The 144,179-nt window shown below is 45.7% G+C and overlaps 1 long non-coding RNA gene across 2 annotated transcripts; it reads left to right on the top strand.

Moving 5' to 3' along the window:
- The first annotated feature begins 47,218 nt into the window (after window positions 1-47,218).
- Window positions 47,219-99,329, top strand: LOC126518616 (uncharacterized). Of its 2 annotated transcripts, XR_008609944.2 has the most exons (5): window positions 47,219-47,738; window positions 47,926-48,058; window positions 49,165-49,281; window positions 71,307-71,588; window positions 98,850-99,329. It is a non-coding gene; the product is annotated as an uncharacterized lncRNA (long non-coding RNA). The 2 variants fall into 2 exon arrangements; XR_007596433.3 differs by having other exon boundaries at window positions 47,221-48,058.
- Window positions 99,330-144,179: the final 44,850 nt, after the last annotated feature.

The following is a 144,179-nucleotide window of genomic DNA, read 5'->3' as shown; positions in this document are numbered from 1 at the left end:
TTGAAAACTGGAACTCCGAAGCCGGACGCTACCGACTGCTGCGACCATGCCTGACGAAACCACCCAGGAAGATGCACCACAGCCTCCAACGGTCATCGTTTCCGGTGCATTGCGCCACTGTGATCCTGCCATCTTTAGCGGCACCGATGATCATGACGTGGAGGACTGGTTGTCATCTTATGAACGGGTGAGCCAGCATAGCAAGTGGGACGACGTCACCAAGTTGCACAACGTGCTGTTTTACTTAACCGGCGTCGCGGAGCTGTGGTTCCGAAACCACGAACACGATTTCACAGCGTGGAGCAGATTCAAGACAAGTTTCACAGAAGTGTTCGGGCGCCCCGCTGTGCGCAAGCTTCGCGCAGAACAACGCTTACGGGGGCGCCGGCAACATCACGGTGAAACGTTCACAAGTTACATCGAAGATGTCATTGACCTGTGTAAGCGCGTGAATCCGTCAATGGCGGAACAGGACAAAATAAAACACATTATGAAAGGCAATGATGAGGACGCATTTCAAATGTTGTTAGCGAAGGATCCGTGTACCGTGGCCGAAGTTATCAATTTGTGCCAAAGTTTTGACGAGCTACGGAAACAACGCATCTTAGCTCGGCGCCTACCGCCTACGGAAGATTCGTTAGCAGCATTGGTTATTGGCGACAATCACACAACTTTGCTGACGCAAATAAAAGAATTTGTGCGAGAGGAGGTCGTGCGACAGCTCTCGATTTTGCCGACCACGGAGAAGCCTTCCCAATATTTGGCTCCAGCGATCCGACAGGTAATTCAAGAGCAAGTGACCGAAGCCCTTCCACCTCCGTGTCAGCCGGCTTCCGTGGCCGCGCCTCTGACGTATGCTGAAGCCGCTGCACGGGCGCCTCGCCGGGATTCTCTCCTCCGCCTTCAGCGCCTCTACAGCCGGTGTTCTCTCATCCGCCTTCGCCTCGCCAGCCGGTGGCTCCCGGAGCCCGCCAGCAGACCATACTTGGCCATGTCGTGTCCAAAGACGGCGTCCTTCCCGACCCTGACAAACTTCGTGCTGTCGCAGAATTTCCGCGGCCGACTACAGTGAAAGAGCTCCGAAGTTTTGTCGGTCTTTGCTCTTATTTTCGACGCTTCGTGCGCAATTTTGCCTGCATCATCGCTCCCCTGATGAAGCTCTTGGCTGGCCCTGGTGACCTTCGCGACTGGACTCCGGCGTGTGACCAAGCCTTCACCACTTTACGTCGTCGGCTTACCTCACCGCCTGTTCTACGCCACTACGACCCGAGTGCATCGACTGAAGGTCCTACCGACGCCAGCGGCGTTGGTCTTGGAGCCGTCCTTGCGCAACGGAAGCCTGGCTTTCCAGAATATGTGGTTGCATATGCGAGTCGTGCTCTCACGAAGGCAGAATCCAATTATTCTGTCACGGAAAAAGAATGTTTGGCTATAGCTTGGGCCTTAAACAAATTTCCCCTTACTTGTATGGCCGTCCGTTCGACGTTGTGACAGACCACCACGCGCTCTGCTGGCTTGCGTCACTGAAAGACCCGTCGGGGCGTCTTGGACGTTGGGCTCTTCGGCTCCAAGAATTTGACATTCGCGTCATTTATCGATCCGGGCGCCAACATTCTGATGCCGATGCGCTCTCCCGTTCACCCATGCGATCCGACGAAACGCCCCCTTCATCCATAGATGCCCGGTTGCTACGCTTGCTGTTAGTGACATGCCGTCTGAACAGAGAAAAGATCCGTGGATTGTATCTCTCATTGACATTCTTAGCAGTTCTTCAACGTCTACATGCCCTCGAGCCCTTCGTCGCCAAGCCACCCACTTCGTGCTACGGGACGCCATCGTGTACCGCCGAAACTGTCAGCCAGACGGTCGCAAATGGCTGCTAGTCATCCCTCGCCATTTGCGTTCCGACGTATGCACGTATTTCCTTGCAGACCCACAACAAGCTCATGCTGGCGTCCTGAAAACCTACGAGCGGCTCCGCCAGCGGTACTACTGGCGCGGCATGTATTCTTATGTCCGCAAATACATTCGGTCATGTGCAGCCTGTCAGCGACGCAAGACATCTTCTCATACGACAGGCCCTCTGCAACCTTTATCGTGTCCTGCACGTCCTTTTGATCGGGTTGGCATTGACCTTTATGGGCATCTTCCATGCAGTGCTAATGGAAATCCTTGGATAATTGTCGCAGTAGACCACCTCACAAGATATGCTGAAACTGCTGCACTTGCTTCGGCTGCTGCTCGCGAAGTCGCCGCATTCATCTTACGGCATTTCGTCTTACGGCACGGCCCACCGCGAGAACTGCTCAGTGACTGAGGCCGTGTCTTCTTGTCCGAAGTTATTAATGAGCTACTCGCCGCGTGCCGCACTATTCACCGCACCACTACGGCGTATCACCCACAGACTAACGGTCTAACGGAACGATTCGACCGCACTCATGGGGACATGCTCACCATGTATGTTGCGTCTGATCATTCCAATTGGAAAGATGTCCTCCCTTTTGTGACGTACGCATACAATACCGCCGTTCAGGCTACCACAGGCTTCTCACCATTTTTCCTTCTTTATGGACGTGAACCATCCACTACCCTCGACACCTTACTACCATATCACCCGGATGCCTCTGAATTCACCCCTCTTTCCGAAGTTGCTCGCCATGCTGAAGAGTGCCGCCAACTGGCTCGCTCGTTCACGTCGGATACCCAAGGAATCCACAAAGATCGCCACGACAACGATCAGCCCACACAGTCCTTCGCCGTGGACTCTCACGTCTGGCTTCGGCGGCCCTTCCAAGCTCCAGGCCTTAGCCCAAAGCTTGCTCCGAAATATCAAGGTCCGTACCGGATCGTCGCGTGTACTTCGCCTGTGAATTATGTGGTCGAACTGGTGACGCCATCTTCTGACAAACGCCGCCATGGCCGCGAGACCGTTCACGTCAGCCGCCTCAAGCCGTACCACGACCCCCTTATCGTATCATCACCTTAGGTCGCCAGGATGGCTCCTCTTCGCCGCGGGGGAAGTTGTAGTGGGTAATATGCATGTGGCACAGTGCGGACTGCCACCGCTGCGGCGCGAAACCCGAGCTCGGGCTGTTGATGCGAAGCGCTAGGAATCGTGATCTAGAGCTACGTGCGATCCCTCGAACGAGCTGCAATAAACCCCATTTCACTATATATATTTATATATATATATATACTGATTACGACTACAGCTACCCTCTCATTAATGCTGTAGAATTCGTCAATGTTGCCCGCGATATCCTTATGGATTAGGAATCCTACCCCCTATTGCTGCTTATCTGGCAGACCTCTATAGCAGAGGATATGGCTGTTATTCCGCAATGTGTAAGCCTGACCAGTTCTTCTAATCTCACTAAGGCCGACGATATCCCAAACAATGTCTGATAGTTCCTCAAGGAGTCCTGCTAAGCTAGCCTCACTCGACAGGGTTCGGCTGTTAAAGGTTGACAAGGTCAATTTCCATTGGCACCCAGAGATTCTTAGCAGCCTCTGCTGTGTTACAGTGCTGACCGCCGCCTTGGTCAGGTGCTCCGCAGCTGCTGGGGACTGAGGGCCATGGGTTTATCGAAGGAATCATTTGGGTGGTAGTGGCCGAATACTGCACCAGGGAGGCCAATTCCTGTTCTGGTGAGGGAGTGTCTTTGTTGAAGCTTAGTGAGCCTTCATAATTTGGTTGCACCTTGATTAGTATAGCTCCACTCGCTCTCGGCATCATTTGCCGGTGTCAGGCATCACTCCAAGCCTGCAGATGTAGTGTACTGGACGAGCTCAAATTCAGTCACACCATCGTCAGATTAAAAAAAAAGAAAGAAAAACTTACAGAAGAATTCCAACTTCCAACTATGGCAACTCAGCATTCCACATAGCTCAATCAGATAATCCCGTAGGCGGCGAGGCTACCTTATCGTCGATAAGTACAGCCCAGAGGGCCCTACATGCCTACAAACTTATTTTATTTATCCGTTAATCTCAATATTGAACGGTTCTGGCCTTGTAGTTCCGGAATCGCACGTGGCAGACGGCCGTGAACTCGGCTAGACAAACCCTATAGGCGTACGACCACCTTTCACAGTATGCGAATACTTGCTCGTGACCTACAGGAGTACAAACAGAAACCCGCGAAAACGAATTTAAGTGCAACTGTAGAAGAAATAACAGGACGCCAACTGCGACTTTTTTTTTTTACTTGATGAAAATCTGTACGTGAACTTTGCTACTGTTTTCGTTACGTTATTCTTTTTTCATATTGTTTGCGTGCCACTGCAAATATTCTCATTCTCTTCCTTTCTCTCTTCCTTTAGCGCTAGAATTCTTTTTTTTTCTGGGGGGGGAGGGGAGGGCTCTCCCTAGAAAGTCAGCGCGAGGAATGTCGGTAGAGTCACTTTAAGTCCGCTTAGTATATCTGAAATGCCTGAAACATGCTTGAATTATCCGCAGTACACAGGTTTTGATGATCGCGGCAGGTGGCACGGCATAGTATTTCGCAATGGTTCTGACATCGTGGTTTCGGAGTCTCCCGTACGCAAGTGTGCATGAACGCGGCTAGATACCCGGTATATTAAGGCGTAAACCTTTAGTGGCTCATGAGTGTCCGGGCGCAGTCCGTGGTGGACGCAGGAAAGCGGTGATCACCGGCGAGGGGAGCAAGGAGAGGAGGCGCCATGCCAGTAGCGCTGTGCGAGTGGGCGCGTGGGAGAGTGGGGACATGCGCGTGAGGGTGCGCACACATCGGCGACAAACCTTGCAGCCATATGGCTGTGATTGCATCCCATGCTCGCGTCCACAGTGGCGTCCATTCGCAGAAAAGTTCAGACAACAGCAACAGGGGCAGTCATAGATAGGCTTTCGCCTATCGCAGTTTGGCTCAGCAAAGTGTCCATAGATTTTTTTGGCGGAATTGAACAGCACTTAAAAGTAGTGTGAAAAAAAAAGGAAAATGAAAACACTTTCAGCGCTTACCGCGAATTCACTAGCCGCGTATAGATGGAGGTACACTAAACAGTTCACGGTCTCGGCTGCCTGTCTCATGCATCGGAGAAGTCTTTCCGAACGAGACGGCACGAGTCGTAATCAAACTTAATAAGAGGTATAGATTAAAGGTAGTACAAGCCTACGCTCCAACATCCAGTCACGACGATGAGGAAATATATCAGTTTTATGAAAATGTTGAATTGGCGATGAGAAAAGTGCAAACTAAGTAAACTGTAGTAATGGGCGACTTCAATGCAAAAGTGAGGGAAAGGTAGGCTGGTGAACAAGCAATTGGAAAGTACGGCGTCGATTCTTGGAACGCTAGAGGAGAGGTACTGGTAGAATTTGCAGAAAGGAATAAGCTTCGAATAATGAACACCTTTTTCAAGAAGCGTAGCAACAGAAAGTGGATCTGTAAAAGCCGTAATGGTGAAACAAGAAATGAAATTGACCTCATACTTTCTGCTCATCCCACCATAGTGCAGGATGTAGAGATAAAGTGCAGTGATGATAGGATAGTGAAGGCTAGGATTCACCTCAATTTGAAGAGAGAAAGAGTACAATTGGTCAAGAAGAAACAGGTCAACCTAGAGGCAGTAAGGGTAAAAGCAGACAAATTTAGGCTTGTACTTGCGAACAAATATGCAGCCTTAGAACAGCGAGATGATGATGACATAAAGCTAATGAATGAAACCGTAACTAGGCTGGCTTCAGAGGAAGCAACTGAAGTGGGAGGCAAGGCACCAAGGCCACCAGTAGGCAAGCTCTCCCAAGTAACAAAGGATCTGATAAAGAAACGACAAAGAATGAAAGTGTCCAGCTCAAGAGATAAGATAAAGTTCTCGGAACCGTAAAAACTGATGAACAAGGCGAAAATAAGTTATATTCGAAATTACAACGTGAAAAAGACAGAAGAAACTGTAAATGATAGACGCACCCTGAAATCAGTGAGAAGGAAGCTTGGCGTAGGACAAAACAAGATGTATGCACTGAAAGATAAGCTGGGTAATACCATCAGCAATCTCGAAGCAGGCACGTACGCAGGATATTTTTTCGGGGGGGGGGGGGGGGGGGCAAATAAGGTAACTCTTCCTATGCAAATGAGGGGGGGGGGGGACGGTAGCTTTACTAGCACTAATCTGAATAATGCCCCACCATTAACCATAAAGACGCGTAAATCCGCAAAAGAGAATTGAAATAAGGTGTAGCACACAGGTACGCCTGTGAGATACACCACTCCTTTACTTGGCAAACAATGAAGCACATCAAATGGACTCGCGCATGACAAAAGCGCAGGAAGAACGCTGTTAAGAACAAGTAAACAAGCGAAAGTAAAAAATAAAGATTTCTAGTAGTGTTTTCTGAATTAGCCCTGGGAGAATTACAGAGAAATAAACATGTTTCCGGAACAATCACAGTTATTTTGGATCCCTCGTTTATTGCTCTACCAAATAAATTGCCAAACCCGACCCGTGTTGCTATTTGAGAAGTTGCTTAACGATGCGTCGTCACCAGCCCCGTACAACCGCGTAGAGCGCAGGACACTGAGGTTCTAGACACACTGCGCCCACCGCGGAAGGTTATAAAAACACTCACATTAGCACAGCAGAGAACTGACTACGTCAGGTGGCTCCACTGATAACTGTGGAAGCTTGATTCAAAACACACGGAATTATTCTCCGCTTCCGGCGGCCTTTTCTATACTTCCTTTTTAAGTAAAGAGATGTTGATCCATAAATATTTTCACAAACAAGAGTTAAATTTGTTAATTTTCGCTTTTCTTTCTTGTTTGGCTGTTTCCTTGGCTCTATCCCTTAACAGGACGCTTAATTTCTCAACTCTTTGCGACACTTCTTTCCAGTTGCCTATTTTTCACGAAAACTGCTGTACAATTAGGGAAAGGCCAGACGAGGTAACGGGTGACAATCATATTTTTTATGGTTTTACCGGTTATTGCAAGGTCTGATGATGGACGCTGTTTGGCATTATCTTATTTTCCACCTTATATATCTAACCCATATCGCGGGTATATGCTTCCGAGGATCTGCCAGCGCCGCGGCGAGCCGTCGCTCGAAGAAATAATGAAGCAAAAGGAAAAGTTTACCGCACCTGGCGTTTTCTCCGGCCGCAACGCGTTCCTCGAGCATACAGACCAGCTTACTAGGAACCGAATCACTTTCCTAGTCCCTGGATCAGTCTAAACAAAAAAGGTTGAGCTAACAAAGCAACAGCGATGCGCGTGATCATTGAATAGATGGTGACAACTGAACTCATCTCGAGTTAATCGCGCAGGCACCGAATCGTTGAGAAAACTGGCCTTCATGCCCCAGGAGATGCCGATAACTACCGCCATCTAAAAGGAGTGAGAGCATTGACAAGCATTGCACTCTGTGAAGATGGAATGGCAGCGAGAGCTGACGACAGTCAAAGCTCTCAAACGAAAAGCAAAGTGCTTCACCCACGTATGCGGAGCGCTCAACGCCTGGTTCACGTCCGCCGCGGGTGGGCCCGGCATTGCACTACCGTCGGGCCGACCCGCGGCGTAGGTGAAGCAGGCATTGTGGGCCGATCGTGGCTACGTGGGCGATATGTGGGCCGATCCCTAAGATAGTGCAATACTGGGCCCACCCGCTGTGGAGGTGAAGCAGGCGTTGAGCGCTCCGCATACGAGGGTCCATTCAAAGGTAGTGCAATGCCGGGCCGACACGCGGTGGAGGTGAAGCAGGCGTTAAGCACTCCCCATACGTGGCCCGATCCCTAAGACAGTGCGATACTGGGCCACCCGCGGTGGAGGTGAAGCAGGCGTTGAGCGCTCCGCATACGTGGGCCGGTCCCTAAGATAGTGCAATACTAGGCCCACCCACGGCGAAGGTGAAGCAGGCGTTGAGCACTCCGCCTACGTGGGTCCATTGAAAGGTAGTGCAATACCGGGCCGACACGCGGTGGAGGTGAAGAAGCGTTAAGCACGCCCCATACGTGGCCCGATCCCTAAGACAGTGCGATACTGGGCCACCCGCGGTGGAGGTGAAGCAGGCCTTAAGCACTCCCCATACGTGGGCCGGTCCCTAAGATAGTGCAATACTAGGCCCACCCACGGCGAAGGTGAAGCAGGCGTTGAGCACTCCGCCTACGTGGGTCCATTGAAAGGTAGTGCAATGCCGGGCCGACACGCGGTGGAGGTGAAGCAGGCGTTAAGCACTCCCCATACGTGGCCCGATCCCTAAGACAGTGCGATACTGGGCCACCCGCGGTGGAGGTGAAGCAGGCCTTAAGCACTCCCCATACGTGGGCCGGTCCCTCAGATAGTGCAATACTAGGCCCACCCACGGCGAAGGTGAAGCAGGCGTTGAGCACTCCGCCTACGTGGGTCCATTGAAAGGTAGTGCAATACCGGGCCGACACGCGGTGGAGGTGAAGAAGCGTTAAGCACGCCCCATACGTGGGCCTACCCCGAAGATTTCGAAGGGTACGTTACAGGTTCCCGAGCCCACAGGGGTATGTGCGATTCAGCTTGGACCCTTTTTGCACTATCACCAGGATTGGCCCACATGATGATTTTTTTCGTTGATGTATGACGAAAAAACCATGTTAGTCATATACAGCTCTCGCTGTAAAAGGCATCAAAATGTTGACTGCCGAATAGATTGATTTGTCAGCGCTTTAGGAATGTGTGTGAAGAGTGGTGGTGTGGGCGGGGAGGGGGGGGGGTATGCCGCTTAATTTCGGGGGAGGGGGGGCCGCCCCCCCCCCCCCCCCTGGGTACATGCCTGTCTCGAAGGTATGGTAAAAGCAGCGGAAGAATTCTATACTGAGCTGTACAGTACGCAGAGGACTCAGGAGAACTCCATTCGAAACAATAATGAAAAGGATACAAAAACTCCTCCTATAACTAGCGATGACGTCAGAAAGGCCTTGCAAGACATGAAACGAGGAAGACTGACAGAAGATGGAATAACAGTCGATTTAATCAAAGATGGAGGAGACATAATGCTTGGAAAACTGGCGGCTCTCTATACGAAGTGTCTATTGACTGCAAGGGTCGCAGAAAACTGGAAGAATGCAAGCATTATAATAAGCCACAAAGAGGGAGACGTTAAAGAATTGAAAAATTACAGACCCATTAGCTAACTCCCAGTATTATATAAAAAATGTATGGGCACTTTGCTGCGCTAAACTGCAGTAGGCGAAAGCCTTTCTATGACTACCTCTGTTGCTGTTGTCTGAACTGCTCTGTTTGACTCGAATGCACTATGATGTTGATTACATCATTTGTTGGCTGATTCGACTGGTACTTTTTCTTTTGGGTGATTCGACTGGTACTTGTTCTGTGAATGCCGTTTCTGCTTTAATGTTGTCGCCGTGAAAGATGTCTTTTTGACGGTCGTGACCGGTGTTGATTTGATGCTTTTCATTATCAATGTCCATGATGGCTGTCTTATGATCGGTGAAGTGACACTAAATGTACTCTAAATCTCTTGTAGTGGCGTATGTTTCGAAGACTAAGTCCAGAGAGCCACCGTGTTGGCTTGTAGCCTTGTCTCTTGGCGTCACTAATTTTAGCGCTAGGGAGCCTCGCATTGCTTGAATGAAGTCGTGCTTAGTCCTGGCTTTTCGGTTGAAATCAATTAGTACAATTATTGGACGGTGTTTGACACTGACTGGGAGTATCCGATTCATGAAGTCGAGAGCTGTTTGCTGGGAAATGTTTGGAGCCAGATAGACCCATATTATATAGAGTCCAGTTGGGAGTTTGACGCCACAAACTTCAATGACGTCGAAATCGATATCATTAAAGCCGACCGGCGTTACTTCAACGTCTCAGTGAGCGTAGATGGATGGCTACTCCGGCTGCTTGATTCCTACTTGTTTGAGCTCCACTGATGTAATGGTATTCCCTTGCTGCTGTTGGTAGGGTTTGTTCCGAAGGCGTTGTTGTCGCTTGCCTTCTACCTCTTTAGCCTTCGTCCCAGGAGACCGGTTGAGTCGCTTCAGTCGCGTCCGTTCATTGGCTTTCAACCGTCTTGTGTTGGGAGATTTTGGAAGACGCTGTTCCTTTCCACTCGAATGTTGTCGCTGACCCTGCCGCGACTTGCGCTTTCGTTCGGCAGCGCGAGCGCGCTTGATTGCTGGAGAAACGAGAGCGCGCTTCGGAGACATTCGACTTACTCGGCTAGCAAGGAGCGCCTACTGGACGCATGCGCAGTACTCGTGCCACTCTGATGACGTCACGAGCGCCCCCGAGCGGAGTGTGACATGTTCTGCGAACGGACGCCGCCGTGGCCGCGAGCATGAGCCATTAAAGCCTTTCGCTTTAATATTTACCAAATAATCTCGAATAGAGTAAGGGCAACACTGGACTTTAGTCAAGCCAGGGAATAGGCTGGCTTCAGGAAGGGATACTCTGCAATGGATCACATCCATGTCATTAATCAGGTTATCGAGAAATCCGCAGAGCACAATAAGCCTCTCTATATGGCTTTCATAGATTACGAAAAGGCATTAGATTCAGTAGAGCTACCTTAATTCTACACAAGAAAAGCAGGGAAGATACCTATAAAGAAAATGGTCAGACAGGGAGACACAATCTCTCCGAGGCTATTCACTGCGTGCTTGGAAGAAGTATTCAAGCTATTAAACTGGGAAGGCTTAGGAGTAAGGATCGATGGCGAACATCTCAGCAACCTTGGGTTTGCCGACGACATTGCTCTATTGAGCAACAATGCAGACGAGTTACAACAAATGATTGAGGACCTTGACATAGAGAGTGTAAGAGTAGGGCTGAAGATTGATGTGCAGAAGACAAAGGTAATGATGAGTAGCCGGGCAAGGGAACAAGAGTTCAAGATCGCCAGGCAGCCACTAGAGTTTGTGAAGGAGTACGTTCACCTAGGTCATTTAATCACGACGCTGCAAGTTTGCTTCAGAGACTATCCTTTCCTACCCACTTCTCCGCCCTTAAACTGGCTCTCTCAACTACTACACGCAGAGACAAAGCAACAGCGCGCGCATTAGATCCCATAGATGAGATGAATATTTACAATTACTATTAGGATTATAATTATATTCGAGTGCTGATTGCCCTGCTATCGTTTGCTAACGAAGCTTTCCCTCAAGTCTAAATATTTTAAGGCAGTTTGTCGTGTGCGTATCATGGCTACGCACGCTTATATCGCATTCCGTTTCTCTACCACGGGTGCGCTTTAAAACCACGGCGCTGCAGTTTTGTCTTTTCTTTTCTTTCTTCTTCTCCGCCCTTAAACTGGCTCTCTTAACTATACTACACGCAGAGACAAAGCAACAGCGCACGCATGCGATTCCATAGATGAGATGAATATATATATATATATATATATATATATATATATATATATATATATATATATATATATAGAAAACTATCAGTCATAGCTCTCGTAGTATAGCCCTCTGGGCCGTTTCCTTTTTTTTTCGAAAGTAGTCCTATTAGGGTTATTATAATTACACGAAGGTATTTCGCCCTCATCAGCAGCAGTCCTTGGTATAGTTATTCTGGCGGCTAGCTTCCCACGCTATGCGTGCCGCCATCGCACCTGGTTAAGCTTTTCCTAGACGCTAGAGTTATGCTTTGTCCGCGCAACCTTGAGCGATCGGAAAGCGCGTTTCCCCCTCTTGGCCGGCGGAGAGGGGCGGCTTCGTTCCGGCCGCGAAGCTCTCCACATCTCTGTAAGGTGCCTTGCGGATGTCTCGTGCTGACGATGCCCTCTCGGTGAGCGCATATTTCCCCCCCTCATCTTTTAAGAGGTTCAATACATACAAGCATCTGTCTCGCAAACCAGATTTTTTTTTTCAAGGGAATTTTCCACGTCTCAGTAATTTCTCTCGTCGTATTCGAGTGCCGATTGCCGTGTTATAGTTTGTTAACGAAGCTTTCCCTCAAGTCTAAATATTTTAAGGCAGTTTGTCGTGTGCGTATCATGGCCACGCACGCTTATATCGCCTTCCGTTTCTCTACCACGGTTGCGCTTTAAAACCACGACGCTGCAAGTTTGCTTCAGAGACTATCCTTTCCTTCCCACTTCTCCGCCCTTAAACTGGCTCTCTCAACTACTACACGCAGAGACAAAGCAACAGCGCGCGCATTAGATCCCATAGATGAGATGAATATTTACAATTATTATTAGGATTATAATTATATTCGAGTGCTGATTGCCCTGCTATCGTTTGCTAACGAAGCTTTCCCTCAAGTCTAAATATTTTAAGGCAGTTTGTCCTGTGCGTATCATGGCTACGCACGCTTATATCGCATTCCATTTCTCTACCACGGGTGCGCTTTAAAACCACGGCGCTGCAGTTTTGTCTTTTCTTTTCTTTCTTCTTCTCCGCCCTTAAACTGGCTCTCTTAACTATACTACACGCAGAGACAAAGCAACAGCGCGCGCATGCGATTCCATAGATGAGATGAATATATATATATATATATATATATAGAAAACTATCAGTCATAGCTCTCGTAGTATAGCCCTCTGGGCCGTTTCCTTTTTTTTTTCGAAAGTAGTCCTATTAGGGTTATTATAATTACACGAAGGTGTTTCGCCCTCATCAGCAGCAGTCCTTGGTATAGTTATTCTGGCGGCTAGCTTCCCACGCTATGCGTGCCGCCATCGCACCTGGTTAAGCTTTTCCTAGACGCTAGAGTTATGCTTTGTCCGCGCAACCTTGAGCGATCGGAAAGCGCGTTTCCCCCTCTTGGCCGGCGGAGAGGGGAGGCTTCGTTCCGGCCGCGAAGCTCTCCACATCTCTGTAGGGTGCCTTGCGGATGTCTCGTGCTGACGATGCCCTCTCGGTGAGCGCATATTTCCCCCCTCATCTTTTAAGAGGTTCAATACATACAAGCATCTGTCTCGCAAACCAGATTTTTTTTTCAAGGGAATTTTCCACGTCTCAGTAATTTCTCTCGTCGTATTCGAGTGCCGATTGCCGTGTTATAGTTTGTTAACGAAGCTTTCCCTCAAGTCTAAATATTTTAAGGCAGTTTGTCGTGTGCGTATCATGGCCACGCACGCTTATATCGCCTTCCGTTTCTCTACCACGGTTGCGCTTTAAAACCACGACGCTGCAAGTTTGCTTCAGAGACTATCCTTTCCTTCCCACTTCTCCGCCCTTAAACTGGCTCTCTCAACTACTACACGCAGAGACAAAGCAACAGCGCGCGCATTAGATCCCATAGATGAGATGAATATTTACAATTATTATTAGGATTATAATTATATTCGAGTGCTGATTGCCCTGCTATCGTTTGCTAACGAAGCTTTCCCTCAAGTCTAAATATTTTAAGGCAGTTTGTCGTGTGCGTATCATGGCTACGCACGCTTATATCGCATTCCGTTTCTCTACCACGGGTGCGCTTTAAAACCACGGCGCTGCAGTTTTGTCTTTTCTTTTCTTTCTTCTTCTCCGCCCTTAAACTGGCTCTCTTAACTATACTACACGCAGAGACAAAGCAACAGCGCACGCATGCGATTCCATAGATGAGATGAATATATATATATATATATATATATATATATATATATATATATATATATAGAAAACTATCAGTCATAGCTCTCGTAGTATAGCCCTCTGGGCCGTTTCCTTTTTTTTTCGAAAGTAGTCCTATTAGGGTTATTATAATTACACGAAGGTATTTCGCCCTCATCAGCAGCAGTCCTTGGTATAGTTATTCTGGCGGCTAGCTTCCCACGCTATGCGTGCCGCCATCGCACCTGGTTAAGCTTTTCCTAGACGCTAGAGTTATGCTTTGTCCGCGCAACCTTGAGCGATCGGAAAGCGCGTTTCCCCCTCTTGGCCGGCGGAGAGGGGAGGCTTCGTTCCGGCCGCGAAGCTCTCCACATCTCTGTAAGGTGCCTTGCGGATGTCTCGTGCTGACGATGCCCTCTCGGTGAGCGCATATTTCCCCCCCTCATCTTTTAAGAGGTTCAATACATACAAGCATCTGTCTCGCAAACCAGATTTTTTTTTTCAAGGGAATTTTCCACGTCTCAGTAATTTCTCTCGTCGTATTCGAGTGCCGATTGCCGTGTTATAGTTTGTTAACGAAGCTTTCCCTCAAGTCTAAATATTTTAAGGCAGTTTTCCTAGCCTCTAAAGCCGCTCGAGTTCGCTCTTCTCCTCGAGCGGCCATTTTTCCTATAAATTATGCCTTCCAACTACTTCCAACCGACTATCGCGGACAACGTGAGTCTCTTTCCACGCAAGTGTGAGGCTCGGAGCAGGAGCTGTGGCGCTTGAAAGTAGCCTGGGGCCTGACGAGCCAACCGACTGAGCTATCTTTCCGGGCAACATCGAAGGGTCACCAGCTCAAATCACCTGTTATGTTCCTTTTTTTTTCGCCCCTTTTTCTTTCTTTTTTTTCTTTCTTTTAATGTATTTTCCTTTATTTTATCACTGTACGGGAACCCTCCTAAAAAAAAACAAAAAAAAGAAAAAAAAAGAAAGACATATATCTTCAAGTATGTATGGCCTCACACTCACATGTGCAGGTCATAAATACCAGGTTCTCTAGCCGAGCGCCATCCATGCGGTATAACCGAGCTCAGATTGGTCCACCTTGACTGACCAAATAGGGCACCACTGTAGGTTAAATGAGGCGTACAACTCCTGCGGGACCCGCCGTGGTTGCTCAGTGGTTATGGTGTTAGACTGCTGAGCACGAGGTCGCGGGATCGGACCCCGACCACGGCGGCCGCATTTCGATGGGGGCGAAATGCGAAAACACCCGTGTACTTAGAATTAGGTGCACGTTAAAGAACCCCAGGTGGTCGAAATTTTCGGAGTCCTCCACTACGGCGTGCATAATCAGAAAGTGGTTTTGTCACGTACAACCCCATAAATTAATTTCTAATTTAACTCCTACGGGGACGGTAGAGTATCCGTCTCCAGTGCAAGAGGACCGTGATTCAAATCCCGGTGCCGCGCTATTCTCCACCGGAAAATACAAAAAAAAAACCGTGTGTTGAGAAAATTGCACAAACAGGCCTGGAGTTCGGCCTGATCCCGGTGACCAGAACCGGTAACGCACTCTCTCACCAGAGCAGGATTGGCCACCCTGGTGCAGTACTTGGCCACAACCTCCTATATGAATACAACAATCGAACCCCGGCCCTCAGTCCCCAGCAGCCGCGAAGCAACTGACCACGGCGGCGGTCAGATCTGTGACGCTGCAGAGGGTGCTAAGAATACCTGGCTCCGGACAGGCCGCCGTTGGAATCTGAACCTGGCAACGTTTAACGTTAGAACGCTATCTAGTGAGGCGAGTCTAGCAGTGTTATTGGAGGAATTAGAGGGTAGTAAATGGGATATAATAGGGCTCAGTGAGGTTAGGAGGACAAAAGAAGCATATACAGTGCTAAAAAGCGGGCATGTACTGTATTACCGGGGCTTAGCGGAGAGACGAGAACTAGGAGTCGGATTCCTGATTAATAAGGAAATAGCTGGTAACATACAGGAATTCTATAGCATTAAGGAGAGGGATGCATGTCTTGTTGTGAAACTTAATAAGAGGTACAAAATGAAGGTTGTACAGGTCTACGCTCCTACATCTAGTCATGATGACCAGGAAGTCGAAAGCTTTTATGAAGACGTAGAATCGGCGATGAGTAAAGTCAAAACAAAATACACTATACTGATGGGCGACTTCAATGCCAGGGTAGGCAAGAAGCAGGCTGGAGACAAGTCAGTGGGGGAATATGGCATAGGCTCTAGGAATAGCAGAGGAGAATTATTAGTAGAGTTTGCAGAACAGAATAATATGCGGATAATGAATACCTTTTTCCGCAAGCGGGTTAGCCGAAAGTGGACGTGGAGGAGCCCGAATGGTGAGACTAGAAATTAAATCGACTTCATACTCTGCGCTAACCCTGGCATCATTCAAGATGTAGACGTGCTCGGCAAGGTACGCTGCAGTGACCACAGGATGGTAAGAACTCGAATTAGCCTAGACTTGAGGAGGGAACGAAAGAAACTGGTACACAAGAAGCCAATCAATGAGTTAGCGGTAAGAGGGAAACTAGAGGAATTCCGGATCAAACTACAGAACAGGTATTCGGCTTTAACTCAGGAAGAGGACCTTAGCGTCGAAGCAATGAACGACAACCTCATGGGCATCATTAAAGAGTGCGCAATAGAAGTCGGTGGTAACGCCGTTAGACAGGAAACCAGTAAGCTATCGCAGGAGACGAAAGATCTGATCAAGAAACGCCAATGTATGAAAGCCTCTAATCCTACAGCTAGAATAGAACTGGCAGAACTTTCTAAGTTAATCAACAAGCGTAAGACAGCGGACATCAAGAACTATAATATGGATAGAATTGAACAGGCTCTCAGGAACGGAGGAAGCCTAAAAACAGTGAAGAAGAAACTAGGAATAGGCAAGAATCAGATGTGTGCGTTAAGAGACAAAGCCGGCAATATCGTTACTAATATGGATGAGATAGTTCAAGTGGCTGAGGAGTTCTATAGAGATTTAGACAGTACCAGTGGCACCCACGACGATAGTGGAAGAGAGAATAGCCTAGAGGAATTCGAAATCCCACAGGTAACGCCAGAAGAAGTAAAGAAAGCCTTAGGAGCTATGCAAAGGGGGAAGGCAGCTGGGGAGGATCAGGTAACAGCAGATTTGTTGAAGGATGGTGGTCAGATTGTTCTAGAGAAACTGGCCACCCTGTATACGCAATGCCTCATAACCTCGAGCGTACCGGAATCTTGGAAGAACGCTAACATAATCCTAATCCATAAGAAAGGGGACGCCAAAGACTTGAAAAATTATAGACCGATCAGCTTACTATCCGTTGCCTACAAAGTATTTACTAAGGTAATCGCAAATAGAATCAGGAACACCTTAGACTTCTGTCAACCAAAGGACCAGGCAGGATTCCGTAAAGGCTACTCAACAATAGACCATATTCACACTATCAATGAAGTGATAGAGAAATGTGCAGAATATAACCAACCCTTATATATAGCTTTCATTGATTACGAGAAAGCGTTTGATTCAGTCGAAACCTCAGCAGTCATGGAGGCATTACGGAATCAGGGTGTAGATGAGCCATATGTAAAAATACTGGAAGATATCTATAGCGGCTCCACAGCCACCGTAGTCCTCCACAAAGAAAGCAACAAAATCCCTATAAAGAAAGGCGTCAGACAGGGAGATACGATATCTCCAATGCTATTCACAGCATGTTTACAGGAGGTATTCAGAGGCCTGGAGTGGGAAGAATTGGGGATAAGAGTTAATGGAGAATACCTTAGTAACTTGCGATTCGCTGATGATATTGCCTTGCTTAGTAACTTAGGGGACCAACTGCAATGCATGCTCACTGACCTGGAGAGGCAAAGCAGAAGAGTGGGTCTAAAAATTAATCTGCAGAAAACTGAAGTAATGTTTAACAGTCTCGGAGGAGAACAGCAGTTTACGATAGGTAACGAGGCACTGGAAGTGGTAAGGGAATACATCTACTTAGGACAGGTAGTGACCACGGATCCGGATCATGAGACTGAAATAACCAGAAGAATAAGAATGGGTTGGGGTGCGTTTGGCAGGCATTCTCAAATCATGAACAGTAGGTTGCCACTATCCCTCAAAAGGAAAGTGTACAACAGCTGTGTGTTACCAGTACTCACATATGGGGCAGAAACCTGGAGGCTTACGAAAAGGGTTCTGCTGAAATTGAGGACGACGCAACGAGCTATGGAAAGAAGAATGATGGGTGTAACGCTAAGGGATAAGAAAAGAGCAGATTGGGTGAGGCAACAAACGCGGGTAAACGACATCTTAGTTGAAATCAAGAAAAAGAAATGGGCATGGGCCGGACATGTAATGAGGAGGGAAGATAACCGATGGTCACTAAGAGCTACGGACTGGATTCCAAGGGAAGGGAAGCGTAGCAGGGGGCGGCAGAAAGTTAGGTGGGCAGATGACATTAGGACGTTTGCAGGGACAACATGGCCACAATTAGTACATGACCGGGGTAGTTGGAGAAGTATGGGAGAGGCCTTTGCCCTGCAGTGGGCGTAACTAGGCTGATGATGATGATGATGAACCCTTATCATGAGAAGGAATTTCATAGAAGCATAAAAATGGGTTGGATCGCATACGGCAGACATTGTCAGCTCCTCACTGTAAGCTTACCATTATCATTGAAAAGGGAGGTGCACAATCAGTGCATTTTACCAGTGCTGACATGTGGGGCAGAGACTTGGAGACTGACAAAGAAGCTTGAGAACAAGTTAAGGACCGCGCAAAGAACGCTGGGATGAAGATTGCTAGGCATAAGGTTAAGAGACATAAAGAGAGCGTTTTGGATCAGTAAACGGGTATGCACGATATTCTAATTGACATCAAGAGAAAAAAATGGAGCTGGGCAGGTCATGTAATGCACAGGTTAGATAACCGTTCGACCATTAAGCTTACAGAATGGGTACCAAGAGAAGGGAAACGCAGTCGAGGACGTCAGAAGACTAGGTGGAGCGATGGAATTAGGAAGTTCGCGGGCGCTAGCAGGAATCGGTTGGCGCAGGACAGGGGTATTTGGAGATCGCAGGGAGAGGCCTTCGTCCTGCAGTGGACGTTCAACAGGCTGATGTGTGTGTGTGTGTGTGTGCGTGTGTGTGTGTGTACACATAATGATATGTGGTTTTTTTTGGCGCAAGGGTCAGTTATGGCCAAAGAATGCCATGACAAATGGTAATTTAAAGGATTTATTGTGAATGGCGTGGACAGTGAATTCATTATGGTAGGTGTGACATGGCTGTATAAGGGCCTAAAAATTTTCGCTGTAAATGGCGTAAATATATAGCTACTAAAATAATGACACTGATTAGTTATGAACATGGACGATGGCAATTGTGCTTTGATAAAAAAAAAACACACGAAAACGAAACAGCAGTTACACTAGAGCATCAAGACGGCCCTCGAAGACAAGGACTGGTAATCACGTGCTAAAATTTCCTGGCCAAATTATTTTCAGAGTGTCGGTTTCGGCTAAGAAATCTAAGACTATTTGCAGTTTAAAAAGCGGTTCATCACTAAGAAAAAATGCAGGGTGAGGAGGTATATTTTCCCGATATGAAGAAGGGAAATACTTTTTCCTCTCTGTCTCTATTGCAGGGCACTGGATAAGAACATGGAGGACTGTCAAGATATCGCCGCACCTACTACAAGTAGGAGAATCCTCCCCAGTCAAGAGGTAGGAGTGGGTACTTTATGTATGTTCTATTCTTAATCGGCAATGAAGTACTTCCTTGTACCGTGCTGTTTTGTCACTTATCCTATTCCGCAGTTTTGGTTTTATAATGTGTAACTTATTGAATGTTTGTGTATCCCACTGTGTTTGCCAATGATTCCTCAATTTACGGCGCAGAAAGGGCTTTACGTCTGTGGCAAGAATGGGGATATTTACAACTGTGTCGCTAAAACTCAATGACGTAGCGTTTTCGTCAGCAGCTACGTTGCCTTTTATACCTTCATGGTCAGGTACCCAGCATAACCGCTTCAGTCACGGCGTACACGTTTGTGGATGCGACATACTTTTGCCATTACTGTGCCGTGTTTGCAAGGAATAGACAAGGAACGTCAAACATTGAGTAAATTGACCATTCTGCTTTCCTAAAGTACACCCACTTCACTTCTGAGAGACATTTATCGCTTTAGACGACTGCTTTAGTGAAGCTACTACCATGTTTGACGGACGTTTGAAGTGGGGCGTTTCGGTAGTAATTTCGAAATATGTTTTTCCCTTGTTCCAATGCTTGTGCAAAATAATTAACCTGTGCATGTAACTCGAGCGGGTGATTCAATATTTTTAATGAAGAGACGTAGCATTACTGGCTGCACAATACATGAATATTTAATTACCATGTAATTATCGTAGCTCTCTATAAAATGCACAATCATGCTCGTTCCGCCTTGACTTGCTTCCCATGGAGCCTGCAGCACCTTGGCATAAAATTATGTAAATTTTACATATTTATCGACAGTCGAACATAATTCGTGACTGAAGGGGATAAAATAATCGCTTGGTTGCACATATATGCGGAGCACAGCAAGCCACACAGCTCATTCAAAACGGGATTCTTAGGCTTTCGTAAGCTAATTAGGGCTCTCACGAGACTTAATGAGTCTGTAAAGACAACAGCCTTAGCGACATTTCTGCGCCTTATGTGTTTAATAGCCGAAAGTATAGCGTATGCTTCTGCCGTAAAGATACTGGTGTGTAGGTTTAGTGTCCCAGATGTTGAAAATGGGGGTCCGAGAGCTGCGTAAGCAACACCAGCAGGAGTCTTCGAAGCATCTGTGTAATATTCGTCACAGGAATACTTCTCTTTAAGTTCAAGAAAATGTGATTGTATGTGAGCCTCAGGTGCTTGTTTAGATAATTCTAAGAAAGAGATGTCACATTGGATAGTTTGCCACTCACAAGACGGTGGAAGCCGAGTGGGGGCCATTAAGACATTCTCTAAAAGAGGGACCCCTGTTTTTTCTGAGAGTGCTTCCAACCGCAGGGACAGAGGAGGCCGGACAGCTGGGCGGTTACGGAACAGCCTGGCCGTGGAGGAGTCGTGAATAATTGAATGACAAGGATGATCCACAGCTGATGTTACCTTCAAGGCATACGAAAGGCTTAAATATGTCCTTTGGTAGGGTAGGGACCATCCATTAGATTCGACGTAAAGGCTTTGCACAGGACTAGTTCTAAAGGCGCCTGTTACAAGGCGGATGCCGAAATGGTGGACCGGATCTAGCATTTTTAGAGTACTAGGTCCAGCAGAATTATAGACTGTGGCCCCGTAGTCAAGGCGTGTTGATATTAGACTTTTGTACAACTTTATTAGGCATCTCTTGTCGCTTCCTCAAGCTGTGCGTGACAACAGCTTCAGCAGATTCATTGTCTTGAGGCACTTTGCCTTAAGATACTTCAGGTGTGGCACAAAAGTTAGCTTGCTGTCTAGAAGGATCCCTAAGAATTTGTGTTCACAGCTCACAGATAACCGTTCTCCATTGAGATTGATTACGGGGTCCACCAGTATACCTCTCTTGTTAGAGAACAGGACGCACGTACTTTTTTGCGGGTTTAGCTTAAAACCATTTTCGTCCGCCCACTTAGACAATTTATTTATGCAAAGCTGTACTTGTCGCTCGCAGATACTTAGAATACATCATTTAAAACCTATCTGGATGTCATTCACATATACAGAATAAAACATACTACGTGGTATGGCAGTCTGGATCGAGTTCATTTTGACAATAAAAAGAGTGCAGCTCAGCACACCTCCTTGTGGAACACCAGCCTCTTGCATAAATGGACGAGACAGAACGTTACCAACTCTAACACGGAACGTGCGGTTAGAGGTAACTCGGAATCACGTGCAGCAAGTTGCCTCGAACTGCCATTTCAGACAGATCACGGAGGATTCCAAAGCGCCAGGTTGTGTCGTCTGGCTTCTCCATATCTAAAAATACTGACAGGAAAAACTGTTTGTGTACAAAGCCATCACGGATATTTGTCTCGATGCGGACAAGGTGATCTGTTGTGGATCTACCCTCCCCAAAACCGCACTGTAAGGGATCGAGTATCTTGTTGCTTTCAAGAAAATGAATGAGGCGACGGTTAATCATTTTTTCAAATAATTTGCCTAGACAACTTCTCAGAGTTATAGGCCTATAACTGTTGGGTGAGGAAGGGTCCTTGCCCTCTTTGAGAATAGGGATTACCATTGCTTCTTGCCAGACAGAAGGAATGTAGCCGGCGGAGAACATAGAGTTGAAGAGTGACAGTAGTGTTTTTGAGTTTCGGGGTGTGTCTGATCATCTCATACACTATTCTGTCACTTCCTGGAGCGGACTTGTTGCAGCAGTTCAGTGAGGCCTGGAACTCAGCCATTTTAAATGGACGATTGTATACTTCGTTGGATGTGCTTTTCCGACCCAAATTCATCTGTTCTGCTAGTCGCTGGTATTTTAGGAATGTATCTGTGTAATAAGATGTACTGGAAATGTGCTCGAAATGTGCTCCTAGACAATCTGCCTGATCCTCAAGAGTGTCTCCTTGTGTATTTATTAAGGGAAGGGATGAGTTTCGCGGCCTTTTATTTTGTTCACCCTGTTCCAGGCTTTTAGTTCGTCTGTATATGAATTGATGCTGCTTATGTAATTTTTCCAACTTTCCCGTTTAGCGCGGTGGCGCGTTCTTCTACCTTTGGACTTGACCTCCTTGAAATTAATTAGATTCTCTGTGGTTGGGGAGTTACGGAGGAGATTCCAAGCCTTGTTTTGCTTTTTCCTGGCTTCCTTACACTCCTCATTTCACCATGGAATACGTCGTTTTGAGGGCGACCCTTTTGTTTGGTGGATACATACTGATGCAGCATCAATAATGAACGCTGTTATGTATGCTACTGCGTCGTCTAGGCTAAGATCACAGATGTCATTCCAGGGCAGCTGTGTTCATGAAACTTCGTCCAGTCGGCTGAATCAACTTTCCATCGAGGAACATGTGCAGGACACTCACTTTGTTTTTTAAGGTTTAGAACGATGGGGAAGGGATCACTGCTATAGGGGTTATTAATGACATCCTACTCCAGATATGGCACAATTGTACTAGACGCTATGCTAGGTCTATCGAAGAAAATGTTTTATGTGTAGAGCTGTAAAATGTTGGCTTTTTCTTGTTAAGCAAGCAGGAACTCGAAGCGAATAGGAAGTTTTCTATAAGCCATCCTCTCGCATCACAGCGAGAGTCGCCCCACAGTGTGCTATGCGCGTTTAGATCACCGACGACTATGTAAGGGTGATGGAGCTCATCAATAAAGCTTTCAAATGTTGTGCTAGAGAGTTGATAACTTGGGGGGATGTATACAGACGTGAGGGTAACTAGTTTATTGAAAAGAACTGCTTCGATAGCAACTGCCTCAAGAGGAGTTTGTAGTTGCAGTTGCCGACAAGCAACGCCTCTGTCGACTATTATTGCTACCCCGCCGGACGATGCAACAGCATCATCTCGGTCTTTCCGGAAAATAGCGTATTGCCTGAGAAAGTTCGTTGGTGTAGATTTAAGATGTGTCTCCTGAACACATAGCACCTTTGGATTGTATTTATGTAAGGGTTCTTTGATATCATCGAGGTTGTGAACAAACCTCTCACGTTCCAGTGTAATATTTGTGTATCCAAATTGTTTGTGTTTATGTGCTGTGAGTCAAGAGGAGCCAGTTGGCTTATGCAGCCTTTCCAGGCCCCATGATCTCGATTTTCTCTTTCTTAAAGCGGTCACCAGATGTGCGCCGCTCCCGAGGCGCTGTATGCGCCGCCACGTTTGTGGTTGTGTCCATCGACTCCTGCGAGCCGCTAGACTTCCGCTCACTAGAGCGGGGTGTTTTCAGGGTAGGCCTTGCCTCGAAAAGCAGAGCCTTGGAGGCCACCAACCCAGAGGTCGATGGGCCCTCCTTTAGAGACGGAGCAGCAGCGCTCGCTACTGTCGCCAGGGGGGGTGGGGGCAATGCCACACTTTTTGTTGACCGGGCTGATGCCCCAGTCTGCTGCGGTGCTTCCCCCCTACGCGCTGCACCACCATACCCTGCGGTATGGAGGAAATAAATACGCTTTAGCGCTTCTTGAAAAGAAATGTACTCCTTGATCTTTAATGTTATGATTTCCTTTTCCTTCTTCCAAGAAGGACATGACCGAGAGTATGCACGGTGGTCACCCTCGCAGTTTGCGCAGCGGTGTGCCTTAGTACAATTATCGGCCGGGTGTTCGTTTGAAGCGCACTTTGCACATGTGGTACGGCCCCGGCAGCTCTGAGAGCCGTGACCAAATCGCTAGCACTTAAAGAAGCAGCGCGGGTTCGAAATGCAAGGTCTTAGTTTGATTTTCATACAGCCTGTTTCAATATATTCTGGTAAAGTGCTTGTTCAGAATGTCAAAATTAGGTGTTAGTGGGGATCTCTGTGTCATCCCACCTGATCTTTATTCTTTGGACATTTGTCACGTGCTGTTCCTTTCAGCCTTCAAGCAGCTCGGTTTCACTCCAATCGAGGAGATCTCGTTAAGATACGACTCCGCGTGTACTGTTCAAAGAACGATGCGGGTTTATGGAGATGGGGGTATTATTAATTTCAACAAGTCCAGATAGTTTCTCGAACTCTTTCTTGTCACTAACTTCGAGCAACAGATCACCGCTAGCCATTTTTGTGACCTTGTAGCTGGGACCTAGTTTTTCAGTAAGAGACTTTGCGACAACAAATGGCGATAGAGTTCTTGCTGTTTTATCAGGGTTTCCACAACTTAAAACATGGTACTTTGGGTAAATTTCTTTGGTCTGGCCGAAAAGTTTCAGGGAGTCATCGGTGCGCCCTCTCTTGGAAAGAGGGCGATCAGAGGGTCGGGGGAATGATGAAAAAACCATCAAAATAAATATCACTTTGGTAGCTATGCCAGCCGCCCACCACCTAGCCAACAAAGGGACGCTATATACGAAGCCCAAACGCAACGAAGACGCCAGCTGTACATAGTCACTATAACCTAATATACGATACCCAAGGTTGGATAACTACACCAGGTTAACCCTCGCCACCTGGAAGTCTGGAAGTAAGAAGAAGCGAAGAGAGGACAGGAAACATTGAAAATGAGAGAGAAAGACGAAGATTGAAGAGAAGGACAGGAAAAGGTGACTGCGGATTTCCTCCAGATGGGTCAGCCTGGAGGTGCCGTCTCTGTGAAGCCGCGGCCGAAGAGGTGTGTTGCCTCCGCCGGGGGGCCTTAAAGGTCCAAACACCCAGCAACGGCTCAACTCCCAGGATCCCCTTTTCCCCAGACACGGCTAAGCCGCGCACGGCTACACGCGGGAGGCTCCAACCCTCGTGTGCTCGGGTACGTGGTGTCGCAACACACCAAACGCCTGCGGGTACATATATATATATAGTTGAAGAAACGGAGCACACTTACGAAAATTGCATCTTTAATGGTTTAACGTTTCGGCCGAAACGTTAAACCATTAAAGATGCAATTTTCGTAAGTGTGCTCCGTTTCTTCAACTACCTATGCACCGGACCTACGGAACTTTTCCTTGTATTATATATATATATATATATATATATATATATACTTGATCGGTCTCGGTATTATAAAGTGGTGGAGGTACGTCAAGATCCCGACGTCCTCTCGCGTTCCCGTCCTCCCTGGAGCTCCGTTCCGGTCGCCGCCTGTACCCAGCACCTCCACCACTTTATAATACCGAGACCGATCAAGTTGTCCAGCGCTGTTTATTCCAAAAAAGGCAACGCCCGCAGCTCACGCGCCAAGAAGTCGAAGAAGAGGGATGATGATGATGGCTATGTACAAATGAAAACGACGAAGTACGTTAATAGTGCTTACAATATATATATTATTACGATATTATTGGGAGATACTCAAGAGACGAGCCGCCGCGAGAACGACGACGAAGTGGGTCTGTGCCCTTGGCGCGAGCGACTGTCGGCCTGGCGCTCTGGTTCCAGTCCAATGTAAATAGCCTGCAAATAGCCTCTTCCGTCTGTGTCTTTCTACACGTAACATTCTGGTGGGGGTGCGCGATACCCGTCCTCACCACGGAACTCCGGAGTGGTCGGTACACCGAGCTTGTCACCATGTCTCACGGTAACGATACCGCCTCTGGACCGGCTTCGGCTTGTAAGACTGCTCCAATCGTCACGGTTGCCCAACATCGCGACCCTGGTGTGTTCTCTGGCCTGGAGGGACAAGGCGTTGACGAATGGATCAAGCTATATGAACATGCCAGCGCTAATAACAGGTGGGGCATAACCATTATGCTCGCCAATGTCATCTTTTATCTCGGCGACACCCCACGCGTGGGGTACACGACGCATCACGACGAGATAACCACTTGGGACAGTTTCAAAGAAAAGCTACGGGAACTGTTCGGCGACACCATTGGCCGCAAGGTTGCCGCGAGAAAGGCTCTTGCGTCTCGTGTTCAGACATCTACAGAGCCGTACGTTTCATACATGCTCGACGTCTTGGCTCTATACCGCAAAGCTGACGATGCTACGTCTGAAGCAGATAAAGTGTCACATGTTCTAAAAGGCATCGTCGACGACGCTTTCAATTTGCTTGTTTTCGGCAACGTCTTGACAATCGACGCCATCATTAAAGAATGCCGTCGCCTTGAACAAGCTAAGAGCCGCCGTATCACACACCACATCACGCTGCTACCCAACACTGCTTCTACGTCGACATGTGAGGTTCGACCGCGTGAGGCCACCACCTGCGTCGACGCCACCGGTATTGTTCGCCGCGAGCTCAAGGCCGCCTGTTCGCCAGCTTTCTCCGCGACGCCTCCCGATCCGCCATGAGCAACCACGATTGCGATGATTCAGGCCGTAGTCAGACAGGAATTTGAGAATATGGGTCTGAACTCAGTGTGCTCAACGTCTCAACCCAGCGTTCCCCAGTTCTCTACCGGCCCTCCTCGTTCCCGACAGTCCTTTTCTGCCACATCTCGCCTCAACCCGACCGAATGGCGTACACCTGATGACAGGCCGATCTGCTTCCACTGCTGTCGCATCGGCCACGTCACTCGTCACTGCCGCAACCGATGGCCACCACCTCCTCGGACATACGCCGCCACTTATTCCCGCACCTTTGGACCTTCTGTTCCCTATGCCACCGGCCATAAACCCACTGCCGCTGATGCCCCTGCTCCGAACCTTCGCTACAGCCGCTCGCCCTCACCTCGACGCCATCAGTCTCGTTCGCCCCAACCCCGCCGCTTCTCTTCACCGCCTATCGCCTCCCGGACCCAGCCGGAAAACTAGGCACTGCAGCTTCTGGAGGTTAAGCTGCGCTGTCGACCCTGCCCTCAAATCTTCTGCTCACGTTACCTACGAACCAAAACCTTCTTGACGTTGACGGCTATTCTGTCACTGCACTCATCGATACAGGCACACATCTTTCTATTATGAGTGCTGCTTTCCGACGACGACTCAAAAAGCTCCTCACCCCAGCGTCGGCACGCGTCGTCCGCGTTGCGGATAGTGATACTGAGCCTATCGTCGGCATGTGTACGGAATGTGTCAGCATCGCCGGCCGCCACACTCCTGTCGTCTTCATCGGGATTGCTCTTTGTCCCCACGACCTAATTGTCGGCCTCGACTTTCTCTCCGCGCATCCTGCCTTTATTGACTGCTCTGCCAGTACCCTTCGCCTTGAGTTGCCGATTCTCGCAGAACCTTCTGACGCACCCCAGTGCCGCTTGCGCCCCACCGGCTTTCTCCGCCTGCCGCCAATGTCAATAGCCTTTATTGAACTGTTGTCTTCCCCACCAGTTCCTGATAGCGAGTACCTCGTCACTCCTCTGCCCGAGATTCCACTACATTATGACGTTGCCGTGCCTCACAATATGCTTACTATTACTGCGAACCGCACTCGCATACCTATCTTTAACTTTGGATTGGCAAAGCAAATTCTGCGCAAGGTATTTGCCTTGCCAACGTTGATTGTCTAGGCGACCACCATGTGGCAGCGTTATCAACCGATGGTTCTTGCGAGCTTCGCAGGCCCCTCGCGCCAACCTCGGGCGCCGATACCAACATAAAGAAAATGGTTGCGACGGACCTGTCCTCTGTGCAGGCTGAAGACCTTTGCCAAGTATTATCGTCCTACCGAGATATTTTCGACTTCGACGGTCGCCCTTTAGGCCGGACGTTCGCAGTCAAGCATCGGATTCTTACTGGCGATGGTACGCCTATTCACCGACGACCGTATCGAGTTTCTGCGTCGGAACGCCGAGTAATTCAAAGTGAAGTGAACAAAATGCGAGATAAAAACATCATTGAGCCTTCTTCGAGTCCCTGGGCGTCACCTGTGGTGTTGGTTAAGAAGAAGGACGGCACATGGCGCTTCTGTGTCGACTACCGTCATCTGAACAACTTTACTAAGAAGGATGTTTACCCGCTCCCACGTATAGACGATGCTTTCCATAGTTCCAGCGATTTCTCTTCTATTGATCTTCGTTCTGGATACTGGCACATTGCTGTTGACGATATGGACAGAGAAAAAACCGCGTTCATCACACCTGATGGCCTATACCAATTTAAAGTAACGCCCTTTGGATTATGCAACGCCCCTGCCACCTTTGAGCGTATGGACTCCTTGCTCCAAGGTTCCTAATGGTCCACATGCCTCTGCTACCTTGACGACGTCATCGTCTTCTCGCCAACGTTCGACACTCACCTTGAGCGTCTAACAACTATACTTGATGTATTTCGAAAGGCGAAGCTGCAGCTTAACTCGTCCAAATGTCGTTTTGGCCACCGTCAAATTACTATTCTGGGCCATCTCGTTGACGCTTCCGGAGTACAGCCTGATCCCGACAAAACTCGCGCTGTCCGAGACTTCCCGGTTCCGAAGACAGCTGCACACGTCCGAAGTTTTGTAGGACTATGCTCGTACTTTCGTCGTCTTGTTCCAGATTTTGCGACAATTGCCAGACCCCTCCCTAATCTTTTGAAGAAAGGCGTACAATTCTCGTGGGGCACTTCAGAAGCCGCCGGCTTCTCTCGTCTCATCACTCTTCTAACCTCACCACCCATTCTCGCCCACTGCGACCCTGATGCCCCTACAACATTGCGTACAGTTGCCAGCGGTCATGGCGTAGGTGGCGCCCCCAGCGACAGCGTGGCCAGGATCGCGTTATTGCTTATGCGAGCCGCCTCCTTGCACCAACGGAGCGCAACTATTCCATTACGGAACGAGAATGCCTTGCTGTAGTCTGGGCGGTTGCGAAGTTCCGTCCTTACCTTTACGGTCGCCCTTTTTCCGTAGTCACTGACCATCATGCTCTCTGCTGGCTCTCATCGCTAAAAGATCCTACAGGCCGGCTTGGTCGATGGGCTTTGAGGCTACACGAATTTTCATATTCCGTGGTCTACAAGTCTGGCCGCCTGCACCAAGACGCTGACAGCTTGTCGCGTTACCCTGTTGACGACCCTGACTCCTCCAATATTACCAGTGCTGCTTGCGTATTCTCTGTATCACAGCTGCTTCATTTCGCCGACGAGCAACGTCGTCACGCCTACATCAGAGCACTCGTCGACCGTTTTGAACACTCTCCGGCCGATGCCACTCTACGCCTCTTCATCCTCCGCGACGGTACTCTGTACCGTCGTAACCTTCATCCGGACGGCTTTGAGTTCCTACGTGTCATACCTAAACACCTCCGCTCAACCGTACTAGAAGAGCTTCACGACGCACCAATGGCAGGACACCTCGGCGTATCTCGAACCTATGACCGTGTACGTCGCCGTTTTTTCTGGCCGGGCATTGCCCGTTCCGTACGACGTTACGTCGTCGCTTGTGAACTTCGCCAACGACGCAATAAACTTTCCCAGCTCCCCTCTGGTTACCTGCAGCGGCTCGACATCCCTGCTGAGCCCTTCCATTGTGTTGGCTTAGACCTTCTCAGCCAATTTCAGGAATCTACATCAGGAAACAAGTAGGTTGCAGTCGTGGCTGACTACGTGTCCCGCTACGCCGTAACCCGCGCTCTTCCGACCAGTTGCGCAACTGATGTTGCGGACTTCCTTCTACATGATATCATTTTGATGCATAGTGCTCCGCCTCAATTGCTAACAGACCGTGGCCGTATGTTTTTGGCCAAAGTCCATTGCCGACATCACGCGGGCCTGCTCCATACAAAATAAGTTTACCACCTCCTACCACCCTCAAACAAACGGCCTCACTGAGCGTTTGACCGCACCCTTACCGACATGCTATTGAAATATGTTTCAGACGACCGCCGTGACAGGAACCTGGCTCTACCTTACATTACCTTTGCGTACAACTCTTCCCGTCTCGAAACTTCTGGCTTTTCCCCGTTTTACATCTTGTGTGGCCGAGAACCGACGCTACTACTAGACACTGTGCTTCCATCCACCACAGCTTCAACCAGCGCTTATGCCCGTGATGCAATCGCCCGTGCTGACCATGCTCGTCAACTTGCGAGCGTTCGTCTATAAGTCTCTCAAGACAAACAGAAAAGACGCTATGACCTCCGTCACCGTGATGCCCATCTGCGCCCGGCACCCTCGTGTTGCTTTGGTCACCATCGCGTAAAGTTGGCCTTTGTGAGAAACTGCTTTCCTGTTATACCGGCCCATATCGCGTGCTCCGCCAAGTGACCGATGTCACCTATGAAATTGTTCTAGCCACGCCCACTACGTCCTCCGCTGTGACAACGAGTGACATTGTCCACGTCGCCCCACTCAAGCCCTACAACTCTCCACGCGCCTTGGATATTTAACAGTGCCGTGACGGCGCTTTTGCCGCCGGGGGGTAGTATTACGATATTATCGGAAGATACTCAAGAGCCGAGCTGCCGCGAGAACGACGACGAAGTGGGTCTGTTCCCTTGGCGCGATTGAATGTCGGCCTGGCGCTCTGGCTCCAGTCCAGTGTAAATAGCCTTTTCCGTCTGTGTCTTTCTACACGTAACAATATATATATATATATATATATATATATATATATACACTGTAAAGGCGTTTCTTAGTCAGCGTCGCTTGGGACCGACCGTTAGTGCAGGGCACGGACTCTTAGCCCGAGCGGCATTCACGAGCAAAAGCGCTGAAGAGGACGACCCACCAGAAAGCGCTGGAGAAGACGACCCACTATATCGTTCCAATCCTCTCTACAATAATCCCCGGGAACGAAAAGGGAGCCACCCGGCGACCTAACAGCTGGTCACAGTGAGTGGGTCATAGTAGGTCTTGAGGCGGTCGACGTTGACAACGTCTCGTCCACGACGGCGCATGTCCGAAGAGGGTTCAACGGGCTCGATCATGTAGTTGACCGGAGATGTGCGCTCGACGACGCGGTAGGGGCCTTCATACTAAAGCAGTAGTTTCGACGAAAGCCCAGGTGCAGTGGAATGGACCGAGAGCCACACAAGCGCTCCGGGAAGGATCGTGGGCGCAGAAATGGTTTCACCGCAAATGCTCTTCTTGCGCTCTTGGTCATTTGAAGTAAAGGCTCGCGCGCGATCGCGACACTCTTCAGCATGTCTAGATGTGGCAAAAATAGGCGCACACACAGATGTATCGGGCTGGTACGGAATGATTGTGTCGATCGTGTGCGACGGGTGCCAGCCGTACAATAAGAAAAAGGATGAAAAGCCAGTGGTGTTCTGAGTGGAGGTATTGTAGGCGTAGCTTGCGAAGGGCAGAATCGGAGACTACGTACATTGCGAGCATGTCGCCAAGCGTACGGTTAAAGCGTTCTGTGAGGCCAGTGGTCTGCGGAAGGTAAGCAGTAGTTGTGCGATGCACAACGTGGCACTCTTTGAGGATGGCTTCGAAGACTTCCGAAAAGAAGACACGTCCATGAAAGCGGAGCAACTCCTGTGGTAGACCATGACGCAGAATGAATCGGCGAAGCAGGAAAAAGCTAACATCGCGCGCTGTAGTCGCTGGGAGGTCGGCAGTTTCGGCGTATCGCGTGAGGTGGTCAACCGCCACAATGGCCTAGTGGTTACCAGCAGATGTCAGGGGAAGTGGCCCATACAAATCGATGCCGACGCGCCCGAGCGGCCGGCTAGGGCAATGTAATGTTTGCAGACTGGCTGGCGAGAGGCGCGGTGAAGATCTTAGGCGCTGACAAACGGGGCACGAGCGAACAAACTTCTAAACTTAGCTGTACATCCCGCGCCATGCACTAGTACCGCTGTCGAATGCGTTGGTACGTTTTGAATACTCCCGAGTGTGCACACTGTGGGCCCGAGTGGAATGACGCGCATATTTCAGAACGCAGACTGCAGGGTACTACTAGCAACCACTGGCGGCCATCGGCGGTGTAACTGCGTCGGTGGAGTAGGTCATCGCGAATGGCGAAGAGGTGGGCTTGACGACATAACGCGCGAGTGGTTGGTTGTGCCGATAGATCAGAGAGTAAGTCTATCAGTGAGGTGATCCAGGTGTCCTTACGCTGTTCGGAAGCGATGGTGAAAAAGTCGAGGGAAGAAACGGCAAGCTGGAAAACGGAGCAGCGGGCATTCTCGTCGGGCAAGGGTGAGCGCGATAGGGCGTCAACGTCCGAGTGCTGGCGGCCGCTACGGTAGAGCACGCGAATGTCGTAGTCCTGCAGACGAAATGCCCAACGGGCGAGGCGGCCTGAGGGGTCGTTTAGTGACAACAGCCAAAAAACTGCGTGGTGGTCCGTGACGGCGACAATAGGCGGCCATACAAATATGGCCGGAACTTATTAAGAACCCAGGTGATCGTCAAACCTTCTTTTTCCGTACGGTGTAGTTACTCTCTTCTTTCGTAAGCGTACGACTTGCATAAGCCACAACGTATTCAGAAAGCCCGTGTTTGCGCCGCACAACGACGGCGCCGACGCCAACACCACTGGCGTCACTGTGCACCTCTGTAGGGGCCGTCTGGTCGTAGTGACGCAAAGTTGGTGGTGGCGTCAGCAAACGGCGCAGGATTGCGAACGCATCGTCGCATTTTGACAATGACGACTACGAAGTGAGAGGCCCGCTGCTTCCAAGGAGCTTCGTCAGGGGCGATATGGTGGCGAAGTTTCAGAAGAAGCGTCTAAAGTAGGAACGCAGACCTAAAAATTGCGCAGTTCTTTCACGGATGTAGGTTTAGGTAATTCGGCAATGGCCCGTAGTTTGGCTGGATTGGGGAGAATTCTATCCTTGGAGACGACGTAACCTAGAATTGCCGGCTGCCGAGCAGCAAATCAGCAGTTCTTGAGGTTTAGTTGTAGCCCTGCGTTTGTTAAACACGTTAAAACAAAGCGGAGCCGTTGAAAGTGCGTGGTGAAGTCAGGAGCAAAAACAACAACGTCGTCAAGATAGCCCAAGTAACTGTGCAGCTTCAATCCGCGCAGAACTGTGTCCTTCATGTGCTCAAAGGTTGCGGGCGCATTGCAAAGTCCAAAAGGCATTACGTTAAATTCGTACACTCTTGGGCAAAGTTACACCCTTTGAGGTGTATCTCTGCCACACAACGATAATCGTCATCTGCCTTGCTTGCGTTTCCTTTCTTGGAAACGCCGCGACCGCTACTTTACTGTCAGGAATGCTATGTCATGCTGATAACGCGCATGCCGGTCGTAACCGTAAAGTACCGGGCTCGCCGCGTTAAAGAAAGGAAATGCGGACAAGACAGGTGACGATTATCGTTGTGTGGCAAAAGGGTGTAATTTTGCTTAAGAGTGTATAAGCCGTCGCGTGTGACGAAAGCTGTCTTCGGCCGATCGGCGTATGCCATGGGTACTTGCCAATAACCTGAGCACAAATCTAGAGATAAAAGAATTCTGCGCCTCGTAGATTGTCAATCGCGTCGTCTATGCGCGGGAGAGGGTAGACGTCCTCGCGAGGTGGTCTTGTTCAGGCCGCGGTAGTCCACACAAAACTGCACAGAACCATCTTTCTTCGTAACTAGGAAGACAGGGGATGCCCATAGACTGTTGGAAGGTCCTATCACCTCGCGGCAAATCATGTCATTGACTTGTTCGTTGATTAAGCGACGTTCTGCAGGAGATACACAATATGAAAGTTGCCGCAATGGCGATTGCGGGCCATTATCCCTGCGATGTGTAACACTTGGCGTCCGGCCCAGGGAATTAAGATTGCCCTACATCGAAAGAACAAAATTCTTCTAGAAGGCCCAAAAGCTGAGACCGCTGGACCGGTGCAAGGGCATCGGCAGTAGAAGAACCGAACACATCACTGGGCGATAGGTCACACGTAGAAACAGCATTGAGCGAGCGCACTGTAACTATAGCACAGTAATTGTCATTGGGCAAGTCCATAACTTGCACGTCTTCGATCGCTTCTACATTGCCAAGACATTCCCCGCGGAGCAGCAAACACAGGATATGGAAATGGGTTGCAAGAGAAGATGGTGCTGTAGCCCAGTGTGATGTCCATTGTCGCAAGAGGCAATAGCAGACCTTTCCGAGTGAGAAAGCGGTCAGATGGAGACAGTAGTGCAGCAGCGACTGAGTCCAGAAAGGGACGCCGTGACTTTCCGAGGCAAGCGGCAAAGCTTAGCGCTCGTAACACATACGGCGGCTCCAGGGTTGACGGTGTAGGCGGAAGCAACCTCCATCACTTGTAAAGGCGTTTATTAGGCACCGGCATTTGGAACCGACCGTTAGAGCAGGGCACGGACTCTCAGCCTTCACGAGTAAAAGCGCCGAAGAGGACCCACTATATCATTGCAGTCCATCTCTACAGTGTATATATATATATATATATATATATATATATATGTGTGTGTGTGTGTGTGTGTGTGTGTGTGTGTGTGTGTGTGTGTGTGTGTGTGTGTGTGTGTGTGCGTGTGTGTGTGTGCGTAACTGCATAATACAGGCAAATTATTGGGGCTCGCGTAGATCCAATACAGTTGAAGCTCGATTTAACGAAGTGATGACCACGTTTGAAATATTTCGTTAAATCGGGAAGTTCGTAAAATCAAGAAAAATTGCGGTCCTTTGAAATCTAAAATTGTAACGTAGTGACACGCAATGCTGAAGCCGATCTCCACCATCTGCAGTGGATTTGCCCTGCGTTGAAACCGGCGAAGCTCCGGCTCCTCGCAGCAGTGGCACTTTCGACGCATGATCCTTGCGATTACACTGCTTGGACGAAGGGACAACATAATCGATCCCCCTTGGACTTCATTATATCCGCAAATCTTTCATTAATTTAATCATGTTTATTCGCCCGCATCCCATACCCCTATATGCCCTTATGCATTAAGAGGAAGCTTTAGCTCGGGCCCAACTCCGACGTCGGCTTTTCAAGTACATGTAAAATACAAGAACGTTTTTCTGAGACATTCTCTAGACCAATTTTAATGAAATTGTTGCATTTGAGAGAGGAAGTTCAATTTTAGTGGCTGTTGGAAGCTGAATTTCGATTTAGTGCCTGAATGTTGTTACTATAATTCATAAATATTCTAAAGTTCGAAAAACATAGAAGCTTGAAGTTTACAAATAAATAGATCTGCATCAAGAACAGATATCGCGGTTCTGTAAACGGTATCCATTATGTCATTGAAAGCGGACAAATTCGATGTGTAATTGTATATCTTTAAAGAATTTGTTACGTTGTGTACGAGGGTTCTGCAAAAGCTGTATTTGCATATTGCTATATTTTTTGGGATGAACGTGTAACATATCAATTTTGTCCGCTTTAGATGTGCCATTAGATGCAATTCACAGAATTGTGGTATCACTCTTCAATGTTGAGTTACAGGGTTGTAAACATAATAGTTTCGTTTTCTGAAAAGTTGAGATTGTTGTCAAATTTTTAATAAAGAAATGATAACCTAAATCCAAAATTCGAAACCATAAGTCACTAGGCTTGAAATTGGTCTTTTAAATGCAACAAATCTTGTCAAATGCGGTGCAGTGGTTGCCGAGAAAAACGCATTCTCCTTTTACATGTATTTAGATAGGCGCACCCGAGCTAAAGCTTCCTCTTAACCCTCGCATTAAAAAAAAATGAGCTTTGCTTTTTCAAAAATCTTAGGGCTTTGTTCAGATTTTCAAACCATTGAAACTCAACCTCCTCATTATTTTTCTTTGTACATTACATTAACAATAGTCAGCCTTGTCAACAAATGCTAAGGATGCACCGACTGTTACCTTATGGGGCCTGCATACAACTTGTCAAGTAAGCACCTTCAGCTGGCCGTGCGTCTGAAATATTGTGGAGAATGGGTCGTGGCAACAATATTGCTTACCTAAAATAGCGCAGCTGCAATCCACTAATTCGACGACAAACACAGCAGCGAAACGAAGCAAGCTTTGGCATGCGCCAGTTCTCTTCGTTCTTCTTCCCTTGCAGGTCTGCCAATTGTCCACTGCATGTAGCTATAACCGAGGGGTACGCTTAAATTGTGTAACAGTTTGAAGTTTGAACAAATTGCTGGATGATTTAGTCCCCATGCAATGAATCACGTTAACACCTACATAATGCAGCCACGAGCAAAACGTTGGAGGCCGTTAGCGACCAAAAAAATAAAAATACGCAGATCCAAAGCACATGATGTAAGCTATGCGGTGCGAAGCATTAGTGAATGGGGTAATAAAATGTTAAACAAGTAACGGTGACGTCTATGGTGTTGGCTATGGTGTTGGGCTGCTAAGCACTAGGTCGCTAGATCGAATCCCGGAGACGGCGGCCGCATTTCGATGGAGGCGAAATGCGGAAGTATCCGTGTACTTAGGTTTAGGTTCGCGTTAAAGAACGCCAGGTGGTCCAAATAATTCCGGAGTCGCCTACTACGGCGTGCCTCATAATGAAATCGTGATTTTCGCACTAAAGGCCCATAATTTAGTTTTTTCAATGTGTCTGATTTGTTTTCTTTCTTCGTATGGGGGGGGGGGGGGCAACTTGTAATTTCATTCAGTATTAATATTTTATGCACCCCAATGCTGAAAGCTATAATCTCATGCGACTTTTATATTTATGCCCTAAACTGTTCACAGGATATTGGCCCTATAACGTAAAATTATTCCAATCTGTTTTATTCCCATCTCCTGACGCCAAATTTACGTAAGCACCGACGCAATCATCAGGCGGTGACCCGCAGCGTTATTTGTATAGTCCAATCAATCGCTCTCGTCATGTATGGGAAGTCGCTTTTGTTTTCAAAGCGGCTAGCGTTGCCTACCTTGACAGGTTTTCCTTATCTAATTGCCTGACAAGAGGCGAGGAGCACGCAGAAGGGGAGAGGGTTTCGGTGGGGCCGAGCTAGCGCAGTGAAAGAAGATAACCGGATGAGAAGCGTGGTGTCGGCTTCTGCGATTGGCCCGCTTCCCCTGGACTAACTTGCGGTGGCCGGTCGAAAATCGCAGCGGTGCGCAATGAATGCTTAAAAAAGACGCTAAAACTGATCCTTAGCGAAGAGTGGGCAGAGAATTTTCATATATGTGCCAAAAGGCCTCGACATTGTTATACTGCCATGCAATTTTTTTTTATTGTACTGAAATGAATCAATACTCCCGGCAGCTCCGAGTAGCCAGTGTCAGAGCGAGTCACGTGCTATATCGGAGCGGGGAAGTCTCCCACGATTCTGTTTTCTTCGGCATATTAATGCATCTTTAGTGCGTACACGTCGCTTTAACGGAGTGAGTTATCGCGGTTTTCTGACATCGCATGACCTACAGGGGAAGTGGGCGCTGCCCGAAAACTTTTGACCAATCTAGGAGGTCTATTGCCGAAGAAGGCGTAGATATGGAAATAATTAGTTTTACTTTGTTTAGTCTAATCGTGCATAATCAGTGCGTCCATGTCATATCCGATGGAAAGTTTTCATGGTTCTTGTGACGTGGCGTGACAGAGAGGTGAAGTAGGCGTGGCCCAAAAAGATTGCCTGGTTATGGAGTGCTGATTGGAGAAATTGAATAGAAATAGTTTGGAACAGCATTGCGTTATAGCGCCCTATGTCAACGCACGCAATCTCGTCCTAACGGGCGATATCGGAGCGGCTAACAGTCGTTCAGTTCGATTAATAAATGTTGATTATATCCCTCTATCCGGTTTATTTCTGGATCTTTTGCACTTCGTATCTCATTCGTATCGCGTTTCACGAGCAGTTACGTAGACATTGTCTTCTGTATCTTCGACTCGTGGTTGACACTTCGTTTTGGCTAAGACACCAGGTGGGCCGACCCCGTCATGATAAAGTGGTCATGACCCCATCATAGCCACTCTGCACCCCAATTCAGGGTGCAAAGTGGTCAATTTTAGACCATGTAGGCGGTAATTGCGCCTGTACCGTTCATTACTACATTACGACCAGCTCTCACTTGTCTCGTTGAGACCTACAGTTTGATACTTTTTTTGCGACTCGCTATGACGTTCTGAATACACCAAAGGGCCATTGTTTTCTTCTGGAAGCACTACAAGAAACCCCCGCCCAGATACACCTAACCAGTGTGAAGTCAGCAAAGAACACCTTGTCTTCAAACGCACAGCGATGAAGACGCTGGTATGGATTCCTGAATCATATCGAGGATGAAGCGATCATTACCCTCGGTTGAAACGCACAACAGCTTTTATTGTCGGTGCTCGACATGAGCGGTTAATTCGAAATGACTAAAACATGAAGCTGGCGCGTTTCAGATACACTTGACCATATGTTAAAACGATGTCAATCTGCACTGGAAGCAGCATTGCTCTTCTAATTGTAGTAGCGACGTCATTGCATGATTACCGAGATCTGTAGCGCAGGGTCATACTGCATCGGCATCAGAGGCGGGGACAATGATTGAAGTGCGCTCCGTATTAAAGACGATGATGACTTTAAAGTTCATGGCACACGCACTAACAGCGGTTGGCCAAGAGTCACGCAGGTGTTACATATGAACTAAGCTAATTAATTTAGAAATGCGTAATCTTTATAAATAAATTAAAGCGAGCAACACACAAGACATTCCAGTAAACAGTAATTCTAATAGTACGCAGAAAATGAAAGAAAATATGCATACATATTTATAATAAGGCAATGAGTGAAAAATAAAATAATAAATGCAATTAACAACGAAATCGGTTACATTCAACAATGAACTTTTCTATGGCGATGCATACATCCTTGTGTGAGTGTCCAAGCACAGAAGCTCCGAAAGACAGCAGCACCGGAGAGTTCAATGGCGGGCTGAGATGTAGCATTGTAGTTTCCAGTGTTCTTTTTCTCAGGGAGAAGAAACGCGGGTAGTTCAGTAAGTAATGTTCAACTGTTCCTAATCTGTTGCAGAAATGGAACAAAGGGGAAATTAGCAGACCAGATCGCTGAGCCTATAAATTTATGGTTGGGAGGCGACGTCGCAGTCTCACTAATGTCACTTGTGTCTTTTGTTTTGCAAGCTTTCATGCTCCAAGGGAATTGTAATTGATGCACTTCCACGGAGCGCGTTAGATTTCGTTTTGACTTCAAAAAGAGTGTGTAGCAAGTAGGTGACGCCCCCTCGGACATAATCTTGGTTCACCCGCCAAGCTCGGCGGCCTGCTATAGCTCGGCAGGCAACAGTGGTCACCCGAGCCACAATAAACACCGACGAGCACGGCAGCTCGCCGGTCAGTAATCTTTCAGCACCACCACGCTGAGAAGCCCTCCCTTGTTCACGACCCGGGGTGGATTGTGACACTGGCGACGAGGATGGGATCCTCGTGACTCTGGCGAAGAAGCTGGCGACGAGTACCTACGGAGCGTCCCACGCCGCCGCGAGCGGCGAAACACCGCCCCCCGTTGCTGTCGCCATGCCGCTGTACGGAAGGCTCGAGCCGTTCGAGGGAGATGGGTCCGCCTGGCAAATTTACGAGGAGCAAGTCCACGTGTTCTTCCGGGCAAACGACACACCCGAGGCCAAACAGCGGGACATTTTCCTGGCCAGCTGCGGGACCCGCGTCTTCAGCCTCTTGCTCGACCTTCTGAAGCCAGCCACGCCGCACGTTAAGACGCTGGGTGAGCTGCTTGCCATACTGCGCTCGCATTTTAACCCAGCACCGTCCACACTCATGGAGCGTTTCCGCTTCAACAACCGGAGCCGCCGGGAAGGAGAGACCCTCGGGCAATTCGTTGCTGCGCTACGAGGGTTAGCGAGTGCCTGCGCCTTCGGGGACCAACTGGACTCGCTGCTCCGGGACCGTTTCGTCTGCGGAATCAACAACCCCGCCATGCAGACGCGACTCCTGGAGCTTCCCGACCCGTCGCTGGACGACGCCGTGAAGGCAGCGCTGGCAATGGAAGCTGCCGCCAAGGACGCCGGCGAGATTTCCCGTGCGACTGGCTCAGCGTCGGCGGAAGCGGCGGTCAACAAATTCGCGACAAAGGGCAGTACCTGCGGTCGCTGTGGTGGTGCCCACTCCCCTTCACAGTGCCAGTTCTCTCAAGCACAATGCTTTACGTGCGGGAAAACTGGGCACCTGGCACGTGTATGCCGAAGTGGGAGGACGAACAGCAAGCAGCAGCCGGATACAAGCCCAGGTACAACACAAGTCCGCGGCCAGGGTAGCCGTCGCAAGGGTACGCGGCGGAGGCATGCGGCAGCAAGCTCAAGCTCTTCCGCGGCCAGGCTCCACGTCGTGGCCGAGGACCCGCCGATTTTCGACATGTGGCACACAGGCTTTGTACCGTCGTCTGTGCCGCCATACATGCTGACCGTCGAAATATGCGGGCGCCCCATTTCCATGGAGCTGGACACGGGGGCCAGCGTGTCTGTCATGGCCGGGAAGCTCTTCAAGCGGACTTTCCCCGGCGTGTCCGTCGAGGCTTCGGGCGTGATGCTGCGCAGCTCCTCCGGGCAACTCTCCCAGGTCCAGGGTCAGGCACAGGTCAGCGTTCGTTTTGGCGACAGGGAAGCAACCCTTCCCCTTTACTTAACGAAGGGGTCGTCGCCGACGCTGCTGGGCCGAAACTGGATTCATGTACTGGGCATTCGTCTGCCAGAGTACCCGGAAGCCAGCTTGCATGTGATGCAGAGCTGCCAAATCTGCCAGGAGCATCAGCGAGCCTCGCGTAATGTGGAAAGCACCCCCTGGCCGTTCCCACAGAGACCCTGGTCCCGCCTACAGGTGGATTTTTGGGGCTGTGGCGGTGGTGGCGGAGCAGCCTCCCTGCGCTTGGAGGACCTGCAGAGCCAGCTCGAGGAACAGCGGGAGCTGGCATCGGCACGGCTGCTGGAGCTGGAGCAGCTTCAGCTTGACCACAAGGAGGCCCTGAAGACGGTGGAGAGGCTGCGGATAGAGCTGCGGTCGCTGCCCGAGAGCCTGGTGGTGAGCACGGCAGAGTGCAAGTGCCTGCAGAGCCAGTTCTCCGTGCTGTACAATGAGAGCCGCAACAGGCAGCTCAAGAGCGAGGTCTCCCGCAGTAAGCGCAAGCTGCGCAAGGCTCAATCAGAGAAGCTGAAGCAGAAGCTGGCTGCTGACCAAGGATGCCATCCCGGGCCTTTGCCAGAGTCGGGAGCTCCAGTTTTCGCCAGGAACTTCCGTCCTGGCTCACCCTGGTCTGCCGGACAGGTGGTGTCTCCTGCCAGCGCCTCATCGCTGCTCGTCCGCATGCCAGATGGGGCCATGTGGCATAGACACGCCCACCATGTCAGACCTCGCCTCGGGACCTGGCCAGCACCCTCGACTGCCACTGAGTTCCAGCCCGCAGGAGGACTGGCGGCAGCACCAGTCGCTTCTAGCGGATTACCACCTACCTCGGAGGCGGCAACCGTAGCCAGTGGTGCGGCACCCGTTGGACCGGTGTCTAGCTCGGCACCACTCGCAAGGCCGACCACTACGGACCCCCCGGATGGAGCAAGGCTGGCTCAGGCAGCACCCGGTGTTGCCACACCCGACCCGTCAACACCGGTGCCCAGGCGGAGTACTCGACGGCGGAGGCCACCAGACCGTTACTCGCCTGGGTAGCAGGCACTGTCGACCCAGCTAGGGTGGAGGCAGAGCCTCATAGTGTGAACTTGGACGTTTGTTTCACGAGTTTAACTTGAACTTGGACGTTGTTGAACTTGGACATTTGTTTGAACTTGTACGTTTGTTTTTTATTTTAACAAACTGGGGGTGAGGGGTTGTAGCAAGTAGGTGACGCCCCCTCGGACATAATCTTGGTTCACCCGCCAAGCTCGGCGGCCTGCTATAGCTCGGCAGGCAACAGTGGTCACCCGAGCCACAATAAACACCGACGAGCACGGCAGCTCGCCGGTCAGTAATCTTTCAGCACCACCACGCTGAGAAGCCCTCCCTTGTTCACGACCCGGGGTGGATTGTGACAGAGTGTATCTTCTAAACATGACAGACATGATGAAACAACTTGTGGAAGAAAAGGTAAACACCGTGCCTGCAATAGAAGCTTTGGCCAAGCTGTCTGCCGCTTCATTTAAAAGTATACCTGTGTGTCCAGGTACTCATACTAATAGTAAACTCCGTAAATCACTTTGAGCCAGTTAGCCCAAAGTTCGTAATATATGCGACTCGCCGGGAGCATTAAAGGGAAGCTGAAGAGTCTGTCGAATTCAATAAGACACTCATATGCGGATGCGGGAACCTTATAAACCATGAAGGTAAAATTTTGGGGGGAATTTTCACTTAGTAGCGACGCAATTGTCGGTTAAAATTGCGCTGTAGCTCCGCCCCGCGTCGAGCGCCGCGCGCTGCTGCTGACGCTGACGATGCGAGCGGAGACCGGAAACGGCGGCGTAGTGACGTCAACACTGGTGTTCCGCTCCTTCGCAGCCTCCGTGACCGTGCCTGACCGGGCTTATTTCTGCGTGCGTGCCGTCCTAATCTGCTTCGCTCGACCCTACATTCCTTTATTTGTGTGTACATAGGAGTGGTAGTTGACGTGCGCAGCATCAATTGAACTTGTAGGCCAATCATGCCGGCGTTCTGTGCAGCCTACGCTTGCACGAACACCAGCGGCCGCGACGATGTTCCGATGTTCCATTAGTTCCTGCAAGACAAGAAGCTTTCAGCTAAGTGGGAGGCTGCTGTGAAGCGAAACAACTTCAAGCGCTCAAGAACAAGTGTTGTGCTCTAACCACTTCCGTGACGATTACTACCGGAGTTTATCAATAATGCGTGCTTTGGGTTCTCCTAAAAAAAAAAAAAACAGTTAGCACGCTGAACGGAAGGTGCATGTTTATCGCCCACCCTTGACGCAGGTTTCATCGCCAAGCGCCGCGAATTTTCTATTCGCACGTGTGTTGTGAAACAGCCTGCATGCAGCTACCATAACGCAGTGCAAGCGTAAAGTTTGCATTTGTTGGAAAGCCTGCTCACGCCAAGACGCTGCACTCCCCCTTCTCTCGCACACATAAGAAACCGACCATCTCACGTAGCCGACGGAATTCGCCGGTTACGAGTAGCGTGCGGATGGCGCGCTGATGAAGGTCCTATACTACACGTGCTACAACAGCCGGTAAACTTTCCCCGCGTTTAAACCGTCTGTGTAGATTGCCGACAGCTTTGGGGCAGCGCACAAATGCTAAAGATCGCATCACCGCTTACGTTCTACGAGGAGGCATGCAGGAACATAACACTACAGTTGTTTGCCCGGAAACGTACTCACTGGAACGCTGAATACAGCTTAGCAAAATACATACTCGCCAAAGAACATTTCCAACACAAGGAGATGCTAACACTTCGCCTTCGTTCGCGTGGAAAGCAGTGCTTGCACCAGCATTTTTTGCTTCTTGGAGAGGCCGGCTCTTCGCAATCGGCTCGTACATGTAGTATGTACAAGCATGTACGTACGTGTAGTATGTACAAGTATAAACCCCTTACAAGTGATCTTGCACGTGACAGCGACAGCGCTACAAGCGAGGCGATGGCTGTCGCGTTCACTCGTCGTCTGCAAGCCGAACTCCACGCGAGCGACGTCTTTGAGCGACGACTTCCCGGTATGAGGGCAGCAATATACGCGCCGAAACTAGCGTGACGCATGCTTTATCAATTTAAGTTGGTGTATTTTACTGAAGAAGGAGCATAAAATATTTCTGTAGGTCTTGCACTAGGTTCTTATTCTTGCACGTGTAAAATTCAATAGTTTGCTCGTTCCGTGCGACAAACAGCAGTACTTGAGTTATGTACATCCAGTTTCGGCTTCGCACAATTGGCTAGTCGCTCATAGCATTTCCGGGCGACGAGCGACGAGTTCTAGATTTCTAGAAACGAGCGATCGAGCGACAACACCGAGCGATTTGTTCAAGCGACGGCCCGTTTTGTCGCTCGAAGCCGTCGCCCGTCACCGTCGTGCGCAAAATCGCTCTCGTAGAGTTTGGACTTAACGCCGAACTCCGCAGGGAAACACAAGCTCTCGAAAATTTCCATGATCGTCTCAGCAAAACACCACCAAACTACTTTGCACCGTGCTTCGTGTGTAGCGGCAGCAGTCGGTCCGGACGAACGCCATTGTTGACGTCACCAGGCGCCCGACCAATCACAGGTGGAAACGAGGCGCGCGAGCTGGGCGTGTCTGCTGCTGCACTTTTCATCGAAATAAAATATGTTTGCGCTTTCTTTCACTCAATTTCGATGCGATATTCGAATTCAGAGGGTTGAAAACCACGGCGTAGTGCTCTTCACTCATTTTTTCTGGAAAACCTTTCAGCTTCCCTTTAAGAGAGGTGTACAGTGATAAACAGTATGTGATTATTGCCGCCGTTGTCGTGCAAGGCTGTAGCTTACGCAATGCTAGGACAACAGCTAGGAATTCCGCCCGGAATATTGGAGTCAAGTCTGGGAGCCGAACAGAAAAACACCAGTTCACTGACGAAAAAATTCCAACTCCGGCCTTGTCCTCACACTGCGAAGCATCTGTTGGTATAATTACGTTTGTGTCGATTTAAAAACATATGTTACGGCGCTAAGCAGACTAGGACGAAATGAGACACAAGCGACACAAACGGGCGCCAACTTCCAACTGTTTATTTACCAGAACCCACGCAAATTTATACAAGAAACCAAAGTGAAAAGTATTCACACTAGAGATAGGCAGGCGTGATAGGAATTAACACTGCTCGTAGGCCAGTGATCTGCACTGAATTATCATGGCAGGTACATATGAGCACTCCTGCATTACAGGCGTAATCCGAGCATCCAAGCAAATGTGGCAGCTGCGCGTTCTAATCTTAGCGGCGATTACAGGGTATCATTTATGAATGACATTTCTTTGCCACTTAATGCTAGTGACGGCGTGTTACACGCACATATTTCCTGCTCTTTTTATGAAGAACGCCTCGGTTATCTCCCTTTCGGTGCGGTTTCTTGCTTTCCTTAGAAAGGTCGTTTTGTCGTGTGACAATGAACACATTTTTCATACTGGTATTCCTAAAAAATATCAAGAGCAATACCCCTCGCGTGAGTAGGAAGATTATGTGCGAGTAAAAGACGACGACGAAGTGTACTTCTCAGTTCGAGGCTGCGCGAGAGATGCCAAGGGTTTAGCCCTAAATGAATATGCAGATGCATTCGCAGTAGCATCCCACGATGGTCCGGTAATTCCCATTTTACCGATGTTGCCTTTTGTCACTGTCAGGCGATTTAGAAAACTTGTTGCTACCAAATAACTTCCCTAAAGCAACGTTGCCAGCATCTGATTTCCCGCATCTGAATTTTCCTTGGAACGGCAAATGGTGTTCCGCTACAAAGCTTCAAATAACCATTACGAGACTACACTGCCGAATCCCCCCACTGAATTTTTACCGTCACTGGTCTGGTCTGGCTATATCACCTTTGTGTCATTTATGAAATGAGAGTGACTCTCTGCAAGATTTCTTCCTAGCACGTAGCACGTAGCCGGTTCATTATTCAAAGGAAAACATTTTGATAAAAAGCCTTCCGAAACCTTGTCCTTCCGGCAATGATTTCCGTACTGAGTTATAGCCACACGAACATTTGTGAAGCCCTCTGTAATTTTGTGCACGCGACAAAAAGAGTTGCATGCTAAAATTGTGTTTCCTTCTATGCTCACAAAATTTTACTGCAATATTAAATATTTTACCGTTCATATATATAACAGTTGAGACTTTATTTCACAATTACAGGTTACTTATTTCATTTCACCGTATTTGCAGAAGAAAATGATAATGATAACAGCCTTTTCTCCACCCGATTCATCACCGATCCCTCAGAGTGGGTTGCGTCACTTCGCTAAGAAGAACAAGAACAAAGACGCTGCTCCTGAGCAAGCATGCAAGTCGGCCATTGTGGCTCTTTCAGCCACTCTGCCGTCCTTCGCACGTTCTCGGATGACTAGGCAGAGCGACCCGAGCATGCCGGAATGGTGGGGGAGAGGGGCGGGGGCACTTCGCAAATTCCGCGACCTGGCTTGAACACGTACGTGAGCTCGAGTTTAAAAGCCAAACGCCATATCCACTATGTAGCCACTAATTAGGCTACCGCGCCGCCTTTCCTTTTTATTTGTTGTTATTAAGCATGGACTGGACAAAAAATTTCACACGGCTTACGGGCCAAAGATCAGCATATACAGTATAATGGCTACCGACAACTGTTCTCGGCGCCCGAGGTCCGACGGCAATAAGAGAACCCGTACCAATTACTCCGCATTCTGTTATGCGATGAAGACGGAAACATGAATGGAATGTTGCCCTGCAGCTTTTTTTTTTTTCTTTTCTTATAATACTTTCCGTAAATCTGAGTACAGGGCTCTGGATGGGGAAGATATGTTTTATTTGTTTGACTCGGCAAGCAGAAAGTTTACATGTGTTTTTCCGTCTGCGTTTCACAAGACCTACCGATGGAAAACTATATGCGTAAGGACACACACGAAAGATGCATGCCGCTTGAAGATCAAGAAAATATTTGTTTTTCAAAGGGAACCGTACAATAACATAGTAAAGCCGACACTGCGGCCGCAATGCACGCGCAATCACTGAGTGGCATTAAAGATAAATAAAACGAAATAAGAAAGAGAAAAGAACGCATCTATTCCTAAGGCAAAATTACATGCCATATCCAATTATAAACAACATTTGAGTGGTCTGAACGCATACAGTGGTGCGCCAAGTAGTGGCCAAGTAGTACGAATGACCCTTCCTAGAAGTATCGCCAGCAGTTTCCAAAGGCACGACCTTGATGCGGCCCAATCCACTTCGATCGCAGCGCCGCCACAGTATATTTCGTCGTAACGCGCCTCACTGCATGCTCACTGCAAAGCATGTGCCGTCCCAGCCGCTCGTTCCCCTCCACTGTATTCTAGTACACTTTACTGAGGTGGTAGGCTCTTTCCCATGGAGATAGCATTACATCATGCAACCAGCCTTGGCAAGCGGACCCTCCGTGAAGCCACAGTGGTGGCCCAACACGTGACCTCTTGCGTCGAGATCACGGAGCAAGAATCGAGATTTGCTGATACCTTTGGTTCCCAATATCTATGCCAGTTGTTTTTATTTGCTGCGCGGGGTCGGCGCTTGTTCAGCTGCCATGCCGTGGTTCTGCCTGCAGAGCGGGAACGGGAAAACCAACCGCGCACTTTGACGTGCGATCACGTGTTGGGCCACTGCTGGCCCGCCAGATTTCGGTTTCAGTCGCGTTGAGGTATGATCCCTCCTCCTTTTTTTTCATTCCTCCATGGCCTTCCCTCTGTTTTTTTCCGCCGTCCATGTCTGGTGACGTTAGCATATATGTCACGTGACGTTTTAACCACGTCAATTCGCTGCATTTCCATTCTTTACGCTGCTGGCACCGTTCGCAGCTGCCGCAGTTCGCTTGTTTTGCGCAATACTTCAGCTCATTCAGTGCGTTCAGCTCATTCTCAGTGCCTTTGGTACCAAGCATCTGACAAGCTCGACACACGGGGCCGGACCTCTACGTGCGACGTTTTGAGCGCCTTGAGTGAGAACAACGAAGACTCAATCGTGCGACGCGACCTTTCGGACATGGCCACCCGAAGCTGTGATGGCGAAGACAATGGCGCGGCGACGGTTGGCGGCAGCAGCGACGAACCGCGTTATGTTGATCGTGGGTGTCAACAGACGGTGCCGTGGGCTGACAAAGCTACGCAGTGCAAGCTGGATACATGTGCACGCTATGACCAAATGTACAGAGAGCATGAGACGCGCATGGAGGGGCTGCGCGTGCTGCATGACAAATATCGTGAGCTGCTCAACAGACCGGCCCGTAATTTGTCAAAATAATCCTGGAGTTCTTCTGGGACGTGACAATACCAAAGTTAATAATTTTCACTTTTCGTTTGTCACTCAAATATGGTTCTGATTTTACTTTTTTTTTGGAGCGCAGTACTGCTCCGGAAACTAGTTTCCCATGCCAAGTATATATGTCATGGTAACATAAGGCGTATTTGACTTTTATTCTTCTGAATAACTGACGCGTGCCTGCTAAATCTGCTTCAATACAGGGCGGACTTGCCATGGAGTGAATGAAACACTAAATGTGGATTGCAGTGAAACACTTGGCGACAGGTCTGCTTGGAACGTAGTGCCCATGAACGAAAGGTTCTGATCCTCCGTGAAGTGGTTCTCTTCATATAGGTAAGTGTCGCGTAGCGCCAGTATAGTGCGTTGTTACGTTACATGTATACGTCGTAATTACGTATGTGCAGTCGGAGCGATCGAAAATGGCTAGCATAGCAGCACCCTGTAAAGCGCGTGGTTATACACGGGGAACATTTTATTGATGTTCACCCCAGGCGCATTTCTGCCGTCGGCGTCGCCGTGAGCTTCCCCATAAAGTCCAAGGGCGATAAAATCGTCGCCGCGCTCCGTATGCTGTATGTGCAAGTGAGAGCGCGCGAGGGTGAGCCGCCCATCGCGGCTCAATGTGAAATGTGTTCATGCTTATGTGCGCGTGACACCATGCTTGTTAATTTAGTTATTATGCCTATGTTTACAAGTTTATACGGTCGTTAAATCGGCCATCCTTTCTTCATATAGCTGTCCACTAATTTGCTATCACAATTGGTGCTTCGACTTTCTGGCGAAGTGGATGCACCTTGCAATCTCACTGGCTACAATTAATAGATTTCAATGTATGCCGTAAAGTAATTAATTAGGAACGTAATCAGTGAATTTTTGTTCATTAGTTGAATATGTGTTTCAAGTTCTCATTCTGGTAATGTCTGCCTCTTCAAATAACCCAGCTCAAGGACAAGAATTTGCTGTCTGCCACAGGTAGTTCCATAAAGTTTAAGAAAACTTAGAAATTCCTGTGACTACCACTATGATACACTTTATGCTATGCTGTTATAAACTTGTAATGAACTAATAACGTGCATCAACCCAACTGGAAAATCAGTGTCGCGGGGGACAGGAACAATCGGGGGGGGGGTCTTGGTGGCAGGAACCTTACATGCCGGGTTCTCTGCCATTACTGGAACCGTATTATCAGTGGATCAATTTCTGGAATACTCTCGTGTGACGTGGCGTCCGATGTAACGCCGCCTCACTGGAGACATTGTGCACCTGCGCTGGCTTAACCAATTTGTTCTACTTTCGCGTACAAAACTCACAGTAGCTTGAATGCAGCACAGTAAGGCTGGTTCACTACACGGCACATTCACTTTTTTTGAACGTATAGATAAGATGATCGCCTAGTTATGCTTTTAGTTTGCCAAGCAGCAAAATGATTTTTGTTTCAGAGCTTTAGCCTGCTCCTTGTGGCCACCGTATAAAGAGGTGGCCATCCAGCAACTGGGATTGAACCACGCACCGTCTATTGTCAAGCCAGTTGTCTTACCCACTAGGCCACAGCTGCGGTAAGTAGGTCTGGGCTGCTCCCATGGCAGCAATTTACCATGCGGCATACCAGGTGCCCTCGGGTTGGGAAGGAAACACAATCGTTGAGGTATTGTAATGGCCAGGCCGTGACCGTGTGTTGCCTATTTTACCGATAGGTACTGCGAGGCAGCTGTAGCCCCTCTGCCTCTGATAGCCGTGGCAGATGCCCAAAGGCTATGTCTATAAATCTTGAAGAGGGTGTCATTCAGTCGCTGGGGCTGGCAAATAGCCGTTGTCACAATAAATTCTTGGTGTTCTGTGAAATTCAAATAACATAATTTAAGAAATAAAAAAATGTGTATAGTAATGCACAAAATAAACTTTCTGACCAATCACAAACGGAATGAAAATCCACAAAACAATTACAATTAAAAGACAAAGTCTCAACACATGTGGCTCAAGGTAGAGATTTAATTTCGAATATTTCAGGGATAGCTTAAATGAAACTTGAAGCGATATGACCATTTTCATAGAAGTAAGAAAGTGTAGAAGCATGGGAGAAAGGAAGCGAGTTGGAATATATGAAGGAGACACAAGATGTAAATTTAATGTAAAGCACTTTCCCTACCATGGGGAAAATGGCGTTTTTCGTAGGTTCCATCAAATTATTTTTCTGCAGGAACTACTGCACTCAATATTTTGTGTAAAACATAAACAAAAGGCAGAATGAATGTACTTTTCATGCATGATAGTTTTATGAACGAGATGTCATCATCATCATCAGCCTGGTTATGCCCACTGCAGGGCAAAGGCCTCTCCCACACTTCTCCAACTACCCCGGTCATGTGCTAATTGTGGCCATATTGTCCCTGCAAACTTCTTAATCTCATCTGCCCACCTAACTTTCTGCCACCCCCTGCTACGCTTCCCTTCCCTTCCCTTGGAATCCAGTCCATAACCCTTAATGACCATCGGTTATCTTCCCTTTTCATTACATGTCCTGCCCATGCCCATTTATTTTTCTTAATTTCAACTAAGATGTCATTAACTAGCGTTTGTTCCCTCACCCAAAATGCTCTTTTCTTATCCCTTAACGTTACACCCATAATTCTTTCCATAGCTCGTTGCGTCGTCCTCAATTTAAGTAGAACCCTTTTTGTAAGCCTCCAGGTTTCTGCCCCGTTCGTGAGTACTGGTAAGACACAGCTGTTATACACTTTTCTCTTGAGGGATAATAACAACCTGCTGTTCGTGATCTGAGAATGCCTGCCAAACGTACCCCAGCCCATTCTTATTCTTCTGATTATTTCAGTCTCATGATCCGAATCCGCGGTCACTACCTGTCCTAAGTAGATGTATTCCCTTACCACTTCCAGTGCCTCGTTACCTATCGTAAACTGCTGTTCTCCTCCGAGACTGTTAAACATTACTTCAGTTTTCTGCAGATTAATTTTTAGACCCACTCTTCTGCTTTGCCTCTCCAGGTCAGTGAGCATGCATTGCAGTTGGTCCCCTAAGTTACTAAGCAAGGCAATATCATCAGCGAATCGCAAGTTACTAAGGTATTCTCCATTAACTCTTATCCCCAATTCTTCCCAATCCAGGTCTCTGAATACCTCCTGTAAACACGCTGTGAATAGCATCGGAGAGATCGTATCTCCCTGCCTGACGCCTTTCTTTATTGGGATTTTGTTGCTTTCTTTATGGAGGACTACGGTGGCTGTGGAGCCGCTATAGATATCTTTCAGTATTTTTACATACGGCTCGTCTACACCCTGATTCCGCAATGCCTCCATGACTGCTGAGGTTTCGCATGAATCAAATGCTTTCTCGTAATCAATGAAAGCTATATATAAGGGTTGGTTATATTTCGCACATTTCTCTATCACCTGATTGATAGTGTGAATATGGTCTATTGTTGAACGGAATCCTGCCTGGTCCTTTGGTTGACGGAAGTCTAAGGTGTTCTTCATTCTATTTGCAATTACCTTAGTAAATACTTTGTAGGCAACGGATAGTAAGCTGACCGGTCTATAATTTTTCAAGTCTTTGGTCCCCTTTCTTATGGATTAGGATTATGTTAGCGTTCTTCCAAGATTCCGGTATGCTCGAGGTCATGAGGCATTGCGTATACAGGGTGGCCAGTTTTTCTACAACAATCTGCCCACTATCCTTCAACAAATCTGCTGTTACCTGGTCATTCCCAGCTGCCTTCCCCCTTTGCATAGCTCCCAAGGCTTTCTTTACTTCCGGCGTTACTTGTGCGATTTCAAATTCCTCTAGACTATTCTGTCGTCCATTATCGTGGTGGGTGCCACTGGTACTGTATAAACCTCTATAGAACTCCTCAGCCACTTGAACTATCTCATCCATATTAGTAATGATATTGCCGGCTTTGTCTCCTAACGCATACATCTGATTGTTGCCTATTCCTAGTTTCTTCTTCACTGCTTTTAGGCTTCCTCCGTTCCTGAGAGCCTGTTCAATTCTATCCATATTATACTTCCTTAAGTCAGCTATCTTACGCTTGTTGATTAACATGGAAAGTTCTGCCAGTTATATTCTAGCTCGAGGGTTAGACGCTTTCATACATTGCCATTTCTTGATCAGATCTTTCGTCTCCTGCGATAGCTTAGGCTTACTGGCATCCTGTCTAACTTGCCATCGACTTCTATTGCTGATTCTTTAATGATGCCCATAAGATTGTCGTTCATATCTTCAACACTAAGGTCCTCTTCCTGAGTTAAGGCCGAATACCTGTATGTCATAAAAAAGATATAGATTGCCAAAATCAAGATTGTGGGATAAAATTGAAAAAAGTTTTTAAAGACATGCTTGTATCTACTAAGAAAAGACTATATCAAAAATGAGATATGCAAAATTTATTGACGTCTAAGAGGCACTATCTCTGAAAAAATAAAAGAAAATTAATTGAACAGGTATTATGCTACAAAAGTTTAAGTGGAAGTACTACAGTTTGGCGCGTGCTGGGCTGCGGTCGCCGATGTTCCGCGCCGGCTTGCGTTGTCGTCGCTCTCAGAGTCAAAGTCCGACTGAATGGTAGCATCCTCAGACTTGCTGCTGCTGGATCCATCAATAAAATCAGCTAAAAAACGCTGCGGAATTGCAAGATCTGCGATCGTTCAAAGCACGTGCGCTGCTACTGGAGGTGGCCATTTTCACTTTCTGCTTGGACGATCGCCAAACTTCGGAGTGCGTTAAAAAATTAATGCGTGGTGAGGAAAAAGCGACGTGCTTAGAAAACAAATACATAGTTCTCCTCCTACAGGTCCTAAGATACAGTGTGTCTGTGAGTGGCACGGAAGGTCTCGAAAGCGGTGTTTGAAATCTTAGATAGCGGGTGGCAGTTTTTACTTTCTACTTTGACGAGCGTGAAAACATCAGAGCGCATTCAAAAATCGCCGCCTGGGGGAAAACAGCGAACTGCTTAGGAAACAAAGGAATAGTTCTCCTCTTTCACATCTGATAGCGCAGTGTCTCCATGAGTGGCACGGAAAGCCTCCAAACCGGCGTTTGAAACCATAGGTAGCGGGCTAACGATACCCAATAGGCGCGGTACGAAAAGAGTTAAAAGGACTGTCTACTGCTCGGAATATGCATTGACATTATGGTGGAAATGAGAAGAGTGTGTGGTCACATTGACGGAAGCGAGCATGCTTGTTCTCTATAAACAAGGAATTTTATTTTTATTATGGCTCCGAAAGTGGTGCAAGAATGAGATGGGGTGTTGCTCGACGGTGAAACAGTACACCCAATCTGTGTACCATCACATAACCAAAAAGCTGCGCAGTCAGAGTTATTTTACTTGGGTGTAATATTGTTTTGCCTGAAAGTGTACTTTCTGCTCTTCTGCTTACTTTTCTTTGTTTGCAAGTAATTGCAAGTAATCTTGTTCAAATGACAGGAGTTGTGGTGAATAGAGTGGTACGTTGATGTATGACCTTTGAAATTGCCATCGGTCCAGTAATCAATGTTGTCGGCATCCGTTGGCATATGTACACAGTTTCAAGAAGAGACTGCACAGATTGAAAAATTCTTTCAAAAATTTCTACTCACTTTTCTGAGAAACTACTGCACATTTAGGCACTTCAATGGGTAAGCATTCTAATGCGCTGCAAAATTGAAGGTGGCTGTCAATTTTCCTTTCATGAAAAATGAAGGTACTTGAAAAATGGTAGACAGTTGCTCTGTTCTCACCGCCGGATCCTTGGCCGATGCGGTGGGTATGTGCTAGTGCTGTGGTATACAAGGTGCCACAGTGCTTGAGTATGGTGGCTAGAGCCACCATAGCCACCCCTCTAGCTACCATAGCTTGAATGTAGACATGGAGAAAGGAAAAATACTTTCTTCATGGAGGTAGAGCACAGAGTTCCTATATATATCTATAACTGTACGAGGCAGAATATGTGAAGTACTTAAGGTCATCAACAATATCGTCTATAAGATAGTACCATAGAGGAAGTACGCTCCAAGTCTCCAAGCATGGGAGAAGGCAAAAAATTTCTTCCATATGCCATTGATCAAGCCAGAAACACTTCAAAATTTTGAAGCAGCACGCATTCAACACCAACATTTATATCACGTTCTTCCTTGAGGGGCCCTCCACTGAAACAATCTTTTTGTTGCATCTAGTACAAGATGAACCAGCAGTAGAGCTATGTGGTGAGCCTTGGACAAGGCTTTCGTCGAAGGGTTGCTGTGAAGTGTATACCTCTAAAAAACTATTTCTTTGCCCGACGCTCTGGCAGAGTCTGTGACGGAAGTAGTGAGCCTCGTTTAGGAAAGCACTTCAGCTACAGCAGGTTGTGGCTGCAGAACCACATTACTCATAAGCTTCCTGAACGATGACAATTTAGTGGCCAAGTTTACAGGGCCAATATGTTCGATGCCACCTCATGTGTGTCGCGTGGGCTGCGCACGATACCGCCTCTGAAAACGCGCAGTGTGCGCAAGGAAATTTTGGGGGGAGGGCGAAATAAGGCTGTTCTTGCTGTGCAAAGGGAGGTGGGAGAGGAATGTCGTAACATGGTCGAAAAAATGGGCGGGGTAGCTCGCATCGCCTCCACCTTCTCGCACTTCAGCACTTCATTTTTTATCTCTACTGCTACTGAACTCACCAACAAAAATATTGAGGTAGAACACTCCTTGCATGGCGCTTTACGTCTAGTAATTCATATTTACTGATAGGATGTGGGACCAGAATGTGTGACAAAGCAATCCAATGTAATTCAGCAGAGAGTAGTGAATTCAGCAGCAGTCTTCTAATCCTACTGAATAGAGAAAGGAGGCCATGAACGAAAGCTGCACACATGACGGCTTCTGGACTGAAGTCCACGATACCACCTTGTGAAAAAATTATTGGCAACGATACCTTGCAACTGCTTGCAAGAGACAGTGCAGAAATATACACATAGACAAGTGCATAACGCTACATAAACAACATAGTTCCTCAAGAAAACACATAGGTAACGTTAATGACTTCGGTAATGAATACTGAAAATGAAAGAAAGTGGACAAAAAGAAGTTTCCTAAGGTGTGCATGATGCAGTGCCTGCCTGTAAACTTTTTGCATTTCTTCCTAAGAACAGGCATCACATGGAACTTATCTTGGTTGCTTAGTAGTGCCAAATTCCAGATTCCGTCATGGAGGGTTACGACAAAATAAAATTCAGTTTGACATACTTTCACTAGCTGAAGAACAGTGACATGTATAATTCTGAGGACTTCTTGGACATTGTTCGTGCGACATGTAGCATGATATGCATTTGTGAAATACAAATTCAGGGAACAATGTAAGTGCTAGTTTTAACAGAAAGATGTGCAAATAGGACCATACAGAAATTAGGAGGTTTTCAGAAGCAACTAGCAATTATTGGTGACTCGTTACCACCTATGAACTAGGTTTCCTGGAGAAATCATATAGCCACTCTTATTTCACTCAATAGCATATCGTGATGTCATTTGCGTGGATAGACATTCCATAAACAAAATAATTAATTCTGGTTTACAGTTAGCAATGGCATTCATTCAGCGTTGCTTTAACCCTTTGACTGCCACTCCAGAGTATTGTTCTGTGTTTTGAGCAGGTTCTCTGCTTCTCAAGAAGCAACTTGTGCAAAAACAAACATTGCACACATGTTGTATCATCTATATGGAGGTTGTATAAACAGATAAAGCTTGTAAGGGAAATTTCTGATAACAGGTCAAGCAAATGTATCGGTGCTCTGTATCAGCAGGATAGCCACGGCAAACAAGCATGGCAGGTCCGTGTGCACTTTGACAGGCAAAGGGATTTGATAACTGTGGATGAATTCTGCATCGGAAGAAAGTGACCACAAAGAAACGGTTTGTATGTAGCGCAAGATATCTATTGAACTAGCCCACACACAAAAAAAAAACCCAGCAGTCAAGTGGTTAAATTAATTTTACTGCTAAGTAAGAGTATGCATGCAGTGTATTGTACCTGCTAGCCGTTGTTTGGGCACTTTAGTTACTCGAACATTTCACATGCTCTGCCTGCTGATATGTATGTACAGTACAACCTCGTTATAACGAAACAGAATATAACTAAATATTGTATATAGCGAAGCAAAATTCCCCTTGAAATCCTCATAGAGATGCACGTTACAGTACATGCGATAATGGATACAATGAATTAATGTATATAACGAAGTAATTTTAACTCCCGCTTCAACTTCGTTATAACGAGGCTTTACTGTACTTGTAAAAGGTGAGAACCATGTGAGTTGGCAAATATTGTATGTGATAAAACACGAACAGAAAGCAAAGGAAGACGGTGCAACACTTGTGTGTTCCTCTTCCTGCATCTTCTGTTTGCACTGTTATGTTAGTATACTTGGTACAGTAAGCAAACTAATTAGACACCCAGAAATGCACTCTTTGCACACAAGCACTGTATGAAAATGGTCTTGCATTATAGTTTTGTTCTGCCACACATACTGAGGCTTGCCCCCCTCATAGCCACACCAAATACATGTTCGGCTTCTTTGAAGCCAAATTGCCATGTGTGAAAATTGTACAGGAACTTGGCAGATGGTTGTTCGCTTAGCCCAGTCCCTACTACTGCAATGACGCTATGCCTGGAGAAGGCCGCTAAACCTTTGCTTGATTACCATGGATCTTAAGTGCAAATACTAATTAACATAGAAAGGGTAAACATAATGAGCTTGGTAAAAGTAGAGAGTCCATTTCAAGAGTGACCAAACATTTTATCAACTTATTCATTAGTTCTATTTAAATTTAGCTGGACCTGATGGTTAGCACTAGGACCTGCATGCCTGGCAGATAACACCACTTTTTCTGACTATTTTCGGGAAACAAGCTGTGGTCTATGGGTGGTGTCCAAAAGACACCGCACATATCACCATCAATTGTTTTCATTTCCCTGGTAAGCTGAAACCAATATGTTATTTAAAGTTTATTTATTACCACCCGTGCCTTCGATTATGTAAATGATATGTAAGAGCACGGATTTGGCTTCTGTGTATTTTTGTTTGTGCGCAGCATGTTAAGCTTGTGGTGAGTACAAGCATCATTACAGTGCACAGAAAGCATGGCCAGAGAACACCTACAACATTGCCTTCGAGGCTATGGTGCACCGCACTGCAGCAGATACTACGTTCAGTTTGCCGAGGTTGGCTATTCCTTGTATAGCTAGCTCTCATACTGGAAAATTACTCGTGTGTCTCGTGCATATAAGTTGGCACTACATCTCCCACAAACAACCTCCACAGCGACACTACTTGCTTTAGAAATCTGCAACACTTTCCCCGAACTGTACGAGGCCCACCTCACCTCCGAGTACCTCACCCACGCTTGATCGGGTAGGGCTATCCTCAACCGCCTTAACATAGGCTTCGAGTCCTAAGACCCCATTGAACTCCCACCACACTTGCACAACGCATTAGAATTTGACCTTCTGCCGATGAATAGAGTCTTCCATCCACCCGTGTGTTTCGTGTGCAAGTCACCCCGAGAACACTTCTGTACTCAAAGAAGCTTCTCGGCTCGCTCAGAATGCTCCATTCTCGCAGGACTGTCAGTTGGATTTTAGATGTAGCTGGCATGAGTGGATGTGCACCAACAAATCATGCTTGGCTTGGGCAAAATACAAACATGACAAAGTGTTCACAAGAAGGGGGAGACTTGACGTAATCAAATGTTGTCAAACAATAAGATATGTTTTAGGCTAGAGCCTACAATGTTGGACATGACTTGTTCAACCATTGTTGATTAGTTTTTATGAAGCAGATGTGCTTTGCATTGGAAAACAGTCTAAACCATATTTATCAGCTGCAGCTTATCTTTCAGTCTCCACGCTGTCCATCTTGACCACATGTGCCATGTGTACACCACAACAGATGAACAGGATGAACAAAGGGTTAATTTCATGCACAGAATAGGTATAAAAATTTTTTTAAAAGTAAAAAAAAAACTTTTAGTGGTGGATGTAATGTAAAAAGAACAGAGCCTGTGGTAAGACAGGTGTTGCGACAAGGAGGTCTGGGCTAGGAAATATAGTGGAGTCCTCATCAAGATGGCTGTATGTGATGTGCTTGACTTTGTTGTCTACTTTCTGCTCGACACAAAGAGGGAGACGGGGTTGTTCCCGGACTGTGCGTCATGGCATTTGCATTGCAGCTGCTCTTGGACTGCTCTTGACAGAGTTGCTTGTGCAACTCAAATGCAGACACGTGTCTTTCTAAACTTGGACAGTCCAGGAGGACAATACAAAGAGACTTAGCAAAAGTGAGGACAATACAAAGAGACTTAGCAAAAGTGAAATAGCTGCAATTTTATAGGTCATGCATAGCTGTTGTACATGCAGAGATTTGTCATAGTGGTAAAGGTATAGGCACTTATCAAAAGCAGAGTGATTGTGTGTCATTTCCTAACCTGCTTTACTAACATGAGCAAGCGACAATTGGATGATTTGTTTTTAGATTTATTTTCCCTTTGTTGATTCTACATCCCATTACCATTCATTACTCTTCTATGTACGTTGTCCATGCACAATCCTTGCGGGTGCAACATCGAAATTATGGACTCTGTGACTGCCACGGTCAAATTACGCACGGGGGATGGCAACTTTGGTTGCCGTGGAAACGTACAGAGCGGAAGTTGGGCCTAGTTTCCGGAGCCGGTTTGTGTGACATTTAGACAGACTTTCTGTGTGATCCCCCGCGGAGCGTTCTTGCGCTCTGCTGGCCAATTCGGAATTGAGAAACCCGAGCGCTTGCTCAAGGATTTCGGCGGCCACTCCAGATCAACCAGTGAAAAACACCGTAATTGTCTGCACCTATGATCTTTGTTTCTTTGCAGCAATTATTCAGTGTGAATTCGCAGGTCACTACTTTGTCATGTGTAACTCGGTTAACAACTGTGGTGTGCCGCAACAAAGGCATGAAACTGTGCTGAATAAAGTCTTCGATCAAAAGCAGTTCAATAGTGAATTTGGCACATGTCACTAGAACTTATTTGTGCAAAACAACGTCCCCAATCCTGATGATGCCGATACACTGTGAAGGAATCTTAGTAGCTTGTTTTTTAAGTGAAGCTTTCTTTGCCTTTTCCTTCCGACTTTCCCCCTGCTGCTGCTGCTGTGGCGCTGCTGTCCGGCACACCGTGTCGGAAGGTGGTTCAGAGCGTGGATATACATGGAAGAAGCAAGGCAGAGAAGAAAAAAAGATGGGAGGAACTCGTTTGAACTGCACCGTGTTGAATGTTCACAATAGCCTCTGGAGCTACCGTTTTATCGCCACTTTAGCCTCTTGACAGCTGTAATTATTCATGACCCCCTGCAAGCACCTACCTTTCTACCAACGTGCAAATCCAGAGGGAAGCTAGAAAGAATGGAAGAGAGGAAGGAGGAGAGGGGGCAGGGAATGGGTAGTACCCACGCAGTCGCGAAACGAGTGAATAACAGCCTTGCCACTCTACGATCGCAGTTCCCATACAAATACAAGGGGGGAGGGGGGAATGATAGGGAAAAGGTGACATGAGAAGGTGAGAAAACGCTCGATAAACTCGATAAGTTCAAGGTATGGTACGCTGCGTTTTGCTATTTCTGAAAAATAAAACCATGCGGATATGTCTAGCGGACAACTTATGCAGGGCGAGCAGAAGCAGAGCCGCATTAACTAAGGGTTTAGGTGACACGATGGAAGTGGTCACACATAATATCAATACTTCTATGCCCGCTGCAATAGCTTTGCGGCTATGGCATATTGCTCGAGGTCATGGATTTGACCGAGGCAGCCACATTTCGACGGGGGCGAAATAAAAAATGCTTGTGCATTTTGTTTAGGGACAAGTTAAAAAACACCACGGTGTCAAACTTAATCCGGAGTCCGCCACTACGGCATGCTTCATAATCTGATTGTGGTTTTGGCACGTACAGCCCCATAATCCAATTCAAGTTTCATACTTCTGCCACGATGTGATGTGCCATGTCAGGCAATGATAATGCTCAGCCCTCTCAGAGGTTATGAAATATGGCGCACAACGCCTCAAGCAAACACCCCTCCCTTTGTGTTCTATGCAGACAAACAGCAGTGGTGCACTCAAGATAACGTTTAACATCAACTCACCACTCTTGCGTTGGACAAAACATTGAAGAAATTAAACATTTGCCGTCAACATCACCGCTAATTATTATCAATCAAAGCAAACAGCTTTGAAAGCTTCACTTACATAGATTCCCACAGTGCGTGGGATCTCTACAATTTTTTTTCTGCATGCGACTTGGTATTTGCACCCTAGCTACCTCTCCCGGCTGCAGAGGCACATCCTTTGCACCATGTTGCTGGTCGGTGTACTGTTTGCTTGGCATTTGATGCTATCCCTGCTTGCAATTTGTCCTCTGGTTTGTAAATATGTAGGTACAGTCGCTGACCGTTTATTTGGACCTCACGGGGACTGTGGAAATGTCCGAATAAACAGGTGTCCGAAAAAGCAGATCAAGAAAAAAAAAAAAAAGAAATCCTTTATTTCCACGCACTTATTCGGGCTCGGCAGTAGGCTTGAAGAAATCGTGAATGCTCTGTTGCACGCTGTTCCGTTTACGCGCAGTCAGATAAGCCTGAATCTCGGAGAGAGTCGTACGGTCACTATAGGCGGCTGAAAGCACAGTCTACTTGTACACACTCTGCATGCGACGGCAGCATAGCACATGGTGCGTCATGTTTCGACTCGGAGTCGTTGTCCGGTGGTGCAGCAGAAACCTGACGAATGATCTCGCCGTGGTCGAGTTCTGCGCATGTCAGTACAACAGTGTCAGCACCTGTGAAACTGTCAAATGAGATGGTGTCCAGAATGGCAATGCAAACACTGTGCAGGTCTCGGCAGAACATTTTCGGCGTCAGTAGGGAGCACATTGGAAGGCAACAAATCCTAGGCCTCCTGGCACCCACTTGCCGGCGTTCCCCAGCGCAGTCTGCACGGGCACTCTCGGCGCCATGAGACACTTGACGCGATGTTTCCGTAGGCCGCGTTGGATCACCGCAAGCTCGACACGGCACACAAAGCAAACATCACTACGCCATCACGCCGACACCAGGCGCACAAACGAAAAACGTGGTCTACTTGCTGCATCGTGCACGAAGGAAGAAACAAATCAGCTGCTGGATTGTCTTGACATGGCTTACTAAGCTGAGACCGGAACTGCTGTAGCCACGAACCAGGCAGAAACGATGATGATGAGCAGGGATTTTGCAGTAGCGTCACTTCGTGGGGCAGCAAGGAAGCTCCGTTCAAAACAAAAATGGCGTTCAGCAAGTCGAACCATGCATCGGTCAGAGGCGGTGCATGGTACTTTTGATCAAGTTGGCTCAAGGAGTGTCCGAAAAGTCAGACGAGAGGTTGGAAGGTGTCCGAACTTTCGACAGTTGTTCTACATTATGGTCTATGGGGAGAATGGCGGTGCCGCAAAGCAGACTGAATGATCGAGCATGTCGGAATTTTTGGAGTCCGAAAAATCGGTCGGCGACTGTAATCAGGAGTTCCTACTAGGTCACGCTTTGTCTGGGGATGACAGTAGTGTAAAAGAAGCACTGGTTTGTGCCCTGCTGGCAAATATGGTGTACACTGGTATGCTCCGAGTCACAAATTCTTTGAAAGGCTCGCGCTCTTTCAGGCAGGCCTGAATGTACACCTTTAATAGCTTCAATACATGGTTAAAATGTTCAACCTGTGTGTTTGACTGTGGGTGATAAATCATTGAGAAGGAGCGCTCTATACTATGTTCTCTAAAAGATTGTTCAATCTTTACAATTGTGAATTGTGAACCGAGATCACTGGCAAGTTCATCGGGATAGCCTACATGGCTGAACACACTTCGCAAGAAAGATGTCACAGTGTCAGCTGCCACACTGAGGCTGAAACATGCTTCTGGTTATTTGCTGAAGTTGTCTGTCAGAGTATTAGCAAAATGAAAATTGTGCAGGGCATTTGCTGATGAACCAACCAAGTCAGTGGCAAATATCTTGCACAGCGTGTAGGGAAAATGCACAGGCTGCAGCGGTGGTGTGACTGGCTTGGCTGATTTGTCCAGAGGTTGGCATATGGGGCACGACTTGATAAGCTCTTCCACCTTTGTTCTGTATCTGTGCCTGACCACCAAAAATGCTCATGCAGTTTCGTGTGGATGATGCCTGTGTGCAACTTATGCACCTTGGCTTGCTCATCAGGGATGGTGGCACTGCAGACTTGTTCCCGCATAGTAGCATTCATCTGGCACATGGCAGAAGGGGGCACACTCCAGCTGGCAGGCTTTGTGCATTGCAACATTGCAATGTCAGGATGTAAAATTGCCCACTTCACTACTTGTTGCAGCAAAGGATCCTGTAGGGTTTCGCTCACAAATTCGGGTGAGTGCCACAGGATGACTCATGCACTTTCTCTGGGTCTTTGTGCGTGATGTGCTGAGGGTATGTTAATGTGAAGAGAGTGTATGCTACAGCATTCTTCTTGGCCTCTCCGAATTTTATAATGTAGCTGTAAGCCAGTGGCATGGTGCTTCATCAGGCAATCTGAATTGCTGACAACCCACTTCTCTGGTGCTTAGGGGTGTCGCCAAAACCTGGTAATCCATGTGTAGGGCGAATAGACACATGCAAGTGTCCGCATGCCCACATGCAGGCTGAGGCATTCCGTTTACTTGCTGTGTAATTGGTCTAGTGTGGTATCCACCTTCTTAATGCATAAGCAGCACAAATGAGGTGGTCACCCTTCCACTGCTGAAGGACAGCACCAGTACCAACAGTGGAGGCGGCCATGATCCTAGGCAGGGTCAAACAGCTACCAACAGCTGTGCTTTCCAGCAAGAACTTGATGCATTTAAACCAAGGTTGTTCCTCGGGGAAGTTACTTTCTGAGCCAATCCTTTTCTATACTGATGTGTATACATGCCAAGCTGTTGTACTATGAGTTTGGTTGTTTGGGGAATTTAGTGATATTGATAAAGTTGCGGTTTCACCCACTGCCAAAAGTAAAAGCTGGTACAAGCATTGTCTGTGACATTGATTGCAGAAGCTGAATTTTTCTGCAGGTGCTGTAGTTCCACGAACCAAGAAAGTGGTCAACAACCATTGGTTGTTCCACTTCAGCGCTAGGCTTAGTTTTCTTATTCTTGTGCGAGTAATTTCTTTATGATATTAACATATAGGGGATCTACAGTCTGCACAGCTTCAAATAAAGTTATTATTTCAAGCTGGTGGAAATTAGGCGCATTTCCGTGACACTGTTCAGATATACAAACATGGTGCCGTTTTCTTGGCACACTATAATTAAGGGTCTTAATTTTCTGGCTTTTATAGTCTTCAAAACTTGTGGGGTGACAATTGGGCATTATTCTTAAAGTCATTACGAAGCAATCAAATAAATCTTAAAATGCCTGTCCAATTTTTAGGGGAAGGCGAGGGTAGGTGAGGGTCGTTAAAGGGGCCTTGAACCACTTTTTTCTGAAGTGGAGAAGGGCATTTGAAATAAAAATAAGCTAGTTCGGAAATATTTTGCCACAAAAACCACTTCAATGTGTTCAGCAGAAGCGGAGTTGTTGGCAATCACACACGGCCTCCACAGTGCTCCCACTCCTTCGATGAAGGCTACTGTGGGGTGTGCCCACAACGCCTTCTAAACATGGCGCACAGTTCAAATTTGGTTTTGGATGTTAATGACGCCACTTCTAATTTTGGCGCCTGCGACGTGCCAAACGTAAGCCAAATGTGATTGCTCTCAGCGAGCCGGAGTGCACTTAGCCAGTGGATTCATCGCGGCACCCCGCGGCGGCCATGGCATCTATGCTACGTAGCAGACTGCAGCTAGATGTAACCATAGTGCGTATGCGTAGCGTTTGCTTTGTGCACGACAGGGCTAGAGTGCGTGTGCTCGCCCTCATATGCAGCAGTCTGACCTTTCTGCGTGGTGCAGACCAGCTTTGTCCTTCACAAGCTTGACTACCAGATAGTAGCCACATCCAACATGCATATTTTTTGAAGCACTGTCGATTAGTCTGCCCAGGCGTCTACTCAAGGCAAGCGTGAGTATGGTGTGACCTTAAATTTTGCGTCGATCGAGACTAGTTGAGCGTTCAAAACTAGTCAAAATTGGTGAGGTCCGACTGCTATGACACTGATAAGCAGGGCAGCCAAAGTTTATTTGCCATGCAGGCTGCCGCAGCCCTTATTGAGCTTATGATAGTTGTTTTATTCCGGATGTAATTATTATAAAAATCTGAAGGCACATTTTTGCTTACTTCAGCCTGTTTATTTAACTTCATGAATAAATATACACAGTAACAGTAGGATGAAGTGCACTGATCCAAACACCCTTTTTGATTGATGTCAGCTATTGGCTAATGGCAGCTGCATTTGGGAATCTACTATATGATGTAATAAAGCATCCAGAAGAGAGCAAGGAGCAGGCTTGTGTTGAAAGGAGAGCGTTTGAGAGAAAGGCAACTTCACGCTCCGCCTGTGAGCTCCAAACTTGACTGAGCTATTCACAGCACTGCATGCCCTCCGCGGACTATATCTTTCGCCAAGCCCAAGGCGTGGTTCTGGACTCCTTTAATTTTACCATTGAGGAGAACATTAGTGTATAGCATCTCTCTTGCAGGATATAGTAAGCGGTTATATAGTTATGTGGTGAGGCATGGAAAGTACTCCAGGGCAGAAGAGAGCCTAGCTGGGGGCTAGCTAGGTACTTGTTTCACGTCAGCCATTTTGTCTGCCTATACATATAATTTGCATGTGACGTCACATCCGTCATCTGTCCTGACCATCCACCATTGATTATGCTAGGAGAATGCCACCAAATTTAAAATAGAAAAAAAATCGAGAGGCAGACGTAGACAACGCGATAGAAAGGTGGCTGGACTAACAACTCGCCTTCCTTTCACTTTGTCTGTGTCTGCCTCTCAATTTATTTTCATTTTTTTTTCAAGTTTGGTAGCATTCTCCTAGCATAATCATGTATCAACTAGCCCAACAAGCCATTTTAAGAAGCACCATTGTTAGGCAGCCCACTTGTGTGTTTTGCTGTGTCTGCTCTAGAAGTTGTGTGACTGCAAAAGTTAGAAGCCCCAAATTTTGCCCTTCCTACATGGACAGGCTTGTGGAGATAACACAGGCTTGCTATAAAGAAAAGTATTCACTGTGCAACTGCATGAGCTTGTACTTCACGTTGTTGCATATTCGAGTTAAGACCCCAAGGCGCTGCCAGCCACAACGCACATTGATATGATTACAATTACTTGGCGCCGTCTGTGAACCATGCCACTGCACAAGAAATGAACAAGAAATAATTGTGAACTGTAGGTTCACAATTATTTTTGGGCGGGGAACGTAGGTGCATATAGGCCTGCCATCATGGTCTACTACGAGACAACTCAATAAAAGCATGTTCTTTCGTTTAAGGTGGTGAAAACTTGCTTGCCTAATTGATCTTAAAGCTGCTGCATTCAGAGATAACTTGCTTATTGCACAGGTTCAACCATGCATGCACAATTTTTATTTTATGTGTGTGTTTGTGTGAAACACGTATTAATCGGGTGTTGCTCCTTTCCGTGAGTTTTGGTTTACTGGTAGTTTGGAGGTGCTCCTAGTCTGGAAAGCGAGCATTTTAATGAAGCAAAACCAGCCCCAAAACATTGAAGCATGCAATTGTCTTCCATGCTTAATTTTCATGTGTTTGGCCATAACTTCACTGGCGGGACATGAGCTGGTTGGTCCAAGTTAGCTTTGGTTCAACATCTTAATTTGTTCAGCAGAGCAGACAATTGGGCAAGTTGGTTTAGATTCATGGTTTGGGGTAGCGTAATAGAAAAGCAAGAAAAAGAAAGCATGAAAGAAGCTCGCAAATGCACGCAAAGTGCCTCGAGCGCCAGTCGCATGGAAATTTTGCCTGTATTCACGGGCTTCTTACATGCTCGGAAAAACACTTATTGAGCATTATTATGTAGCACTTATTGAGCAACAGAAAGCTGTATCAGGAGTTTTTCATTGTTCTATAATTATCTCATTGACAATTTTCATCTAATAATATTTGAGAAGTTGATTAACTAATTAAGACTGATTATCTAACGAGGCAGAATGCAAAAAATAGTCTATCTCCAAGCGACGGCAAACAACATCGCCTCGGTTCGGTCCAGCTACGTGACATTTGCATATTTTTGAAGTTTGGCTCAAGTTACATGAAACACCCTGTAGGAAAAAAAAAGGTTTTGGAAGCACTAATCAATTTGTGTACTTCTTTAGTGCCTTGAATTTATACTTGCAGGCTACTTGCCCTCCTCAGTAGCTCTGGTATTGTGCTGCTGAGCATGTGGTCATGGTTTGATTCCTGGTCATGAGCGATACAAACTTTAATGGTGTGCTGGAGATCTTCGCCTCGTCACGGCATTCGCGTTTTGGTGGGCGTAAAATGCAGAACTGCTGATGTACGTGGATTTACATGCACGGTAAAGTACCTCAAGGTGGTCAAAATTAATACAGAGCCCTCCACTACAATGTTCCTCATAACCCAGTCTCTGGTTGCCCATAATATAATATGGCAGAATGGTCAGCTAATTTGCTGCTAGGGTTAAACTTTTTTTCTGAAAGTTTGTTGTAGTTTCATCACTCATGATTGACAAGATGTACTTGCAGCTGTTTTTGCTGAGTACTGTTCTTGTGAAATGAAAGGGTAATTAAAGGGACAGAAGCACTGGATCAGTTTAGATTGATAAAATATTCTTAAATGAACTTTATTTTCTTTGATTTAGCGGCAATAACTTGATTATTAGAAGAGGAAATGATGCTTTCATTTTTGACTTTCAAGCAGAAACCCTAGGGCCAGTCTGTGGTGTCACAGTGATGTCACAGATTACAAAGTAATTTTTTGCATTTCGGCCATTGTGATTCAGTAAATGTTCTTGAAGCTTAGCTTCCTAAATTTAGTCTTTAGTTCTTTTAGAATACAGTGTATAGCAGTTCACTTTTATCGGTTTAACAAGGCACGAGCAGATTCTGTCACGATGATGCCGCAGTGAGCTGGTGTGGGAATTTCAAGGCCACCTGTTTTTCATTTTTGCATTTTTTCTGGCCCACCAAGAGCACTCTTGCAGTAAGAGTGGCTTTTTTGGTGTTTTGGAAAAGTAGTTTACTAACATAGGTCAAATCATGTTTCCCTTTAGTGTTCTTTTAGGGGGGCATGAGGCACTTTTATATTCTTATTTTCTTAAACACTTTTAATGAAATTTTCACAGCTAACGTATTTTTAACAGCTGATTCCAGAGATACAATTATTTTTTCGTATGATAAATATTTTTTATGATATCCAAAAGAGGATGTTCTTTAATTGTTTAGGGCCTAATGAGCTAATTAACAACTTGCATGGTAACATAGAGTACACTGAATCGATCTGAACATTCATAGTGTGTCGTAAGCTATAAATTGTTCTTGGCTATTTTTGAGCGAAGTTATATGTTTTTAAATTTAGTCATAAGAAATGTCCACCTTGATAATAGAAAAATGTGAAGTTGGGCATTTGTTATCACTTAGTTTGACAACCTGTAATGTCGCTTCAAAATGGTCTAAAACAACGATTAATAGTTTACACCAGACTATGAACATTAGGCATTGATTCCATGTGCTGCACATTGCCGTGAAAATAGCTGTTAATCAGCTAATTAGGTCCTAAACAAAGTACATCTTGTTTTGAATATCACAAAAAATATGTACCATTGAAAAAAATTACATTTTTGAGGTTAGCTGGGTGAAAATACATTCACTCTGCAACTTTTATTCAAATTGTTTAAAAAATGAAATAGTTTTTTCAAGTGCCGCGTCCCCCCCGTAACAAGGTTTTCCAGTGATTATTTATATAACCATTTGCCTGCTCTCAGTAAAGCTTGCCTGAAACTAGTGTCATGTATAGTGCTTTCTTGTTTCATTAGTTGAGTATCGCTGTACTTCTAAACATAAAGTTTGGTTGTAGTTAGGCTGTGAACAGGCATGCAATCAAGTGTAATAGTAACACGCCCCCACTTTTCATTTTGTCCTCTATTATTTCTGCAACTTCTAAATCTGCTGTGAGAAGATTAGGTAGTACTGATGAGGGCCTCAATTTTTATTTAGTTACAGCTGTATTAAGTGAACAAACAATGAAGCCAGGGAACGCATAGGAGAAATGAACTGTTCTTATCATTTATGTGTGGAAATATGAGGAGAAGGGAAATGAAAGTGGACAAAAACACAATTTGTCACTGATGGGACCCAAACCCATACCTTCCACATTACACATGCAATGTTTTGCTACTGAGCTAGAGCGGTGGCTATCCACCCCATATACTTCTTCAAGCACATGTGTATATGTACTAGATCTTGTCCTGGTTATAATACTATGGCTACTGGTACTGGCTATAACAGTCCCAGCAGTAGACTTTCAGGTTATCCCACTCAACCTAATCTGTTTGACAGTGTATTCAGGTGCCGTAAAAGTTAATCCATCTGCTGGTCACTTTAATTTAAGTGCCACTCAATTTATTCTGAGCACCACTTAATACCTACACGAGTCAATTTATTCTAAACACCAGAGAACATAGTCCTAATGCAGCATCCTTCAAAAGTCCTCATGGTTCAAGCCAAGCAAATTTTCCTGAAATCGTTCGGCGTTGATACTTTTTTTTTTTTAGAATAAAAGGGCGACATGGGGGACCAGAAGCTTTATTCCCTCAAGGAACAAAAAAAGTTTGGGGATTGTTTTTTTTTATGTGACACAGCAGACGGCCGCACATAAAAAAATTTTTTTTGACTACATGTGAGCAGGAAGTTATGAAAATTATTGTCTGAAATCCTTGCTACTGGCCACCGCGGTTTAGTGTTATGTTGAACATAACCATACAAGGTTCAATTGCCAGCAGTGGCAACTGCCTTTGGATGGAGGCAGAATATACAAAGCACCTGTGCGCTACTTAGTTGTAGGTTACATAACTCTTGTTTAGTGAGAATGGAGCTGGAGACCTCCACTCTTAAGCTCTTCATAGCCGTGGCATTTTACTAATTTAGAGGCCATTGAATCAGAAGCATACATTGCTTCCTAACAGTCTGAAAACATGTTAGCTCGGTAACATTTGCAAATGAGTGGTGTATATGCAAAGTGGGGTAGGACTATGGAACTTGTGTTGGAAAGAAAAAAAAAGCTGTGTGGGTGTTCTTCCCAGCAGACTGCTACAAACTAGTTCACGGTGCATTGTTTCTACCACCTTTCAACCATATGAAGCCAACAGTGAGGCCAAGGAAAACAGAAAGGAAATGGCCTGTGGTTTTAATTCAAAATGTACCAATAGTATAGAAAATAGGGATGACAGGGAACAGAACGACAACTTGCTGCCACCGGGGGCCAAGGCCACATCTTCCGCATTATGTGTGCGGTGCTCTTATGCTACCATTTAATTCAGTACATGAACTTAACAGCAGACAAATGGTCAATAAACCCTCGTTTGGCACCTTATGGTATCAAGGCTGACAAAGTTGAGACCATCACTGTGCAAGAAGAATGAGTGGACCAAAGAAAATTGAGCCCCTCAGTTTTCCCTTCTTGTTTTCAACTGCGTAGGCATTTCTGTTTTGATTTGATTCTCACAGCTCAGTACACTGTGCACACTGCACTGAGTTTATATTGTTAGGCAAATACAAATTGTACCCAGAAAAAAAATTAAAATTGGTGCAGCATTCAAATATACAATATCTTTTCAATTGAAAACCACTTCAATTCTTGGTGTTGGGCTGACATTTCTTCACCATTTTTTACACATCAGTTGCTGCCTGCCGTGTCACTGTTAAAAAAAAAAAAAAAAAGCCTCCAGAAATGTTTGTCGTGCCACTCTGGATTAAAGCTATACATTTCCTGTCTTGCCCTTTTATTTCAAAAAAATCGCTTTCAATTCCTAACAGTTTCACAAAATATTCTTGGTGAGAACTTCAGAAGTTTTTAAAGTATGTTGTGCATATAATAAGTTCCGTGACATTTGGATTCAATTGACTAGCATTAAGGTTAAAGTAAGTGGTGCTTGGATTAAAATAACGAGCAGTTGAATTAATTTGTATATGTAGTGCATGGAATAAATTAGGTTGTCACGTGGATTAAATGTACTGGCCTTTGGATTAAGTAAAGTGGAAAAACCTAATACAAACATAATAGTCCAGAAACTGGATGGTGGGATTGCTGCTGCTCTACCTGAATGCTAGAGCGTCACATGTGTAGTGTGATGTGGGCTCGGCTCCTGCAGCAGCAAGGTGTATTTTCATCTACGTTCTCTCTTTTTTTTTTATTTCTGCATTTCAACACAAAGAGTTAATTTTCTCTGTGCTTACCTTGGCTTCAATGTCTGTTGGCTAAATCTGTTGTCATTTGTTGTTTTTCAATTTTTCATGTGCCATTTTAAAGCTGAACTGCAGGTGATCAAATGATGGGCAGTGGACATGCAAGATGTCATGCAGTGGTTACTGAACAATACTGCAGCTGGACATAATGCATAAACCTGCTCAGTCAGTTGACAAGTGTCATGGACAGCGGAGCTAAATAGTTTTTTGTGTAGCTGCGAAAAGTAGCCTAGAATAAAAAAAAATTGCCAGCAAGTTTTTTCAACAGTTTTTTCACGTCAACATGACCTTTCACATGATAGTGGATAAGTCATAATGGCTGCTGGTTTAATTTTTGTAAAAATTATAACTGGTCAATTTGTCAGTCAAGAGAAGATTTCTCAGCCCGGCTACTTAGGCTGTGCACTTGATTGAATTCATAGTTCACAATTACCCTTCCAATTAAGAGTTTAGAAGCAAATTCAGGCAAATATTGGGGCGGCGATGCCCATTTCACTTGCTGAACAGCAACGAAGGGAACTCAACAGATTGAACTTATCTCTTCCGGTTACGACTGTGCCTGTGTAACTCAAGACAGAAGTCATTCATGTGTGTTACACTTTTAGCCAGTGGGGGAACAAAACTAGAGCCAATCAAGCACCTTTCAAGTGTAGCTGGCATGACTATTGATAAGAAAAGGAACTCTCTACTTCTAAAGTCAACAAAATTTTTTGCCTTTGCGGCTGGACATTCAATTGTGCCTGAGTGAGCTTGATATGCTTGACATTTCCACTCATAGTAAGTGTCGCTGACGGGCAACTGCCGGTTCAGGTTGCATCGTTTATTTTTTCCGCACAGTTTGTGCAAAATCATCAGTTATATCAACTCTTTAGCTCCAGCACAAAAATGTAATAGTCAATTACGTAAATTATTAAATGTTTATACAAATTCGGTTAAAACTACTTCGGCACCCGGTGCTACTGTTATTGTTATTTAGTATGACTTTGTGATATATAAAGTTGCAGATGTATGGCAGCTCAATTAGTAGAGCAAAAGATTCAGTTTACATTTCTGGTGTCTAATCAGGATTCACAGTTGTCAGCTCTCGCATAGCCCACTCTTTTTTGTAACGTAAGCCCAGTGGCAGCATGCTAAGAAACCCGCTTTGCTTCTCTATCCAGGTTTTTCTCAGAATTCTGCAAACTGTGCATTACGGTTCCCCGGCGGCGAGACATGTGGACTGCGTGCCTGGGCTCGACACAGCAACATCAGCACTGACCGACTGCACTGTTCCCGATAAACCCTGCGTCATAATGCCTTTTCTGATACCGATCACAACTACGCCATGTCACGTGGTCCATTTTCCGGCTGTGAGAAATCCATCAAGCCAGCTCTTCATCAGTGGGCTCGGCAGCAGCACTGGCAGCAACATGCTTAGAAACCCGCTTTCCTTCGCTGTCCAGGTTAGTGGCTATTTGCCTGCGAGTTGTTACTGAAGCGACAACCATTTCCGAGTGCTGTTGCCTCGCCCACTGTGCGTGAAAAGGCTCTTAAATTGTGCTTTGACAGCCAACAATGATTTGTCATCTTGTGGTGACATCGAGGCCAATCCTGGGCCTTCTGTGAGGGAAATGATATCCGAATTATTGCAAGTTCAAAAAATTATCAGTTCGATAGTTGAGGGCATACAGTAAACGCAGAAGGAAATAAAAACAAGCTTACCAGAATAACTGAGGATATGAATGGCATCGATCAGCAGTTACATAAGCTGAAGGCTCTAGCCATGAAGGTTGAGAATATGAAATCGTCTCGAAACTTGAATCTCAGCTGTTGGTGCTTCGGGACCAAATCAATGAATTAGAGAACAGAGGGCACAGAAACAAAATATATATGGTCTAGGTGAGCCAACTGATGAGTCACACGATTAACTAGTTAAAAAAGTACATGAAGACATTTTTGTAGAACATTTCAGTGCGAGAACGCTAATAACGTGAAGACTAAAAGCGAGAGCAATCTGGCCATCCACTAGGCAAAGTGCGGCTGCTATCCGTTCTATAGGGCCTATAATTAGGCTATTTTCAATGTGCTTTTGATAAGGTCCCGCGTGATAAACTAATTTTAAAGCTTAGAATCCTTGGCATCACTGAAAGCTTTGTAAACTGGATTTCTGCATACCTGACTAACAGGAAGCAACACACTGACATTGGAGGACAGCTTTCTGGCAGTCTCCCAGTCACATCAGGGGTACCACAGGGTAGTGTACTGGGCCCCCTGCTCGTCTTGGTTTATATCAACGATATTGTAAACGATTGTAACTCCTGGCGTGCAAATCCGGCTGTTTGCAGATGACTGCGTTTTGTTCAAAGAAATTTTTTGTTCCGATGATCAAATTGAGCTAAATAACAACCTGAATAACATATTGAAGTGGTGCAAAGATTGGGGGATGGTTGTTAACACCGACAAAACGGTTTTCCTCCCTGTAACACGTAAAAAAACACCTCTGTCTTTTACTTACAGACTTGGCCCATCGTCATTGAAAAAAGTCGACAATTAAAATAATTAGGTGTTACATTAACAACTAATTTATCCTGGAATATACATGTTAGCAATATTTGTTCATCTGCCTTTCCAAAGCTCTGCTTCCTGAAACATAAACTTCAAACCACCCCAAGCAATGTTAAACTACTATGCTATTATTCCTTAATCAGACCCAAATTAGAATACGCCAGTGCAGTACAGTGGAACCCCGTTCATACGTTTTTCACCGGACCGGGCGAAAAAACGTAACAGCCGGGAAAACGCAACAGTGAGGAAAGCTCCGAAAATTAATGAAAAAAGTGCAGCTTCAACTATAGACAATTTATTTCCACAGAGTGCGCTTAGGACTTAAAAAAATCCAGAATGGTGGCTTGCCGTTTCTTTTGCTCGCTATAAATCGCCACACGTTTCTCAATACCCTGGAAGGCCGCATTGCTGTCAGCGTCGCTGTGAGGTGCGACGTACCTGCGGAGGAGGTCCAGAGCCGCGACGGCTTCTCCAAAGCTAGGATTTGGCAACTTCCCGGCATCATGCGGCTCGTGCTCCTTGTCGTCACCGCGCCACGGCAATGGCAACGGACGAACGAATATACGCGGGAAATTTTGCCCTCTTTGGCGTAATCATGCTAACGTGCTAACGATTGTTTAGTATTGCTGCGGAGCGCGCGCGTCCGAGCAGCCCGGTTGCGCGCAGCGCGGCGTGGGAGAAACGTAAACAAGAGAGGAGAGCACGCCCGATAGGCGGAGCAACGCCACGAGCAACGCCAACTTCCGGTTTCACTTTAGCTTCACAAAGAGTGACGTCAGGGCCTCTCCCGAGTTTCCTTCCTCCGTGAGTCGACCCGTCCAACAACCAAGCGGTGACCGTAATCACAGTGATGATAGTAAGATCATTTTTCACGAATGGCCACTTAGTGGCGGCCTCATGCGGCCTCTCGAACTGGCGTGCGGCTTCTTGCAGCCAGTTCCATAGCCAAGCCCGGCCAAGCCCAGCCAAAACTCGTCAAAAGCCAAAATGGCGGTTGGAGCGCGTTGTCTACTTTAGCCCAGGCGGGTTCGGGGTGCTAAGTTGCGACGTATCATGCGGGAACGTTTTCACAGCTACAACGTAACAGCGGGGTTCCTTATACATTGGATCCTATGGAAGCTATGCCGGGACCGGATGAAAACGACGTAGCAGCCGGGAAAACGCAGCAGTGAGGAACGTAACAGCGGGGTTCTACTGTATAGGACCTGTATACTCAAACAAACATTAAGTGTCTTGAAAGAATACAGAGGAAAGCAGTCCAGTTTATTTAAACAAATTTTCACGAACTGACTCTCCATCCGAAATAATGATAGCCAATGACATTCCCCTTCTTAAAACGCGTCGAAAACAGTTCCGAATCGACTTCCTTTCACTGCTTCTTAACCACAAACTTGCGATAGATCCATCACCGTACCTATCACCTTTACTAACCAGACCCACAAGGCACTGTCAGCCTAACTCTTTAACACCTTATTTTGCTAGAACTGACACTTATATGTATTCCTATTTTCCATGCACAGTCTTAGATTGGAACGAATTAATCCAGACATCTTAGTCTCTCCTACCACACCGAAGTATCACTGTTGCACCATTTAACATCTGTTATTGTAGCACTATTAATGCGCTAATCTAGAAACAGATTCCGTTGTTGTTTTGTACTCAGTTGTATTATATCTTATTACACTAATGTTGAAACAGATTCCATTGTTGATATTTTGTGTTTTATCATCTATGTTATTTGTTCAAACAGTTTGTATTGTCGTTTTCTGTATTATGACTGTTCTTTTAAACCACCCACCTGCTCGGACCCAAGGGTCTACAGTATGTAATAAATAAATAAATATTATTCCGTTAATTGCTCATTTAATGACAGTTTCATTTGCACCAGTGGCAATGTGTTTGATTGGAGGCTACCAATGGCGTATTAGAAAATGTGAATAGTATTCACTTGTGGTCGAAGCCTACCAGTACTTAGTGGTCATCATTGAATCACTCTGACGTTTCGCTTCAAATCCGTCATGACATTGAATGTGAATATCTATGAAGCTTTAACCAAGCATAATTACTGATTATCACTGGGGACATTGCCCTTCAATGTAGCAATACAGTGTGTTTTAGTTTATTATTAACAGAACTTTTCAAAATCAGCCACGGCACTTAGCAAAATTCTACTTCTTGAGCTAGATTACTCTCAGAGGCAGACATTATTTACACAAGAAATTGAAGTGAATATTTGACTAATTAACAAATTTTTGCTAAATAACTTTTTGAAGAATTACTTTGTGGCATAAGTTACAACTTATGAATTGTAGCCCTAGATATCTAAAGTCACATCCACTTAGAACGAATTCTGAAGATGACACCAGTTTTGAGATGAGCATTCCCAAAGTTTGCGGCGAAATGCATTGATTGGTGTTCCAGTAATGTCTGAGCTTCAATGTGTAAGAAGGCATTTTGGTAAACAAACTTAGTGGAACATTTTTGCCACGAGTTGGACGGCACTCACAACTGGTGCCTGTTTCAAAATTCATTTCAAGTGGACGTGCCTTGTGAATTCACTGGCTTCTATATGTGCATTGCGATACGTGCACCAGAGTAATTTGTTAAAAAGTTTATTAGGGAAATTTAGTTATTTAGTCAATTGTGCGTATAAATTCCAATCTGTGTAATGTCCGCCTCTTTGAGTAATGCACCTCAATGAGTAGATTTGTGCTATATGCCATGTCGATTTTGAAATGTTCTGTTAACATTGCAATAAAGCACCCGGTATAACCAGCTGAAAGCTCATTTATTGAGATTTTGATTGATTGCTATGCCTGCATGGTGTATTTATGGCTGCTGGTGCCATATTTCTTATTCCTAATTACTATTGCTTCAAATATATAACTTGCTAATTAGTGCAAAATTATTTTCACAATTATCTGCTCACGTGTGCCGGTGAGGCTTCATTTGCTTATGTTGCTTATGTTTAGCACGATAGTAAATTCTGGAAATATCAGTTATGCCTCACACCCAGAGTTTTGTATTTTCCCTCCATGTAAATGCTGCTGTGACTTGAGATTTGAACACGCCTTGTCGTTTTTTAATCCCATCGCTGTGAGTAGCCAAGAATTCCAGATGTCATCAGTTTTCTTAAAGGGGCCCAGAAACACTTTTTGACCATAGTAAGAAAATGTTGCTGATCAGTCTTAGAGGCAGCTATGAACATGTGAGCCAAATAATACTACACTGCATGCAGCAGGGAACTTACTGCCTACTATCACACACAGCAAAAAATGGCTTACTCTCACTTCCGCAATGTTGTCATGCAGTGTCATGGAAAGCAACTGACTCACTAACAGCAAGGGCTGATTTTGTGATTGCAATAGTATTCTCAGTAATGTGTAATTGCTTTACTCAAGCATTATTGCGTAATAAAAAAGACACGGACGTAAGAGAACACACACCAAGCGCAAACTTTGAACTAAATTTATTGTGCCCCTGAATCGGTTTATATATGTGAAAAAGTATAGACTGCACATGCGCTTACATGAAGAAAACGAGCTGCGCATTCATGTAACATAATTATGAGTCGCATGATGCCGCCTCCAAGAAACTTACTGTATTTACTCGATTGTAACGCACCCTCGATTATAACACGCACCCGTTTTCCGTGACCAAAAAAAGAGGAAAAAAAAAGCGCCCTCGATTGTAACATGTACCCGTTTGCCGTGACCTAAAAAAAAAGTCCTTTACAGTACCGCGCACCTCATTCTTTCATACAGAAATACAACTTTCTCTCATTTGGAAAAAACAAGATTTACTCCCAATGCGCTAAAGTTGCGATAAATAATAAAGTCGCAGTTTTGCCCGAAAGGTGAAGCATAGATTATGATTGCAAATTAGTAGACAGCTATATGAAAAGTGAGGATAGCAGTTTTGAATCCTTACTTTGCATCCCGTTTTGCATCCCGTTTTGGATAGCAAAAGTAAGGAAGGATTGCCAAAACACACGTACTTCAGGTAGGCTCGAAGCGCCTATGAGGCGGCCATTTTTAAAATGCTAATGGCTATATGGTAACACAGATTTCGGGTCATACTCGATTCTAATGCGCACACAATTTTGAGACTTGTTATATCTGAAGAAAAGTGCACGTTAGATTCAAGTAAATACGGCAGTAAATACAGTAGTTCTAAGCTCCTTAACATCGATAGAAAACACCTGATGGCCACGGTCAGAATGTAATTTCAAAAAATCAATTACACTGTCTGAGCTCACAGGCAGAAGGCCCAACATATGCTGTAAAAATACCCCCAATTCTGCCAAGTATAAATTTCTGACACAATCAACTGTAATGGGACACCGGGTTTATGCATTTTGGCACTGAAGAAAACTTGTAGATGATTTCGCTTGCTGTTTTCAAAGGCCTTCGTTAATTTTTGTAGATTAAGTCTGTTGCACATGCGCTTTGCCACCGCCTTTACCTTAGCCAGCAACAGCTCCCTATGACAGTTAAACGTGGCACTGATGGCTTCTGGAGCGTCGGAGGTAAAGTCCTCAGCAGGTAATACAGCAAAACCGCCTGCTTTATCGGCTGGAATCACACACAGTGAATTTTCTGAGTGAAGAGGCCACCGATTCACCGATATCGTCGCCTTCAGTTGCTTGCACCTTTGTAGTTCATCGATACCTTCCGATACGATGTGGCCTACCTCGTGGTCTGGGACAAGCCTTGAGACATCTCGAATGTAGGACAGAAGTTCTCTGGTTTGGTTTGGACAGCAAACTTCGGCCCGAGAGATAGGACCTCTAGAATCTTTTCAGGTAAAGCAACAGACTCTGGAACATGGATGAGGTTCTCCTTTTGTCTACGCATGAAGATCACTCCTCCAGACTTGGTTTCCCTGTTTGGAGGCTTTCTTTCTTCAGCGGGACACCTCACCATAGTTTGCAGGATCATACGGTCCGAGTGGAACCACAGGCAGTACCTTTCAGTACAACTTCAGAGCGGTGCAGGGAATCTCACAGCTAATTGTCTGCATCGCAAGTACTTTCGGATGGAGGACCAGACGACTGAATACCTATGGCAGCAACAACTATGTAGACTCCGAGAACAGCAGCCACAAAAGCGGTCGGCTCCGCAGAACCTCAGAAACGGTTCGGTCTGGCTGTTACGTCAAGGTGATGTCACTCAGAGAAAGAGCGGAATGTCACGGCGCGAGGGAGACCAATGAACGTGCAGTGTTCTGTCACAAGGTCACGTCATAATTTTTGTTTGTACTTTGGGGACGATATATTAACTGAAGGATGTTGCTAGTTCCGTAAAAAAATATTGGTTTGTATACAAAACTTGCACATTTAATTTCCAGTAATAACTTAGCTTCCGACATAGACAGCTAGTGCTTGAATTTTATCTGCGTTGCTTTATTTATTTTTTGTCGCTAGGTGGTGCGCCATAAGTTAAGCAATCAAAGCATTTGTTGGCGTGTAGGCCGTGGCTCTAATGGGATTTCATTTTATTTATTTTATTTATTTATTTTCAATACCCTAAAGGCCCCGAGAGGCATTACATAGGGGGGGATACAATTCACACATGATATTGTAATAAAAATGACTGAAGGCAACAAGCACAGATTTCGGTAGAAGAAAGACTTTGTAAAAGAAAGATGAAAAAAAAAAGAGGGAAAAAAAAACGAAAAGTAATTTGGGCGAGAGTACATGGTACAATTCAAATTTGCTGTACATGGCACTTTTCAACAAGGCACAAGTGGCAGGTGGGTGCGGGTAAATGGAAATTTAGAAATTATACATATATGTAACACAGGCCAGTCAAGAAGTGGCAGCTGAACATTTTATACATTTAAAAATGTGCGCAGGGCTGATTGGAAGGCAGACGGGTCAGTGATTGTTACAATATCTTCAGGTAGGGCGTTCCATTCGTTCACTGATAACACGAAAGGGGAATTTTGGAATTTTTTCGTCCTAGCAAATATGGGAGCCACTTTGCATACATGGTCATTGCGGGTGGACAGATAATGGGCGGGTAAGATGGGAGCAGATGAAAAAGATGAACCACTATAGTAAAGGGAGTGAAAAAAAGACAGACGGAAATATTTCCGTCGTGTGTCAAGATCCGGAAGATTAAGGGTCTGCTTTAATGCTGACACACTTTGATATGGAGAGTAGGAGCGCAAAATAAAGCGGGCGGCCTTATTTTGAATTGATTCGATGCAATCAGAAAGGTTAGCTGTGTGAGGGTTCCAAATAATTGAGGCGTAATCGAGGGTTGTTCTGACAAGGGAGATGTATGCACGAAGTCTTGTGTCACTGTTTGCAAGGTACAGACGGCGTTTTAAAAAGCCAAGTTTTTTTATTGCCTTGTTAGTAATATGCTCAACATGCATGGCCCAGCTTAAGTCAGATGTAAGAATAACGCCCAGATATTTAAAGGAAGAGGTTCGTTCGAGTATGCAATTGCGTAGAGTGTATACGTTAGATGGAAAGGTTAGCTTGGAAGAAAATGTCATGACCTTAGTTTTCTCTGCATTAATTTCCATCTTCCATACGCGACACCATTCAGCTAATGTGGTTAAATCTTTTTGTAATATGGCAACGTCATCAGGGGTGGTTATCTGTCTATAAATTACACAATCATCGGCAAACAGCCGTATTGTTGAAGTTATATTCGTAGCTATGTCATTAATATATATTAGGAATAATAATGGGCCTAACACTGACCCTTGAGGTACCCCTGACCTAACGCTTAGCCGTGGCTGAGCTTCTTAGGGTGGACGATTGCGATGAGAGTTCCATCCAGGCATCGCACAACTTCGAGAATCTTGCCGCGGTCAAGGAAACGTTCTTGACTGCGGCTTTCTCCTGCAGCGTGGAGAGCAATCTCACCCCTTTTTTCTTTTCCCTCAACTGTAATGACCCTAGCGATGATGGTAATGATGCGACTGACTGACGGTTGTGATAATCCAATAGCTTCTACATTCCAGGCGCACTGCTGAAAACAACCTATAGCAAAAGAAAAAGAAGGAGGAGAAACGTAGCGCGCAGCACACTTGTGTCGCAGTGTCAACACTACTAAATCTTGTGGTCTGCAATATTCTAGCTCTTCGCAAATCCATCGCATTCTGTTTTTGGAGTGCCTAAACTGTCTTCGCAACTCGCCTTCGCTCATGTCGTACGTCATGTCGCTGTCTTAGGCCAACGCTCGCCAGCAACACAACCAAAGAAGCCACTGTCGGCATCCCTCTCGTCGCGCCAGCCAGCGCGAGACTTGCGGACGGCCATGGTTGCCCTAGCAACCATCAAGATCATGCTCGCCACCGCGCACGACCCTCAAGTGAACCACTTCTCCGCGGTTCTTCTCGTAGCAGACGGCGGGTTCCTTTCAAGATGATTGACGACCTGTGTGATGACAACAAAATTTGTTGTCATGTCCACCAGGGATGACGACAATGAAGTGCCAACCAATGGCGTTCGTGAGAGCTAACCGGTTCAAAGCGAACCGTTAGAGAATATGAGAATACGGCCCCTGATTGGTTAATAGGAAATCACTAAAGTAGTGAAGAATACCTGTGCATGCAATACTGTATGCACAGTGGCTATGAGGGGTAATAATAAAGCAGTAAGCGGGCATGAGCCGTAGGTAGATAGGCTATTGCTTTTTGGGCAGGGAAAAGGAAGCAATGCTATGAGTATTTGGAACCCATTTAAAAATGTTTGGTGTCTGAATTCTTTCTCATCCAGGTTGTACACCGATGAGCATGGGATGTGGCACACACTTTTGATCTAACTGAAGTTAATCATGCTAAAATTGCACAGGAAATACTGTGAAATGTTTCGGAGCTTCCAATAGTGTCTGCGACTCATTACCAATGACACCCTTTGTGCGGGGACATGAAATTAGGTTATATGTCTCATAGGTGTTACATATAAAAGAAGTTGTTTAATGTCCTGAATCTAGGTGTTGATTGTGGTGAGACTGGCTAATGCGGTCAGCAGCGATAAACAGTCCGTGTATAAAGCATAACTGCGAGTCGGCCTAGTTGGAACAGATTCATATTAAAACTTTTTGTGCGCAAACAAACAGGGACGAAGAATAGGGGCAACACAAGGACGAGTGTATAAATGCGTAGAGGAGTGGTATAAGGTAATGTGTGGATGTAAATGAGAGTTTCTGATAACGCTATGGTTTCTGTAGAATAGGAAGTGGTAGCACAATGGATTTTGTACCGACCCATTTATTTAATATGTCCCTGTGGGTTAAAAAATTATGCAGATCCTACACACTGTAGGAATCGATGTAAGCGAAGCTTTCCGTGCTGGATGATTTGATTGACAACAATTAGTGCTGATGTTGGCAGCTAAAGCTTAATTTCTTCCAATGTTTAGGCTAACACAAGAGTGGTGAGTTGATGTTAAAGGTTAACTTGTGTGCACCACTGCTGCTTCTCTGTGTAGTACACAGAACACTCAGGGAGAGGTGTTTGCTTGAGGCATTGTTGTGCGCCATATTTCAAAACTTCTGAGAGGCATGGCACGTCATGGTACGTCACATTGTGACGTATGGCACGTCACATTGCGGCAGAAGTATTAAACTTGAATTGGATTATGGGGCTGTACGTTCCAAAACCACACTGGGATTATGAGGCAAGCTGTAGTGGCAGACTCAGGCTTAATTTTGACACTGTGATGTTCTTTCATCATCATCATCATCAGCCTGGCTACGCCCACTGCAGGGCAAAGGCCTCTCCCATACTTCTCCAACTACCCCGGTCATGTGCTAATTGTGGCCATGTCGTCCCTGCAAACTTCTTAATCTCATCCGTCCACCTAACTTTCTGCCACCCCCTGCTACACTTCCATTCTCTTGGAATACAGTCCGTAACCTTCAATGACCAGTTATCTTTCCTCCTCGTTACATGCCCTGCCCATGGCATGCCCATTTCTTTTTCTCGATTTCAACTAAGATGTCATTAACTCGCTTTTGTTCCCTCACCCAATCTGCTCTTTTCTTATCCCGTAACGTTACACCCATCATTCTTCTTTCCATAGCTCGTTGCGTCATCCTCAATTTAAGTAGAACCCTTTTTGTAAGCCTCTAGGTTTCTGCCCCGTATGTGAGTACTGGTAAGACACAGCTGTTACACACGTTTCCTTTGAGAGATAATGGCAACCTGCTGTTCATGATCTGAGAATGCCTGCCAAACACACCCCATCCCATTCTTACTCTTCTGATTATTTCAGTCTCATGATCCGGATCCGCGGTCACTACCTGCCCTAAGTAGATGTATTCTCTTACCACTTCCAGTGCCTCGTTACCTATCGTAAACTGCTGTTCTCTTCCGAGACTGTTAAACATTACTTTAGTTTTCTGCCAATTAATTTTTAGAGCCACCCTTCTGCTTTGCCTCTCCAGGTCAGTGAGCATGCATTGCATTTGGTCCCCTGAGTTACTAAGCGAGGCAATATCATCAGCGAATCGCAAGTTACTAAGGTATTCTCCATTAACTCTTATCCCTAATTCTTCCCAATCCAGGTCTCTGAATACCTCCTGTAAACACGCTGTGAATAGCATTGGAGAGATCGTATCTCCCTGCCTGACGCCTTTCTTTATTGGGATTTTGTTGCTTTTTTTATGGAGGACTACGGTGGCTGTGGAGCCGCTATAGATATCTTTCAGTATTTTTACATACGGTTCGTCTACACCCTGATTCCGTAATGCCTGCATGACTGCTGAGGTTTCAACTGAATCAAAGGCTTTCTCGTAATCATTGAAAGCTATATAAAGGGTTGGTTATATTCCGCACATTTCTCTATCACCTGATTGATAGTGTGAATATGGTCTATTGTTGAGTAGCCTTTACAAAATCCTTCCTGGTCCTTTAGTTGACAGAAGTCTAAGGTGTTCTTGATTCTATTTGCAATTACCTTAGTAAATACTTTGTAGACAACGGACAGTAAGCTGATCGTTCTATAATTTTTCAAGTCTTTGGTGTCCCCTTTCTTATAGAGTAAGATTATGTTAGCGTTCTTCCAAGATTCTGGTATGCTCGAGGTCATGAGGCATTGTGTATACAGGGTGGCCAGTTTTTCTAGAACAATCTGCCCGCCATCTTTCAACAAATGTGCTGTAAGCTGAACCTTCCCAGTTGCCTTCCCCCTTTGCATAGCTCCCAATGCTTTCTTTACTTCTTCCGGCTTTACTTGTGTGATGTCAAACAAATTCCTCTAGACTATTTCCTCTTCCATTATCTTCGTGGGTGCCACTGGTACTGTATAAATCTCTATAAAACTCCTTAGCCACTTGAACTATCTTATCCATATTAGTAATGGATAAGATGCTTTGGGTCTTAACGCATACATCTGATTCCTGTCTATTCCTACTTCTTCACTGCTTTTAGGCTTCCTCCATTCCTGAGAGCATGCTCAATTCTATCCATCTTATACTTCCTTATGTCAGCTATCTTATGCTTGTTGATTAACTTGGAAAGTTCTGCCAGTTATATTCTAGCTGTAGGGTTAGAGGCTTTCATAGATTGGCATTTCTTGCGATAGCTTACCGGTATCCTGTCTAACGAAGTTGCCACCGACTTCTCTTGCACACTCCTTAATGATACCCAGAAGATTGTCATTCATAGCTTCAACGCTAAGGTCCTCTTCGTGAGTTAAAGCCGAATACCTGTTCTGTAGCTTGATCCGGAATTCCTCTATTTTCCCTCTTACCGCTTACTCATTGATCGGCTTCTTATGTACCAGTTTCTTCGGTTCCCTTCTCAAGTCTAGGCTAATTCGAGTTCTGACCATCCTATGGTCACTGCAGCGCACCTTGCCGAGTACGTCCACATCTTGCATGATGCCAGGGTTAGCGTAGAGTATGAAGTCTATTTCATTTCTAGTCTCGCCATTCGGGTTCCTTCACGTCCACTTTCGGTTATCCCGCTTGCGGAAGAAGGTATTCATTATCAGCAAATTCTACTAATAACTCTCCCCTGCTAATCTTATAACATATGCCATATTCCTCCATTGACTTGTCTCCAGCCTGCTTCTTGCCTACCCTGGCTCTGAAGTCGCCCATCAGTACAGTGAAACCTCGTTAAACCGTAGTCGGCCGGAGCTCGGAAAAAGTATGTACTAAACGGTACTACTGTTTAACCGAAATAGCATGAGATCGCCCACTTACCTGTCGAAAACGGAACTCAGAGAGAGTGGGATGAAAGGGGAAAAAAACATGCAGTATTTATTCACTTCACGCGACATAAATGTTATTTTCGTTTGATGCCGCGGCGGCCTAGCACGACGACAGCGGCCTCAAACTTACTGAAGCTGCGTGCCAGCTTCTCAGCCAGCCCCCTCCTCTCTGCAAACACTCGCACGGCAGTCCTCGTTGGCGTTACGTATTCTCCGTGCACGTGCGCAGTAGTGCTGCGTAAGTCCCGGGGCACCTTTTTCATTGCCAGGTGCCGGAGTTCGGAAAACTTTTCGTTTGGAATAGTTACGTTATCGCGCCCCTGTTCTCGTTGCGACGATTGCATTCATGAGGCTGACGTAGCGCGCAGCTTATGCCACTGTCAGGCCTATATCGCCCGTGCTGTCGCTTTCCGTGTCGTCCTCATCACTGTCGCTAGTCGACACTTCGGCAACAACAGAGGCAACGATGGCGAAAAGTCAAACCTCGTAGCCGACATCTCTTCATGGTCGCAGCAGCGCTGCCGAGCAACTTCGCATTCCAAATGCCACACACTGTAGTCAACAGCAGATCCATGTCGCGGGCCAACGCCGACTTCTTCGTGTCATGTTCGATAGCACGAACGATGTCTAATTTTTCTTCTATGCTGAGCACCCGGCGTCTGTTTTATCCGAGCTTCGGCATGACATGAGTCCTCGCTTGCACGACGCCACAACACTCCATACGCTCTCTGGCACGGCGTCGAAATGATGTTGATGTTGATGCGGCTTCACGTGCAAACGCACAGGGCGCTTGGAGGCCGTTGTACCGATCTCTGAGGCTCGTTGTTCTGCTGGGCCGCCCAATGGAGACGACGCACCGCCGTGTTTGCGCGACGAAAAGTGGAAACGCTACGTTTTAACCGATGCGTACGCAATAAGCTCGTACGGTTTATGTGGATACAAAATATATTATGTTCAACGGCCGCTGAGTCGGGGAATTGACTTTACTACTTTTAAACTGAAACTACTGTTTAAGCGGGTACGGTTTAACGAGGTTTTACTCCATAGTGTATCTTGTTTTGACTTTACCCATCACCAATTCCACGTCTTCGTAGCTTTCGACTTCCTGGTCATCATGACTGGATGTAGGGCCGTAGACCTGTATGACCTTCAATTTGTACCTCTCATTAAGTTTCACAACAAGACCTGCCACCCTCTTGTTAATGCTATAGAATTCCTGTGTGTAACCAGCTATATCCTTATTATTCAGGAATCCGACTCCTAGTCCTCGTCTCTCTGCTAAGCCCCGGTAGCACAGGGCGTGCCCGCTTTTTAGCACTGTATATGCTTCTTTTGTCCTCCTAACCTCACAGAGCCCTATTGTATCCCATTTACTGCCCGCCAATTCCTCCAATAGCACTGCTAGACTCGCTTCACTAGATAAAGTTCTAGCATTAAACGTTGCGAGGTTGACATTCCAATGGCAGCCTGTTCGGACCCAGAGATTCTTGGCACCCTCTGCTGCGTCACAGGTCTGACCACCATTGTCGGTTGCTTTGCTTCGCAGTCCCGAAATATAAGTGCACGTGCGTTTTCTATTTCACCCCAGAAGAAATACAGCTGCCACAATTGGGATCAAATCCACGACCTCTAGCAATGCCACTGCTGCAAAGCTAATGCGGCAGTCACAGAAGTGTTGATTTGATGGTCGACCGCTTCCGTAGTGTCTCCTGGACCCTGCGGTCTGCTTTAATTAATGTGGCTCTGCTTCTGCACGCTCTGCGTAAGTTGCCCGCTTGACATATTTGCATGGCATTTATATTTCAGAAATAGCAGCAACGTACTGTACCGTATCTTGAATTTAAGCTTATCCTGTTTCTCCGCTACCACTGTCGTATAGTAGTGGGGGTTTCCTTGCCTTCTCCCTCTCCTTTTCCTCTCTACAGTTTTATCTGCATCCCCTCAGGTTTTGCACATTAGTAGAAAGGGAAGAGCCGCAGTTTCTGCAATGCTTCTGAAGGGAGTCACGGATAGTTACAGCTGTCAAGCAGCTAATGTGGCAATGGCGAGGGAGTTCCAGAGGGCATTGTGCACATTTGACATAGTGGGGTGAAAACAAGTTTCTCCTGTTGCCTTTTCTCTCTTACCCAAGCTGACATCTGTATACACGCTCTGTGGCGCAGTGTGCGACAGCAGCAGTGGGAAAGTCGAAGGAAGAGGCAAAGAAAGCATCATTTTAAAAGGATGTAGGCCGAGCCAGCCTAGTGTAAAGTGTAGGAGCTGTCTGTAATGGGATGATAGACAGGGAGGGTTGTAATGGCATGAATTTGGTTAAGTTGCTGATGTTGAAAATGAAAATGATGCTTGTGCCTGAGCTGAAAGGTCCAGGGATCAGCGGGGTATTACATGTTTAAGGTATTGTAGGTAGGGGGGCCGTAGAATGTTAGGACTTTGAGGGAGAAGAGCAAAAATTAAGCATAGACGATCCTGTTCTGTAGAAATCGGTAACGTATTAGGTGAAACTTGTAAAGATGATGTTCATGTAGTGCGGAATGCACCGGTAATCGCCAGGAGGAGGATTCTTAGGCAATCCTGGGGCTCGACCTGCAGAGCACCTTCGATAAGGTGAAACACTCAACGATTCTGTCCCAAGTCTCCAAGCTCAACATGGGCGAAAGATCCTACAACTACATCAAGGACTTCCTCACGGACAGGACCGCCGGGCTACGAGCAGGCGACCTACAGACGCAAGAAAAGAAGCTCAGGAGCACCGGCACACCGCAGGGATCGGTAATTTTGCCGAAATTGTTCAACCTGGTAATGATCGGAGTGGCCGAGAAGCTCGCGGACTTCAAAGACATCGGGCACACCATCTACACTGACAATGTCACGCTGTGGGTGACCGGTGGCAGCGACGCCCACATCGAGGCACCGTCGACGCGATAGAAGACCAGCTGGAAGGCACTGGACTGAGGTGTTCACCGAGCAAATTTGAGCTTCTCATACTCCCACCTACCAACAACGGCGGAGACAAGACCAGACAATGCGAATACGAAAAAATCAGAATCGTAACCAAATCCGGCAACGTGATCCCCGAGGTCAGCAAAATCAGGATCGTAGGCATGGTCATTGAAAAGCACGGAAGAAACGGCGAAACCATCGCCTGTCTCATGGCAAAAGCAGCCAACGTGATTTGACTCCTCAAACGAGTCGCTTCCCGGAAGGCTGGCATGACAGAGCCTAATTAGGCTCGTCCAACTCTTCATCACCAGCCACGGCACGTACGTTGCAGCCTACCACAGATGGCTGCAACATGAATGCAACAAAATCAACTTACTCATCGGAAGGGTGTACAAGGCGATGCTGGGCCTGTTCGAGTCCACGAGCACGACCCATTTCTTAAACCTGGGTACATAATACACTCGAAGGATTAGCCGAAGCGTAACAGACCTCTCAACTGGAGCAGTTGTCCACGACCAAAGCTGGGAGGATGATACTGGACGACCTGGGAATAGGACGCTCGAACGAAGCAGAGATGAAGCTCCCCATGCCCGAAGAGGTCCGACGCCAGACCAGAATCTACCCCATACCCAAGAATATGAGTCCCAAGTTCAGCAAGAGAAGAAGAGCAAGCAGCGAGGGCCAAAGCTCTCATCAACCTGCACATCAGCGATGAGCACGCGGCCGAATACCAACGGAACGCCTTCGCAGTGGTCGTCATAGAGGCGTCAACCGGCGCCACGAGGACGGCAGCGAGCGTGAGAGGCACCGGAGCAGAACAAACGGAGACGGTGGTCATCGGCCTGGCCATCGCCGACGCAGACTGCCACACGGTGCTGAGTGACTCGAGACAGGCGGTGCGAAACTTTGCCAAAGGCCAAATCTGCAGGGAGGCCGAGCACATACTGCGAGCGGCCAGACTGCAAGACAGAAAAGTAAGAATCAAGTGGTTCTCAGTGCACGCGGGCGATGCATCGGAACGCAATGAGAACCCCAATGAGACGGCACACGTAGCGGCGCGAGCGCTAACCAACCACGTCCTGGCGACAGACCGTCCGACGTGGTTCAGAGCCAAGGACCGCATGATGGACTACAACGACATAACGAAGGCGTGCCGCCTGGCTCGCAGGACTCTCCCACCCCCGCACCTGAGGCTGAGTCGAGCGGAGGCGGTACTACTGAGACAGCTCCAAACCGGATCACTACCGAGCCCAGGACTGATGCATCGCATGTACCCCGAGACATACCCGACCGATAAGTGCAGGGTCTGCCGGAGGGAGATGGCAGGTCACACACACATCTTGTGGGACTGCATCAAAAATCCAGAGGAAGCAAGATCAAGAACGATCCCGCCGTGGCTTGAGGCAGCCAGCCGCGAAGAGCTACGACCAAGACCAACAGCTCTGGGCCGTCCAGCAGGTCCTCGGGGCGCTCGAAAGGCGGGGACCCCGTGAGCCGGCAACGGCGAGTGGAGACCCACGCCGAGTAACAGCAACCTCGTAGATGCAGGCCCTCGTTGGGGCGCGCGACCAGGCACAAATAAAGTTTGCTCCAATCCAATGCAATTGGATTGAAGTTATCTCCATCTTCAATTGCAAAGTTAAGAAAGTAGGCCACCAAACAGAAAATGCATAAGTTAGAGAAGGGAGAAGGACATGGCTATAAATGAGGTGAATATCTGCTTATAAGAAGTAGTGCATCTTGAGAAAAAGAATGAGGCAAGAGGAGAATTGAATTGAATTCTGGGGTTTTACATGCCAAAACTGCGATTTGATTATGAGGCATGCTGTAGTGGAGGACTCCGGATTAATTTTGACCACCAGGGGATCTTTAACGTGCCCCCAATGCACAGGACATGGTCATTTTTGCGTTTCACCCCTATCGAAATGTGGCCACTTTTCCTGGGACATGATCCCGCAATCTTGTGCTTAGCAGCGAAACACCATAGCCGCCAAGCCACTGCAGCGGGTGAGGTGAGAGGAGAGTATGTCTTGTTTTGTTCCGAGTTAATTTAGGTGGTCATGAAACTCAAGGTTAGTATCGAACATAGTGTCATGAATTTTCATTTTAGGCTGGAATCTGAGGGTGGTGTTATTAATGCAGGCAATGGGTTGCCACTTTCGTAAAGCAGAAGCAGCATGCTGCTTAGCGTAGTCTGCAGCGACTGCCACGTGGTGCCACAATGAGCTCTTTTGCTGCTGTGACGCTCAACTTTTGGCCGGGGCTTTGCCCTCATGGTTTCTCTGCTATGTAGGTTCCAGCGTGCTAGCAGAGACGAAAGGAGAGGGAAAGTTGGGTATCGGTGCGGTAAGTCCACTTATAGTAGAAGTATTTGAAAAAATTTTGTTGCATGAGATTAGGGAGACATCTTGTAATCATCGTCGTCATCACCAGCCTATTTTATGCCCACTGCAGGACGAAGGCGATCTCTAATTACCCCTGACCTCCTGCGTCAACCGATTCCAACTAGCGCCTGCGAATTCCTCAATTTCATCATCCCACCTAGTCTTTTGGCGCCCTCGGCTACGCTTCCCTTCTCTTGGCACCCATTCTGTAACCCTAATGGTCCACCGGTTATCTAACCTTTGCATTACATGACCTGCCCAACCCCATTTTTTTCTCTAATGTCAATTAGAATATCGGCTATCCCCGTTTGCTCTCTGATTCACACCGCTCCCTTCCTGTCTCTAAACGTTACGCCTAGCATTCTTCGTTCCATCGCTTTTTTGCACGGTCCTTAACTTGTTCCCCAGCTTTTCTATAAGTCTCCGAATTTCTGCCCCATATGTTAGCACCGGTAGAATGCACTGATTGTAGAACTTTCTTTTCAATGATAGTGTTAAGGTTCCGGTCAGGATGGTGTTGGGCTGCTAAGTACGAGGTTGCGGGATCAAATCCCGGCCACGGCGACTGCATTTTGATGGGGGCGAAATGGAAAAACACCTGTGTGCTTAGATTTAGGTGCACGTTAAAGAACCCCAGGTGGTCAAAACTTCCGGAGTCCCCCACTACGGCGTGCCTCATAATCAGATCGTGGTTTTGGCACGTAAAACCCCATAATTAAATTTTTTGTCCGTCGGGATCTGAGAATGTGGGCCGTATGCTCTCCTACCCATTTTTATTCTTCTGTAAATTTCCTTCTCATAATCAGGTTCCCCTGTGAGTAATTTACCTAGGTAAACATATACCTTTGCATACTCTAGAGGCTGACTGGCGATCCTGAACTCTTGTTGTTTTCTTGCCAGGCTATTGATCATTATCTTTGTTTTCTGCATATTAGTCTTTAACCACACTCTTGCACTCTCTCTGTTAAGGTCCTCAATCATTTGTTGTAACCCGTCCCCAGTGTTGCTGTAATAGTGATCCTCTTAATAGTGAGTGACTCCATTTTGTGATTACTTGGAAAAGTGGTTCAGGGCCCCATTAATGATCTCATGCTGACATTTCTTCCCACTTATTTGCCCAAATTGCTGTCTGCTTTGTAACCCTAACAAAAAGAAATACAGCCTGCAAAAGTTGTCATTAGTTACGTGGGAGGAAATCTACTTGTACCCTATATTTCCCTTTTATTTAAAAAAAAAAAAAGGCTATCAACTCCTAACCTTTTCTGAAGTTTTAGATTGTCTTGAAATTTGGACCTTGTGTTTTGAATAAATTTACTGCTTTTTTGTTTAAGTTGATTGGCATTGGGATTAAATTTTATTTATTTCTTCATACTGTCAACCCTCTGCTGAGGGTTCTTACAGGGAGGGTTTAAATACAGGCAGACCATATACAGTGAAACCTCGTTAAACCGTAGTCGGCCGGAGCTCGGAAAAAGTACGTACTAAACGGTAGTACTGTTTAACCGAAATAGGTGACATCGCCCACTTACCTGTAGAAAACGGAACTCAGAGAGAGTGCGATGAAAGGGGAAAAAACATGCAGTATTTATTCACTTCGCGCGACATAAGTGTTATTTTCGTTTGATGCCGCGGCAGCCTAGCACGACGACAGCAGCCTCAAACTTACTCAAGCTGCGTGCCAGCTTCTCAGCCAGCCCCCCTCCTCTCGGCAAACACTCGCACGGCAGATTCTTCGTTGGCATTACGTATTCTCCGTGCACGCGCGCACTAGTGCTGCATAAGTTCCGGGGCGCCTTTTTCATTGCCGGGTGCCGGAGTTCGGAAAACTTTTCGTTTGGATTAGTTACGTTATCGCGCCCCTGTTCTCGTTGCGACGATTGCATTCACGAGGCTGACGTAACGCGCAGCTTCTGCCACTGTCGGGCCTGAATCGCCCGTGCTGTCGCTTTCCGTGTCGTCCTCATCACTGTCGCTAGTCGACACTTCGGCAACAACAGAGGCAACGATGGCGAAAAGTCGAACCTCGTAGCCGACATCTCTTCGCGGTCGCAGCAGCGCTGCCGAGCAACTTCGCATTCCAAATGCCACACACTGTAGTCAACAGCAGATCCATGTCGCGGGCCAGCGCCGACTTCTTCGTGTCACGTTCGATAGCACGGACGATGTCTAATTTTTCTTCTATGCTGAGCACCCGGCGTCTTTTTTATCCGAGCTTCGGCATGACGAGAGTCCTCGCTTGCACGACGCCATAACGGTCTCTCGCTCTCTGGCACGGCGTCGAAATGATGTTGATGTTGATGCGGCTTCACGTGCAAACGCACAGGGCGCTTGGAGGCCGTTGTACCGATCTCTGAGGCTTGTTGTTCTGCCGGACCGCCCGGTGGAGACGACGCACCGCCGTGTTTGCGCGACGAAAAGTGGAAACGCTACGTTTTAAACGATGCGTACGCAATAAGCTGGTACGGTTTATGCGGATACTAAATACATTATGTTCAATGGCCGCTGAGTCGGGGAATTGACTTTACTACTTTTAAACCGAAACTACTGTTTAAGCGGGTACGGTTTAACGAGGTTTTACTGTATACAGGTGCATCAAGTGGCAGCGGAATCACAAAAATACATGTTTAACAATTTTTCAAATTCACAAACATCACTGGCATCTGCCACAAAGCTTGGTATCGCGTTCCAGAGTTCAATCACGGCAGGGAAAAAAGAAAAGCGGAACACATCACTGTGAGCAAAGTATGGACGTAAAACATATTGATGGTTAACACGACTGCTTCGTTTTCCTGGAAGATGCACATACTCATCTTTGTTGATTTTTAAATGTCCATGTAGTATTCTGTAAAACCTTTTCAGACGATTTTTTAGCCTTCGTACTTCTAGTGTTTCCAGTTCACAAGACTGCAACATCAGTGTAACGGATTCTAAACGGCGGTACTTTGAGCATATGAAGCGCGCGGCACGACGTTGAACTTTTTCTAACTTTGTAGTAAATTCTTTCTGATGAGGGCTCCAGATGACTGAGGCGTATTCAAGTAAAGGTCTAACAAAAGTTTTATAAGCCATCAGCTTTACATCTCGCGAAGCTTGACCTAGTTTTTGCCTTAAGAAACCTAATCTCTGATTCGCCTTTGAGCACACATTTTCTATGTGCGTATGCCATGTCAGATTATGCGTAACTGTAACACCTAGATACTTAAACTGGTTAGCACGAACTAACAAATTACCATCGATGTAATAGTTAAAAGGCAGAACGTTTACTTTCTTAGTCATATGTGTGTATGTTGATTTATTGTAGTTTATATTCATACCCCATAATTTACACCATCGGCTGAAATTTCCTAAACAACGACTAATTCTGAGTTGATCCTGAACATTGGTTACGGTAGAATAGATTAGGCAATCATCTGCAAAAAGCTTCATTTTTACCGGTTCTGCAATAACAGAAGAGATATCGTTTATATATATAAGAAATAACAGTGGGCCCAAGACTGACCCCTGAGGAACACCTGAAAGCACTTGGAGTGGACTCAACAGGCTGCCATCTAAACTTACAGTCTGTTTACGATCACTTAAATATTCTTTTATCCATAGCACTAATCTTTCATCGATACCTATTTCTCTTAGTTTAAAGATCAGCTTATTATGCGGAACCTTATCGAAGGCTTTTGCAAAATCTATACAAATGACGTCAATCTGATGCTTCTCATCTAAGGCGGCAGCGAGATCATGAACTACTTCAATTAATTGTGTAATGGTAGATAGTCCAGTACGGAAGCCATGCTGGTTTGAGTAAAGTAAACTATTCACTTCTAGAAATCGTAAAATATGTTTTGCGATGATGTGCTCCAGAATTTTACAACTGATACATGTGAGTGAAATAGGACGGTAATTATTTACAAGTGTGCGATCACCGCCTTTGTGCACTGGTATAACTACGGCCCTGCGCCAGTCTGTGGGTAGAGAATGCGTATGTAATGATTTCGCGAAAATTATCGTTAAGTAGTATGACATCCATTCAGCATAGCGTTTCAGAAATTCAGGACAAATTCTGTCAGGTCCACTAGATTTTTTTCCATCTAAACTCAGCAGCAATTGGAACACCCCTTCTTGTTTGATTTCTAGATTTCCCATTGGGTAACGTGTGATATATGGTAAATGCTCGTCTGTATTCATGTTTGTATTATTAGTAAACACAGATTGAAAGAAGTAATTAAAATGTTCGGCAATGTCCGCAGACTTTGTTAACTTTATGTTGTCCTTTACGATTTCTTCAATTTTATCCTTCCTACTGCTAAGATATCTCCAGAATTTTTGTGGGAAACTTTTTAGGAACCCTGTCAGTGTTTGTTCAAAGAATTGCTTTTTGGATAGTGTCAGAGTATGCCTCAACTCTGCGCGAAGTCTCGGTATTTCGTCCGAACCTTTTTTCTTTTTACGCAGTCGCTTTAATTTTCTTTTCATGTGAATGATGCCGCGGTTAATCCAAGGTCGGCGTTGTTTAGTCTTTTTTTTTTCGAGTTGGCACAAATCGGTCCACACAATGCTCTACTATATCCTTAAATTCATTCCAAACCTCATCTACAGTTTTTTCCTTTGCATGGTGCTCAAATTGGCCAAACGAGAATTCCAAAAAATCTAATATTGAATTGTCATCAGCACGTTTGTAGTCCTTTACCGTAATTATAGGGGAGCATTTCATACGGGGCACACTGCTAGTAGCCATATTCACTACAATCATTCTGTGATCGGAAATACCTTCCTCAATTGTCAACAAATGATGTTCTATATTATTGGATAGGAACACTAGGTCCAACAATGACCGCGACCTAGAAGTTATTCTTGTGTCCTCTTGAACGATTTGATTTAGATTAAAAGAAAACATTATATCCAGTAGTTTATCAGCGCTGGATGCTTCAGCGCCGCTGCAGAGTAGGTCTTGCCAGTTAATGTGCGGTAAATTGAAGTCTCCAGCCATAATTAACTGCGTGTTCCTATGTACATTGTTGCACAAGAATGTGTTCAATCGGTTTAGGAAGTCAAGCGAAGTCGAAGGTGGCCGATATATTGCACCGACTAGATAAACGACACTTTGAAAGGAAATTCTGCACCAAACTGTTTCAGGGATGTCACTATCAATTAGAGCCACGTGGACAGAATTCTTTATTATGATACACACCCCTCCTCCACGTGAATCGCGGTCTTTCCTAAACATTTTGTATCCAGGGGGAATAATTGCGTCATCTTGTATCCCACAGTGCAGCCAAGTTTCCGTTATCAAAACCATGCAAGGGCTCTGGGAAAGCAGCAGAAATTCTAGGTCAGTTGTTTTGTTAACTATGCTGCGTGCATTTAGAACAAGAAAACGTAGCTATGACGTAGGTGACGAGCCGGGCGTCACCATCGAACTTGTTGAACCGTCTGGGTCAGGCGGGCAGCCTGCCACTTCAAACTTTTTTTGCTTTTCTTTACCGAATCTACTTTCTTTATATCCATATGGTATGCGCTTATCGTTAGTGAGGTCCCAAGTGTACATTTTGTCTTTTATTTTAAGTTTATCGTAGATAAGCTTGACTTTCGTGCCTTTTGACCGATCCGATGCTGCACTTCCCCAAAGCTTTCTTCTTTCCGCTGTTTCCTTAGCATAGTCTTGGCTAACCCGAACATTAGTGCCCTTCAGTTTAAAACAGTTCTTTAGAACACTGTCCTTTTCCCTGGAATCAAGGAACTTCATAATAATTGGTCTTGGTTTATCCGGTTTCGCTTTTCCAATTCGGTGAATTCTCTCTACTGTCCTGACGGGGACCCCCAAAGTATTGTCAAAAATACCGTCTAGGACCTGTTCTCTGAGTTTGGTTTCTGTTTCATCAGCACTTTCATTGATTCCAAATACTAGGAGATTGTTGCGCCCACTTCTGTTTTCGTAGTCAATTAACTTCAATGCTTGCTGTTGGACAACCGATTCCAATTTATTAATTCTGTTGCTCATTTCCTCGAACATTGTCAAAATTCCTTGTAACTTATCAGTTTTAGCATTAACAGCAGCAATTTCCTCTCTTATACGGTCCATCTTGCGGTCGCTTTCATCCAGTCTATCGATAATGACCTGCAACATTTCATTAGCCTTGGGCCCAGGGTTCTGTTCTGTGTCACCTGACACAAGCAATAACATGAGCATCGACCAGCAATCAGACAAGATAGCAGAACACTTTTAGGGCACGGCAGGACCAACAGAAACCTATCATCGCTACGATAAGCGGGCAAATTGCCCAGCTGACTGACCTGCACAAGCAGCAATGGCGATTTAGGCATGTTGTCCGCTGGTAAGCTGCCGTGCCCTCTGAAGAAATCGATGCCGGGCTGGGCCTTTTCTAGGTTGTCCAGCGATGACGTCACTCCTGAAGGGTGGGCGTTGACAAGTAGACGGACCGCAGTGTCATTGCCACGTTGCGGCACATCGAAGAATCCTGGTTCAGTCCTGTTGTTCGCTGTAGACACCACGGCGAAAAACCACGGCAAAACCTGCACAAGCAGCAATGGCGATTTGCCTGGTGCTTGAAATAAATTGAGTGGCACTTGGATTAAAATGACTGGCAGTTAAATTAATTTGTGTGGTGCTTGGAATGAATTGCTCGGCAGATGGAGTGAATTGATGGGTATTTGGATTAAAGGACCATAACACGGTCGTGTGACTATATTCTCAGTTTAACATTGTAACTGAAAGTAAGTGGCCCAATATGTTATATACGTACAAAAAAAGAAACTTAGCTATGAGCACATACATTATCCTGAAAATTGTATTTGAAGTCCCTGCCTCTGAACACCTTCTACTGACTAGCGACCACCACTTTGGCATGGACTATGTGATGTCAGAAAATGAGCTTTCAAACAGTGTCTGCTTTCAAACAGTGTGAGCAGACCACATCGGACCTTTTGCTCTGGCACCCAACAGCGCAGCAGGAGCATCACTGTTGAGTTGTGCCCACAATACCTTCGCTCGCTCGATTAAAAGCAGCAGCAAACCACCGAGATGCACCTGCAAATACAAAATGACACATGGAGGCGACGACATATTTATAGCTCCTGCAATCACTTGCGGTGTGTGCAGCGCACCAAAACATGGCCTTCGAGATTGGCTTCTGTTACCCGAGAAAGCCGTTTCCGAAAGTGTCTGTTCATTTCGTCACTGCTCAGTGTTGCGAGACTGCTGTACGGTTCAGCTGCAAGGTGAACAAAAATTGAAATATAAATTTTCTATGGCATTGAATGTGCTTAAATTATGGCAGCTTTCTGTGGGACGCATATGGCTTAACATGCAATGCTATATTCAAGCTTGAAAATTTGGTGTCAAGGCCCTTTTAAATTGAGTGGGAACACCTGTAGATGCCTATTTCAGTTTTTCATAACATGCACACGAATTTCACCCTAAGCCAGCAAATTAGGTGAAACTAATTTTGATGTTCTAAGCTGTTGCAAGTGTAATTTGTTAAATTCATTAATTAAATGTACTAAGTTTAATTAACATGTTCTTCCTCAGGTTGAAAATAACACTCGTACAAGAAGAGCTTAAATGCTGCAGCTTAAACGGTCTGCATGTCACTTAGTGGCACTCTTTGCACTCAATTATAACAATCAGACACTGTTACCCTGTTATGCCATAAATTTATTGGAAATTTTACTTGTTAATTTGGTATCACAACCTTTTTTCTGTGCTGCAATAGTCCACTCTGGTTAGCTAGTTACTAGCTGTACTGGCAAGTCTCATATCATTGACGGAATGCCATGGGGCTGTCGCTTTTGTTGGCAAACAGTGAGAAAAGGAAACGCGTGCTTAATTTCAAGGTGCAACAATTTCTGGCTGTGGTACAATAAAGTTGTACCCTAAACAATCTGTGAGCCTATTGGCAACCACCGCAAACCTCTTGTGCCAGTAGCAATGCTGTAACGCACTGCCTTAGGAGCAGAGGAAGTTTTTATACCACATGCTGTGATTTATCACTTGCAAACTTTGCACTTATCTCAAGGTATGATGAGGTGCCCAGCTTCTAAGCTGATGGGCACTGGTGTGCTAGGACATGGTAGTATGTACTAAAGCCCCTACATCCACGCGTCACCGCCGACCAGGTTAAGTACCGCCAACCTGCCCTCCTCCTCCACGCTGCTCTCCCACTCACCCCCTCAGCTTCCGGCGTCAAGCGGAACTTACGTGGCTTCAGCTTCCTGTTCCGACTGGAATTGACCTTATGTTTTTTTAGCGTTGTTTACTTTCGCGTCTACGGAGAGGCTTTAATTGCACCAGCTGCGGTTGAAACTGTTAATGCGATTCCATCCAAGAACCACCGCCTACTGTAATCGGCGATCTGGTCGTGTTCGCTGCTTCGCGTCAACCTGCGACAAGTTGTGCCACGAGAGACACCGTACAGTGGAATGTAGTGCCTGGGTGCTTGGAGAACGCTCCCGTTTTTCGTGCATTTGGAAAACAGCGACCGCAAACTACTACTTCAGCGGAATACAACAGCTTGTCCCCTTTGAATTCTTCTTGTTTTGAAGCATACATCCCCTCCAGCCAGCACGTATGGAGGGACTTTAGTGAAGGAGTTCGCGACGCCAATATGTACGGCAGACGCATAAGAGTTTATGCTGTTGATTCTGAGGTTGAACTTGTCTCGTACGGCAGATCGAAGGTAACGAACGTCCCAAGTGCGTGCACTGCGTGAAGAACTGCAATGACGTGAAGCTATGAAATATAACAAGTTCAAATTTGCGTGGAGGGCATTCAGTGACATGGTGAAAACAAGTGTGCTTTTCTTGTGCGATATGAGTGGAGGTGTGCAGTGAATTGGTGCGTGCGCGCGTGTTGTAACGCGTGCAAAGGTGTACGGCGAATTGTGTTAGTGTTGTGACGCGAGCAGATGTGTACGGCGAATTGTGTTCGTGTGTTGTGCCCCAGCCCATGGCTCTCCGCACTTTGTCAGAGAAAGGGGACGACAGGCAAAGCGTGCGGGCGCAGCGTACGCAAACAAGCACGTAGATGCACACGAATGACGCTTGGTGGAATGGCTAGAGCGAGCTACTCAAATTAGCACCGGTTGCTAAGCACGGGCGTCTCACCATCATCTGCAATCACAGTGAAAATTCTCGCAGCGCAACTCCAGGAAGCGTAAACGCCGGAACCGGAAATCTTAAAACCGGACATGCTGGAACCGGAAATGCCGGAAGCGGAAATGCCGGAACCGGATTTGGTGTGAGGGGAAAAGGCGGTTGTCGCTACTTAAGAAAGCGGCGGTGGCGCGTGGATGGAGGGGCTTTAGTATGTACATGCACTTCTCTGCACATGGATGGCCACGGATGGGCTCTGGCTGGATGCATCGGGTTAAACAAGTGAAGAGCTGCTTTCTCATTCAAAATGTGCCATTTTCATGGGACACTTACTAGATAGTGTTTTTTTTTACTAGATTACTTAATTTAGTGTCAAGCTAGAACAGCCATAATGCCTTTTGGTTTCCCATTTTACTGGTCGATACAGACATGCACCTCTGTCAACAAGAGTGAAAACGGGAGGGTACAGATTTTCCCACCATGTAGTTTCTGAAATCACTGTGCTGCGTACAAAAACTGTGATGGCTTTCATGTTTCTTTTTCACTTGCAGGTTGACCATCAAAACAGAGTGGGCAGGTGTCGTTGAGGAGCCCGAAGGCAGCCATGCAAGCCTTTAGCTCAGTGTGGCCCAGCACACCTAGTGGGACAGCACCAGGAATGCCACTGCACCCACAGTTGTGCCCCAAGAAATTGTAGGGAGTGTGAAGACAATGTCCTTGCCGCTCCTGGTGCTTTGACCCATGACGTGACTGGGATGTTCACCAGAGCTGTTTGCCAGTTGCTGCTGTGAATATAGCACAGTTCTGTTGTTGCTGTCACAGCCACTTCCTAGCCCATGTGTCTGCAAGCTCATCGGCTCCATCCATCCCAGACTTGATGTATGTGCAGTACAAGTTAGCGAGCACATGCGGAGACTGGCAGGTAGCCAGAGTGGTAGCAGATATTATAAGCAATAGCACTGTTAAAACTGTTCGCTGTGATGCCTGTGCCTGGAAATTATTGCATTAAAAACCAGCTACACTTTAAAAAACGTCTGTTGAACACCAGCAACAACACTGTATTGAACCCTTTCACTGCCGAGGTAAGTCGGCGGACCCACCCTTGCACCACCATGGTTTCTCTCTAGTACTATACTCATTTTGTGTTTTTACTGTACTCCCTGCCTCTCCTGAAGCCGCTTGTGCAAAAGAAGAACCTTGCGTGCCTGTTGTGCTATCTATGGAGAGGTCGCCTAAACACACAGAACTCTCAAGTGAAATTTCTGACAGCATGTGGAGCACATGTCTTCGTGCTGTGATGCTCTGTCTTGGCAAGTCAGCCATGGCAAGCCAGTGCGACGGGTCCCTCCACACTTGAGATAAAAAAAAATTTATGAACTGTTCATGAATTCTGTATTGGGAGATAGTGATGGCAAAGTGCCAGCTTCTGTGTAACGTAATATGTCCACTAAGTAAACATGCAATAAAAGCATGGCAGGGGTTGAGGAGCCGTCGGGGGGAAAAAAGCAGCCAGCAAAAGGGTAAAAGGACACAAAAGACGAACAATAAGTGTAGCTAAAGCGTTAAAACATGTAGGGGGGGGGGGGGGGGGCAGAGCAATAAGTTATGCTCCTAAACATGTTTCAACATTTATGCTGTTCTCAGTGATAAGATAGATTGTTGACCAATGGTGACTGCTGCTATAGAGCCCTTTCTGATAGGAAGGAATATAGGGCGTGACTCATGATCACATGATATGTAAGAGAATTCCACGATTTCCATATTTCCTCAAGCATGAAAATAATTGTTAATAGTGCGAGGCAAGGAAATGCGATCTCGATATTCGTTTAGCATCTTTGGGAAGTATTCATGATAATAGATTGGGGGAACGATTGCAGGTAATGGTAAATAGGAAATATCCCCAGAACATGCATTTGCAAATTGCTTTACCATGAATTTTAATAAAAACTTATAGGCTATTAGGTAATGCAAGCTGTATTGTTCTGTTGATTATCAGTCTATTAGCGTACTGATCTTAGTGTATTGGTGTATTAGTTTATCAGCCTATTGGTACATCCATCTTTCAGTGAATTGGCCTGAAAGCCAATTATTTGCAACATTGGCCCTTGCATTGGTACACTAAAAGACCTATACATTAATATGAAGGCCTGAGAAATTAGTACTGTGCAAATCCACAAGGTGGAAGAAGCTTTCATCATCAGCATTATCATCAGCCTGTTTTACGTCCACTGCAGGACGAAGGCCTCTTCCTGTGATCTCCAATTACCCCTGTCCTGCGCCAACCGATTCCAACTAGCGCCCGCAAATTTCCTAATTTCATCGCTCCACCTAGTCTTCTGTCGTCCTTGATTGTGTTGCCCTTCTCTTCGTACCCATTCTGTAACCCTAATGGTCCAAGGGTTATCTAACCGGCACATTACATGACTTACCCAGCTCCATTTCTTTCTCTTGGTGTCAATTAAAATATCGTCTATACCCGTTTGCTGTATAAAAGGGAAAAGATAGTCATCCACCCGAAAGCATACATGAAGCTAGAAAGGAGCTTCGTAACTTCGTGCTCTTCTTGGGTGCATGACAAGTTCTCTTTCGAAGTGTGAAGGTCTGTGGCCCCTTAGTATGCCTAAACCTGAATTCCTGAGCAAGGCCACATGAAGCAAAGTACATTAGTCTGAATTTACCGTGGTTGCCCAGTGGCTATGGCATTGTACTGCTGAGCTCAAGGTCTTTAGTTCGATGCCGGCCATGGCAGCCACGTTTCGATGGGAGCAAAATGCAAAAATGTTTGTGCACTTACATTTAGATGCTCGATGATGAACCCCAAGTGGTCAGAATTAATCCGGAGTCACACTACGGTGTGCCGCGTAATCATATCGCGGTTTTCGCACATAAAACCTGAGAGTATAATTTTCTTTAACATTAATCTGGAGAATGCACCAGAGCATAATATACTATGAAAAAAAAAAAGTAAGTTTGCTAGGAGTACTTACTGAGTAAAACGAGAGCAAGGTGAAATTAGCAGCCAACGTTTCGACAAGTGGACTTGTCTTCTTCAAAGCAACATATGCTTTGCTCATCACAGTATATATAGGTGGGGTTCTAAAGGGGAGAGGGCGTAAGGCGGAGGGTACGGCAACGAACAAAGGTGTGTTAGTGGTGTAGGGCGTCGAATTGAGAATAAAGGAGTGCTGTGAACAAGGCCAGGGCCACAGCCGTCTGTCAATCACGTGTCAACGCCCGTGTGTCAGCCGACATGTCAACGGCATGCACAGGAGACCTCATTACTTGTTTCGCTGGTGGTCGTCGGCTATCGTGTCTCTGAAAGAGATAATAGAAGGAGCGGCAGAAACAGGTGCTCATAGAAAAAAAGGAAGAGAAAAATGGAAAATACTGAAATGGTATAAATAAGTAAATACATAGCAGCACATAGCTCCACCGATAGTCCTACAGGCAAGCATCCAGAGCACTGCAGCAATGTAGTAGACATATCCCAGAGTCCAAGCCCCGAGGAAGTTCATCTCCTGAAATGTGGTCCATCGTTTTGTCCGACGAACAACGCAGTAAACGAATACAAACTCCACAAAGATATAACAGAGTTTTCAAGATGCATGCGCATCAAGGAGTTCTTTTTCGATAGGCCAGACATAGGAAAGCAAGATAGTGACTCTCTGAGACCACCTAGCACATGGACACCGGAAACCGAACAGTGCCCAGACCTCGATTTATACATAAAACTGATCTCAAAGGAAATTATAGAGTCTGCGGCATTGCCGGAAGTGCAATAATTTGACCCCCACTCAATACCAAATCCTTAAAGAACTTGCGAAAAGGAATGATATTGTAATAAAACCAGCAGACAAAGGCGACAGTATCGTAATCTGGCCTATAGAAAAGTACAAGAAAGGCCTCCAAACAACTGGGCAACCCCACCCATTATAGAAAAGTCGACTCTAACCCAACTTCAGATTACAGCAATACTGTGAAAAACAATAGCGGAGCTCCAGTCCAGGGAACTAATCACGCAATCTGAATATCGCTTTGTGATGCCCAAGAACAAAAAAGCAGGCCACTTTTATCTTCTTCCTAAAATACATAAAGTTCCGGTCGAAGAAATATTTACAGCAGAAATCCCAGGTCAGCCTGTTGTGTCTAATAACAACACGCCTACTGAGTCACTATCTAAATTCTTAAATCACCACCTATCAAACATCCCCACCACCCGCCCATCTTTTGTTCAAGACACGCTGCACTTCCTTCGAATTATCGACGGCATCAACGCCAACCAAATCCTTTCCGACCGCATTATTCTAGTCACTTTGGATGTTTCTGCCCTTTACACCAACATACCCATGAGTGAAGGAATTGAAGCCGTTTCTAAATCCCTCGCTATTAATCACCAAGCGCATGCTCCTGAAGTTTACCTGTCACTCGATCCTTAGGCTAGTTCTCACGCTCAACTATTTCAAATTCGATTCTATTCAAGATATGCAAACTTTTGGCACAAGCATGGGAACACCATTCGCTCCCACGTATGCGAACATTCTCATGGGACAGCTTGAAGCAGACCTGTTGAAATCCTACCCTTTAAAACCCCACACCTATCTTCGTTACATTAACAACATATTTATAATATGGGAACACAGCACAAGCGCATTTACCGACTAAATTAGCCATTTCAATCGCTTTCACCCGAGTATTAAATTTACTGCTCACCACTCTCCTAATCAGATCAACTTCCTGGACACGACGGCCTACATAGAAAACGGAAAACTGAGAAAGACACTTTACCGGAAGCCTACGGATAGCCAGCAATATTTAGACTACAACAGGCATCACCCGCGACACTGCAAGGAAGGAATTTTTGTCAAACAAGCGAAGTGAATAAGAAGAATCTGCAACTAAGACCACGATTATATCCACCACCTAAATTACCTTAAAACAACGCTAGCAGAAAGGAACTATCCACAAGTTGCTCTCGATAGAGCTTATGATGTCGCGTCAAGATTAGAGACACAGTCGGAATTGGCTAAAAAACAGCCTACGCCAGAATCTGACAGACCGCTGGCCTTTATAACAGAATATTGTAATGCATTCCCAAACATAAACAACATCCTACGAAAATGCCACCCAATATTATCAAGTAACGAGCGTCTGAGAAAAGCGCTCCCAGATGTACCAAGGGTTACCTATCAGCGCAACAGGAACTTTAAAGACATGTTAGTGCACGTAAAAGTCAGCCAACAGCACTCCCCGTAATAAAAGCATGTTGTCGCCCCAGGTGCAAAACCGGCAGGCACCTTCAAAGTGACATTAAAATTAAAAGCACCGCAAATAGTTATACACACGACGTCAAATCTAGCTTCCCTTGTACAAGTTCGGATGTGATTTACATGCTTGAATGTACCTTCTGTAAGAAACAATATATCGGTGAAACGGGACAATCAATGAACGTCAGATTAAACGGACATTCGCGCGGACACAGCTAAAAAGCTTCCCAAAGCCGTCGCCGAGCATTTCAACCAACCAGGTCATAACTTTGATGAACTTAAATTCTACACCTTACAGTCAAATTTCCGTTCTGAACGAGAAAGAAAATACAAAGAATCGTACCTTATCCATAAGTTCAATACATTGCAACCAATAGGCATAAACGTTTCCAAGGGAGTTTTAGAATCTATTCACAGTGCTAAATTTCAAGCTATAGGCAGCAACACTTAGTTTGGTTTCTTAGTGTTTTTTTACTTCTTTTTTTTCCCTTGGTATTCTTTTCGTTTTTTTGTCCCCTTATTTGCTTATTTATACTATTTCAGTATTTTCCCTTTCTTTTCCTTTTTCTTTTCGAGCACCTGTTTCTGTCGCTCCTTCTATTATCTCTTTCAGAGACACGATAGCCCACGACCACCAGAGATACAGGTAGTAGAGGGCTGCTGTGCACGCCGGCTGACATACGAGCGTTGACACGTGATTGACAGATAGCCGTATCCCTGACCTTGTGCACAGCACTCCTTTATTCTCAATTCGATACCCTCGCCGCTAACACTCCTTCGCTCGTTGCTGCACCCACCCACCTTACGCCCTCTCCCCTTTAGAAGAACCCCTTGAAAAGGACAAGTCCACTTGTCGGAACGTTGGCTCCTGCTTTCACCTTGTTCTTGTTTTACTCATCGTTTTGAATTTCCATCTTCCGCCTTCCCCGTGTTTTCCTAAGAGTACTTACTAGCATTTATTAGTTACTGCATGCATTTTGACGCATCCTTTTCATTAGGTCAGCAATGTTTATTGCCAGGACCTTGTTTAGCATTTTTTTCTTTTGGTCCACCTCATCCGGAAGACGTCCTTTCGAGGAATTTCTGGAGAAAAACAGGGGAAGAACCACACGTACGAAAATATTTAAAAGCAGGGGCATTATTTCTACGATATTGCATTCGGCAGACGGTAAACCAACAATCTTTGCTTCCAAATTGGAGTAGTGTGGGGCTGCAGTGACTGCAATAACATCAGGACAGACTACAACATACTAGCTAAGTGTTTACTATGTCTTATGAAAAACGAGAGCACCTGACACAAGGCACAAGAATCGCCACACACCATATGTTTCATGCGTTACGTCAAAGCTGCACGCCCGCATGCACGAAAGGTTCAGAAGGACAGAGAATTGAGTGAGTTGGTTTATACATGTACATGGCTGCCATAGTGCAACAAAAAACAAGGCCTAAGAAAAACGAAGGGACACCACACAGGTGCTGAGTAAACTGAAATTTATTCATCATCATTTGCCTATTTTATGTCCACTGCAAAATGAAGGCCTCTCCCTGCGATCTCCAATTAGCCCTGTCTTGCGCTGACTGATTCCAATAAGCATCTGCGAATTTCCTAAGTTCATCGCTCCACCTAGTCTTCCGCTGTCCTCGACTGCGTTTCCCTTCTCTTGGTATCCATTCTGTAACCCTAATGGTCCAACGGTTTAACCTGCGCATTACATGACCTGCCCAGCTCCATTTTTTTCTCTTAATGTCACTTAGAATATCGGCTATACCCATTTGCTCTCTGATCCAAACCGCTCTCTTTCTGTCTCTTAATGCTATGCCTAGCATTCTTCGGTCCATCGCTCCTTGCGCAGTTCTTAACTTGTTCTCAAGCTTCTTTGTCGGTCTCCAAGTCTCTGCCCCATATGTCAGCACCGGTAAAATGCACTGATTGTACACCTTCCTTATCAATGATAATGGCAAGCTTTCACTCAGGAGCTGACAATGTCTGCCGTATGCAATCCAACCCATTTTTATTCCATGAATGTCCTTCTCGTTATCAGGGTTACCTGTGATTAATTGACCTAGGTAAACACTCCTTCACCAACTCTAGAGGCTGACTAGCAATCCTGAATTCTTCTCTTGCCCGGCTATTCATTATTATATTTATCTTCTGCATATTAATCTTCAACCCCACTCTTACACTCTCCCTGTGAAGGTCTTTTATCATTTGTTGCAACTCGTCTGCAGTGTTGCTGAAGAGAACAATGTCATCGACAAATCGAAGGTTGCTGAGATATTCACCATTGATCCTTACTCCTAAGTCTACCCAGTTTAATAGCTTGAATACTTCCAAGGACGCAGTGCATAGCATTGGTGAGATTGTGCCTCCTTGTCTGACCCCTTCTTTATGGGTATCTTCCTACTTTTCTTGTGTAGAATTAGGGTGGCTGTGGAATCTCTAAATATTTTCCAAGGTATTTAGGTAAGCGTTCTGTACTCCTTGATTACGGAATGCCTTTATGACTGCTGGTATCTCTACTGAATCAAACGCCTTTTCGTAATGTATGAAAGCCGTTTAGAGAGGTTTATTGTACTCTGCAGATTTCTCAATTACCTGATTAATGGCATGGATGTGATCCATTGTACAGTATTCCTTCCTGAAGCCAGCCTGTTTCCTTGGTTGCCGAAAGTCCAGTATTGTCCTTATTCTAGTTGGGATTATTTTGGTGAATATTTTATATAATACTTTGAGTAAGCTAATGGGCCTATAGTTTTTCAATTCTCTAACGTCTCCCTTTTTGTGGATTAGTTAATGTTTGCATTCTTCCAGTTTTCTGGGACCCTTGCAGTCAATAGACACTTAGTATAGAGAGCTGCCAGTTTTCCAAGCATCATGTCTCCTCCATCTTTGATTAAATCTACTGTTACTCCATCTTCTCCAGCTGATTTTTCCCATTTCATGTCTTGCAAGGCCCTTCTGACCTCATCGCTAGTTATAGGAGGAGTCTCTACAACCTGTTCATTACTGCTTCGAATGGAGGTATCGTGGCTCCTCTGGGTACTGTACAGGTTAGTATAGAATTCTTCCGCTGCTTTTACTATACCTTCGAGATTGCTGATGATATTACCCTGCTTATCTTTCAGTGCATACATCTTGGTTTGTCCTATGCCGAGTTTCCTTCTCACTGATTTCAGACTGCGTCCATTTTTTACGGCTTATTCAGTCTTTCTCACATTTTAGCTTCAAATATGACTTATTTTCGCCTTGTTGATCAGTTTTGACAGTTCCGCATATTCTATCTTATCTCCTGAGTTGGACGCTTTCATTCTTTGTCGTTTCTTTATCAGATCCTTCGTTACTTGGGAGAGCTTGCCTACTGGTTGCCTTGCTGCCTTGCCTCCCACTTCACTTGCTGCCTCTGAAACCAGTCTAGTGACAGTTTCGTTCATTACCTCTCTGTCATCATCTCCCTGTTCTAAGGCTGCATATTTGTTGGCAAGTACCAGCCTGAATTTGTCTGCCTTTATCCTTACTGCATCTAGGTTGACCTGTTTCTTCTTGACAAATTTTACTTTTTTTCCCTTAAATTGAGGTGAATCCTAGCCCTCACTAATTTTTCATCACTGCACTTTGCCTTACCTATCCCTTCTACATCCTGCACTATGCTGGGATCGGCAGAAAGTATGAAATCAATTTCATTTCTTGTTTCACCATTAGGGCTTTCCCAGGAACTTTACTGCAGAAGAACAAACAATACATAATGAACAAGCATCACGTAGCTTAAACATGTACTGTGCTCACACAAAGAATCACTTTCAAAAAAATGACCAAGTAAAATGCCAAGCTTCAGAGACGCCATGCATATATAGATGGAGAACAAAACAAAAAAAAACATGGTAAAGCAGAGAACAACAGTAGAAAAAAAAAAAAAATGCCAGTAAAGCCAAAATAATTTCTTAAATAAAAAAAAATTCCACATTGCTAGGTACTAGGCAGATATGTGACTAGATTAAAGTGGAAAGGTGGGCGAGTTAGTAGAGACTTTTAGCGTGTCCGGTATTCCGGCAAGCGCGGGCGGTTTGCCGGTTTAGCGGGGGCGTAAACGTGAACGGCCAGATTGGTGGCGTCAGCTGGTGGCGCAAAGCTCAACCACACAAACACAAAGCTAATTACTATATTCGGCTTAGTTGCTGGTTTAAATTTTCGACAGTGGTGTAGTCGTGTTCACAATTACGCCGCTGCCAAAAATTTGCACGAGTAGCGAAGCAGGATATAGTGGGTTACTGCAGTTTTAGCTCTATGTTTGTCCGGTTGAACTCTACGCCACCAGGCGGCTGCACCGCTCTGGCCGCTCACGTTTACGCCCCCGCAAGTTAAAAGTCTCTAGTATGCATTCGTAATGGTAACTGTGTAAGCAAAATGACAAACGGTGAAAGGATACAGGACGAGCGCTGACTCACAACTAAGTTTACTGAAACACACACCAAGGAATATAAGCGACATAGGCGATCACATGGCAAAACGAGGAAAGCACAACCAGGACACGTGGATACAGGGCATCTGTTACCGTATCGAGCTGTCTAAGTATCCTAATTCCTGCTGAGAAAGCGCAATTGAAGGCTGGCTAATACACCACGTGCCCTTCCGCCCTATATGGGCTGCCTCCACGACTAATCTAGTGGATACGTCTGTATGCTTCATCAAAATTGTTGTCTCCTTGAGCAGAGGCTTACAGATGCGCATGTGTGTGCGCATTGCCAACAATGCAAGTGTAAGCCTCTGCTCAAGGAGCCTCTGCTCATTGCGTAATGAGCCTATTGTCATTACGCGTGGCGTCACTAAAACAAAGTTTAATATAAAACAAAAAATGCTAATATTATAATACCGAGACCGATCAAGTTGTCCAGCGCTGTTTATTCCAAAAATGCAACGCCCCAGCCCATGCGCGAAGAAGTAGAAGAACAGGGAAGATGATGATGGGTATGTGCAAATGAAAACGACGAAGTACGTTAATAGTGCTTACAATAACTTTCCCCCGTCATGGAAGGGGCCAGCCTGGCCGCAGATTATAGATTATCTAAACGGGGAGTGAAGGGCTTCATCCGCGAGACGTGAACAAATCGGTATTTCGGCGGCGCCAGTCAGTGACGGAGTGTACCGGGCAGACGAGCTAGTTCACTGCAGATGTTTGCTGCACAACGGTGTATGGGCCAATGTAGCGTTGAAAGAACTTTTCACAGAGGCCTGGAGTGCGGACTGGAGTCCAAAGCAGGACTTGTTCTCCCGGGTGAAAATGAAGGTCACGGCTTCGTTGTCGCAGCGACATTTGCGCTCAGCTTGGGTAGCTTCTGTGCTGTGCCGGGCGATTTGACAGCAATGTGCAACTCGGGCAGCAAAATCTTCTGGAAGCGACGCGTTAGGCGAAGGAGATGCTAAAAAGAATTCTTTGTCGAATATAGTGGAAGGAGATTGTCCATACACAAGGAAGAAAGGGCTGTAGCCGGTAGTCCCTTGAATGGCAGTATTATATGCGAATGTCTCAAAAGGAAGAATTTTATCCCAGTCAGTGTGGTCAGGACAGATGTACATGGAAATCATGTCAGACAGCGTACGGTGGAAGCGCTCAGTAAGGCCATTGGTTTGTGGATGATAGGTAGAAGCAGATTTGTGGACGATATTAGCGGCCCGAAGAACTTCCTCGAGAATTTGTGAAATGAATGCCTTGCTACGATCACTGAGAAGAATGCGAGGAGCCCCGTGGCGCAAGACGACGGAGTGCGAGAAAAAGTTGGCGACCTCAGAAGCGGTACCGGATCGCAGAGGGGCAGTCTCAGCATATCTTGTTAAATGGTCGACCGAAGTGACAATCCAACAGTGACCGGAGGGTGTCAACGGCAAGGGACCATATAAATCAATACCAACAAATTCAAAAGGCGCGTCCGGGCAAGGGGGAGGTTGTAGTAAACCGGCAGGAGGGGATGTCGAGCGTGTGCGTTGCTTACATGACGCATAAGAGGCAATTTATTTGGCCACCATTGTGGATAGGCCAGGCCAGAAGCAGCGGGTCTTTATGCGGTCCAAAGTCTTGTGGAAGCCTAAGTAGCCAGCTGATACATCGTCGTGAAGTGCGGGTAATACTCGCAGGCGAAGGCAGCGAGGTAGAACTGGGACCCACCGGGTGACCTGTTGGGTGGTAAATGTAGCGGTGCAGCACGCCACCTTGAAGACGGAATTGTCGACGTTGGCGTCGCAAACGGCTGTTGGGTGGTCCGGCGAACCCACTAAGGCGATCCATGAGAGCTCGACAGTAGGAGTCGGTCCTGTTATGACTGGGGGTTCAATCCCATCGCTCGTGATCCGTTGTCAAGATTGGAGTCGGGCATGAATTAGAAGGTAGCTGGCCCATGCCGTCGTCCAACTTATCTACGCTGAGGACGTTGATGAAGGGAAGGACTGCTTCTCATCGAGAACGAGGAATATGGGTTTATTTACAGTATTTATATCAGTCTAACATGACTGTTTGAGAAAATACATCAGTCTGACATGACTGCTTGAGAGAGAGTGTCCTGAGCAGCCGCACAACAGCGGTTTTTAAACACTCGGTCCTCTCCCGATACCGAGGTGACGGAAACGGCCGTCTAAGCACCGTAGGCGAGTTGACCAGGCCCCGTAGGGGAGAACGAGGCACCGTAGGGGCATTTATTCCCCGAACTGCAGCGCGGCGGCCGGCCGCCCATTGTCTGGCGTCTTGGTGGGCGCGTGGGAAGGGGTGTCAGTTGAAGTTCCCGCAGCTCAGTAACAATAGTTGGTCCGCCGAGCCCGTTTAGTTACAATGGCGACTTCGTCAAACTCGGCTCCAACGACGGAGAGTCGAGGACGCACGTATTGTTGTTTACACACAGTCGAATTAGTCACGCCGTGGCTAGAGGTGTGCGGCGACGCTCCCGGAATGTTGCCGCCATAGTCGCAACCGGGTGGCAAAACTTGCACTGAAGCTGGCCGTTCTTAACAGTCCGCTGAAGTGAGACGAAATTGGAGCGCGATGAAAGCGTAACTTGGCCCAGGGGTGTTATCGAGAGCTGGTGTGAGTCAGGCGTAGCATCGGAACTTCGTGGGAGGGGGAGACGACGGCGCGTTACCGGGACAGAGTTAGAGTGGGCAGCGAGACAATGCGTCTGCATCATGATGACTTTTTCCAGACTTGTACGTTATAGTAAAGTCATATTCCTGCAAGCAGAGTATCCAGCGTCCTAAGCGTCCTGACATGTTTTTCATTGATGACAGCGTCGAATGCAACGATGCAGTTTCCAAAGTGCACAGAGTTACAGACCAGGAGTATAACTCGCGCGCAGTCTCCCAGCTCCCGATAGTACCGTAAGGTTGCTGTCTAACCCGCGTGCTTTCGATCGAATCGCTTGCTGGTTGCGGGCCCTGGTCTCCGACGGTACGAAGCGCTTTCTTTCGTTGCGCACGCTGTGCATGGTCCGTACGGGATGAGGGTTTCGCTGGATCTGAAATTGAGATGCGTTGCATAACACTCGGGGTGCATTCTATCGCTATGCGCGATGGCTGCAACGGTAGGAAACGGTTGCATTGCCTTGCAGGGCCCGCAACCGGCAAGCGATTCGAAATCGCACGGGTTATGCAGCAAGCTTACGGGACCATAAGGAGCTGGGAGAGCGCTCCTGAGCTCGTAACTCTGTGCGCTTCGGAAACGGCGTCGTTGCATTCGCTATATTCATGACCATATTTGACGGTGTTTTCCCGCGTAAAATTCAGCAGCCAGTCTGGCAACATTGGCCAGCAACTCTGGCAACTATAGTTTCGTAGGAAACTCTATGGTGGGGCGCTATTCTGGACATTCCGCCATTTTCTTCGCATAACCAAGTTATGCGAAAATATTTGTTTTCGGAAACGGAAGTTGATAACACGAGGCCAAAGAACTGTTGTGTCGGAAGTGGAATTTATATATGTTCTTTTATTTATGTATGTTTATGTTTTATTTATATACGTTGTTTAAAGTATGGACAAGTCTCTGCGCTTGCTAACGCATAAAGAACCCACGGCGCACCACGTGCCAGTTCACAAACAATGCCTGGGGTAGCGCACGCGCGCCATAAAAAAATAAGTACGCGCTGCGGACAGGCAAAAAGAGCAAAAGTAAAGGCGCGCGGGACATGGGGAAGGGTGGAGAGGAAGCGGAGCAGGTCGTCATCATAAAAACAAAGAAAAAACAAATAGCGCTCGGGTGAGGAGGTGCCGCGCGCCTGCTGTTTCTGTTGCTATGACAACGTAAACAATCGTGTACGCCGCCATTTTGCCTGAGTATCGCCCACATGCTAGGGCCTATTAGAGTTGTCGGACGATCCCACCGCTGGCATACAGTTGTAGGAGTTGTCGGACGATCTCGCCGCTGCCACCATTTGTAAGCGTTGGAGGTCGTAGACAGGAACTTGGGAGGAACTTAGGCGTACAGAGTTTATTTACAGTATTTACATTTTAAACAAGAGATGCATTTGACAGTCTAGCGTGGCTCCCAAATGGAGCACGCAAAACGAAGCATACAGCATACGAGCACGAAGCTCCAAACACACTGACGAGCACGCAGCTCACGAGCACGACGACGAGCACACTCTAGCAGCCGACAACAGCTGCTTATAAACACTCCATTGGTCCCTAGATCCCTAGGTGAGGGAAACGTTCGAGTCACCGTAGACGAGCTGACCAGGCACCGTAGGCGAGCCGACCAGGCGCCGTAGGCGAGCCGACCAGGCACCGTAGGTGAGCCGCCTTTCAGCGGGAGGGCACACACACCCGTACGCACTTTGGCTTCCCCGAACTCGAGTAGAGCGCGTCCGCGTAGCAAGGTGGTCACGCCTGACCCCAGCCGGCGCCTCTAAATTCCAGAGCTAGCTTTCTCCTGTAGACACCGATTCTTCGAACGAGGCGCATGGTGGATTAAGGAAGTTCATGGTCGGTTAGCGCTGTCGTCCTCACTGGTTCTCTGAAGGGCGCCACCACCGCGGATCGATCGAAGCATGTGCAGCGGTCTGAAATAGCTTTGCAGAGCAGTACCCCTGCAGGCCGATCCTGACAGGCCGTAACTGAAGGGGACCTTGGCGCTAGCGCCGAAAGAGCGTCTGCTGAAAAACAGCCATTGGCAGCCATGCGGAGATTCACCCCTGGACTTCTACCACACCACTCAGCACTCTGCCAGGAAGTGTCCGTAACGAGTTTTAAGTGACTCACACGAGGCTGGGCGTTGAACAGTGTGCAGAGTGCTGCTTCTTCAGTCTGGCTAGCGCCCATCATGTTTCATGAACCATTTGAAATGCCGGTGCAGTGAGACAGCCGTTCCATAGCAGCAATGGAAATTACCTGTGGATGTAATAGTAATGGGATGGATTTTTATGGTGATTCTCAGTATGTATCACATGCATTGGAATGCAATCTTTCCCCTCTGTGTGTTTACATAAATGGTTTATCTTCTGAAAATATGGTACAGCACCTGGATCTTCATCTCAACATTTGTGTGCTTCATTTTGGCCAACTGCCCTTGCTCAAAAAAGAAGGCCAAGTTTCTCTCGCTGAGTTTCACTCAATAAGCGAACAGGCTTGTGCGACTTAGCTGGATTTGAATCAATTGCAGGGGTGAAACACACGTGGTGGACTTTTACTGGTACAACTTTCAATTGGGGGCCATTGTGCATGCACCCCTAGGGGCTTATTTCTTATTGTAAACACTAACATTGCGGCTTTCTTTTTAAGTTGTATGCCTTAATAATATTGTTAAAATACAGCAGTATGTCTGCAAATTTAGGAAATGACAAAATACTTTACGTAATTCTTAAGTCATTTTGGTATAATACATTATTCCCAATGGACTCCTTAGTATCGCTGTTATTTGTCAGCGTTCTCTCACAACAGGTATTGTTTCTTCATTTTTGAAAGAAACGAAAGTCCTCCCTCTTTTTAAATCTGGTGAGTAAGGCATTTGTAGCTATATATAGATTAATCTTCTTAACACCTCATTAAAGTATAATGTTAGAATACATGCATATTGTTGAATTTATTGAATCACATAATGCCTATCTAAGTTTCAAAATGGCTTTCTGCATGGGTTTAGTACCATCTCGCAGTTTATGGACTGCGTTCGAGACGTCATTGATGCTGGTGTTTTCTAGCATTTCTAGAAATGTCGATCATGATTCATAGTATCCCCTTCCTTGCTTTTTTCACATTTCCTGGTGTTTGCGTATTGTTCTTGTATAGACACTTCAATAAAAAATTCAGTTGCAAGTCAGGGCTCCTATTGCATTTTCACTGTACTTCATGCTTTTTGCACTCTTTCTAGTCTTTCAAAAATTCACTAACTCGCCCAGCTCTCACTGTGGAAGCTTAAAATTGGCTGTTAAAATAAGAATCCAATGAACACGAAAACTGTCTGTAGGACAATAACGACGATTTTACTCTTTGCAGCATGCAGTTTACACATGTTGGTAAAAGAAGATTTGAAAGAGATACACAGAGTGTTACAATAAGCAAAGTTGACCGGTCCTGTCTCTGCCATGAATGGCGCAATATTATCATAGGTGGGCACGGGTCTTGCACTGCAAGCGATAGACCTGCTCCAGGGCTTTGTATAAAGTGTCAGCTGTTTGCATTCATAACGTGGTTCGTAAATTGCTTACCCGATTTCCCATAGAAGTCCCTGCATTTCATTCTGCTGTATTCAGCGGATTATTTTCAGCACCTTTCTTTCAGTGATATTAAGGGTTGCATTCATTTTGGGTCAAGGTGTTTTCTAATGCACCAAGATTAAAGATTCTGACAAGTTTTCAAAGCTGACGCAATGACAAAGGTATTCTCAGCCATAAAGCGTGCTCATTGAGACTCAAGGCACCTTGCCCCACAAGACATCCATAAATTTTATTTTTAGATAATATCACATAGGGCTTCTTACTTTCCAAGCTACATCTCTACGCCAGTAGGCACCACATGGTCTTTCCCAAAAGAAGGTTAAAATGAGAATCCAATAAGCATGAAAACTGTTAGTAGGACAATAACAATGATTTTACTGTTTGGAAAATGCAGTTTACACATGTTGGTACAAGAAGGTTTGAAAAAAATACACACTTTAAAAGTTTTCTGTTAGGACCTGTGTTTCCTTGATTTCAATTGCAAGATGAGAAGTAGGTAGCCAGAGTGCGCAGCTTTACTGCCTCTGCGGTTGACAGAGCGAAGCTGACATGAAGGTGAAAAGGCATACCTACATATATCAACCCAATCTTGAGGTATGACTTTATAAAAACGTGCTGAACCGGAAAGGTGAATTAAAGGTCGGGAGAATTCTCTGGTAATGTGGCACGCGCATTACAGCTAGGATACAATATGCAGATTATTTTACAATTACTCGTTTGCTTTCTCGGTGTTGCATGGGAGGAAAGAAAGCTGCAGCATAAGTCTGCATGCTATAGCGTTTTTTATCTTCATAATATAATAAAAAATGCAATGAATTGCTACACCAAAGGCACGATCAGCCAGCTAAGCCGTTCTTGACATAAAGCTTCTCAGCTTGGTCTTTACATATGTTAGCTTTGGGAATGTTCTTTCACACAAACTTGTTACAGGAACTGTGGAAAGGGGGTCAGGAATGCAACAGAAATCTTTGGAAACTGATTTGTCGAACCCAGTATTATATTATGGTTCTGGTTTTCTTGATGACAGTTTGAGACTTAAGAAGCTATATCTTAGCATGCAAGCTGTCAAATTATATATATGTCAGTGGAGCTAGATATAAAGAGCCATTTCATTATTCCTCACATAAAGGTCCAAAAGGCTCTACATGAAAACTACAATATAAAATTGTGTAAATCCCACACAGTGACGTCATGCGAAGTATTTTGCAGGTAGTTGACTATGCAAATGTGAAGCGTTGCTATCAGGTGTTCCGAAATAAACACTCGTGTGAAATTTGCTTTTGAATCGCTGCTCAAACAGGTGACCAACAACCGGTTGTTGTGCTGCTGCTGAGACATTCGGATCTTTTCATGTGAGCCATCTGGTTTGAGCGCAGGTTGCGTGAGATTTGCATGACACAGCTGGAATGATGACAATGCAATGAACACGATGGCATCGCAAACATAACAACTTATCTAGTGGCACAAGCTAACATACAACTTGAGCCACTGGGTACGCATAAACACATGATAAGAGAAACAACCCTCATTATTCTAATCTTTCCATAGAAACTATAAAAAAATTTAGTGCTTTGTTGCGCCTATAGAACTACATCAAAAAGTCACATACTAACACAAGCAAATACACAATAAAAAGCCCATAACAGCATAATCAATATTCTATTACCTATGCTGGGCCAGGTTGCAGCAGCACCAGTACGATGTCTAATCGTTGCTGGCTCTTCGTGCATTGCCTCGCCTGTTTTGCCGATCAGAACTTCTGGGACTTCACATGTCATGTATTAGCTTCGTCTGACCTTGCTCCATCGTTTCTGGTTGGGCATGTGAATTTCACCGAGTGCTTGCTCTGGGACTACCCTATCACTGCGATAAGTGATAGTTCCGGCGTGTCTCTTCAAACGACGGCATGTCAGTCATTCCGGCGACCTGCCTCTTGATCAGCCAATTACGGACAACTGCCGGTCTGTGATGTCAGCCACCAGGAGTGTAAATGCCCTGCGCATCGATCCATTTTTCAGTGGGCCAGGTTTCAGCAGCATCAGTACGATGTTTAATCATTGCTTGCTCTTCGTGTAGGTACGTTACTACTCCAACGCTGTATGTATCCGATCTGATGGTCGCTTTTTGCTGCTACTTCCTTGCCCACATAGTCTTGTGCCCTGGTATTTGCACTTTTTATATTGCAGGAGTCGTCTTATCGTGATTGATGATGTGGAACTCAATCCGGGCCCCCAGTTCAAGTCAGCTTGTACCAGTAAAAGCAATCAGTCTGGTAATAAAGCTGGTACTCGGAGTACTACTGGTTCCAACTCTGCTCGAGGAGGCTGCTGATGCACATTCTCCTCCAGTGCGCCATGATACTCATGATATTTCTATATCCGAAATGTTCTCAAAACTACTGATTGGGAAAAATAGGTTGGCTCGAGGCATTGCAGACATCGCCATTTCAACAGACAGTTGCCTGCCGTTTTGCTGCTTAGGAGTCACGTGTTCGAGCATTAGAATCCTCACCTAATGACTCTAGTTCAGTTTGTGAATTACATGCAGAAATCAACTCCTTATCTTCTGAAATTACCAAGCTGGTAATAAAAAAGGTCCTTGGAAATTGTTCACGAATGAATAATCTTACAATACACGGTATTTTGGAAAACCCCAAAGAATACGATGCCATACTGTTGTCCAACGTTACATCTGTATTTAGCAAGACTTTGAAGATTAGCTCTCCTCACATTGAACGCGTCCACAGGCTTGGTCGAGCACACGCTGGATTTTGGCAGTGGTGGCAGCTTGTGGGAACACCTGGTAATCGTGGAATCCTGCTTGTTACAGCTTCCATGCACTGCTGATGCAAGCCATCGTACGTGCCTTTTGACCTGGGTCCGTACCTGCGGGAAGCACTGCAAAGAGTGCCACTGGTGCCACGCCAGAAGCCCCGATGCGCTGATCATCTCGCTTCACCGTTTCCACGATCTTTGCCAAGCGCATGCGCCCCTAGCAAGCTTCGGGAGCCGTTATAAGTGGGCGTTTTGCTCCTTGGCGATCATTTGGCAGCGGTGGCAGCTCGTGGGAACACCTACTAATCATGAAATACTTCTTGTTACAGGTTGATGTTCAAATAATTTCTTACTATTGTGTTAAGAGTCAACCTACAACGTTGCTGCTGCCGCTGCCATAGTGCTGCCATAGTGTTGCCCTGTAGTCCTGTTTGCTCATGTTGTTAGGTGTGCTTTGTTTTGTGCTCACATTGTTGTTTTATGTTCGCATTGCCCGATAGTGCTGAGTAGTGCTGATAGTGCTCAGTACAATAATGCCGCGGAAGTGTTTGACATGTTCGAAAAATCTTGAAAATGACGAACATTTAGTTTGCAATCGATGCAGTAAGAAGTATCATACCGGTAAATGTTCTGGTGTCTACAAAAAGAATTTGATGAAAATGAATAAGGATGAAGTCAAGGCTTGGGAATGCGACACGTGCAAAAGAGAACGAAAAAAATTATGACACTGATTCTGATATATGTTGAGGCAGAACAAGCTTTGCGCTTTACCTCTGTGCCTTTTTAGGACCATTTCTATCAATATGTATTCAATTTTACTCGCCCCTAATTTTATATCGTGCTCGATGTAGGGAATTTTCTTGTCAATTAGGGTGGCAATTCCTCTGCCTGGTTCTTTGCCTTTGCAGACCGAGTTGAAGCCGGACAGCCCGATCTCCTCCGCTAGAGTTTCCTGCAACATTATTAATTTCGGCCTATTTTCAACCGTTTTGATTATCTGTGCTAGTGACGCTCTTTTTTGCTGAAATCCTCTGCAGTTCCACTGCCACACACTAAGTCTATTTCTGTTATCCATTATTATTGTCGCTGCCCCCTGACTTGCTACCCCCTGTCACTGTTCGCTTGACTGTACCACCTACCGCTCCTGGGGGTATTCTAGCGCTTTCTGCTTCCAAGGGCATATATTCTTCATCCTCTCCTTGGGCCTCTAGCCTTTTCAACCTTTTCTCGGCTATTAACTTCCACTTCCATGTTTTATCCACCTTAAGGTTAACGCTGTCTACCGTGTCCTTTAGGTCCCTAATCGCATTCCTAATCTCTTCCAGAACCGAGCACATCGATTCTGCCTCCGGAACTACAGCTCTCTTTTTGGGCGCCGGTGTGTCTTCTTCCTGGCTGTTACTTCTACACACCGGCTTAGCTATTGCCACACTGCCGCTTTCTGTCCTCAACCCTTTTTTCATTTCCTGAATCTGCTGCTTAAGTTCTTCATTTGCTTTCTTTAGTAATATAACCTCTCTGATCAGCTGTTCTACTCTGGCATCATTACTTTGTTCCTGCGAGGCTAGCGCATCTGTGACTTTCACAGTACCTTTGACTTTCTCGGCCCAGGTCGCTCCTGGCTCCTTTTTCTTGTTTGTCTTCAGCTCCTGCTCCTCGAAGCGCACCTGCGCCTCCCGAGACCTGGAACGGTTTCTTCCCCTCGATGTTGAGCGCTGTCTTGATCTTGATGTGCTTCTCGAGCGTGAGCGCCTTCCGGCGCCTGGAGGGGTTGCCTTTGTCGGTTGGGCCGATTCCATCTCGGTCTCCACTTTGGAGCGCCACTCATAATAGGAGGGGACTTCAACGCCCCACACCAATCTTGGGGTTACCGCTGGAGTAGTAAAAAAGGGGAAGGAATCTGGCATCTCGCCACAGATTTAGGCCTTTCTCTTATCACGGACCCAGCCTTTCCTACCAGGTGTGGCAGTTCCACGTGTAGGGACACTACCCCGGACTTATCCTTCACTTATAACTTACCCAGGGCAGACTGGATCAACTCTGGTACGGACCTAGGAAGCGACCATTATATACTACACATAATGGTGGAAACGACAGGGGGGGAGGTAAAGCATTTCACTTACATAGACTGGGAGCACTTTAGAAAAATCAGAAAAGACAGAGCAGACACAGATAGAAAGGGGCGCATCACACTACAAGAGTGGGTGGCTCAGCTTAGGGACGACTTGAATGCAGCAACTAAGGCTATAGAGACAGAGGAAGAGGTTGAACAAATTGATAGTAGATTGGCGCATTTGATCGAAGCCAAGCAATCGATTTTACAAAGATGGAAATCACAACGCCTAAACAGGAGACTTAGAAAACGAATTGCTCAGCTCAATAAGAATATAGAGGAACACGCACGATATTTGCAGAAACAAAAATGGGATGAGGTGTGTAAATGTCTAGACGGAAGGATAAAACGTGGAGGCAATTGGAGTCTGCTCAGGCATCTGCTCAACGAAAAAGGCACTAAATCGAATAGACGTACGGCAGTGGCGAAACTGGTACACCAAGAGAGTCAGACTGCAAGCGCAGAGAGCATAATGGAGCGATTGGCTACTAAATACTTGCCTCTCAGGAAAGAAGATCAGGATGTGAGTTATCCCAATTACTTAGGGGTAGAATGCAAATATATGGATCAGGAATTCACCGAAAGTGAGGTACGCACGGCACTGTATGATCTGAATAGTAGGTCAGCAGCTGGCCCGGATGGCATCTCTAACAGATTGCTTAAGAATTTGGACGACGATTCAATAAAATATCTGACCACATACATTAATGACCTATGGAAAAAGGGGGTATATCCAGATGAATGGAGGACGGCCAGTACTATCTTAATACCAAAGCCGGGCAAGCAACTCAACTTGGATAATCTGAGGCCAATTTCGTTAACATCATGTCTAGGGAAGACAATGGAGCATGTCATATTGAACAGGTTAACGAAATATGTGGAGGACAATGACATCCTACCGTACAATCTGATTGGTTTCAGATCAGGCTTGTCCACACAAGATGCCATGTTGTTAATCAAACATCAACTACTATTAGCTAAACCAAAAAACACTCGAGCTCTCTTGGGGTTGGATGTCGAAAAAGCTTTTGACAGAATTAAGCATAGAGCAATACTTGAAGCGATTTCCGAACTTGGATTGGGGAGAAAACTCTATGAAGTGGTCAAAACCTTTCTTGGCAATCGTTCAGCTGACCTTAGATTCGGGGATATTAAATCAAAGAAGATGGATCTCGGTGACAGAGGGACGCCACAAGGGTCGGTCTTGTCACCTATGCTTTTCAACCTGGCCATGTCAAAAGTGGCAAAGGGACTAAAAGGGATAGAGGGCATTCACTTTACCATTTATGCAGACGATGTGACTATATGGACCGCTGAAGGAAGTATGGGACATGCGGAAAGCAGACTTCAGAAGAGTATTTATGAGGTAGAGTCTATTTTAGAAGACATGGGACTCAAATGCTCTGCTAATAAGTCTGAACTCCTTGTACTCAAGAACAGAAGAAGGGGTAGAAAACCGAGGGGATACGCTCCCGAGGAAGAACCCAGGTTAGTACTGACCACGAAGGCAGGCGAATCTATTAAGCAAGTAGAATCCATTAGAGTCTTAGGGTTATTCCTGGAGGCAAACGGGGCAAATGGCAGAACAATACGGCACATCACAAGCAAGACTGTGGAGGTAATAAGACTGCTAAGGAGAATCACTAACAGACACAGAGGGCTGGGAGAGGAGAGCGCCATGAGACTGGTCCACGCTTTCGCCTTGTGTCACTTCTCATATGTAGCTGGGATGCTCACTTGGACACAGACAGAGATAAACAAGTTGAACAGATTAATTAAAAGGCTAGTCAAAACAACAGTGGGGTTACCGATTAACACTCCGGATAACCAATTAATGAAACTCGGGCTCCACAACACAATAGCCGAGATAATTGAAGCTCAGCAAATTGCCCACAGAGAGAGGCTCTCTGGAACAAGGCCAGGTAGAGCAATACTAGAAGAGGTAGGATGGTGCCCAACCGAATCCAAAATTTCAGGTGAAGGCACAGTAGAACTAAAAGATAGCATAAGAGAGGTAATCAAGACGACTCCTTTCCCCAGAAATATGCACCCGGTGCACAACCTGGAAAGACGAAAGGCAAAAGCTCTCCTGCAAGAGATAGAACACGACAGAGAACATGCGGCATTTGTAGATGCTGCGTGGGTCAGAGGAAAGAAAGCCTTTACGGCAGTAGTAGTAGATGCAGATGGTCTCGGGATGCTATTACAATCATGACTAAAGACACGACAGTCGCGGAACAAGTAGCGATAGCATTGGCTTTAAGGAATAATAAGTGGACGAAGATTTACAGTGACTCTAAGATGGCTATTAGACACTTTACCACAGGCTTTGTAACCAAAAGGGCTGCCCAGCTGATCGGTGAGTTGGACAGCCATGAGATCGAAATCCGCTGGTTTCCTGCGCACATGGGGTCTGTCGATCCATCTCGGAAGAATTTAAACGATATGGCTAACGCAGCTGCACGAGGACTTACTATCCGTGCACTACGCGACCAGGACCTTAATAATATACAGGAGGAGAACAGGGACCAATTACTAACATATAATGAAATCACGAGGCATTATTACATGAACAGAAGGGAATTCCCAGTGCCACACACTAAGCTCAATAGAGCTCAAGCGGTGACTCTGAGATCGTTGCAAACAGGAACTTATCCAAGTCCAAACTTTGTTAACAAGATGTATCCTGAAAGAGAGATACCAATCAATTGCGAGAAGTGTAATGGCATCATTACCCTGGATCACATGCTTTGGCAGTGTCCTGTGACTTTCACAGACTGTGACAAGGAGAGAGACTGGTGGCAGCGAGTCCTACACAGTGGAGGTCTTTTCGACCAAGTACAGGCCGTCCAGAAGGCCCATGATACGGCGGTAAGGTTAAACCTTACTGTCCCGACGTGGGAGCCGCCTGCGTCAACCTAAGGGTTGATCTTCAGGACATTAAATAAAGTTCATCATACCATACCATACCATACTGATTCTGATAGCAGTGGCATGGAAACGCCCCCTCGAAATAAATTAACTGAGTCAGGAGGGCAGGGCTCTTTGGCTATGCTGATCGACCACCTAAATAAGAAGCTAGTGGAAGTCTTGTGTACGCTTGAAAGTTTTGAAAAAAAAAAGGTAGACAAGCAGTGCGCGACAACTGAGACTATTTAAAAGTCAACAGACATTTTGGCAGCTAAGTTTGAACAGCTCCTGACAAAGGTCGAGGGTCAGCAAAGACAAATTGCTCAATTGCAGAAAACCACATAAGAAATGGAACAAAATATAAAAAGGAAAGACGATGAAATCTCAAAGCTTAGAGAATGTGTTGAAAGTGCTGAGTAGCACTCAAGAAGGAAAAATGTAGAAATACACGGTGTTCCACATACAGAAGGTCAGGATCTGTACCAGGTCTTGGTGGATCTAAGCAGCAAGCTTGATGTCACCTTGCCTGAAAGGCCCTCATTGGAAGGGGTGCACAGATTGAAGGCACAGAAGGACAAAATCGCTCATATAATCGTCAGGTTTACAGAACAAGCACCCCGAGGCTCTTGGCTGTCAAAGAAAAACGTTCTTCGAAAAAACAAAATTTTCATCAATGAAAACTCAACGAAAACGCAAAAAGAACTTTTTTGGAAATTCAGAAAACTTGCCATAGAGCTTGACTATAAGTTTGTCTGGAAACGAAACGGCAAGATTCTAGTTCGAAAGGCGGAAGGTGCGAATGTGATAAGCATTACCACTGAGAATGATCTTGGAAAAATGTCCTAGATAGCCTCGTTCAGAACTTTTCATGATCGGGACCTTCATGTTACAAATACCTTAGCTGATAACATTATAAAACGAGAACTTGGGTTAGTAAACATAAATGTGCGCAGCATAAAGAAGAATTGGGATCAATTATGCGCCTATTTACACACCAGACTCTTTAACATCGATGTAATTGTGATCACCGAGATTAATCCGAATGCAAGCGAACAAGACAGATAGAGGCTCAGGGGTTACTCACAGATTGCTTTATGCCGAGAAAATTGAAGAGGAGGAGGAGTTCTTATATTTGTGAAAGATAACTGGGTTTTCAATATGCGGGCAGTAGCTTTTGATTATGCAGAAGTTATTGTCGTCACCCTAAGTAAAGTAGATGTGACCTACACCGTATGTGCAATATACAGGCCTCCCAACATGAACACAGATTTGCTCCTAGAGGAGCTAAACTCTCTGTTGAAGAAGTATATGAATGAGAAGCAGCTTATATTGGTAGGGGATTTGAATATTGACATAATGCAAGTGTCTAGGAAAGCGGTGGCAGATTATCTTAATTTACCAGCAGAATATGGACTGGTCAATGTAATTAATGAATACTCCAGAGAGGAATATTTGGGTTCAAGAGTAACGAAAACCTGCATTGATCATATTGTCGTTCAGCTCAGACAGCGGCGCTATGCAAGCGGCATAATTAAAGTCAAACTAGCAGATCATTAGTTTACATCACTTGTAGTCATGTCTGATGATGCCGCAGAGGATTCCGAAGTAAGAACAAAAAGCAAATTATAGACTTCGCAAAAGTTGACATGTATATAAAGGACACAGATTGCATTTTCACTTTTACATTTAGACCAACCCAGTTTATATGCCAAATTTATTAAAACTTTCAGGATGATATACGTAAAGTCTTCTAAAATCGTAACAATTAAGCAAACAAATCCTAATACGAAATTGATTACGAGTGATATTATTGAGTTATGCTTTCAATAAGACAAAGCATGGCAAAGGTGCAGAAAAGAACCAGGAAACGAAAAACGCACAGAGGAATTTCGAACTTTACGAAACGTGGTGACAGTTATGCCTGAAAAAAAATATTTTATGCGCCCATTTTCGGAATGCAAAAAGGACGTGAAAAAGATTTGAACTACGGCAAACGAATTAATGGGTAGATCCACACGAGCTAGAGTCGATGATACCATCACGCACCGCTCATTATTTGTTTCTGTGTCCCACATGCGCTGCCACTGGTTTCGAAGTTTTATTCGTAAGAAAGGCTTGAGATCTGCGACAGGGACAGCAGCGGTAGGGTTAACAGCATACGATGTAATTGACGTGGCCATCTTGTCCACCAGAACGTTGCCCTCGATGCCCCTATGGCCAGACAGCTACCATATAACAACAGGCTGATTATATAGATAAGCTTTACACACGTAGGAATAGAGTTCAATGAGGACATGATTTTTGTACTTAGAGTGACATCAAAGCCTTCACGACGCTTAGAGAGTCTGTATATATAACTGCTTTTTGGAGTTTGCGTAAGCTTATGGCGTAAACATACTTGTTTCGGGATGCAGTAGATCGGATTCTGAGAAGGATGGACCGATGGCTGCGTAGGACACTCCGGCATGTGACTTGTAAGGGTATATGTAGAACTCTGTGCCCGAGTTCTTATACTGAAGTTCTAGGAAATACGTCCGGATGTCCATCTCTGGAGCGTGCTTTGTACCATTTAGAAAGGATAGGTCACATTCTAGCACTTGCCACTCCCAAGGGGGTAACAGGTTGGTTTGATGCATTAAGCGATGCTCCAGGAGGGGGACATGTATTTCATCAGTGAGTTCCCTCACACGCAGCGACAAAGGCTGTCTTACAGAGGATTGATTGCGGAAAAGTGTAGCACACGTCATATCGGTAACGGTATAAAAACATGGATACTTATGATTAGTATGTGAGGCTGAAGTATGTTCTCTAATTGGTGTGACCACTCATTTGATTCGACGTACAAGCTTTCAGTCGGGCTTGTTCTGAAAGTGCCAGTGGCTAAGCCGATACCTAGATGGTGGATGGGATCTAGCATATTTAGCGCGCTCGGGGCGGCTGAGTTGTATACCATGGCACCGTAGTCCAATCGTGACCGAATTCGGCTCTTGTAAAGGTTCATTAAACACTTCCTGTCACTATCCCATGTAGTCTGGGATAGAATTTTCAATGAGTTCATTGTTTCTAGACATTTGTTTTTAAAATATTTAATGTGTGGAATGAAAGTGAGCCTATAGTCAAGTATAATACCTAGAAATTTGTGCTCTTTGTTTACAGATATTTGTTGTCCACACAGTTTTAAGCAAGGATCTGGAACCAGGCCTCTCTTTCTTGTAAATAGAACACAAGAACTTTTTTGACGGTTGATTTTAAATCCATTTTTCTTTGCCCAATTGGACACTTTGTTCAATCCAAACTGTACCTATCTCTCGCACACTGCGAGCTTACAGGATTTCGAACCTATTGGAATGTCGTCCACGTAGATAGAATAAGAAATGGCCGGTGGTAATGACGCACAAAGTGTTATCATCTTACCAATAAAGAGTGTGCAGCTGAGCACGCCTCCCTGGGGTACACCAGTTTCCCGTATAAATGGACGTGACAGTACATTGCCGAATTTTACCCGGAAGGTACGATTGCACAAATAGCGTTCTTTTAGGTTTAGCATGTTGCCATGAATGCCCATTTCGGACAACTCTTTCAAGATTCCGTAGGGCCACGTTGTATCGTACGCCTTCTCCATATCGAGGAATATTTATTTATTTATTTATTTATTGATACTGCGGTCCTGTTTCCAGGACCTTAGCAGGGTGCATACAAAGTGAAAAAATCTAAGCACAAAATACAGCGATACATAACATAGGTCACTCGCGATGTACAAATGCAAGCAGTTACTGAACAACACACAGTAAATCACTCGCTACATAAACATAGGTGCGACTCAATGGCAGTGAGCATTGACTTACAACGTCATCAGTAAGATTATTCCATTTAACAATAGTTCTGGGGAAAAAGGAAAATTTGAAGCAATTCTTTTTAGTAATTAACGGTGTTATTGTCTGTGAGTGTCGATGACGTGTAGTATAACCAGTAGAGAAAGTGATAAAGCGTGATGTATCAATGTTGTAGTGCCCTTTTATGAGCTGAAATAAAAATTTTAAACGGCATGTTTGGTTCCTTTGTGTCACAGTTCACTTCTCTTGAGAGGCTCCGTAACTGAAGTGCGGCCATACGAATTATATATGAATCGTACTGCCCTTTTTTGAACTTTTTCTAGTTTAGTAATGTTTTTTTTTAGTAAAGGGATCCCATATGACAATTGCGTATTCCAACATTGGTCGAATGATGGCATTGTAAGAAAGAAAACGCACAGGAGGCGTAGCGAATTTTAGAGAGCGTCTTAGGAAGAATAGTTTTCGAAGGCAGTTTGCCGTGACAATGTCAACATGTTTGTTCCACGAGAGAGTGTTAGTAATCCAGAGGCCAAGGTATTTATATGCGGTTACCTCAGAAAGCATGATGTTTTCGGCATTGTAGTTGTACAATAAAGGCTTATATTTTAACGATATTCTCATAAAGACAGTTTTATCGAAGTTAATTTCCATTTGCCAATCATTGCACCATGTTACTATGCTTTTAAAGGCATCATTCAGTCAAATTTGATCGTCAACAGAGGAAATTTTTTCGCACAGAACACAGTCATCAGCGTACAACCTAATACCCACAGAAATCTGATCCGCAATGTCATTTATGTAAAGTAAAAACAGAAGCGGACCAAGAACTGATCCTTGGGGGACGCCAGAATCAACGGGCACCTTATCTGAACTGACTGAATTTAGTGTTACAAACTGACGTCGGTTAGTCAAATAACTCTTTATCCAGGCGAGTAGTTTGTTATTTTGCAGAATGTAGCTTAGCTTATGCAACAATTTGTTATGCGAGACTTTATCAAACGCCTTACGGAAACCATGAAAATTACGTCTGTTTGTTTACCCTCGTTTATGGCTGCTGCAAAGTCATGAATGATTTCTACAAGTTGGGTATTAGTTGAAAATCCTCGCCTAAAGCCGTGCTGCATACAGGTAAGTAGCTTATGTTCTTCAATAAAAGCAGTTATATGTTTGTGAATAATATGCTCTAACATTTTACAAGCTGTGGAGGTTAGCGAAATTGGACGGTAATTCTGAATGAGTGTTTTGTCACCAGATTTGTGCAAAGGCACGATTCTGGCATCCCGCCAATCATCAGGTACTGTAGCTTCGTTTAAACACCTAGCGTACAGAACGTGTAAATATTTTGCACACCACTCAGCATAACGTTTCGAGAACGCATTTGGGATATTGTCTGGTCCAGGAGATTTTGTTACCTCAAGGTTCAACAGCAGATTTAAAATGCCATGTTCACTTATTACGACATCAGGAATAGGAGGTACGGACACTTCAAAAGGCGGAAGACGACCATCATCTTGCGTAAATATGTCTTTGAAATTTTTATTGAATGCCATCGAAGCCCCTGCATCATCCTTCACGCAACCACCATAAACTACACGTCCGTCGTTAGAGCGAGACTTCGGGTTGACCAATCTCCAAAATTTTTCGGGTGACCTTTTGATAATGGATGGCAGTGTTATATCGAAATAGTTTTTCTTATCATGCGCAATCTTGTTCTTCACCTCTTCCGATATCTGTTCGACCATTAGTTTCAAGTCAGACCTGTTTGTCGTTCTCGCCCCCTTCTTTAGGCGTTTCAATTTTCGCTGCAGCTGCAGCGTTACTCGACTTATCCATGGATTTCGAAGGTTATGTTTTTTAGGTATCCTTGGCACGAAACGCTGAATGCATTCCTGAATCACTCCCTTGAAGAAGAGCCACAAATCATTTACCGAACAAGTGTTGTTTCTGAAAGAATCATAATTAAAACTGAGAGCATCAAGAATAGACTCTGCTTTAGAAAAATTAGGAAACATCTTGACATTGCCTCGCTATTCCAATGCGACGCCCTCTAACGTCAACGCTACTGCTTTGTGATCTGAAATGCCGGAGGTGATGCTGCAGAGCACTTTGTCTTTAATATTCCCACTTATAAGGAACAGATCAAGGATTGACTCAGAGCCGTTCTGAATTCTGGTTGCCTCATTTACAACTTGCAAGAGGTCGAAGTTGAACACAATGTGGATAAGAAAACTGTTTGTGTACAAATGCGTCACGGATATTTCGTTGAATACGTACAAAATGATCGGTTGTGGAGCGCCCTTCTCTGTAGCCACACTGATAGGGATCAAGCATTTTGCTCAGTTCAAGGAAATAGATGAGTCAACGATTAATCATTTTTTCAAATACCTCACAAAGGCAACTTGTGAGGACTGTCGGGCGGTAACGTGCCACAGAGGAAGGGTCTTTGCCCTGTTACAAAACAGGGACCACAGGGGCTTCTGTCCATGTGGTTGGAAGGTATCCTACAGCATAAATAGTGTTGAAAAGTGCGAGTAGTGTAACTTGCGTGTCATTTTGTAAGTTTTTAATCATTTCATACATGACTCTGTCGGATCCCGGTGCAGAGCTCTTGCATGCGATCAAGGCTGCTCTCAATTCGGCAATAATAAAAGGACGGTTGTACGATCCACTCGGTCGGCATTTTCTTATGAATGGCTTACACTCTTTTATTGATTTATATTTGTGGCAGGATGGTGAATAATGGGCTAAAATGGTAATTCTCTCAAAGTGCTCTCCAAGTGAATCTGCCTGGTCTTGCAAGGTATTGCCCTGTGTGTTTACCAAAGGCAGTGAATATGTTCGTCACCCTCTTATCCTATTAACCCTGTTCCAGAATTTTGCCTCATCTGTAGACGAGTTCACACCCAGTAAAATCTCCTGCCAACTCTTTCTTCTGGCCTGTCAGTGCGTTCTCCTACCTTACGACTTTACTTTCTTAAAGCTAATAAGATTCTCTGCAGTGGGAGAAGCGCGTAGCAACCCCCACGCTTTGTTTTGTTTCTTACGAGCGATCCTACATTCGTCGTTCCATCACGGGACACGCTGTTTGCATGCCAAACCGCTTACTTCAGATATGCATTTAGATGCGGCATCTATTATGAAGGCTGTAAAATACTCCACAGCAGCATCAATTCCTAACGAAGACATGTCAGCTCATGAGATACCATTAAGAGTTTGGAATTTCTCCCAATTGGCTGCATCAACCTTCCACCTAGGAGCCTGTGTTGGACATTCGTTTTCTTTAGGTGGTCTTAGCAGTATGGGGAAGTGGTCGCTCCCATAAGGATTGTTGGTAACTTCCCCTTCAAGTTCAAGCAGTATAGACGGGGAAACTGTGCTAAGATCAATTGAAGAAAAGGTTCTGTTTGCAGGACGGTAATATGTGGGTTCCTTCTTATTCGGAAGACAGGCACCAGAGGAAAAAAGGAACTGTTCAACAAGACGACCTCGCGCATCTATACGAGAGTCACCCCACAGGCATCTGTGTGCATTGAAATCGCCAAGAACAACATAAGGTTCTGGCAATTCATCTATAAAGGACTAAAATTTATGTTTGTTTAATTGATAATGTGCGGGTGTAAAAGCGAGCAAATGGTGATGAGTTCCTTCAGGAGAACAACTGGAACCCCCACTGCTTCAAGGGGCGTTTGTAGCTGAAAACGATGACACGCTATCATTTGCCTTTTTACCTGCAAGCGGCCGCCACGGAAGCTGTGTGCGCGCGTGTGCAAATAAGGAACTCTTACTATAGTCCTCGTGAGAGTTTAACAAAGCCCCTTTCAATCTCAGTATGCTTCACTCCAAGTCGGATAGGCTCCATAGCAGTGCATTTTGTATAATTCATCGCATAACAAGTCTGCGTTGAAGGTAAATTAAGCAAATTTCTTGATCATTGATCATAACAATCTAGCCGATGTGCGGATATATGTGATCGGACACGCTTTACTGCAATAAACTTTGTATACACTGCATAACACGTCTGTTTTATGGTGAAGCTAATTAAAGCAAATTTGTCGATCATTACGAAATCCATACAAGACCTTGCCTACGTGTGCACTGATTTGAGCTATGACTACGGTCGACTGTCAGTAGCTGGCACATTTTTGACATCTAGCTTTTCTCTCTCTCTCTCTCTCTTTCGAGAGAAAGTTTAATTGCATCTAGAGAAGGCTTGGAAAACTTGATGCTCTATGTGAGATGGCAAGGGACTAAAGAAAAGATGTGAGAAAAAAAGAAAAAGCACACCGATGTACACATACATACGTGCGCAATGTACTACCACAAAGTTATTTTCTCATTGCCTTTGGGGAGCACAACTGAGATCTGTATTTCTTAGTTGCACCATAAATCGTGCGTTCTGTGGCTACTGAATTCCCAAGGACAGCCGTCGCTGTTAAAAGTGTCGGCAAATACAAATGAATAAATTCTGTGGTGCAACCGATATACATGTTATATGTTGATACATGCCAAACATGTGCCAACACAACAGGGTGATACATGTATGGCATGCTGGACAAATAACTCTAAATAAATCTATCTTGAGCGCATGCCGTTAAGGAGACATTTAGCATTGTTAAATGTGTGTTTTGCAGCAAAGTCAATGTGTGTTTTTTTTTCAGTGAAATCGCAAGAATCAAAACGCCACATATACTCGATAACCGCCACATATGCTCGATGCACGTACATGTATGTACGTGCATCGAGCTGCAAGCAAAGTTTACCTCCGAACTGGTTAAATTGGTGATAAAGCCGTGGTCGAGGTAACTTTTACTTGAATCTACAGTGTGTAAAAGCCAATCACGATTGTTGACAGCTGAATTGTTACAATTGCAACCAGCAGCGAGACCTAATCTCGACCTACATAGCTATACAAACTAAAGTGCTCAGAGCCCATATTCAACATTCCACCATCTCGCTTGAGTACCAGCTTGTTTGCTTGAAAGTGATGAGCTCTCGGGCTACATGTTCAAGACCCATTGTTACTCATTCATTGTGTATTTGCTTTTGTTAGTATGTGACCTTTTGATGTAATTTTATAGGTGCAACAAAGCACTAATTTTTTTATAGTTTGTATTGCAAGATTTAAAATTGGGGGTTGTAACTATTATCATGTTTTTATGCCAACCCAGTGCCCCAAGTTGTGCGCTAGCTTGTGCCACTAGATGGGCGATTGTGTTTGTGATGGCATCATTTTTATTTCATCGTCATCATTCCAGCTTTGTCATGCTAATCTCACGCTACTTGCACTCGAACCAAATGGCTCACATGAAAAGATTCGAGGGTCTCCGCAGCAGCACACCCACCCGTTGTTGGTCATTTCTTTTTGAGCAGCGATTCAAAATCAAATTTCACACGAGTGCTTGTTTCGGAACATCCGATAGCAACGCTTCACCTTTGCATAGCCAACTACCTGCAAAATACTTCGCATAACATCAATTACCATACGGCGTGGAATTAACACAATTTTATCTGGTAGTTGGGACCTGTGTGTGGGGAATAATGAAATGGTTTTTAATATCTAGCTCCGCTGAAATATATATATATATATTGACAACTTGCATGCTAAGAGTAGCTTCTAAAGTCTCAAACTGGCATCAGAAAAACCAGCATCATTAAATGATACTGGTCTGGACAAATCCTTTCCAAAGATTTCTGTCCCGTTCTTCACCTCCTTTCCACAGTTCCTGTAAAAGTTTGTATGAAAGGACATTCGCAAAGGTAGCGTATGCAAAGGCCAAGCTGAAAAGCATGATGCCAACGCCTTAGCTGGCTGATGGTGTCTTTGGTGGAGCAAAGAAATGACATTTTTTAACTGTATTATGAAGACAAATAACACTATAGCACGCAGACTTATGCAATTCTTTCTTTCCTGCCATGCAAGACCGATAAAGCAAACGAGTAATTGCAAAGTAATCTGCATATTGTACACTAGCTGTATTGTGCCTTCCACACTACCGGTGAATACTGGCGACCTTTAATTCACCTTTCCCGTGCAACATGTCTTTATAAAACCATGCATCTACATTGGGTTGATATATGTAGGTTTGCCTTTTAAACTTCATGTCAACTTAACTCTGTCAACAGCAGATGCACTAAAGCTGCACACTCTTGCTACCTACTTCACATCTTGCAATTGAAATAAAGGAAACACAGGTCCTAACAGAAAACTTTTAAAGTGTATATCTTTTTCAAATATTTTTGTACCAACATGTGTAAACTGTACGTTAGAAACAGCAAAATGATTGTTATTGTCCTACTGACAGTTTTCATGTTTAATAGAATTCTCATTTTAACCTTTCTTAGGGAAAGACCATGTGGTGCCTACCGGTGTAGAGATGTAGCTTCGCGAGTAAGAAACTGGTGGGATTTTATCTAAAATTAAAATTCATTGATATTTGGTGGGGCAAGGTTCCTGTATTCTCAATAAGCACCCTTTATGGCTGAGAATATTTTTGTCATATTGTAACCTTTGAGAACGTGTCAAAATCTTTATTCTTAGCGCATTAGAAAACACCTTGAGAGAAAATAAATGAAACCCTTAATCTTATTGAAATAAAGGGGCTGAAAATAATTCGTTGAATACAGCAGCATTAAATGCAGGGACTTGCATGGGAAATCGGGTAAGTATTTACCAACCACGTTATGAATGCAAGCAGCTGACCCTTTCTAATAGAAAACACTAGCGCAGGTCTGTGACTTGCAGCGCAAAACCCGTGCACCCCTATGATGATACTGCGGTATTCATGGCAGACAGGACCGTTCAACCTTGCACAATGTAATACTCTGTGTATGTCTTTTAAATCTTCGTTTACCAACATGAGTGAGCTGCATGTTGCTAAAAGTAAAATTATTGTTATTGTCCTAGAGACAGTTTTCGTGTTGGATTCTTATTTTAACAGCCAACCTTAAACTTCCACACTGAAAGCGTGGCGAGTTAGTGCATTTTTGAAGGACTAGAAAAAATACGCGAAGTATGAAGGACAGCGAAAATGCAATAGGAGCACTGAAATGCAGCAAAATTTTTTATTGACGTATTTATACCAAAACAGTACTCAAACACCAGGTAAAACGAAAAAAGAAAGCAAATGAAGTGCAGGCTATTAATCATGATTGACATTTCTAGAAACGCTAAAAAACAAGCATGAGTAACGTCACGAGTGCATTCCATAAACTGCGAGGTCATGATAAATCCATGCAGAAAGCCATGTTAAAACTTAGGCACTATGTGATTCTATAAATTCAACAATAAATCTTGAAAACGCCACGCCCGCTACGTTCCCGTCGGGAACGCTATGTCACGCTGATAACGCGCATGCCGTTCGTTACTGGGAAGTCCCAGGCTCGCATCGTTACAGAAAGGAAACGCGAACAAGAGAGATGACGAAAATCGTTGTGTGGGAAGATAAGCCCCAGATGGTGTACATTTCTTTAAGAGTGTAGAACTGGATAGTACTTTGGGGGGGGGGGGGGGGTGCTCCTGCGCGCACTTGTGCCAGTCTCAAAGATTATCGTCGCTGTAAGGCGCTAATGCATCGTGTCGTCGATGCTCGCGCGATATAATTAAAAAAAATGAGCAAAGCTGTGTTATACGTGCTCAGATATTGAAGCATGATAACCAGAGCGCGTGGCTTCTCACAAGATTTGCGCCATCGATGGGTGCTGGAGACACCCGAGCTGCTGCATCCTTTCACCGCATGAAAATGAAAGCATTTTTTATGCATTGTGAGTGCAATTGGGCCCCCAGCACTCACCAGTGGCACCACAAGAGCCGGTGGCCATGCTGTCCCAGTATCGGGTTTGAATCACTCAGCAATGTGCGCAAACGCAACGTTTTGCTTAAAGGGATCGAAACGTCGGAGGTTCCTCCTCTGATTATTGCAGCGGCTACTTTTAGATTGGGTAACGCAAATTAAATCGAGAAGCACGCGTGCCACAGTATGTTTCGTAAAGCCCACTCGAGTGAATAAAAAAAAATTTGCCACTGTTTTTTTTTTTTTTTTTTTTTTTTTTGTAGTGGCACATCTATAGCGATGCAGTTCAGTACTGCCAGACGGACGGAATGCATGCGTTACGTTGTGGAGAACTTCCACTTTATATTTGTATCCAAGTCACCTGGTTGCTTTGCGGGGGCGGGTGATTGTTTCACGATGCATTCCAGTAGGACCTTGTACCCGTGGTATTCGCTTTACGAAATGACACTCTGCGCCTGCCAAATAATGCGGTTGTCATCGTGGCCGCGCTCAGCAACCCGGGATATTTGGCGAGGTGCCTTCGCTTGCTTCTAGACAAACCCAGCCAGCACAGGAGCTACTTTGCCTGGAAACGCGAATATGTCGTGACTTCTCCCCACAGTAACTTGTGCGTGCTTAGCAACGCACTCTACGAAGAACAAGCGAGGGTGGCAGCATACTCTCCGCTCTATAGCTGTCCAGTGGTGTACAAACATTAAAGCCTGCTCGAACCTCCAGCTAGACTGCTTGTGAAATATGCGTACTCATGGACTGCGACACCGTATAAGTGGTGGAATATTCTACATAGCAACTGCGTTTACATTAATATAGCAGTCGTGACTGAATGTCTCCAATTATGCTCTAATGATTGAAAGAATTTAGCCTGCCGACAAACATGTGCTTACAGAAGAGGAACATTTGTCTTTGAGGTTGCCGTTTTATACTCGCAGAAATGCCTCTAGTCACGAAAACGTAGCAAAATTTCCAGAGAAGGAATAAACTACGAGTATACTTTGATATCGTTGTTTCGGTGCCAGTGCATTAACTGAATGAAGGAGCTCAATGCTCACGCACGTCTAACAAACTGCTCTGCATTGATAAAGAATGTACTTGTTCCGAGTCCGTCTTAGCACAGAAAACGGAGTCATTTATTTCTCTTCTACACACCATGAGTCCGGGGGTTTTTATGAGCTACCTGCGGAGCTTTTACAAGTTAACTTGGCTATTTTATTTTGCTCATTTTGGCCATTTATGGGAGAAGCGATAGGAGTTTTTACGTACATATTGACACGTGTACTTATATTTAACGGGCGACCACATTCGCCGGCTAACAAATGTTATCGCACAGCGCTGGACGCGTCTGCATGTATCCGAAGTTTCTGGAAAGTTATCGATGCTTCTATCCGCTGTTTGTTGCTGCCGAACCTTGTGTTATCTGATTTCATCGCGTGACTCGAATGTTGTAGAACTTTGTGGAAGGCATGTGGGTCCCAGCGATTAGTCTGGAACATTCGATGGCTGCTGTATAAAAACCGACGCACTTGACCCGCTGAGTAGATTTTCGACGATCGCCGACTTTGTTCGCCGCTATCGTTGTGCTTTAAGTGTAGCCTGTTTTGTGGGCACAGGTTCGCCCAATAAAAGCTAGTTTTGTCTTTCACAGTACTGCTACTGTGTTCTTTGGCGTCACTACCACGTGACAATATATTCGGAAAGGTTTGCCTTCAAGAAGAAATTTTGAAGGAGACCTTTGGGAAATAATTTTCCTCCTTGCGGGAGTGCTTAGGTCTAAACTGGGAGAAACATCGCATATTTTGGGAGATTTGCTTAAGGGAGCTGTGGTGGATAGTTTTGGGAGCTCATTTTTGCTGGTTGTGGGAATGTATATAATGCCTGGGACTTACTCTTTACACCTTAAGGAAGCTTCGCTTTATAAGGGGACATTTGAACAAATGTTTTGGGAGGGCTTTCTTAGCTCTTTCTAAGGGCTTTCACAGAGAGGTCTGGGAGTTTATTATGATCCTTTTGGGAATTTAAAGAGATTGAGGAGAGATTCTTTTGTGCATATAGTAGAATGGGTCCTTTAAGGAGGTGCAAGAATCATGACACAGCAATAAAATGTCAGAAATTCATTGCAGTTCCACAATGAAATGTAACATCGTGGTATCACAATCAACCTTTGGTATAATGAAAGTCAAATGATTCAATAAGCTCGATGTAAACGAGCAAATCGGTTTGGCAGATAATTCACGCATTTTGCAAGCTTCAGTATACTTGGAAATCCACTAGTGCAGACAAAACTGAAATTTAGTGACTACTGCAATGCATGCAAAGACTCGCAAAGACAGCGAGTCTTTGCATGCATTAGAACAAGCCACACTTGTTTTTGGATAAAAACTAGCATGCTGCAAAGAATAATGCAAAGTAGGCCAAATAGCACCAATTGCGTAGAGGGAAACGTAGTGAAAGTAGTAGTGAGTAACTATGCTGTTTCTAATTGATATCTACGTACAACTTACGACCACATGTTATGCTCTCATGTAACATGCCGCTACAAAGAAAAAAGAAGGCAAGGTTGTGCCCTTCACACTGAATCAATTTCTTTAGCATTGTGCAGTAGCTCAAATACAAACTTCCCAGCTAGAGAAATGACGAGTTCACAGTGATATGGGCATGTGATCACAGTAGTTAAACAGGTGCTTTCTCAGGCTGATGTTAACAGTTCAACAAGGGGACTATCCTTTGTCAGGGAAAGAAAATCCAAGTAGACACAACTCCAGCTCGCATACTGCATACGTAGATACTACTGCGTAGGTACTTGTGATGCCTCCTGACCTAACTCGACATTAACGAGGTTCATTTAAGAGTGCCACATATGCAGCGGCACACACCTAGTGGCAAATGCACAATTTGGTGTCAAATATGTTCATTGAAGAACTGTATATGCCAAGTGGTCACAGTAACCCATACTCAGAAGCCTCAGTGTCACATACCTATAGTGACCCCAGGGCTACATACTACATTTGCACAAATATAAGGAGTTTCTTTTACTTCCTTGCCTCAGAACGCACCTCGCATTATATAACCAATGTAGGCTCAAGCACCAAGACCACTCTCAGAAATCAGTGTCAGCAATCTGACGAACTACTCTACTTCCACACCTCTACTTCCACACCTCGCTATCTTAACTAAACGCCTGTTTTGAGCATTTAAACTTACCTCACCCTACGCTATGCAGCCGCTCATTCTCGTAGATGTCCACGGAGTGTAGAAAAGTGAACTATATAAACGTTGCCAAGGAAAACAGTTGCTGCCCTACCGAAGATAAGTCCACTGTTCAAAAAAGTTTTGCCACCTGATGCAACACTTGTTCGACCTCTGCTGATCACCTTCAGCTGAATATTGTATATCACACAAAGTAGCAATTCTTATACCAAAACAATTTTTTTATAGAATGTCAAAATATATAATACAGGAACCCTTAACAGTATCCATAAGCGTGAGATTCTCACCCAGAGACCAACATTTAGCCACCACGATACACATAAGGCATCATTATGAATATTTTGTCTGCACAAAGCCCTAGCACCCTGACAGTAGGTGGTGTTTCACAGAGTCAAGCATGCATTTAAAAAAAAAAAAACTTGGAATTTTGCAGTTTCTTCTGCCACATGGAACATAAAGAACAATGCAGGCAGGTTGATGATACCGTGGAAGCAGTGGTGGCCTTGAAAAGGTAAAGAATCCACACAAAAAGGCCTGGTGCTCTTCAGTAGACAATGTATGATAGGGAGCATACTGAAAAAAACTAAATAGAAATACATTATGTACTACTGCATTGCGAACTGACACTATATAAATATTTGACCCCGCAGGGGCGTCTGCGTAAGCAGGCGTTTGGTGTGTTGTGACACCACGCACACGAGGGCTGGACCCTCCAGCGTGTAGCCGTGCGCGGCTTATCCGTGTCTAGGGAAAGGGGGATCCTGGAGGTTGAGCCGATGCTGGGTGTTTGGACCTTTAAGGCCCCCCGGCGGAGGCAACATACCTCTTCGGCCTCTGCTTCACATAGACGGCACCTCCAAAATGACTCACCTGGGGGGAATCGGCAGTCGCCTCTTCCTGTCTCTCCCTCCTCGAATCTTCGTCTTTCTCTCTCACTTTCTCGCCTTTCCTGTCTTGTTCTCTCTTCTATTTACTTCCTTTCTCCTTGGCGGCAAGGGTTAACCTTGTGTGGCTGTCGAACCTTGGGTACACCATATTTGGTTACAGTGACGACGTACGACTGGCGTCGTGCAGACTTGTATGCAAGCTGTGCCGCGTCCCTTCGTTGGGCTCCGTGGTGGGCTGCCGAAAGTTTATATATTTTCATGGAAACTTCTTCCCCCCCCTTCTTGATCGCCCTCAGAAACGAGGGCGCACTGAAGATGTCTTCCAGTTTTTCGGACACCAAATCCAGGATTTCCCCCGTTTCCACGTTATTCACTCTGAAAATCCAAACAAAGCAGTGCGTATCATATCACCGCTCCTCGTTTCAAAGTCCTTCACTGATGTTTTTGGTCCAGGTTACAAGTCGTCGACGATGGAAAGCGGTGACCTCCTCTTGGAGCTCCACGATCAGAAGCAATATGAGAAACTACCGAAACTAGTGTCCTTTAGGGAAACCCACATAACAGTATCCCCGCACCGTGCAATGAACACCCCCCGCGGTGTTGTGTCGGATGATGATTTGCTTGAGCTGACTGAAGCGGAACTCCTGGATGGCTTCAGTGAGCAAAATGTGATCAATGCCAGAATTAAGATGAGGCGGGATGGCAAAGAGATTCAGACGAAGCACCTAATAATGACCTTTGGTGCAAGTGTCCTGTTTGAGTCAATCGAGGCAGGATACATCAAGCTCCGTGTTAGGCCATACGTGCCAAATCCCCTCGGATGTTATAAATGCCAGCGTTTCAGCCACAGTTCGCAGAGCTGCCGAGGCCGCCAAACATGTGCGAAATGCAGTGCCCATGAACACACGTCTGAAGCTTGGGAGAACTCTGCATTGTTTAAACTGTGATCGGGAGCACGCTCCGTACTCATGGTCGTGCCCGTCTTGGAAACAAGAGAAAGAAATTGTCACAATAAAAGTAAAAAAAATATATATCTTTCAAGGAGGCACGTAGGCGGGTGTCATACCTGCCTAAAAGCAGCTTTGCCGAAGTGGCGCGTCAGGGGGCAGCGCCACAATGGCGGTGGTTGTCCGACCCTCACGCAGTGAGGCAGCAGTGACGCCATCCGCCCCCCCCCCCTCCCGGCGGCTGCAGCTAGCGCTGCTCCGCTGCCCCAGCAGAAGAGGCCATCTACCTCTGGAATGGTGGCTTCAAAGGTTTCGTCTACGAAGACGAAGCCTTCCCATCAAACGTAGCGCTCCCAATAGCGCCTGTTCAGCTCCTCGAAAGAGGCGATGGACACAACAACCAGCCAGACGGCGCGAGTAGCGCCTAAGGAGCGGCGAGCCTCTCTCGAACGCTCCAAGAAGGCAGAACTCGCGTCACAGCGCCTCCAAAGGGCACGTGAGCTAATCCTGGTCTTTTAAACACACATCACTATACACATTTAGCATAATGGATGCACAAATACTACAACAGAATGTTAGAGGACTTATTCATAACCTTTACGATATTAAAGAACTCCTATACAAATATAATCCAAAGTTGCTGTGTTCAAGAGACTCATCGGAAAATCACACAAAAAACTTTCTTCGTAACTATGCTATCTTCAGAAAAGACCGTGACGACGCTAACGCGGCCTGCGGTGGCGTAGCAGTCGTTTCAGACAAGTCTGTAGCTTGTCATCATGTAGCCTAACAGACGCCCCTTTATGCAGTAGCAGTTCGGGGAGTGCTTTTAAATACGTTGGTTACTGTTTGCTCTACATACATACCCCCAAACTGTCACCTCCCGAAAACAGATTTCTACAACCTCATAAATCGCTTCCGGGACCCTACATACTCGTGGGTGATTTTAATGCCCACAACATCCTGTGGGGAGATTCCCGTTGTGACGCGAGAGGTCAGCTGATAGAACATTTTCTTTTGACATCTGGTGCATGCCTATTTAATACGAAGCAGCTGACTTATTACAGTGTACATCACAACTTATACTCATCGATAGACTTAGCAATTGGTACTGCTTCTCTTCTGTCTGACCTAAAATTTATACAGCATCAGATTTATACAGTACCAGTGGCACCCACGGCGATATTGGAAGAGAGAATAGTCTAGAGGAAATTGAAATCCCAAAAGTAATGCCGGAAGCAGTAAAGAAAGCCTTGGGACCTATGTAAATGGGAAAAGCAGCTGGGGAGGATCACGTAACAGCAGATTTGTTGAAGGATGGTGGGCAGATTGTTCTACAAAACTGGCCACCCTGTATTCGCGATGCCTCATTACTTCGAGCGTACCGGAATCTTCGAAGAACGCTAACACAATGCTAATCCATAAGAAAGGGGACGCCAAAGACTTGAAAAATTATAGACCGATCACTTTACTGTCCGTTGCCTACAAAGTATTTACTAAGGTAATTGCAAATAGAATCAGGAACACCTTAGACTTGCGTCAACCAAAGGACCAGGCAGGATTCCGTAAAGGCTACTCAACAATAGACCATATTCACACTATCAATCAGGTGATAGAGAAATGTGCGGAATATAACCAACCCTTATATATAGCTTTCATTGATTACGAGAAAGCGTTTGATTCTGGCGAAACCTCAGCAGTCATGGAGGCATTAAGGAATCGGGGTGTACACGAGCCGTATGTAAAAATACTGAAAGATATCTATAGCGGCTCCACAGCCACCGTAGTCCTCCATAAAGAAAGCAACAAAATCCCAATAAAGAAAGGCGTCAGGCAGGGAGATACGATCTCTCCAACGATATTCACAGCGTGTTTACTGGAGGTATTCAGAGACCTGGATTGGGAAGAATTGGGGGTACGAATTAATGGAGATTACCTTACTAACTTGCGATTCGCTGATGATATTGCCTTGCGTAGTAGCTCAGGGGACGAATTGCAATGCATGCTCACTGACCTGGAGAGGCAAAGCAGAAGGGTGGGTCTAAAAATTAATCTGCAGAAAACTAAAGTAATGTTTAACAGTCTCGGAATAGAACAGCAGTTTACGATAGGTAGCGAGGCACTGGAAGTGGTAAGGGAATACATCTACTTAGGACAGGTAGTGACCGCGGATCCGGATCATGAGACTGAAATAATCAGAAGAATAAGAATGGGCTGGGGTACGTTTGGCAGGCATTCTCAGATCACGAACAGCCGGTTGCCATTATCCCTCAAAAGAAAAGTGTATAACAGCTGTGTCTTACTAGTACTCACGTACGGGGCAGAAACCTGGAGGCTTACGAAAAGGGTGCTACTCAAATTGAGGACGACGCAACGAGCTATGGAAAGAAGAATGATCGGTGTAACGTTAAGGGATAAGAAAAAAGCAGATTGGGTGAGGGAACAAACGCGAGTTAATGACATCTTAGTTGAAATCAAGAAAAATAAATGGGCATGGGCAGGACATGTGATGAGGAGGGAAGATAACCGATGGTCGTTTAGGGTTACGGACTGGATTCCAAGGGTAGGGAAGCGTAGCAGGGGGCGGCAGAAAGTTAGGTGGGCGGATGAGATTAAGAAGTTTACAGGGACAACATGGACACAAGTAGTACATGACCGGTGTAGTTGGAAAAGTATGGGAGAGGTCTTTGTCCTGCAGTGGGCGTAACCATGCTGATAATGATGATGATGATATTGACGATGATGATTCAGAGAACGAGACGAGACATAGAACCACCCTTTCAGTATCGCCGAGGTGAGCGAGCTGAGAGCTGCCTTGATCCCATGACAGAGCTCTGCACCAGGACCTGACAGAATAATGTACGACATGATTACGAACGTACACACTGATACACAACTGACACTACTTGGACCTTTCAATGCTATTTGGGCTGCCGGATATCTTCCACTTGCATGGAGAGAAGTGATTGTGATCCCCATTTTGATGCAAGGTAAAAATCCTTCGTGGGCGGCAAGTTACCGCCCGATAGCTCGCACAAGTTACCTTTGTAAGCTGTTTGGGAAAATTATTAATCGGTGACTCATACAGTTACTGGAATTAAACAATATGCTTGATCCCTACCAGTGTGGCTTCAGAGAAGGGCAGTCCACAACCGATCACCTTGTGCGCATTGAAGGAAATATTCGTGACGCATTTCTATATAAACAATTATTCCCATCTATATTCTTATTTCTTTTTTGTCGGTTTTCTATTATATGTTTGTTGAAACACCCTCACCAACACATTCAGAAGTCGCAGACGTCATCACACCTTTTTCGGCGCCTGAGCCACACAGGGTATCGCCATTTCTGTATACTGCCGTAACGACACCTACGTTGAGCTACTGGAGCTAACGGCCCTTGAAAGACCATGCCGCTGTCTTCCAGATACGCCATAAATTGCATCCCAGACTCCTTGTCACCATCTTAACTACTTCAAAATTACTCGACACGTTGATGCTATGCTGCTAAAGTCACGCTTTCAACTCAGGGGTTTGTTTTGCCTGTTGTGTTACTCGCGCACTGACCGCCTAGCCGGCTCTTCTAATGCTACAAAAACCTGCCGCCAACGACACCTCTGAATGTTCCCTAACCTCTCGCTTCCCCAAAGATCTTCCATGGCCCTTCCTTTCTTTTTTTTGTTCTTTCTCCTCCCGCTTTTTTCCTCTTGGTGTCCCCCCCACTTTCTTTCTTTCCTTTTTTTTCTTTTCTTTTCCCCCCGCCTTCCCACTCCCCGCTCTTGTCCCCTCGTCTTGGGAACGACGCTCACATATGTCGGGCGACAGCGCTCATTACCTCTGAAGTCTCTCCCTTTATAACCAGCCGCCACCGACGACGAACGCACGTGACGTCACTGCACTGACCCTTTAAAACTAACATGCTGAGGATGACGAGGCCGCCTTTGACGAAGATAGGTCCTCCTATCGAAACGTTGGCCAGCCTTTCTGAGGCACTTTATCCCTGTTTAGAATCTTTATACCATCGATATTGAGAAGGCGTACGACACAACGGCGCTACGGAATCTTGAGAGACTTGTCGGGAATGGACATCCGTGGAAATATCCTACCCCTAATAGAGAGTTATTTGTCCAACCGTACCTTCCCCATTAAAATCGGCAACGTGTTGTCACGTCCATTTATACAGGAAACTGGTGCACCTCAAGGAGGCAAGCTCAGCTGCACACTCTTCATAGTTAAGATGACCACACTTCGAGCTTCATTACCACCGGCGAATTTTTATTCTGTCCATGTGGATGACATTCAAATAGGCTTAAAATCCTGTAACCTCGTGGTGTGCAAGAGACAAGTACAGCAGGGCTTGAACAAAATGTCCAAGTGGACAGATGAAAGCAGATTTAAAGTCAAGCCCCAGAAAAGTTCTTGTGTTCTTTTTACAAGAAAGAGAGGCTTGGTTCCAGACCCGTGCGTGGAACTGTGTGGACAGCAAATACCTGTGAAGAAGGAGCACAAATTTCTAGGTGTAATACTTAACTCTAAGCTTACTTTCGTCTCACACATAAAATATCTGAAAACTAAATGTCTGAAAACATTGAACTTGCTGAAAATGCTAACACAACATGAGGTAGTGACGGGAAATGTCTAATGAATATTTACAAGAGCCTGATTCAATCACGGCTAGACTATGGTGCCATAGCATACAACTCTGCCAGCCCAAGCGCACTGAAGATGCTGGATCCCGTCTACCACCTCGGTATCCGTCTCGCCACAGGCGCATTCAGAACTAGCCCCATTGAAAACTTATGAGTAGAACTGAATGAGTGGTCACTCCATCTGCAGAGTTTATACATCAGCTTCACATATTTCCTTAAAGTGCACTCTAACCTTGAACATCCGTGTTCTAAAGCCATAAGAGATTTGACGTGCACTGCACTTTACCATAATCGACCCTCTGTGAGACGGCCTTTTTGACTGCGTGTGAGGGAGCTTAGCGTGAAAATGAGTCCCACTCTTCAAACATCGTTTAATGCCTCCCGTGGAGCAGCTACCTCCGTGGGAGTGACATATGACTGAGGGTGATATATCTGTCATAAGACTTACAAAATATGCACCAGAGCTCGACATTCGGATACATTTCCATGAACTCCAATCAAAGTACTCTTGCTCTGATTTCTACACCGTTGCATCAAAATCGCATGTTGGCGTGTCTTACGCGGCTGTTGGCTCATTTTTCTATGAAAGAGGTGCATTGAACCCCCATACAAGCATCTTTATCTCAGAAGCCTATGCAGTACTGTCTGCGGTAAAACACATAAAGAAATTAAAACTAGAGAAAGCGATAATATTCACGGACTCGTTAAGTGTTGTAAAATCACTAATGTCCTTAAGAAACCACACAAATCCTGTTTTTATTAAGCTTTACTTGTACTTGTGCAATATATATGCATCTCGTAGACATGTAATAATATGCTGGGTTCCTG

Source organism: Dermacentor andersoni, chromosome 1 (genome assembly GCF_023375885.2).
Source record: "Dermacentor andersoni chromosome 1, qqDerAnde1_hic_scaffold, whole genome shotgun sequence".
Taxonomy (NCBI): Eukaryota; Metazoa; Arthropoda; class Arachnida; order Ixodida; family Ixodidae; genus Dermacentor; species Dermacentor andersoni.
The sequence above is the reverse complement of the archived record's forward strand: the minus strand, read 5'-3'. Positions and strand labels throughout refer to the sequence as shown.